Source organism: Salmo trutta, chromosome 6, assembly GCF_901001165.1.
Source record: "Salmo trutta chromosome 6, fSalTru1.1, whole genome shotgun sequence".
Classification (NCBI taxonomy): domain Eukaryota; kingdom Metazoa; phylum Chordata; class Actinopteri; order Salmoniformes; family Salmonidae; genus Salmo; species Salmo trutta.
Window position 1 is genome coordinate 16963963 of NC_042962.1, and position 123916 is coordinate 17087878.

Here is a 123916-nt window from a genome sequence, read left to right on the forward strand (position 1 = left end):
CAATGACCCATGTGTTCGCCTCAGTAAGCCGCTCGTAGAACAGAGGGGTATTTACCCTCAGATGTGTGTCTCTTTGTGCAGGTGTTAGTCCATTTGTGTGGACTGGAAGTTAATTGTGTAAACTCTTGTTCTTCAGTGAAGAGTGAATTTGAAATTATCTCGGGAACAAGCAATTATATGGCCACATTTACTACATGTTTCTTTTTTTCAGAGGAGTGTAAAAGACAGAAAACATAGCAACATTTTAAGCTAGAATACCTTTTATGCTTCATAATTCCTTCCCTTTGCTAATCAGCAGAGGACCCTATACAGCATATTCCTCAGCTTCACTAATATTCATTGTTAGCTGAGAAATATGACAACACCAGCAAAAGTGATACTCGCTATTGTTATATTGTCACGTTATACGTTGTTGTACGGTGCGGCAGGTGGCCTAGCAGTTAAGAACGTTGGGCAAGCAACCGAAAGGTCTCTGGTTCGAATCCCTGAGCCGGCAAGGTGGAAAAATCAGCTGTCCTGCCCTTGAGCACGGTCGTTAACCCCCAACAACAACTGCTACAGGGGCACGGATGATGTGGACGTAGATTAAGGTAGCCTCACCTCTCTGATTGGGTTAAATGCGGCAGTCACATTTTGGTTGAATGCATTCAGTTGTGGAACTGACTAGGTATCCCCTTTCCCACCTTGGAGCATAACAAGGTGACAGAACTTGAAAGGGAAAAATCACTGTATCATTGATTGAGGCGGGAATTGTCAAATAATGTGAAATCAACAACAAATGTCACCATGTCATTGGATTAATGTTAAAAGTTGGGTGGAAATAATATGAAATGCCTTTACGTTGATGACTTTTGCAAATCCAATCAGTTTTCCACATTGATTCAATGTCATCACATAGATTTTTTGGGTTGAAATTACGTGGAAACATCGTTGATTCAACCAGTTTTTGCCTAGCGGGATATCACATGATTGGTTTCCTCTCGTCTCATACTGACAAAAGTGACAGCAAGAATAACCATCTGAATGGGGGAAAGTAAACCCAGAAATACCGACACATACACATCTGAAAAATGAGATTTTCCCATTTGGCCCATGTTTTTTTCTTTGCGGCAGAGATTCAGATACTTGTTTTTCTTGCAAAAGTTTACGTCACTTTAAAGGGCAGATTACGTCAGTGACTGGAGCAGCTGCACAGAAAATGTAATTAGTAAGAGATGAACGCCACCCTGAGAAGCGCTGTGTATTTCCGAGAAGCTTTTTGGAAACAAATGTATCACAGCTCAAAACCCTTTCCATTATGACCTCATGCAGCCTATTGACTATGGTTTTCAGACCTAAAGTGCACCTTATGTGGCACCTTCAATTCTCCAATAGGAGGTTGAGGAGACGGAACAAGGAAGGAGTGAAATAAATGGAAATACTTAAAGGTCCAGTGCAGCTGTTCTTATCTCAATATCAAATCCTTTCTGGGTAACAATTAAGTACCTACCTAAGTACCTGATTGTTTTCAATTAAAATGGTCAAAAAGAGCTTCTTAGCAAATAGCAATTTTCCAAATAAGAATTTAGCTACGACTGTCTGGGAGTGGGGAGGGGAAAACTGAAAACTAGCTGTTATTGGAAGAGCGGTTTGGAACTAAATTTCTTATTGCTCTATTAACTAATTTAACTACAGTATTTGAACATAGCTCAGCCTAGATCAGTTTCCAGGCACCATAGTGATGTCATATTCCGGCGTTTCACATCTCCCAGAGGGGATAGAGACACGTTAATGTTCAATACAGCATTTGTCTGGCCCAGATGTGCTCCATGACATAACATGTTGTGCCAAAAATAAAATCACACAATCAATTGAATGTGTTCCCAAGCGGCTTTCCTGCCAAATAACATGCAATGTGGCTAGGACAAAATTCAAAGAGTGATTTAGGGGGGAAAAGGCATTGGTTTGGGTGGTGCTTCCCATACTGCTAATTCAATTAGCGCATCGGCTCTGGACAACTGAAATCATTCAGGGGAGGAAAGAAAATGCATGTCCTAGTAAACACAGGTTCATTTCATAAGGGACTGTCTCTCTCTGTTTTCAATGAAGGCTTGCACACTTTTACAACTAGATTTAAAGATCTAAAAATGAATGACAGTAAACTATCTCAAATTACAGGAAGGAAGGAAGTGAAGGAAGGAAGGAAGGAAGGAGGGGTAGAGGTGCATCTGCACATCTATCACTCCAGTGTTAATGCTAAATTGTAATTATTTCGCCACTATGTCCTATTTATTGCCTTACCTCCCTAATCTTACTACATTTGCACACACTGTATACAGATTGCTCTATTGTGTATCCCATGTGTAACTCTATGTTGTTGTTTTTGTCGCACTTTGCTTTATCTTGGCCAGGTCGCAGTTGTAAATGAGAACTTGTTCTCAACTGGCATACCTGGTTAAATAAAGGCGAAATAAAAATAAAAAAGGAAGGAAGGAAGGAAAGAAAGAAAGAGACAGATACAAGGTTAACGAGTATGTCTGGGGTATAGGGATCTGTGTCTATTTAGAAAAATGGGATGAACTAGAGAGGAATGTGCTCTGTGGGGATTTGGGGCTATACCTGCCTGCCACAGTGGAAACCGATGGAATTATGTTGAAATAAGGCCTTCACTGAGTGGCTTAACATACCGATTAAAAATGCCCTCAGCAGTCCCTTGTCCATCATGCTTCAATACTGCCAAAATCTGATGAGTCATTTCTCACCCTAGCTGTGTGATGTGGCTTCAAGCCTTCCGAATACTGGAGGAAGGGATTTGGATAGGAAAAATGCTAACTAGTCCCTATTAGGTAAATGTTCATGAATCAGATGTGTGTAACACAATGAAGTATTTGCTCTTTCCAATCCAGAAGATTGTCAACCATGGCTGAATTTTGGTTCAAACAGGAAAAGCAGATGTTGGACATGGAGACCACAATTTTGGCGTAAACAGGTGGAGATGCATTCTCCAGTCAGTTCTGCAACCAATCAGACCACACAATAAATGAATTCAAACAGGCCAATACGAAAGCATACACATTTTACTCTAATATAGGCACCTCTACCCTGTTACCTTGTTGACTTCGCTTTCAGGACATTTTTCAGTTTCATTCTGTGTAGGCTATAAATAAGTGGCACCAAAATGCCCCCAAAATTATATTACATTTACAAGACACTTGTCCAGAGCAACGAGGGTTTAGTGCCTTGCTCAAGATCACATCGACAGATTTTTCACCTAGTCGTCTCGGGGGAAAACGAACCAGCAACCTTTTGCATACTGGCCCAATGCTTTTAACCACTAGGCTACAGTTACACGGCAAACATACAATAATGGCACTTTAACACATCAGCACCGGACCATCCGGATTTCACAAGAGCACTCTTGACATAGTATTGTCAATATGTTAAGAATTTGTGGTGCTTAAGATCCCGGACTGCATCTTTAAATACAGTGAAAGATGTTAATAGAATGTGAATGAAATCCACAAAGTATAATATGGTTAATGAGAGAGTGAGAGAGAGAGAGAGAGCACACGTGCCTGTGTGTGTGTGTGTGTGTGTGTGTGTGTGTGTGTGTGTGTGTGTGTGTGTGTGTGTGTGTGTGTGTGTGTGTGTGTGTGTGTGTGTGTGTGTGTGTGTGTGTGTGTGTGTGTTGGTATTGCTCCATGCCCTTCCAGTGAACTTTAGGATACTTTTTTTTACCCTTGTCGTTGATTTATTGTATGTTGATTTATTGTATGTCTCCTCTCCATCGAGGAAGCTGACTACAGATCTTTGGTCAACAAGAGAACTAATTAAATGCAATTACGGAGGGGTTGGAGCAGGCTGGGTGCTCTGTCCTAGCACATTATAGGAACTTAAGGTACTAGCTAACATGCTCCGCTGCCTTCAATCCCTACAGGCAAATAGCTAAGGTTAATGTCAAAACAGTCCACCAATGCACAAAACTGAGGACAGTTCTGTGCGACGAGGTCATTTGCACCAATGGTCATTCATTAGCAATAAAGCCCCATGTGCATGTGGAGTATTTATTAATCAACCCTCCATAGAGAATGACTGGCCTAGCGAATTATCATTGGATGACATGTTTAGTAAGTCAAATAGTGGCTTTTACTTCTATACATTTGCTGAGTACAATTAACATGTTTTTTGATAGAAAGTCAGTTAGCTCTGTTTGACATAGCTTCAATTAAACCAAACAAGTCAAATGTCTGTTTACGAAACTGCAAAATACACATAGGCCTAATCTATCCTGACAACTGAATGATCTATCTGACTGTGAGGGGGAAGTCAAACTGTATCTCTATCATTGCTCGTGCTAAGTGCTATCAGGCCTTATTGAGGCCTGGGTCAGGCTAGTGCTCTGACTTACAGTATGTTGCTCTTTGTTCTGTTTATTATTTTGTAAATATTGTAAGTATTTGGTGCTAGTTTATTTGCACTTTGCAAAATAAAAGACCTCACCTTGGGCAGAAAAACAATACTATCCTTGTGTGCCTCCTTACTGCAACAGTATATTCACTGTGGCAGCCTACCTCACAGACCAACACACGCAAATGCTTTATATGCTAGGCCCACTGCGTTATAATACAATGGTGTTTTGAATTGATCCCATTCTAATGAAAGGGCTATGATAGCCTAGGCTTCTTCTCGGTCTGTCCTCTCGATGCCCTTTAAAGAAAATGTCATATCACAGTATAAAAATAAAAGTTTCCCAGCAGTCAGGAAACATAATTTGCACATTGGAGATAGGGAAATTATCCCAGGATATAAGTCAGTCCAGTTTCACACTGGGCCTGGTCTTTCAATTAACAGCTATTTCCTTTCTCCAGATTAGAAAACCATATGGTGTACAAAATCGATATAACTCATTATCTTGGGAAGATATGAACCTGTAGGAATCTGCTCTGAACATCACATAACGTTAATGATATTTGTTATTTTTTCATTCATATTTTTCTCCTTGAATATGGTCAATTTCATGTTTATTATTCTTACATTTATGCATGGATACAGTGCAATGACAGTTTCCCTAGGCTACTTGAGGTAAAACATGTATTTTCAGCAGGCTATTATTATTATTATGATCACTTAAACAGCCATAGATTGTAAGAAAAGTACCCAAATTATCCGAACAGTCAAAGATCGTGCCAAATGAGGTTTGATATTGACCTGTGACATTGAACTACTAACACATAAAATTATTAAAAACTGAACTTGATGCCCTTTCTGCACCAAATAGTTAATATTTGCATAAAAGATAGGAGGCAGATAGGAGTTCATGTACAGCTCTGGATGCGTTGTAATACTGCAGCACTGTGAGGCACATAGCATCCTAATAATGCAATCCAGATACGCACCAATAGATTTGCATAGTTCAATTAGACATGTTGCGGAACACAATCTGATCATAAATAATGAGTGTAAATGCGTGGGCTGCCATTTTGGGAACAAATAGGCACAAGGTTCAGGCACGACATTTGAAGGCATCATTGCATAAACATCATTTATTTGCATTCTTAAACGTTAAAAGAGCTATAATGCCGCCTCTTAGTACGTTTCAAGCTGCAAAATAACCATCATTGTGTGTGCTAAAAGGGAGCAGAGTCAAGCCTCCCACTAGTGACTGCTAAACAAATGGGGTTAAAGCATGAATAAATGACTGCACACAAGTACTCTTACAGTGCCGGCACAGAAGAGAGCATGTTCCTAATAGAGCACCAGCACTCAATCAGAGATTATGTTGCAGATTTCAGTTGATTTCCCTGATAAGTGTGTTGCATTTTGTCATGGCACTGCTGTGATCATGCTACACACGGTCTGCCACCAGCCGTTTCTATGGTTCATGGTCTGTAGACTGGCCAGCGTTTAGCATATGATTAAACAAAAACATACATAGAAGAAAAATTTTCATGGTTTGATTAAACCTGCACTGTGTAACTACGTTTGTACAGCTGTTTTTGGAGACCCCTCTGGCAAGAATATAGTATTTTTTCTATATTTGAACACTATATGCCAGAAACCCCATCTTTCATTGGTAGTCGCCGCTGGGATGATGTAGCATCAACATCTGTTCTGAGACTTTGTTGCTGTATTATCTAACTGAAACTCAGTGTAGACCATTTTTACTTTGTGGCTGAGGTAACTAGTGACAACTCAACAGAGTCTGGACGTTTTTTAAATTTTTTATTTCACCTTTATTTAACCAGGTAGGCCAGTTGAGAACAAGTTCTCATTTGCAACTGCGACCTGGCCAAGATAAAGCAAAGCAGTTCGACACATACAACAACACAGAGTTACACATGGAATAAACAAAGAAAGTAGAAAAAAAGAAAACAAAAGTCTATATACAGTGAGTGCAAATGAGGTAAGATAAGGAAGTTAAGGCAATAAATAGGCCATGGTGGCAAAGTAATTACAATATTTATTTTTATTTTTACCAGGTAAGTTGACTGAGAACACATTCTCATTTACAGCAACGACCTGGGGAATAGTTACAGGGGAGAGGAGGGGGATGAATGAGCCAATTGTAAGCTGGGGATGATTAGACAGCCGTAATGGTATGAGTGCCAGATTGGGAATTTAGCCAGGACACCGGGGTTAACACCCCTACTCTTACGATAAGTGCAATGGGATCTTTAATGACCTCAGAGAGTCAGGACACCCGTTTAACGTCCCATCCGAAAGACAGCACCCTACACAAGGCAGTGTCCCCAATCACTGCCCTGGGGCATTGGGATATTTTTTAGACCAGGGGAAAGAGTGCCTCCTACTGGCCCTCCAATACCACTTCCAGCAGCATCTGGTCTCCCATCCAGGGACTGACCAGGACCAACCCTGTTTAGCATAACAAGCAAGCCAGCAGTTGGATGCAGGGTGGTATGCTGCTGGCGTATAGCAACTAAACACTGGAATGATAGATGTGCAGGAGATGAATGTGCAAGTAGAGATACTGAGGTGCAAAGGAGCAAGATAAATAAATAAATACAGTATGGGGATGAGGTAGATAGATGGGCTGTTTGCAGATGGGCTATGTTCAGGTGCAGTGATCTGTGAGCTGCTCTGACAGCTGGTGCTTAAAGCTAGTGAGGGAGATATGAGTCTCCAGCTTCAGTGATTTTTGCAGTTCGTTCCAGTCATTGGCAGCAGAGAACTGGAAGGAAAGGCGACCAAAGGAGGAATTGGCTTTGGGGGTGACTAGTGAGATATACCTGCTGGAGCATGTGGTGGTTAATTTCTTTACTATCAAATAAGGAGAGACAAACTTATCACACAAGTCGGAGTTATACTTAAACTAAATCTTTAATAATAAGAGCTTTGCAATAGCAATGACTTGTCAACGATTCACCATTTTCTAATGAACCGTTGAGAGTGTTAAAACAAAAGTACAAAGGTCTTTTATAGCCAAGATACACCCCTTTCAACCTACATGACGAACAACAGATACATAGAATGGTCACAAGGTTAAGATTTGTATGAAAGATATCTATAATACATAGCAGATAGCATCTGCTGTGTCAACAGTTTTCATTGTATAGACCAGTGTCTGGAACTCCTACTCCAAACTGGAACCATCTCTCCCTGGTACGGTATACATTTACATTTACATTTACGTAATTTAGCAGACGCTCTTATCCAGAGCAACTTACAAATTGGGACTGTCTCTCTCTGTTTTCAATGAAGGCGTGCACACTTTTAGAACTAGATTTAAAGATCTAAACAGAACAGAAACATTAACTCATGTTCTCTGGAATGATCTTTAGGTTTTATCACCCAAAGACATCGTAAATCTCCTCTGTCAGTGTTATCTCATAGAGGCCCATCCTCAGTAGAACACACACACAATAGTTAACAGAATACTCTATTCTATCGAATAAAACAACCATTATAATGCAATACAAGCATTATAACATAATCTTGCAATTTCCCTGACAAGTGCGTGCTACGAGTGGGTGCTGCTATGGTGACCAGTGAGCTGAAATAAGGCAGGGCTTTACCTAGCAGAGACTTGTAGATGACCTGTAGCCAGTGGGTTTGGCAACGAGTATGAAGCGATGGCCAACCAACAAGAGCGTACAGGTCGCAGTGGTGGGTAGTATATGGGGCTTTGGTGACAAAACGGATGGTACTGTGATAGACTGCATCCAATATGTTGAGTAGAGTGTTGGAGGCTATTTAATAGATGACATCACCGAAGTCGAGGATTGGTAGGATGGTCAATTTTACGAGGGTATGTTTGGCAGCATGAGTGAAGGATGCTTTGTTGCAATATAGGAAGCTGATTCTAGATTTAATTTTGGATTGGAGATGCTTAATGTGAGTCTGGAAGGAGAGTTTACAGTCTAACCAGACACCTAGGTATTTGTAGTTGTCCACGTCAGAGCCGTCCAGAGTAGTGATGCTGGACGGGTGGGCAGGTGCGGGCAGTGATCGATTGAATAGCATGCATTTAGTTTTACTTGCATTTAAGAGCAGTTGGAGGCCATGGAAGGAGAGTTGTATGGCATTGAAGATTGTCTGGAGGTTAGTTAACACAGTGTCCAAAGAGGGGCCAGAAGTATACAGAATGGTGTCGTCTGCGTAGAGGTGGATCAGAGAATCACCAGCAACAAGAGCGACATCATTGATGTACAGAGAGAAGAGAGTCGGCCCGAGAATTGAACCCTGTGGCACCCCCATAGAGACTACCAGAGGTCCGGACAACAGGCCCTCCGATTTGACACACTGAACTCTATCAGAGAAGTAGTTGGTAAACCAGGCGAGGCAATCATTTGAGAAACCAAGGCCATCGAGTCTGTGGTGATTGACAGAGTCGAAAGCCTTGGCCAGGTCGATGAATACGGCTGCACAGTATTGTCTCTTATCGATGGCGGTTATGATGACGTTTAGGACCTTGAGCGTGGCTGAGGTGCACCCATGACCAGCTCTGAAACCGGATTGCATAGCGGAGAAGGTACAGTGGGATTTGAAATGGTCGGTAATCTGTTTTTTAACTTGGCCTTTGAAGAGCTTAGAAAGACAGGGTAGGATAGATATAGGTCTGTAGCAGTTTGGGTCTAGAGTGTCACCCCCTTTGAAGAGGGGGATGACTGCAGCAGCTTTCCAATCTTTGGGAATCTCAGACGATACGAAAGAGAGGTTGAACAGGCTAGTGATAGGGGATGCAACAATTTCAGCAGATCATTTTAGAAAGAGAGGGTCCAGATTGTCTAGCCCGGCTGATTTGTAGGGGTCCAGATTTTGCAGCTCATTCAGAACATCAGCTATCTGGATTTGGGTGAAGGAGAAATGGTGGGGGCTTGGGCGGGTTGCTGTGGAGTGTGCCGGGCAGTTGACCGGTGTAGGGGTAGCCAGGTGGAAAGCATGGCCAGCCATAGAGAAATGCTTATTGAAATTCTCAATTATAGTGGATTTATCGGTGGTAACAGTGTTTCCTAGCCTCAGAGCAGTAGGCAGCTGGGAGGAGGTGCTTTTATTCTCCATGGATTTTACAGTGTCCCAGAACGATTTTGAGTTTGTACTACAGGATGCAAATTTCTGTTTGAAAAAGCTAGCCTTAGCTTTCCTAACTGCCGGTGTATATTTGTTCCTAACTTCCCTAAAAAGTTGCATATCACGGGGGCTATTCGATGCTAATGCAGAACGCCATAGGATGTTTTTGTGCTGGTCAAGGGCAGACAGGTCTGGAGTGAACCAAGGACTAACCTAATCAGTCAGGTTTCAAGACTGGGCATTCAACTGAGACTGCTCTTCTCTGTGTCACGGAGGCTCTCCGCACTGCTAAAGCTAACTCTCTCTCCTCTGCTCTCATCCTTCTAGACCTATCTGCTGCCTTTGATACTGTGAACCATCAGATCCTCCTCTCCACCCTCTCCGAGCTGGGCATCTCCGGCGCGGCCCACGCTTGGATTGCGTCCTACCTGACAGGTCGCTCCTACCAGGTGGCGTGACGAGAATCTGTCTCCGCACCACGTGCTCTCACCACTGGTGTCCCCCAGGGCTCTGTTCTAGGCCCTCTCCTATTCTCACTATACACCAAGTCACTTGGCTCGGTCATATCCTCACATGGTCTCTCCTATCATTGCTACGCAGATGACACACAATTAATCTTCTCCTTTCCCCCTTCTGATAACCAGGTGGCGAATCGCATCTCTGCATGTCTGGCAGACATATCAGTGTGGATGACGGCTCACCACCTCAAGCTGAACCTCGGCAAGACGGAGCTGCTCTTCCTCCCGGGGAAGGACTGCCCGTTCCATGATCTCACCATCACGGTTGACAACTCCCTTGTGTCCTCCTCCCAGAGTGCTAAGAACCTTGGCGTGACCCTGGACAACACCCTGTCGTTCTCCACTAACATCAAGGCGGTGACCCGATCCTGTAGGTTCATGCTCTACAACATTCGCAGAGTACGACCCTGCCTCACACAGGAAGCGGCGCAGGTCCTAGTCCAGGCACTTGTCATCTCCCGTCTGGATTACTGCAATTCGCTGTTGGCTGGGCTCCCTGCCTGTGCCATTAAACCCCTACAACTCATCCAGAACGCCGCAGCCCGTCTGGTGTTCAACCTTCCCAAGTTCTCTCACGTCACCCCGCTCCTCCGCTCTCTCCACTGGCTTCCAGTTGAAGCTCGCATCCGCAACAAGTCCATGGTGCTTGCCTACGGAGCTGTGAGGGGAACGGCACCTCCGTACCTCCAGGCTCTGATCAGGCCCTACACCCAAACAAGGGCACTGCGTTCATCCACCTCTGGCCTGCTCGCCTCCCTACCTCTGAGGAAGCACAGTTCCCGCTCAGCCCAGTCATAACTGTTCGCTGCTCTGGCACCCCAATGGTGGAACAAGCTCCCTCACGACGCCAGGACAGCGGAGTCAATCACCACCTTCCGGAGACACCTGAAACCCCAACTCTTTAAGGAATACCTGGGATAGGATAAAGTAATCCTTCTAACCCCCCCCCCCTAAAAGATTTAGATGCACTATTGTAAAGTGGTTGTTCCACTGGATATCATAAGGTGAATGCACCAATTTGTAAGTCGCTCTGGATAAGAGCGTCTGCTAAATGACTTAAATGACTATATCTATTCCTAGTTCTACATTTTTTGAATGGGGCATACTTATTTAAGATGGTGAGGAAGGCACTTTTAAAGAATAACCAGGCATCATCTACTGACGGGATGAGGTCAATGTCATTCCAGGACACCCCGGCCAGCTCGATTAGAAAGGCCTGCTTGCAGAAGTGTTTTAGGGAGCGTTTGACAGTGATGAGGGGTGGTCGTTTGGTCGCAGACCCATTACGGATGCAGGCAATGAGGCAGTGATCGCTGAGATCTTGATTGAAAACAGCAGAGGTGTATTTGGATGGTGAGTTAGTTAGAATGATATCTATGAGGGTGCCGTGTTTACGGATTTGTGGTTGTACCTGGTAGGTTCATTGATAATTTGTGTGAGATTGAAGGCATCAAGTTTAGATTGTGGGATGGCCGGGGTGTTAAGCATGTCCCAGTTTAGGTCACCTAGTAGCACTAGCTCAGAAGATAGATGGGGCAATCAATTCACATATGGTGTCGAGGGCACAACTGGGGGCAGAGGGTGGTCCATAGCAAGTGGCAACAGTGAGAGACTTGTTTCTGGAAAGGTGAATTTTTAGAAGTAGAATCTCGAATTGTTTGGGTAGACTTGGATAGTAATACAGAACTCTGCAGGCTATCTTTGCAGTAGATTGCAACACCGCCCCCTTTGGCAGTTCTATCTTGGCGGAAAATGTTATAGTTAGGGATGGAGATTTCAGGGTTTTGGGTGGTTTTCCTAAGCCAGGATTCAGACACAGCTAAGACATCCGGGTTGGCAGAGTGTGCTAAAGCAGTGAGTAAAACAAACTTAGGGAGTAGGCTTCTAATGTTGACATGCATGAAGCCAAGGCTTTTACAGTTACAGAAGTCAACAAATGAGAGCCCCTGGGGAGTGCTGGCCTCTACATCACCAGAGGAACAAAGGCTATACGAACTGGCCATCTAGCACGTTCGGAACAGAGAGTAAAAGGAGCAGGTTTCTGGGCACGATAGATTCAAGGCATAGTGTACAGACAAAGGTAAGGTAGGATGTGAGTACATTGAAGGTAAACCTAGGCATTGAGTAATGATGAGAGAGATATAGTCTCTAGAGACGTTTAAACCAGGTGATGTCATCGCATATGTAGGAGGTGGAACAACATGGTTGGTTAAGGCATATTGAGTAGGGCTAGAGGCTCTACAGTGAAATAAGACAGTAATCACTAACCAGGACAGTAATGGACGAGGCATATTGATATTAGAGAGAGGCATGCATAGCCAAGTGAACATATGGGTCCAGTGAGTGGTTGGGCTGGCTGGGGACACGGCGATTCAGACAGTTAGCAGGCCGGAGCTAACAAGCTAGCAGTTAGTCGGCCGGGGCTAAACAAGCTAGCAGTTAGCAAGCCGGGGCTAAACAAGCTAGCAGTTAGCAGACCGGGGCTAAATAAGCTAGCAGTTAGCAGACCGGGGCTAGCAAGCTAGCAGTTAGCAGAACGGGTTAGCAAGCAAGCAGTTAGCAGACCGGGGCACGCAAGCTAGCAGTTAGCAGACTGGGGCAAGCAAGCTAGCAGTTAGCAGACCAGGGCAAGCAAGCTAGCAGTTAGCAGACCGGGGCTAGCAAGTTAGCAGAAGGGCCTTTGGGGGACATCGTGATGGAGGTAAGTCTGTTTTTGCCTCTTCGTGCGGTGACGTCGATAGACCAGTCGTGGATTAGTAGGGTTCCAAGTAGCTCTAGGTAGCTAGCAGGCCGCGGTTAGCAGAATGGGCCTTCAGCGGATGTCGTGCCTGAGGGGCCTGTTGGAATCCTCGGGCAGATTATGTCGGTATTCCAGTTGTAGAGTATTCCAGTTGTAGCCCAGGAGTGGGCTTCGGTGGTAGCACAGGAGCCCTACCCGGGCTAGCTTCAGGCTAATTGTTGCTTGCTCCGGGATGGAAACGCTAGCCAGGAGTAGTCACCCGGGATTGCGGTAAGCTAGTTGCCAAGATCCAGAGGAAAAGGTTCAGAGTATGCATTAGGAATCCGGGGATATGGAGAGAAAAAAATAGGTCTGTTATGCTCTGGTTTGAGTCACGTTGTACGAACTGGCGAGAGCAGTCCGAGGTAAAGGTTAGCTGATGACCGCTAGCAGTGGTTTGCTAACTGATAGCTGGTAGGTGTTAGCTGGCTAGCTTCAGTTAAGGGATTCCAGATCCGAAGTAAGTAGAAATACTTTAGGAAAAAAAACAGATCCACGCCACATTGGGTGAGGCGGGTTGCAGTAGAGTATTTAGAAGTTGAGGTTTAGGAAAATATTTTTAAAAGATATGCGAAGAAAAAGATGTAAAACGATATATACAAGGGACACGACAGGACAAAGACATGCGATAACAGTTACGTACAAGATTGAAGATAACCCGATTCAATTTGAGCAACAATGTCGTCAGAACCGGTACTAAAAAAGTTATACATGTTATATTTACGTTGTCAGCCAGAAAGGTAGCTGACGTTAACAATGTCAGCTACCATTCTGTATACCTCTGGCCCTTCTTTTGACACTGTGTTAACTAATCTCGAAATGAGCTTCAATGCCATACAACTCTCCTTCCGTGGCCTCCAACTGCTCTTAAATGCTACTAAAACTAAATGCATGCTCTTCAACCGATCGCTGCTCGCACCTGCCCGCCCGTCCAGCATCACAATTGTGAATATGTGGACAACTACAAATACCTAGGTGTCTGGTTAGATTGTAAACTCTCCTTCCAGACTCACATTAAACATGTCCAATCCAAAATTAAAGCTAGAATCGGCTTCCTAATTCACAACAAAGCATCCTTCACTCATGCTGCCAAACATACCCTCGTAAAACTGACCATCCTACTGATCTTCGACTTCGGCGATGTCATTTTGCAAAATAGCCTCCAACACTCTACTCAGCAAATTGGATGCAGTCTATCACAGTGCCATCCGTTGTGTCACCAAAGCCCCATATACTACCCACCACTGCGACCTGTATGCTCTCGTTGGCTGGCCCTCGCTTTATACTCGTCGCCAAACCCACTGGCTCCAGGTCATCTACAAGTCTCTGCTAGGTAAAGCCCCGCCTTATCTCAGCTCACTGGTCACCATAGCAGCACCCACCTGAAGCACGCGCTCCAGCAGGTATATCTCACTGGTCACCCCCAAAGCCAATTCTTCCTTTGGCCGCCTCTCCTTCCAGTTCTCTGCTGCCAATGACTGGAACAAACTGCAAAAATCTCTGAAGCTGGAGACTCTTACCTCCCTCACTAGCTTTAAGCACCAGCTGTCAGAACAGCTCACAGATCACTGCACCTGTACATAGCCCATCTGTAAATAGCCCATCCAATCTACCTCATCCCCATACTGTATTTATTTATTTATCTGGCTCCTTTGCACCCCAGTATCTCTACTTGCACATTCATCTTCTGCACATTCTATCATTCCAGTGTTTAATTGCTATATTGTAATTACTTCGCCACCACTGCCTATTTATTGCCTTACCTCTCTTATCCTACCACATTTGCACATGCTGTATATAGATTTTCTTCAACTGTATTATTAACTGTATGTTTGTTTATTTCATGTGTAACTCTGTGTTGTTGTATGTGTCGAACTGCTTTGCTTTATCTTGGCCAGGTCGCAGTTGCAAATGAGGTAGCTGTTTTATTTAACATTTATTTAACTAGGCAAGTCAGTTAAGAACTATCCAGGCAAGTCAGTTAAGAACAAATTCTTATTTAGAATGACGGCTTACCCCGGCCAAAACCAGACAACGCCGGGCCAGACAACGCTGGGCCAACTGCCCTATGGGACTCTCAATCACGGCCGGTTGTGATACAATCGAACCAGGGTCTATAGTGACGCCTCTAGCACTGAGATGCAGTGCCTTAGACTGCTGCGCCACTCAGCAGCCTGTTGCATCACATTGGATGACCACTAGCGACTTATTGGAGCTTTTGAATATTTAAAAAATACAAACAGTTGCAGCTTTAGTGTGTGATGTATAGCCATTTCAAGTGGTGTAGCCTACACACAAACCACCAGGGTAAGGTACAGGTATCAATATATCTGGGCCAAAAGTGTGTATATTTCTTCTCTATGATAAGCTACATGCCCATACCATAATCATAAGTAGAGTACATTTAACCAATGTAATCCGTATCACATCAAGAATGTGTAGCAATTTGCATTTGAATTAGAAGAAGTAAGAATACTATAGGCCTATTCTGGACAATCTATGGATGTGTTACATTCTTGGTACATAGGAACTGCATGATTATGACGGCAAGGACTATTTAAATGGTGTTAAAATTCCTGGAACTTTCAATAAATTACTTGGTTTACCCGAAATCCTGTTCGGAGGATTGCGTATTTAATGCTTAGTCACTCCTGACTCCGGGAATAATCCAACCAGGATTTCAGGAAAACCAGGGAATTTATTGAACATTCCAGGAATTGTGCAACCCTATACATAGCCCTGGGAGTAATATAGCACCCTGTTTTGTGTGTCTGAGGTAAAAGAAGTAGCGCCCCCTACTGATGCCATGTAAAACACCTACCTTTTACATACCTGAAGTTTCCAAGGTTTTCTACAGGTTTGATCTTCTGGTTAACATTCTCCTACTGTATTGAAAATCATTACTCTCATTTTGGTTACATTTTTGTTGCCTGATACTGTAATTTCAGAGAGATTATTGCAGTGTATCGAGGTAAACATTATACCTTGTTAAAACAAATTTCACCATGCCCGTTGAAACTGAGGGGACAATTTTTGGGATACAATTATACAATACACTGAAATTATGCAAATCCGGGGATTTGGCCATAAATGCACCCTCAAAATGTTGTGGTGCATGATACCACTGTTTTTCACTGTGAAGTGTTTCACTGACATTAGACCTACAAATGCTTGTTGTTTGATGATGATAATTACATATTTTGTCACAGTGCCTTTCATTGAGTACGTTCACATGAACACTAATAATTTGATATTAATAAACTGATTATGGCAGTAGGCCGAGTATGGCATTAGTCATGTAAACACCTTACTCTTCTTATCTTAATCCGTGTAAACTCATAATCGAATACGCTTATTAAAACACCTGGTTTTCTGAGCAATCTTTTGAATTATTAGGACATGTAAACGCCTTAATCAGAGTTAGATACATTTAATCTGCGCACGAGCAGCGCGAGTTTCCTTCTTTTGCGCGAGTGAAATTAGTTCGGAGAAACTGAAAGTATGCATTGAAGAAATAGTTCACACATACAAACCATAAATGTCTGAACTCCGCACCAAATAGGCATCACAAAAATAGCATGGTTGCTGTGGCACGTTTATTCTGATTGGCAATTTTCTGCATCAAGTGGCCTGATTTGAGATGTGTCGATGCAAACAGGATTATTAGGGCAATCATTCTTCTTGCAAAGCATGTAAACGTTTAAATCGAACTATTACTATTCACATCGTATTATTGTGTGGATGTAATCACACTCATTGTATTCATTCCTTAGGATAAATTAGACACTAATTATAAAACACATTGTAGATACCATATATGCTATAGAATATGTTGTTAATTCAGTTTATAATAGTAATATAATATGGTTTTAGAGACAAGGAATTCCACTGTGGGCGTTGTATTGCAAACAAATTACACGTGTAGGCCTATAGGTAGCTTTTATTTTCTTGCGTGTGTGAGATGAACGTAAATGTGTGTTGAGAAGTGGGTGTCGCTGTGCATGCTGGTCCTAGAGCAACAGAACAACCGGGTTTTCACTGGCTACCACAGCCACAAAGTGATAATTGGTTATATTATTTAAAAAAAAATGTTGGTCTTAATTTGAGGTTAGGCATAAAGTTAGCAGTGTGTTTAAAGTTAGGATTGAGGTTAGGTTAAGATTTGAAAATCAGATTTTAAGAAGATAAATTGTAGAAATGGGCGGGATTTAGGACTTTGTGGCTGTGGTAACTAATGACGACCGAACAACAGTGTAGAGGGGGAAGACGATTCGAATGCTGCTTACTTTGGTAAGAAGCGAGCAGTTCTTCTTCAGGGGCTGAGAGTGCTGTGACTGTCGGCGTAGCAGGGTTCAAAATTGCTTCTGATCCGCAGCTTTGGATTTTTACCAACTCGGATTGAGGTTGCTCTGTGAAAGCGGGAGAGATACAATGTATCCAAGCCTGCTCTCTTACTGCTCCGTGGTCCTCTGACGAGCTAAAACCCCACTGTCTATGGAGGGACAAACGAAGAGCGCAACGCTCAGGTACCAAGTACCCCCATTTCGGTTATCTGGGAGATGGTAACAAATGAACGGCACTGGAGGGAACATGGTTGAGAGGACCAGCAAATTTTTGTTGATCGTCGTCGGATCCGTCTTCTTCATGATGATTTTATATCAGTACGTGGCTCCTGGGGTGATGAACTTCGGGTCTCCACAGGGGTACCTCGCCGAGGACAACATGGATATTTTCCCTACTCCGGATCCCCATTATGTAAAAAAGTACTACTTCCCTGTCAGAGACTTGGAACGCACCGTTGATTTCGAGATCAAGGGTGAAGACGTGATAGTGTTTCTTCACATACAGAAAACTGGCGGAACCACTTTTGGCAGGCATCTGGTGCAAAATGTTAGACTAGAAGTCCCGTGTGATTGCAGACCAGGGCAGAAGAAGTGTACATGCTACCGTCCCAACAGAAAGGAGACCTGGCTGTTTTCGAGGTTCTCCACTGGCTGGAGTTGCGGGTTACATGCAGATTGGACGGAGCTCACAAACTGCGTTCCTGGAGTGCTCAACAAGAAGGAAAACAAATCGAAAAAACTGAGGTATGTTGTTTTGACATTCCGTTTGCCATCTCATCAGTGGTGCCGTAGGCTATATTAGAATAAAGAGCCACAGAACTACAGCCTATGCTGTTGACCCTATGCCCCACTCAACCCAGGCGGGCGGTGTAAACACGGGCAATCTGCTCCTGACTGTGAAGTGAAAGTGGAAAATTACTGCGTTATCAACAGCTCTTGTAAACACCGATGGGATTCCGGGTTCTGTTTTAAGTGGTTGCAATATCACACCAGGGTACATGTTCACATTGGTGTCCTCTGGAGTAGAAAGTACACTTTTGCCACCTTTTTATCATGACATTATAGGCTACTTAAATGTGTCTATTTCTATGACTACATTATTTATCACACTGAACAATATAATGATTCTGTTTTATCACATTGCTGTAGCCTACCTCATGAATTCACTTGACTTCAAACCTTTGTTGTTCATGGAGTGCTGCAAAAAAACACACACATACCATTAATTCACACATTCTGGGTTTGGATCAGATAGGGCCCACCCTATGCTTCATAAATGCCAGGTTTCACCTCAAAGTGTTGATGAGATGTGTGGTACAGGCCTGGCTGCAGTGCAAACTTTGCAGGGTTTTTTTTTTAGGCTTTGTTACCCTCTAGCAACTTCCAATGCTATTTTGACAACCTAGACAACAGAGACCCTCTGCAGAATTCTTCCCATTCATTTGGGTGGTGCGAGGGTTTCCCTCTGAGTCCGGGTCTCCTGGCACATGGTACCACAGTAAACCAGGCGCTTCACACTTGACGTTTCAATAATCAGCATGCTCCCTAGCTGTGGACCACACAATTATGGGTGTAGTTTCACCTCTCACTATGCTTCCAGGGCCATCTTTGTTTTATTCATTCCCTATGTAGTTTTAATGGCCAGAGAGTCCCGGTGCTGGTTTCTTTTAGCCTGGGGAAAACCAAGTTCCACATTGGGGCTTAACAACCACTAATAACCTAGTTAAATTTGCCTAGTTAAATAAAGGTTAAATACATTTTTTTTTTTTAACCCACCTGTCCGTTATGCTACTATCAAATCATCATACAAAGTTTGGTAACAGAATGACGGCACAAACGGTCATTCTGTTTCGAAACTTTACATCTGCGCTGTTCTTTAAGTAAATGTGTTTTTGTTCAATTTAAAGTTGTATGCACAGCGATTTTTGAACTTTTACTATTGAAAAGCGATATCCCAAGTATAAATACAGTAAAGTACACACACTAAAGGGTAAAACAAATTAGTTTTTAACAAAATAGTGTTGTTTTTTTAGACACAACTGCAAACTTCTAGGAGTAGGGAATTGAAGGAGTTTGTCTGATGGTAATACTTGATGTCATCGGCTTTCCCCCGTCCTTGATGAACAATAGAGAACAAAAGAGGAAAGCCCCCCCTCCCACTTGTGCTATGTCATGACTTATCTGGACCACCTATTGAGATGTGCCTTGTGTTAAGTAAATGAGGTGAAAGCAGACTGCAGTGCCACTTTATCTATGCAATCATTGGTTTTTGTTTGGCATACCTACATTTTAAAGTGAAAAATCTTGAGTATCGGCATCACTATGTTACCGTGAAATTGCCCTCATGCAATATTATGAAAGTTGAGCCACAGTTTTAGGAGAGCAGTGGTTTGTAACATAGAATTGTGCCTGGGGTAATTATTCAAAAAGCATGCATGTTGCATACCTGTGTTTCCATGGCCAGTGTTAGTTGCCCTGATTCAAGGTCTCCTGACATGCTGTCAAATATGCATGGTGGTGAACAGTAATACATTTGGTTAGTTTTATTTTGTCGTGGCAGACGGAGCCAACATCTGAGATTGGTTTTATGAGGTTTATATTGGTTTACTGTTTTTTTTCTATGTACATTTCCATGTATATTGAGACATTCATATCTTAGAAGTGCTTATTATATGTGTATGGCAACATTTTTTGGAGCTCTATTTCCTGGGGGTGTTTTCATCTCTACCGTTGACCATTCATTGTGAGTGATTTGCCACTTTCCCTTATATGAGCTCTGGATACCACTGGCTGTTGTCGTTCTAGTCCCTGCTGTGCCTGTATCACGGAAGCATTTTAATAACGACTATATCCCTCCATTCCTAACCACTGTGAAAAACAAAGCCCTGGATTGTGAGCGCCCCAAAACACACGAAAAGGGGCCTTTTTAGAATGCGGCACAATGGCCGACCATCACGGATGGTCCACCACAGGCTATACTGATGGAAATTGGGCATTTCATGGATGATTATGTCCAATCACTGGCTGAGAAGGGGGTAAAAATACAAGCTCAAGTGGTCTATTGCTGCACACTACTGGCTGAGCGCATCAATTATGTCCTGAAGCGCGGGTCTAATCTGGTTCTGCTGCCAGCAAAGCCTCATAGTTATTACAGATGTGCATCACAACCTGCAGCTCTGACCGAATGATCCACATCAACAAGTATCCCTCCCACCCACCTCTGTTTTTAACAACATGGATTGTGTGAGTGAGTTGGCTTACCATTTGACTTAATGAATGCACCACGTTTTAGAAACCTGATTACGGTCCCCTCCAGCAGCTCATATTTTGTATTATATTCTACACAGCATGGCATGGCATCTGTCTGATAGTGAATATGCTAGATGCACATTACATTTCGGTTCAAAATAGACACATGATTATCTGTGTGGTAATGTGAAGTAAACATGAGCATGATGTTTAGGTACCTCAACCTCATCATTGCTGGGTTTGAGGGACTGGTCACAGCCAGGGCATGATGTTCATGTGTTTGTTTGCACATCCAATTCAGAACCTCTAGAAAAGTAATGCAAGTACTTCAATCAAATAGCTGATAAGAGTGATGACATCAATGCCATTTAAATTGTGTATTTGAAAGGAAAGAAATCGCATCATTCGGGGCATTCGAAACCTGTCTGTTGTTTTGATCACTATAATGACCCTTTTTTGCAGTTTTGAAAGTGGCTCCAGTAGACTGTGTGTATGTCTCTGATTAGTCCTCCTTGTTAGTTATATGCGGGTAATGTGGTCATATGATACTGGTGTAATTCAGTGCAGAGCTCAGACTTTTTTTAATATCCGCCTTTAATGGATTTCATGGAGGGGGCAGTAACTCATTATGGCCATCATAAAGTCCACAGTAAAGGCTCATTATCGACCCACGGGTTCCCCAATAGGCGGCCGGCGGGGGCCCCCCCACCCCCACGTTTTCTGCGTAAAAGGAAACCTATTTTTTTTTTTTGTTGTTCATAAGAATGTAAAGACACCAGGGCATCACCTCAAAGTAATTTTAAATTAGGAAATCTGTTCCCAAGTATTCCCACGCATAAATAGAGAGGCATATGTGATTGTAATGTAATCAATGTTTGCCATTTTTCTGGTTTTGTCAAATGCTATGTCTGTTTGGGATTCTAGTGGTCAATTTGCAGTGTACAAATGATTTAGAACTATGTTCCGGCCCCCCGACCATCCGCTCAAGGAAAAATCAGTTGAATGTAATTGGGGACCCCTGGCCTATATGTTATCCCACGCACTCATGCATATATTACATAAACACGTGTACTGTACACACACGTGGCAGGGGGGAAGAAGGTGATGAATGGGTGCTTTGGAGTTAATCTCCCTTGATGAAAGAACAGTCTGTTGCATTAAGGTCTTGAAGGCTTGGAATGAAAACATGGAAAAAATATCCCTGAGTGTTCTCACAGCAAAACCTCTCTGGGGAGTAGGATTCTCAGGGTACTCATGAAATATCAAATGTGCTTCCCTCAAGTACTAGTGCCTTTTTCCCGAAGTCAAGCTTCATCACCGTTGTGGCAATAACAGCTGCAGTGAATGAGGTCTTGCCAGCCAACAAGTACCTCAAACTAACTGAGGCATGGACCATCACCCTATCTCGTCACAAGTATGCTCATATCACCCATGTTAATCTCTTCCATATGTCATGGGTCATTCCACCTCAAAAACCACAAGAAAAAGGATTTTGACACCCACCATCTCAGATTGTTCTGAAAATGTTTCAGTTAGAAACAGATAAGATTAGCATTCCTGCAACATTATTTTGTTGAAATTTATTTTGATATCTTGAGAAATTAAGCTAATTGATTGTATGCAAATTGGACATGTTTAATTTATAGGATTCATATAATATTCAAATATTTAGTACCTAACATCCGATTTAGACTTTTTTCTAACAGTAAGTAGGCTGACATGAGGAATCCAAAGTAATGGTCAAAAGCCACACAATTAGCTTAATTTCTCAAGATATCAAATCATATTTCAACAAAATAATGTTGCAGGAATGCTTATCTTATCTGTTTCTATCTACAGAAACGATTTCAGAACAATCTGAGATGGTGGGTGTCATGGCTTGCTTAAATTACATGGAACAACCCTCATGTTTTCCTAACCTCCTTGCTGCTTTAAGCAGAAATGGGCCCATTTTCTAATCAGCTTGCATGATTAATTATCGAGTCCCTCAAGAATGAAGACAGATTTGCCCAGGTGTGTCAACACTTTTGCTTGCATCGGTTGACATGGGTATGTGAACTTTGGCAGACCGAGTTTCTTTCACATTCTCTCAGATTCTGCAATATGTTTTTTCTAGAACGGCTGTGTCTGTATTTGCGTGGGACTGGGTCAGGACAGTTGTTATATCAATTTTACACTATATTGTCTAATATGTGAAGTATGTCCTTCAAAATGCATTCAAAAACATTTTCTCCCCCCACAGCACAAAAGATTAGTTCCTGGAAAACATTCCCGACCTAGAAACAAGTTTGTGTCTCTACTCAACCAGATTCACTTCAATGGTTGATTATTTGAGCACTAATCTCTTAAGTGTCCCTTGGCAACAGACTATTTGGATTCCCTGTGGGACTGACTGTCTTGTCCTTTGTCTGCCAACAACAGAAAACATAATATTTAGAAAATAGGTACAATTACCCTATAGCCTTTGGGTTTTAAAGGACCCTCCCTGAGGATGTTGCCGACTCTATTTCAACTTAATTCCCTGTCCTAGAGAGAAAATGCACGTTTAGGTTCCAGCTCCGAAGAATGACAAAGGCTACTTATTCAAATTGGGTGTGGGAATTTCCAGGTGGAGTTGATAAACATCAACAAATAGGGCACTGACGGCTTTCGGTGTAGCTAGCAAGCATGCTAACCTAATCTCGCTATTTTGCACATTTTTATCTAGCGAGCTAATGTTATCTGTTGCATTTTTTGTCTTCTTTTTACTATACCATATTCAAACGATTAGCCAGCTGGCTCTGGCTGATTCTGGAGCTGGATTTGTCAAACGCATTGATTTACGGAAATCTTTGCCACCGATAGAAACCACTGGCCTATCTTTGAAGTCTGATATGTGTTTTTCTACATTGTAATGGACACTGTGCAACGTTTGCCGGCTGTGGCACAGAAAAGCCAAGTCAGTCCATGCTCATGGTTCTCACAGGGGAAGTGAAATGATAGGCTACAATGACCTTTGAATTTTATTTTGTGGGTGCCTTTTCATTATCTGGTTTCTAGCTAACAATACACCAATGAAAGCAGTGGAGCATTTAGTGAAGCAAATCTTTAGTGGTCAAAAACCATTAATCTTGGGGGGACTGGGAGAGCAGGTTTGCAAAATGCTATCATATCATGCAATTATACAATTTTGTAAAATGGTCAGATACTGTATATGAATTTTTAATACAGACTAGCTAAAAAATAAGGGACAATTGACAAATTATCCAATGGATTATGGTAATTTTCACGTAAAAAAAAAGCAAAGGTGCAAAAACACAATTTGCACCCCCTATTTTAATGTGCTCCATTGTTCAGGTGGCCAAGTGGACACAAGGCTGTTTGGCTCGTCTCAGTGGCGAAGAGGACTGATGTTGCATCTGCTTCTGATTAATATACAATGCCAGGCTAGTGGGTGGTAACATTCAAATAAAACCCATCTCTGAAACTAAATGTAGGCTGAAAATAATTTGAATGCCATATAGGAAAAGACACCGCATTTACACAGATTTTCACAAAGTGGGCAGTTCCGATTTGTCACTTCAAGCCGAAATATATCATACTTTGAATAAAACAATGATTTATTGACGTAAATCGTTGAGCAACATCATGGATAAGATCTGGCCATCATCTTTAAGCTTTCTACTGGTGTGGCTGTTTTAAAATTGTCAGTCTAGTCTCTTGCTTTGTCATTTAGAAAGACATCAACAATTCTTCCCCCTAGAAATTGAAGTGAAGACTTACAGTTTGTGGAGTTTACCTACTCAACCTGCACACTGAAGAGGATCAGTTTGCTGAAACATTTCTGCATAACTTGACTGCCACGTGCATTTACAAATTAGGCCTAATTATAATGAATAGAAAAATGTAATGTCCCTAAGAATGTCTTGTATGAACAACAATTCGCTAATTAGCTGGTATTCCTGCAAAGGACAAATGTCGTCTACAAGTCCAGCAGACCAGACTGCGCAACAACATTGAGTGTAACTACTGCCACAATAGCAGCTTGCCTTTCGCACAAGTGATGCCATTGTTCCAGATTTGCCACTGTAGCTTTTCTTGGAACTGAAGGTGGTCTATTTCATCTATTAAAGGACACTGTATATCCCCCAGATCTGATTATTAGTGAGTGGTTGTGGGGATGCTCATTTGGGAGGTTGGACATTTTATTGGATGTACCACACTTACCACCTCAGATTTGAATGCTGGTGACAATAATAATTAATAATAATAATCAAATTGACTAATCATCTTGTATTTATTATCATTAGGTGACAGATGTTTAATTGATGCAAATATAAAGAGAGACCCTAGATATTTTGAATAGAATATTCTACAATCCTCTTAATAGAAAATACATTCAGTAGCCTATTCTAGATGAAGGACAATGTGGTGAGCTAGTAACTACTCAATATCACCTATAGAGGCTCGGTGGGATGACGTGCTTGGTGTATTAAAATATAGGCTAGCTTGAGCAATGGACTTGGGCTGATTTTTCAAAAGGGGTCAGGAGGGCACGGGGGATGAGCAGATATAAATAACCTGTCAATTGGGGAATCCTCCTACCCATGTAATCCTGTTGAAAGGTGTTCCTTAGAGGTAATAATAGCACCGGTGGTTTACGAATGTGATTTAGTGCATGGCTGTGGGACAGGGCCCGGCCAGGGTATGGGGGCCATGGCTAAGCTACTAACTGGCTGTCTGTGGAGACAAATGAAACGCCAAAGCCTCTCTGGCTTGCTTTCCCTCTGTGTGCAGTGTTTCCCCTATATGCATTTAGCAGCGGCGCAAATAATAATTTTCGGGATGGTAAAAGGTTTTCAGCAATGGTGGAAAAAGTACCCAATTGTCATACTTGAGTAAAAATAAAGATACCTTTTAATAGAAAAGGACTCAAGTGAAAGTCACCCAGTAAAAATACTACTTGAGTAAAAGTCAAATTATTTGGTTTTAAATATACTTAAGTATCAAAAATAAATATAATTGCAAAAATCTACTTAAGTATCAAAAGTAAAAGTATAAATCATAAAAAATTCCAAATATTAAGAATTTACGGATTGCCAGTAGCACACTCCAACACTTACAGATCACAAATGCATAATTTGTAAATTATTTGTGAGTCTGCCATATCAGAGGAAGTAGGGATGACCAGAGATGTTCTCTTGATAGTTACGTGAATGGGACTATTTTCCTGTCCTGCTAAGCATTCAAAATGTAACGAGTACTTTTGGGTGTCATGAAAAAATGTATAGGGTTTAAAAAGTACATTTATTTAGGAATGTAAGGGAGTAAAAGTTGTCAAATATAAATAGTAAACAGATGCCTAAAAAATGACTTAAGTAAAAAATACTTTCAAGTACTACTTAAGTACTTTACACCACTGGTTTCCAGTGTAAACTAAAATGACTAAAACCAGATATAAAGCATGTAAAAAGATGAAGTATTATATTTTTTAATAACATTATCTTTGAGAACTAACATTCACTGTCCGGGAGAGGTCAGGGCTTTGTGATGGCAACTCCAATACCTTGACTTTGTTGTCCTTAGGCCATTTTGCCACAACTTTGGAAGTATGCTTGGGGTCATTGTCCATTTGGAAGACCGATTTGCGACCAAGCTTTAACTTCCTGACTGATGTCTTGAGATGTTGCTTCAATATATTCACATCATTTTCTTCCCTCATGATGCCATCTATTTTGTTAGGTGCACCGGTCCCTCCTGCAGCAAAGCACCCCCACAACATGATGCTGCCATCCCTGTGCTTCACAGTTGGGATGGTGTTCTTCGGCTTGCAAGCGTCCCCATTTTTCTTCCAAACATAATGATGGTCATTATGACCAAACAGTTTTATTTTTGTTTCATCAGACCAGAGGACATTTCTCCAAAAAGTACAATCTTTGTCCCATGTGCAGTTGCAAACCGTAGTCTGGCTTTTTTATGGCGGTTTTGGAGCAGTGGCTTCTTTCTTGCTGAACGGCCTTTCAGGTTATGTCGATATATAACGAGTTTTACTGTGGATATAGATAGTTTCGTACCTCTTTCCTCCAGCATCTTCACAAGGTCCTTTGCTTTGTTCTGGGATTGATTTGCACTTTTCGCACCAACGTATGTTCATCTCTAGGAGACAGAACGCGTCTCCTTCCTGTTCGGTATGACGGCTGTGTGGTCTCATGGTGTTTATACTTACTTTTGTACTGTACAGATGAACGTGGTACCTTCAGGCATTTGGAAATTGCTCCCAAGGATGAACCAGACTTGTTGATGCCTACATTTTTTTTTCTGAGGTCTTGGCTGATTTCTTTTGATTTTCCCATGATGTCAAGCAAAGAGGCACTGAGTTTGAAAGTAGGCCTTGAAATACATCCACAGCTACACCTCCAATTGACTCAAATGATGTCAATTTGCCTATCATAAGCTTCTAAAGCCATGACATAATTTTCTGTAATTTTCCAAGCTGTTTAAATGCACAGGTAACTTAGTGTATGTAAACTTCTGACCCACTGGAACTATGATACAGTGAAATAATTTGTTTGTAAACAATTGTTGGAAAATGACTTGTGTCATGCACAAAGTAGATGTCCTAACCGACTTTCCAAAACTATAGTTTGTTAACAAGACATTTGTGGAGTGGTTGAAAAATGAGTTGTAATGACTCCAACCCGTGTATGTAAACTTCCGACTTCAACTGTATATAATGGTATTTTTCCTTTTCCTTTTTAATTATTATTATTTTTTTTACATTTAAACAAACTTTTATACATTTCAACGACAACTTCTAGACACATAAAAACAACGACTATATCTGATCTGCTCACCCACCCCCCCCCATCCCTAGTGCCTGCGTTATTGTTTGCCACCTGGTCTTAAATTGTACCAATTTAGTTTTTCTCAGTCGCCCGTGCTATTTCAATAATAAATCATTTGATATTTCCATTGTGTCAATGATGGTGTAGTGATTGACTTTACTTTGTTTTCAAAATGAGCGATGACAAAAAAGAATCGTCCAGCCCATCGAGTATCTCACTACACACCTATATGTCATGTCTTGAAATATGCAGACAGATGGATTAAAAGTAAGTTTATACTGTAATTGTTCTGACAGCCAACTTTCTAGCTCCGCCTACAACTTAAGAACTTTGTAGTGTTACCAAAAAGCATTTAGTGAGTCATTATTAGTTTTACACTTGAGACATGACTCCGTTTTGCTGTAGAATTTGTGAATTTTGTCTCTTGTAAAATAACTTCTATACATTAGTTTACAGTACATTCGGAAAGTATTCAGACCCCTCAGATTCCACATTTTGTTACGTTGCAGCATTATTCTAAAATGGATTCAATAAAAAAATTTCCCCTCGTCAATCTACACACAATACCCCATAATGACTAATCAAAAATAGGCTTTTAGACATTTTTGAAAATGTATAAAAACTGAAATATCACATTTACATAACTATTCAGACCCTTTACTCAGCACTTTGTTGAAGCACCTTTGGCAGCGATTACAGCCTCAAATCTTCTTGGGTATGATGCTACAAGGTTGGCACACCTGTATTTGGGAAGTTTCTCCCATTCTTCTCTGCAGATCCTTTCAAGCTCTGTCAGGTTGGATGGGGAGCGTCGCTGCACAGCAATTTTCAGGTCTCTCCAGAGATGTTTGATCAGGTTCAAGTCCAGGCTCTGGCTGGGCCACTTAAGGACATTCAGAGACTTGTCTCGAAGCCACTCCTGCGTTGTCTTGGCTGTGTGCTTAGGGTCAGTTTCCTGTTGGAAGGTGAACCTTCGCCCAGTCTGAGGTTCTGAGTGCTCTGGAGCAGGTTTTCATCAAGGATCTCTTTGTACTTTTCTCTGTTCATCTTTCCCTCGATCCTGACTAATCTCCCATTCCCTGCCGCTGAAAAACATGTCTACAGCATGATGCTGCCACCACCATGCAGTTTGGCATTCAGGCCAAAGAGTTCAATCTTGGTTTGATCATGTGCCTTTTACTGAGGAGTGGCTTCCGTCTGGTCACTCTACCATAAACGCCTGATTGGTGGAGTGCTGCAGAGATGGTTGTCCTTCTGGAAGGTTCTCCCATCTCCTCAGAGGAACTCTAGAGCTCTGTCAGAGTGACCATCAGGTTATTGGTCACCTCCCTGACCAAGGTCCTTCTTCCCCGATTGCTTAGTTTGGCCAGGCGGCCAGCGCTAGGAAATTTCTTCAATTTTAATGACGATGGAGTCAAGTCAATTAATTGGACATGATTTGGAAAAAAGGTACACACCCGTCTATATAAGGTCCCACAGTTGACAGTGCTGCATGTCTGAGCAAAAACCAAGCCATGACTTTACCACAGGTGGACTCCAGTCAAGTTGTAGAAACATCTCAAGGATGATCAATGTAAACAGGATGCACCTGGGCTCAATTTCAAGTCTCATAGCAAAGGGTTTTAATATTTATGTAAATAAGATATTTTCACAAATTTCTAAAAATGTGTTTTCACTTTGTGGTGTTGTGTGTAGATTGAGGAAAAGCATTTATTTTATGAATATTAGGATAAGACTGTAATGTGGAAAAAGTGAAGGGGACTTAATACTTTCCGAATGCACTGTACACCGGATTAAGCATACAAACTGTATTAAAACTGTAAAATATATGTTACATCTGCCCCATTGCAAAATGAGTAGAAATGTGGAAAATGTGCTTTAAAACAGCAATATTTTGGCTCTGCCGCCAAGAGGAGGGCCTCTAAAACCGCACAAATCCTAGTGGAAAGTGTGTGTGTGTGTGTGTGTGTGTGTGTGTGTGTGTGTGTGTGTGTGTGTGTGTGTGTGTGTGTGTGTGCGAGCGAGCGACTGGTTTGAACCCAACCATATTTTCTGAGTAATTTCTTTACTCTGGGAACTTGACCCCGAGTGTGTTATCCTAACCCTGTAGTACGTGTAGACAACAATTTCTCTTGCCCACTACTATTTTCCCCTAATCCTACCACTCCTCCCCTAATTGGAGTAAACTAATGGACACCAACACTTAGGCTTCTACTTCCAGCGTTTACATACTATATACTTTTTATGGACACAGTATATTTTACGGTAGTTATCTTTTGTTTGTTTTCAATCCCGTCCTTCAGCTACCCTCAACCTCTCCCATATATCTCTTGGTTTCTATTTGCAAAATATTTTTCAACTGTGCAGTGATGTTTTACAATTTCTAAACCTTTCTATTCTCATAGTTTCTACAGATTTGTAAATTATTTTATTTTTTGCTAAAAGTATTATATTATTGATCGATTGACTGACTTTTCAAATCACCCAGCAGTGCTATTTGCAGAATTAGCTCCAGGCAAAAGTTCAAATTCTTCAGCCATTCCTGAACCTGCTGCGACCAAAAAACAAGCTACATATGGACAGTACCAAAACAAATGATCTAATTATTCTGTCTCTTCGCAGCACAATCTGCGCTGAATTTGCCACCCCTGCTGAAAAAAGAAATCCAGTGGGCTATCCGCATTAGCCTCCATCCATGAGGACGGCCACCCCAGCCACACATTCCAAGTAATTGGGAGTCTTAGTCACTCTCACTCCCACCCAATCCCCTTTGGCAACTGTGCATGAACTGTTCAGTCAAGTATGGCTGCCTGCTATAACACCATTAGCTTTGAGGAGAAACTGCTTAAAGTGGCTAAAAAGGGGAGAAGTTAGGAGAGGGAGGATGGCTTAATTGAACTAAATTATTGAAGAGGCCCACTTCGCCACTGCCAATAAGCAGAAGAAGGTCAGACCCAAACTATTTTAGGTCTGACTCCTCTGGATTTAATTTAGCTTCTCCTCTGAACCTTGTTTTGCTCTGTCTCTGAGCAGAGTGGAGAGAGGGGTCTGTGCCACGGCATCTTGACAATCTATTTCAAGCTTATATTTGATTTCTGTCGTTATGTATTGGAGAGTGCGGGTCTTCTTGCCGTGCATCTGTTGCCAAACCTTCAGTTAGTGAGTTAGTCAGTCAGGGGCAAGCGAATACGGTTATTGGCGCAACTGAGGGTTTGGCTTCAAAATAGAAGTGCAGATGGAAATGGAATGCATAATGGAATTTCATATCAGATAGCGCTTTTTGTGCCCTATTTGTGTGCGGTCAATCTGTCTGCAATGGTTTTTCTCGTCTTACGAGAACCTGCTAACCAAAGGCCAGTATTAGCCTACCTCACGATAACCTGCGAACTGGATACCAGTTGACAGTCTTTAGGTCACCCGAGTTTCGCCGAAATAATTTCTCCCCGTCGAATCCGTCTGACCTGACTTTTAGGCGAGCCCAAGGCACCGGAGCAAAGCCATGGCTTTCTGAGCCAGCGCCAGCATAGTCCTCGTGTTAATCCTATCAGATCAGTGGGGATTAAAGGCCGTCGGCACCAAAGAAGGCTCTGCGGCTTTGCAAATCCTTCAGCTGTGTTTGGCTGGGCAAGGATTGTACAGTGTTCAATGCTCTGTTGCTGTGTACATGTAGGCCTATACTGTATACAAGACAAGTTAGTATTTTATTTTTTAGGCAGTAAATCCAGTACATGCCTAAGGAGGAGGATTTCTTTTGATTATAGAGTTGGGGAATATTACAGCATAAGCGATACACTAATAATAACATGAGAAGACACTGGGCTTACATCCACCTGTTTGAACTTGATCCTCTAAATAAATCATTGATGCTTGCTATGATCTGATTGAGAAACATTTTACTGGTGTTCGCTTATCTCAAGGCAGGCTATAATGGCTTACGTTGCTCAGCAAACAGATTCTAGGCTTTCTTTAACATGGTTCATCATAAACTCACTAGGAGGACAAGGACAACAAATGTGCCTGATGAGTACAGGGCATTCGGAAAGTATTCAGAACCTTGTGTTATGTTAGTGTCTTATTCTAAAATGGATCAAATATTTTTTTTATCTTATCAATCTACACACCATAACCCATAATGACAAAGCAAAAACAGGTTTTCAGAAATTGTTGGAAATGTATTAAAATGAAAAAACACATTATTTACACCAGTATTCAGACCCTTTGCTATTAGACTCGAAATTGAGCTCAAGTGCATCCTGTTTCCATTGATCATCCTTGAGATGTTTCTACAACTTGATTGGAGTCCACCTGTGGTAAATTGAATTGATTCGACATGATTTGGAAAGGCACACACCTGCCAAAAGGTCCCACAGTTTTCAGAGCAAAAACCAAGCCATCAAGTCAAAGGAATTGTCTGTAGAGCTCCAAGACAACAGGATTGTGTCGAGGCACAGATCTGGGGAATGGTACCAAAAAATGTCTGCAGCATTTAAGGTCCCGAAGAACACAGTGGCCTCCATCATTCTTAAATGGAAGAAGATTGGAACCACCAAGACACTTCCTGGAGCTGGCTGCAGAGTTCCAGAGCTCCAGAGTTCCTCTGAGGAGATGGGAGAACCTTCCAGAAGGACAACCATCTCTGCAGCACTCCACCAATCAGGCATTTTATGGTAGAGTGGCCAGACGGAAGCCACTCCTCAGTAAAAGGCACATGACAGCCAAAAGACACCTAAAGACATTGAGAATCAAGATTGAACTCTTTGGTCTGAATGCCAAGTGTCATGTCTGGAGGAAACTTGGCACCATCCCCACGGTGAAGCATGGTGGTGGTGGCAGCATCATGCTGTGGGGATGTTTTTCAGTGGCAGTGAATGGGACACTAGTCAGGATCGAAGGAAAGATGAACGGAGCAAAGTACAGAAAGATCCTTGATGAAAACCTGCTCCAGTGCACTCAGGACCTCAGACTGGGATGAAGGTTCACCTTCCAAGAGGTGAACAACCCTAAGCACACAGGAGTGGCTTCGGGACAAGTCTCTGAATGTCCTTGAGTGCCCCGCCAGAGCCCGGACTTGAACCTGATCGAACATCTCTTGAGAGACCTGAAAATATCTGTGCAGCGATGCTCCCCATCCAATCTGACAGAGCTTGAGAGGATCTGCAGAGAAGAATGGGAGAAACTCCCCAAATACAGGTGTGCCAATCTTGTAGCGTCATACCCAGGAAGACTCAAGGCTGTAATCGCTGCTGAATGTTCTTCAGCAAAGTACTGAGGTAAAGGGTCTGAATACTTAAGTACATGTGATATTTTTTATTTTACATTTTTTATTGTACCTTTACCCCTTTTCTCTTCAGTTTCGTGATATCCAATTGTGCGCCGCCTCATGGGTCTCCCGGTCACGGCCGGCTGTGACACAGCCTGGGATCGAACCGGGTCTGTAATGACGCCTCAAGCACTCCGAGGCAGTGCCTTAGACCACTGCGCCACTCGGGATGCACCCAGTTTCTTTTTCTTTTTAATACACTCGCAAAAATAAAATAAACTAAACTGTTTGTGCTTGGTTTTCATAGGGTATTGTGTGTAGATTGATTAGAAGAGAAAAAAAAACGATTTAATCAATTTTAGAATAAGCCTGTAACGTAACGAAAAATGGAAAGTCAAGGGGTCTGAATACTTACCAAATGCGCTGTGTGGTTAACCCACAGAGATCTGTAACGATCTAGAAAGAGCATGCTGACGCGTGAATGACCCAGCCATAGAAATTGATTCTATTTTCAATGGACCAAGCAATCATTCCTGAGCGCTACTGTTAAAGCTCTTCTGTAATATAGCGTTACCATGAAATGCCCCAGAAAATGCAGCTAGATATCGACCTCGGTCGCTAAACACACGACGACACACATCGCTAAACAGAAACATTCAATTAATCCCTGCCTTATCTGTTCGCTGAGTTAGACAGAAGAAAAGCAAGCAGCATTGACTTTCCCCAGGCCATTGCACAAACAAGCCGCTTTTACCTCTTTTAGATCTATCAATTGAAGATATACCTGACGCTACTGGAGCAATTTGAAGAAACAAGGCTTAAGAGCTCTGTTGAGGGTTATCATTTTCTGTCAGCCATTGACTGATTCAACCCAATTGAATCTCCTTGAGTAATTCTAGCCTCCTTATAGGCTCTATGTGCCTATGATTGACAGCTCATGGATAATGTTGCCTCCTCATGATATCTCCACTGTCAACGCTGCCATCGATTACAGTAGATATCATATAGGATTGCCTATCTTATCAGAGCAACATGTCAGCAAGCCTTTGGAAAATGTCATTCCCATTGGCTTTTTTTGCTAAATAAACATGACCTTGGTGGTGGGGTGTCTTTCTCAAAAGAAAATGTTTGAACCAGGCCTTGATGGAGTGACGTTCTGTCTTCTATCACACGCCGGAGAACTTGTGTTGAAAAATGGCAGCCGGTAGTCATTTATAGCACAAAGACATGGTAAATGGGACATCTTCTGTGTGCACTAAATTGATTCTCCCGACAAGGGACAAATTGCAATGAGATGACTGATTAGCCGGAAAAGGGTTCTTTAATTAGGAGTTTGTGGCCTTAACGTATGAGTTTGAAGGACAGCGTTGGAGCGATCATCGCATGGTTTGGCTGTGTTCATGAGTTGACAGTGAAATAACAACTGATTTTGTAGCTTTTTCTCTACTCTCTTCCCCATCTTTTTTTTTCTGTGACCCGAACTTGAATAGAGTCCTCAAATGGTTCAGTCTAATAAAAGATAAGAGGCCTATCACATCAATCTGAGGTAATGTGTCTCCTCCAACTCTGGAAGGGTAAGGTCCTCAGAGGCCACCGCTGTGTCAAGGAAACACTGACGGGAATTGAGCACATGCCAGCAGGATGTCTAATAGTTCGCTTAATTTCAGTTTATGTGACAAAACAGGCAAGTATAATGTAGAGAGTCATTGTACTATCTAAACCGCTATAGAATTATACACTGCTCAAAAAAATAAAGGGAACACTTAAACAACACATCCTAGATCTGAATGAAAGAAATTATCTCATTAAATACTTTTTTCTTTACACAGTTGAATGTGCTGACAACAAAATCACACAAAAATAATCAATGGAAATCCAATTTATCAACCCATGGAGGTCTGGATTTGGAGTCACACTCAAAATTAAAGTGGAAAACCACACTACAGGCTGATCCAACTTTGATGTAATGCCCTTAAAACAAGTCAAAATGAGGCTCAGTAGTGTGTGTGGCCTCCACGTGCCTGTATGACCTCCCTACAACGCCTGGGCATGCTCCTGATGAGGTGGCGGATGGTCTCCTGAGGGATCTCCTCCCAGACCTGGACTAAAGCATCCGCCAACTCCTGGACAGTCTGTGGTGCAACGTGGCGTTGGTGGATGGAGCGAGACATGATGTCCCAGATGTGCTCAATTGGATTCAGGTCTGGGGAACGGGCGGGCCAGTCCATAGCATCAATGCCTTCCTCTTGCAGGAACTGCTGACACACTCCAGCCACATGAGGTCTAGCATTGTCTTGCATTAGGAGGAACCCAGGGCCAACCGCACCAGCATATGGTCTCACAAGGGGTCTGAGGATCTCATCTCGGTACCTAATGGCAGTCAGGCTACCTCTGGCGAGCACATGGAGGGCTGTGCGGCCCCCCAAAGAAATGCCACCCTACACCATGACTGACCCACCGCCAAACCGGTCATGCTGGAGGATGTTGCAGGCAGCAGAACGTTCTCCACGGCGTCTCCAGACTGTCACGTCTGTCACATGTGCTCAGTGTGAACCTGCTTTAATCTGTGAAGAGCACAGGGCGCCAGTGGCGAATTTGCCAATCTTGGTGTTCTCTGGCAAATGCCAAACGTCCTGCACGGTGTTGGGCTGTAAGCACAACCCCCACCTGTGGACGTCGGGCCCTCATACCATGCTCATGGAGTCTGTTTCTGACCGTTTGAGCAGACACATGCACATTTGTGGCCTGCTGGAGGTCATTTTGCAGGGCTCTGGTAGTGCTCCTCCTTGCACAAAGGCGGAGGTAGCGGTCCTGCTGCTGGGTTGTTGCCCTCCTACGGCCTCCTCCACGTCTCCTGATATACTGGCCTGTCTCCTGGTAGCGCCTCCATGCTCTGGACACTACGCTGACAGACACAGTAAACCTTCTTGCCACAGCTTGCATTGATGTGCCATCCTGGATGAGTTGCACTACCTGAGCCACTTGTGTGGGTTGTAGACTCCGTCTCATGCTACCACGAGTGAAAGCACCGCCAGCATTCAAAAGTGACCAAAACATCAGCCAGGAAGCATAGGAACTGAGAAGTGGTCTGTGGTCCCCACCTGCAGAACCACTCCTTTATTGGGGGTGTCTTGCTAATTGCCTATAATTTCCACCTGTTGTCTATTCCATTTGCACAACAGCATGTGAAATTTATTGTCAATCAGTGTTGCTTCCTAAGTGGACAGTTTGATTTCAAAGAAGTGTGATTGACTTGGAGTTACATTGTGTTGTTTAAGTGTACCCTTTATTTTTTTGAGCAGTATATTTTTCATAACTACAAATATTGTATTTTCAGCTGTTTGAAGCTGGTGTACAAAACCGAAAGTAAAAGACGCAAAAACAAAACTTAAGAATGGGAAGCATAGAAAAAGTGCACATAGAACAGAGCTACTGCTTCTTAGACTTGCTTTTAACACACATTTCTATGTGAATTTGGTCGGGTCGCCCAAAAAGTGGCCTATTGCTGCTTTAAGTGTTCATACCCCTGAGTCAATACATGTTAGAATCACCTTTGGCAGCGATTACGACTGTGAATCTTTCTGGGTAAGTCTCTAAGAGCTTTGCTCACCCGGATTGTACAATATTTGCACATGATTCTTATTAAAATTCTTCAAGCTCTGTCAAGTTGGTTGTTGATCATTGCTAGACAGCCTTTTTCAAGTGTTGCCATAGATTTTCAAGCAGATATAAGTCAACGGTAACTCAGCAACTCAGGAACATATACTGTCTTCTTGGTAAGCAACTCCAGTGTAGATTTGGCCCTGTGTTTTAGGTTATTGTCCTGTTGAAAAGTGAATTAGTCTCCCAGTGTCTGGTGGAAAGCAGATTGAAGCAGGTTTTCCTCTAGGATTTTGCCTGTGCTTAGCTATATTCCGTTTCTTTTAATCCTTGCCAATGACAAGCATACCCATAACATGATGCAGCCACCACCATGCTTGAAAAATATGAAGTGGTACTCAGTAATGTGTTATTGGATTTGCCCAAAACATAACGCATTATATTCAGGACATAAAGTTAATTTTTTTGACACATTTTTTTGCAGTTTTACTCTTAGTGCCTTATTGCAAACAGGGTACATGTTTTTGGCATATTCTGTACAGGCTTCCTTATTTTCAATCTGTCATTTAGGTTGGTATTGTGGAGTAACTACAATGTTGTTGATCCATCCTCTGTGTCCTCCTATCACAGCCATGAAACACTGTGACGGTTTTAATTGGCCTCATGGTGAAATCCCTGAGTGGTGTCCTTCCTTTGGTGCCGTTCTTTGCTAGGCAGTGGAAAATCTTCCTGGTCTTTGGTTGAATCTGTGTTTGAAATTAACTGCTCGCCGGCAGGACCCTACAGATAATTGTATGTTTAGGGTTCAGGCCATTCAAAAATCATGTTACACTATTATTGCAGAGTGAGTCAATGCAACTTATTATGTGGCTTTTTAAGCACATTTTTACTCCTGGACTTATTTAGGCTTGACATAAAAGGGGTTGGATACTTATTGACTCAAGACATTTCAGCTTTTCATTTTGAATTAATTTAAAACTTTTCTTTAAAACATATAATTCCACTTTGACATGATGGGTTGTTGTGTTTAGGCCAGTGACACAAATCTCAATGTAATCCTTTTTAAATTCAGGCTGTCACAACCAAATGTGGAAAAAGTCAAGGGGTGTGAATACTTTCTGAAGGCACTGTACATGACCCATAGGGCTGATATTTGCCAGGGATCTCACAATATGATATTATAACAATACTTAGGTGCTGATATGCATTGCGTCGCTAACAATTCTGTATGTATTGCGATTCGATGTTCCAAACATATTGCTCACCATATGTCTCCTGCGGAGGGACAAGAGGGAGCCATGAGAAAACGAGTTTTAATAAGTCATGGAAAGAAGAGCTAAAAACAAATTGGAGTTTTGGTGCAGGTACAGCAAACTAGCGCAAAAATAATATTGCAACATTGATATACCGTCAAATAATATCCCGATATGTAACTGTATCGATTTTTCCCCCCATCACTAATGACCTACTGCATAGTCAATCAAGTTAATGTTTCTGACATTTTAAGACTGCTAAACAACTATTGATTTACTGTAGAACCACAGAGTTGCTGCAAGTCGCCAAAAAACAGGAGCTGCCTCTGCTAACGTCATTTCTGCAACATTTCAACATCCTTAAATCACCTATGCTTAGGCTAACACAGTGACAACTTACATACCAAAAACATTGTAGTCCAATCAACGTAAGCTAAATATCATGTGTCTGTCTGTGGTACTGATTTCTCTGTGTGTGTGTGCGTGCGCATGTGTTTTTGTTTGTCGTCCTAGAAAAGGCTACCTGTCTAAAAGGCTTTTTAGTAGCCTATCTTTTAATTGGCAACGATGGGCCAGCTAGTTAACGTTAGCCTACTACATCTAGCTACATATTGAACTTCCATTCTCTCAGGCCAGGGGCACAATGTATGAATTTATGGTTGAATCAGCATTATAATCATTGGCCGGTACACCAAGTCCAAATCCCTATCTCTATTCATGGTTGCCTGAGAGGACGACGACACAACAAGATGCAACAATTCATGTTTTTTCTGTCATTGACATTTTGCCTGTGATGTGAATGGTGTGAAGCCAAATTCAATCTGGCTTCCCCTAACAATTAATTTTCTTGGTGCGCCAGGACCATTCACAGTTGGGCTCACTCAGCTTAACTCAACGCTGATTGGCTATTCTTTTAATAATACAAATATATAAAGGGAGGCCAAATGCTTGCTTGCTTCCCTTGCTATTGAATTCAATGCTACTGGCGGCAACCATGTCATACTGTTTTTGGCCAGACCGCATCAGATAGATGGGCTACACATACTGAGACAGAGGGGCGCTGTTTCTCTCAATCGGAGCGGGGCGATGTTTCGCTCAAGCCACTTGTGGAATGAAGGACAAACACAGAGAGAGACTAAATAAAAATGATTTTACATTTTTGGGGGAAGCCTGGCTTCCCTTGGAATCCATGAATGCACACCACTGCCTATTGGCCTTTATATATAACATTGCATGAATACTATTTTCATCCATCTCACTGATATGATGGACTTCTCATCATATCACCGCTGTAGTTCTAGTAATGTGATGGTCGTGCAATACTACACAATGTGAATGAGAAGGGGACGGGGAGAGGCAAGGAGAAAATGCCTGATGTGATGTATTGCCCCTGCAGTGTTAGACAACTCAAGACGATCTGCTGCAGAGGGAAAGGGAGAGTGAGGGAGGGACAAGGAGAGCGGGAGGGAGAAAAAGAGAGGGAGAGTGAAGCCAGGGACAGTTGCTGCAGTGTTACAGCATGGTTGTTAGAGGGTTTCACATTTAGTTTGTAATGGTACTCCATTCACACAATTGTTTCCAAATGTGGCTGCATCTTGACTGTATTCACCCCATTTGTGTGTTCCTTCCCCCCACTTCAGTGTGTGAGTATAAGTCAGTGCAGTGGCTTCTAGTTTCCTAGGGTCTAAACCTACAGGAGAGGCCTGGTTGCCTATTCCCTCTTCTGACATGTATCCTAATGCCTCCCATTCAGAGCTGAGCCAGATTACCCTTCAGTGCTGCGTGCTGCTGCTGCTACCGCCGCTTATGACGCCCACGACTTAGCCTACCACTCCTCACCGAGCGCAGCCATCAACAGAATCCCTGTGGGTTGGAGGAGACCTATGGTGGGTTCTGTAAGAAGGTGCTCCCATTTAAAAACCTGTGGCATGCAAATAAACGGAGGAAATTGTGTGTATCCATTGGTTACATATTGAGATCCACTCCTCTGTGTGTGCATCATTCAATGGGACCACCCCAGGCTAGTAAAACAAATGATGTGGGTTCTGACAGCAAGAGTTCCCATTTAAATCATACATGTGGGGAAATGAAAGCCATCCATCATGTAACTTCTACAGAAAGTGTCAGCCATTTTGATTTGGCCGATTTTGTATGAGTTTAACCAATTTGTCCTTAGAGAGGCATTGCTCATACTGCACATACCACTGGGGTTAAAGCATTTGACAAGCAACCTCGACTCGGAAGCAATTTTGGTTACGTTCTATGCCTCACTCATGCCTTGTGCGATGGCTGACTTGGGATACAAGTCTGTCTCACCAAGCTACATGCTCAATTCCAACTTACTGTCAAGAGCATTGATGCTATGGTAAAGGAGAAACCCAAAGCCAGGAGAGAAATCTGAGGGAAGCGAGCGTCTGACAAGTAGGCGAGAGATCTCCTACCCGGTACGCAGAGAAATGTGACACGAGTGGGAGATGGGACTAGAGAAAAGATTGATGCGCATTCCACAGCAAAGATATTAATATCTATGTGGGCCACTATTTATATCAGTGCTATTGCGCTATACAAGGGGGATCCAAGGGCAGATATGTGGGGATTGCCAGAGGGTGAATTACTCTACCAAGCATGATATACACTCACCGGACAGTTTATTAGGTACACACATTTATTAGGTACACCCCCCCCCCCCCCCCCCGTTGCTTCCAGAACAGACTGAATTCATCGGGGCATGGATTCTACAAGTCAGAAACGATCCACAGGCGTGTTCCATGCTGACGCGATGGCATCACACAGTTGCTGCAGATTGAACGGCGGTACACCACCGCCACCAGCCTGTACCATTGACACCAGGCTGGATGGGTCCATGGACTCATGCTTCCTACACCAAATCCAACTGGAACCAGGATTCATCAGACCAGGCAATATTTTTTTTTCTTCCACTTCTCAATTGTCCAGTGTTTGTGAGCGTGTAGCCACTAGAGACCCTTCTTGTTTTTAGCTGGAACCCGGTGTGGTTGTCTGCTGCAATAGCCCATCCGTGACAAGGTTCGGCGAGTTGTGCGTTCCGAGATGTCTTTCTGCATACCACTGTTGTACTGCGCCGTTATTTCTCTGTTTGTGGCCTCCATGTTAGCAGGCACGATTCTTGCCATGGCCCTTCGACCTCTCTCATCAACGAGCTGTTTTCGCCCACAGAACTGCCGCTGGACTGGATGTTTTTTGTTTGACGCACCATTCTCGGGAAACCCTAGACACTGTCATGCGTACTGGATACGTTGAGCCTGGCACCGACAATCCTACCACGCTCAGTCACTTAGGTCACTCGTGTTTCCCATTCTAACGTTCAATCGAACAGTAACTGAATGCCTTGATACCTGTCTGCCTGCTTTATATAGCAAGCCACGGCAAAGTGATTCACTATCTGTAGGAGCAATACATTTTTGTGAATGGGGTGGTGTACCTAATAATCTGTCTGGAGAGTGTATATTACTGGTGACCAAGGGTCAGAACCTCATGGCAGATAACTGCAGAAGAGCACAGTAAAGGTTGCTCACTGCTAAGTTATGTGATGATGGAGTGTTTTGGAAATGCATATACCTTGGTCAGGGTGGGAACTCTGCATGATACCTACTGCGATTTACCAACAATGCAGTGCTCTAGGTGGTGGTATTCTTTGTGTAGGCCCTCGAACGGAGAATGCATTCGCTCATCTGTGGACCCCATTTGTGACTCAGTCAGCATGAAGCCAGAAATTGTGCAGCATTTATCCTATTTCCCTCCCTCCCTCCCGCCGATATTATTTGCAGTTATTCTTGGACCCAGCCTCCACTCCCCACAGCTGTTCTATTGGATGACTCGCAAATGTGCCCATCAGTGCAGAAAAAAATTCCAAACATTAGGCTAGAAGAAATCATGGATCAAAAAAAAAAGTAGGAAGACGAGGTGAAATGAGGGAGGGGGTGAGAGAGGGAGTTAGAGACCGAATGTACAGCCCTGTAGGCTCCACGTTGACCTCCAAAACTGTTGCCGAAGAGTAATTGATGACAAAAGCGAACAATCGTTTATCTCCTCCTCTTCATCAGGGTACACAAAGGCGTCGCTCCGGAAAATAACTTGCCGCCTTTCGTAGTCGTCTATACCCCAGCTTCCCGAGGGGAGCTCATTCACTCTGTCTGCCGGGCCGATAGTGTCGGCGTCAGCCTTCCAGGAAATCATGTCTTCAATCCAGTCCGTGTGTTTCCCCCATACCCCCACCCTGCTTCACTTTATAGCTCGCCGTGAATGAGCTGTCCATCAAAACCCAGATGTGTTTTCCCCTACGCTAGAAATCCGTGTCAACTCTGGCATAAATCAAGTCACCTTTTTTTTTCAAACCTGCAGAAATCTGACAAGTTATCGCTCATTTTTAACTACTCTCTTAATTCCATTTTGATAGTCACATACAATTTTCCGGCATAGAGAAAACTTCAGGTCTGCTGAGCACATACTTGATAGTTGTGAAAATTTTACGTGACTTCCAGTGTGCGTTTTACTGTAAACACTGAGTCTGTACCCCTTTAAGTTACAGTGGTCATGTAGGCTACTGTGGCTATTTGAACATAATGTAGGTCTACCAGGGTGGCCTACCATCAAAAACAATAGATAAAATGCATCCCATAACATTTTAACATGGAAATAGCTGTTCTATCATTCAGCCTACAGTAGCAGCCAATGTGTGGTGTCCAATGTAGGCCAACATTCCATGAGACTTTTGAAAAAAACATTCAGGACTTGACATTAACCTGTTTAACCACTTGACCTTCAGATAAGGTGACTGAAAATGCTGTTGTGTTTGATGAAAGAAACCACTTTACAAAATAAAATGCATTATTATTCTCATACTGTTATTACAGAGAATCAGGCAAATTATTCTTCCCTCTGCCTATGGGCTACTTAGCTTATTCAAGCCTGGCTCAAAATACAACCCTGCCCCTTTCGGACAAAAAAAAGCTAGTTACCTGACTACATGTTTTGTTCTCTTGTAGGAAGCAATCACTCCCCTATTGCGGACTACAAATGATCTATAACTGTGCTAATAACTACCTAACTAGCAAAGGATAGGGAAAAAAATGCACACGGCTACATGCAGCTCTTACTTTAATCTCAAAACAAACCCATCTACTCACGACCACTCATGCTGTAAACACAATCCAGTTCAAAGTAAATGGCACAGATCCGTATATGGCAATGGTCTATCTGCATATAGGCCTACAGCAGCTCTGATTGTTTATGCCGCACAGGTCTGTGTAGAGTATGGGCTGAGTAGCGCGTGTCAATGCAATAGAGTCCTACTCCGATGCGTTCTGCCGACAACAAAATCTCTTGCATAGATCGTTTTGTTTCGGTATGTTGCATTGAAAGCGGCTAATATTGCGTTGATTCGATCACAATTGTCCCAGTAAAGGGAAATGTTGATAGTGTTAACAGGGAAAACTTGAGAACAGTGGTCACCAACCTTTTCTGAGTCAAGATGAAAGCCGAGATCTACCGTGTAAGCCTGTGCAACATTAGCCAATTAAAAACAGTTCTGTAGCAATGAGGTTTGTGCAGTAAGCTATAGGCCCAATGCATTGTCACCGCATATCAACTTTGCTTGAATTTCCCTGCCAATGCATTGTTGTTTTGGGCCGTTAAAGAAATCCACATTTGAGGTAGGCTATATGATCACACCGGTAATAGATCCATTTTATTACTTGTGAGACACAGCTGAGTGAGCATGCATTTTAAATAATTAGCTTTTTATTTTACTGGGCTGATGGCGCCTGCATCTGATGGTCAGTATCAGCAGAGGGAGAGAGCAGCAGACTGGCTTATAAAAGTGTTGAATACAAAGTGTTGACAGTCTCTCTGGTCATGGTTTTAAACGTTTTGAAATCTCACAGTATCAATTTTGCTGTAGCTTTCTTTTATGCCTGCTATGTTACTGCAGACTCGTTAATCTGAGCAATCCGATTGGCCAGCGGTAGGCCTATATAGTGCACTTGATTTGCTCTCTGGGCAAATGGTTCAAAATGGCAACCACTCGCCTAGCCGGCGAACAGGGCAGCTGAATCGGGTGCACCTATCGTTAACAGCCTGAGACAAATGAAATATGAAGACACGGCTTTATCGTTGTTTTGTTTTTTTCCCCCATAAATGTTTGGCAATCGACTAGGAATGCCTTGGAGATTGACCAGTCGATCGCAATCGATCGGTTGGTGACCACTGCTCTAGAAAGTTGAGTGAAATTCAATCTTGTGCTTCTCTCAGTGGGGCAGTCCCGGGAAGCTGCGCGGCAGTCTCTGGGTACTGCATGCGTGTAGCTTAGAGGGAACATTGGTCACACAGGACTACAGCTGTAGCAGTATTACTATTGACTTTCATTGGAAATGGAACAGGCTGGCTAATGTGTTAGCAAGGTAGCAAATAACATCAGGAGATTCCAACTCAACAATCTTATGTCATGCTTTTAAGAACCTGAAAGATGACACAAGGGTTTCAGGCGACTTCATTTTAGTCCAGTTGGCGCTATCTGCGAAATACTGCAGCTCCATGTCCTGCAATAGTCAAACATTTTGCTTTGAATTACTTTCAATACCAAACTCTGGCGCCGGTCCAGCATCTCTCCAGAGTTGAAATGTGATTCAGTGTTTTTCTTTCATTTTTTTTTTTAAACCACCATATGGTGGACTCCCCTCTCTCTCACCACCATACTCGGAGGAGATTACATTTTTTGTATTAATGAGATAAAAGATGTAGTAGGGGCTGTATAAAAAGACATGAAACTGCAGCCGGAGAAGCTAATTTGATTTTGAGATTGCCCATACTCGATTGCCTTGCGTTTGGTTCCATTGTTTCGCTTAGTTCTGCTCTGGCCTGGAATATTTCACGGGCAACATTCCCAGGGAACATCAACAAAACAGATTGTTTATGTTTTTTGGAGAAGACTTCACCATGCCCCCAAAAATGCATATGAAGATTAAGATATTAAAACTGTCTGATAGGAAGTTGAGGGATTTGTCTGATTGATTGCCTCAGGGCAGACCAACATTAAAATAGAAGATTAAAAGACTCCTATTAAAAAAAAAAAAAAAAAAAGGTTTAAGAATGTGATGGGACTTTTTTTTCTTCTCCCACGCACTCGACTAGGGGCTTCAGTCCACTCCTCCACCTCTTCTCCCTCTCACTGCGTTGTAATTATTAGCCCTATGGAGCCCTGGTGGAGGGAATTCTTTAAGCTGCCATCTTGGCGGCCTTCCAAACAGATGTTTTTGAGAACACAGAACAGAGACCGGCATAATCCTCTGTTAGTGCACTACTGAGCGGCTACCAGAGCTGGTTCCTTGAAAGAGATTCAAAGAAAGAGTACTTGCAGAGGGTGTTTGAGGTGCGTTTTTCATTCTGTGCCCTCCTTTGTACGCTCTTTTGTGTCACAAGGTAACACCTTTTAAATAGCCCCTTCAGAGGTCAACATTTCAAGTTGGATTCAAAGCAACCCACGGAGTGTTGTGTTGGGCGAACTTGAGAGTGTTAGGGTGGGGAGAAAGCTGGAAGGGGTGGGAGGGGCCGCATTAATTTCCCCAAAAAGCTTAGAAGGGTCAGTGTGAGTCGCGGGGTGCCAGTCTTAGTTGGACGGCATGTGAACAGGCCCAGGCGTCTGACAACCGTGCTAATTGAATTGTGGGAAAATGCAAATGCCAAACCGAGGGCCGTATTGGGTTCGCTCTTAAACCGTGATGCACTGCCTTCCCATTGATTCATTCATTATTTTTCTCTCTTCAACTGACCACAGACAACAGCAGCTGCACGCAAACTTGCTAGGCAGGTGGCGTCGTGGAGAAGTCGATTTCAGGCGTTTCACTCTCCCCTGCAGCTATGTCTTGAATACACAGCTATGGGGCTTGACGATTCAGTTCTGGTCTTTGAATTCATTATATACTGTTTACCTAAGGGCATTTTTATACTTGAATTCCTGTGGCCAATGTTAGCCCTGTAATTGGCTGGAATTGTAATGGAGTTGAACCCAACCCCTCTGTATTGCAATAGGAGCTTCAATTTGTAAAACTGGGAAATGGACAAATTTGTGACTGCTGTTAACCACTTCATTCTAGCCTTATGCATTGCTTACCCATACTCCCTTACATGCTTTTGTACGCAATGTAGGCCTACTGCATAATGCTATTTATTGTGGCATGGTTCTGCAAAATGTATTCTCTGTGGAAGTGTGACAGCAATAACTAGTGGATGATATTTGCAGGTCACACAACATAACCCCACGGTAATGGGAACCCTTGAGAACCTCAGGGGAAGAGAGATATATATCTTAGCTCATAGGCCTTCCCCCACCCCATCCCGCTCTCCCTTTCTCTCTTCCTCTGAGCTCTGTTTCTCTTGCTGTCTCGTATTCTCGCTCCCTCTCCATCTCAGCAGGTTATGAATTAAACTTTGGAAGAGACAAGAACCCCGTCTCAACAGTGTTTCCGGTTTACAGCGGGAGTTGAGAGGACAGGCGTGGGGCGGAAGCCTAGTCAGATTGGCGTTGCTCTCACACAAACACTGAGTGAACAGACATTTCAGCAGATCGAGTAAGAACAGTGCACAGGAAGTTCATAGGGAGGTATAGAACCCAGACAATACACCCCCCACCCCATGTCTCTCTCTTGGAACCTTCCGCTCTCAAAGCATGCACAGTGCATGGCCTGAATGGAATGCCCCGGGGGCGGGGGTGTGAAATGTGTCTCCCATGGAAGGGGAAAAAATGCCTTATTCCCCCAGAGTCTTGTCTGCATTTGTAATTAACAGAGGGGCGGGGTAAAACGTTTGCAGGGCATGTTTTTCTTGAAATTATTTATTTATCATGCTGCAAACCCGCACAGGGTGTGGACATGCACCAGACAAAGTCATGTGCCAGTAGTTGAATGCGGGCAGAGAAAGAAAATGGGATATCTATTTCACTACCCCCGCTCTTATCTGCGGGATGCATCTCTACTGCAGTGTGAATTTCAGCACATCTTTTAAGCTTTTGTTCCCACCTCAAATGTTTTATGTCAGAGGAAGACTGCAGTGCTGAACACTCATTTTTCATCTCAAGGACAAAGGCGTTTTACAGTCTCAGGGCCAGAACCTGGCCATGGCAAGAGCCTGTCATTCCAGACTACAGCGATATGAGCTAAAATCCACATTTGAGGTACAGTACACATGCACATTCAGTCTTTGTAATGTATGCGGAAGTATACCTTCATGACTATAGATATCGTAGTTAAACATTTCCTCCTTGAGTCAGGATTTGCGCCATTGGTTTCAACTTGTTGAAATGGCAGTTAAACCCTGATAATGTGGTTCCCAAAATGGTTGGGGTTGAGGCCATAACCCACCCAAAGCTGTGCAAGTGATCACGGCACCACACAATAAACAAAGCAAAAGCCTCCAGGGAGCCATGTTCAAGTCCATATATACAGTAGAACCTGGGAAGAATTAGCCATGTTCCACCGGTCGTTCCTCATGATCTGCCATTTGTGAAACACCGCCATGCTGCAGGCCTGCATACCCAAACTGCATACAGATTCCTACGGGTCTCTCTCCATCCCCAACATGCAGTATGTCTCTCCAATTCAGCATCCCCTCCAACACCACACCATCCCCTGCTTACTCTTTCGCTCTTGCCCCCTCTCTCTCCATGTGGATTTGGTATGTTCCAGGCCGTGCACTTCAAAGGGCCACCAGGCTCATCCCTCATTCAGCCAGAGACACGGAAAAGGAGCGCGGGAAGGAAACAGGATATGGACAGGATAAAGAGAGAGGGGGGAATCCCTCTCTTCGTGATTTACTGGGCCTCAAGTTATTCTGAGGTCACCGTATGGACCGTAGTAGTGGGTAGTGCAGACCGCTCTCCTCCTACCACCACACGTGTCGGCCTGCTTCACAACTTCCTGCTTTTGTCCCGTTTCATCCACCTCTTTTTCTCTCAACCTCTGTTTTCCTTTGTCTCCTTTGGTTGTCTGTCATTTTTTTCTCTCCACATTCCTTCGTATCCTCTCCGTTTTGGGAACTTAAAAGCTCAGTTCAAATATGTATGGCGCTCGTGTAGCTGTGTAGCATATCCCCCTCGGTGCAAAACCTTGTTCTTTAAAACCCTCACCCGCACACACAATGTCATGAAGCTCTCTTAGCAGTTTAACACTCGCTTCTGTGTTCGTTACAATATTGACCAAACGCATTTGCATGTGTTTGCATGTGTCAGTGTATGAATGTCTGTGTGTGCTTGGGGTACACAGACACATATTGACATTATAGACTGTTGTGGTCAAGGACCCCTGCCACCCCCATGGCCATTAAATACAGGAAGCGACCACTGGTTCATTGTGGCAGTAATCACTCTGTGTACCAGCTCCCCTTCCCAAATGGTCACGTTATTAGAAAGCGCTAATTACATGTTTGGTAGCTGAGGGTAGTTGACGCACAGAGGGGATGGACGCTTCCGGCTTATCAAAAAGGTCACAGCTGTACCTCATTATCATTTACTGGGGTCACAGTACCCAGGTAGCCTTTCAATGACAGCTGTTAACCCTGCGCCAACGGGTGGTTAATGTAAGACCCTGGACACTACCACAAAAAGGCCAGAATCTTCAACGTGCTGCCATGTGTCCATTTAAAAACAAACAGCAGCTCAGGCCTTTAAAACGAATTAGGGGGTGAGAGGTCAATTTAAAGCTTTTAACATAGGCATGAAATTTATGGGACCTTTTAACGAGCACCGGTTTCCTTGAAAAGGTTTAAATGGATAAAACTGCCCATCTCTGTCTGAATACACCTGAGGTTGGCTTCTGAAATAGAAAAAGAGGACTATGGTGTCCATATTCTGTCCTAATATGGACAACGTATTATGTCCTAATATGGACAACGTATTATGACCTAATATGGACAACGTATTATGACCTAATATGGACAACGTATTATGACCTAATATGGACAACGTAGAAGGAGGACCTGCTATATCTTGACTGTAGTGTTTACGCTCAGACGTGTTGGATTGTTGACTCAGGAGTTTCTCTTCCAAACGTTTTCCTTGATACTATGAGACATTTTAATCTCCTATGCACAGGTTGTGTAGTCTTCATCAAATGGATAGCTGCCTGGAGTCTTATTAGAAGACAAATGCCATGTTGATAACAGTATGGCTACTTACAAGCTCATGCATCAGTAGAGATTGCGCCTTACCCTGACTACTACCGTATTCATGCTTATGTATTTCCTAGAAATACTAACGGCTCATTCCGCTGTGCTATTTCCAACACAAAGCCTTGGGGGACAGTGTATTGATTGCTAATGGTCTGCTCTACTGTGTATAGACACATCTGGGGTATTGAAGGTTTAGACCACTGTATAGCCTACATGAGGCCTGGCCAGGGCTCCTGTGGGCAGGAATACATTAAAAAAAAAATATATATATATATATATAAGTGGAACACGAGGGCTTTTAGAAATCAATCTTACGTTTGTTGATTTTTTATTTTTTTTTCTCCGGATGGTGTCAGATTGTTATTTTTTTGTGGGCACTTAATGATATACTGTGTGTTCTTGTTTGGTCAATGATTATTGTCCGTGGTCTACGAGGTGAGACCACACTGTTTGAAAAGGGAGTAGGGTCACTGTTTGGGGTAATCAGTAACTACTATGCAGAGTGTTTTAAGTCATTCATTGGTTAATGATAGCCTCCCATCTGAAATCAATTTTGGATTGTGTTAAGTCCCTTTTTTATGTTTGAGTTTTTATTGTAATAAAAAGCATGAGCTGCCGCACACCCAGAGAAAAATATTTAGTGTAGAGGTGCTGACTAACGGTGAATAAACTGTAAGCTATAAAAACAAATAGTCGCACACTATATAAATGTATAAACTCCCAGTAATTTATTGGGTAAACCACCAACGTTTCGACATCACTCTGCCTTCTTTCGGGTTTTTATTGTAAAAATTGTTCTGGCTCAATTGAATATTGTGTTTTCATACTCATACATTTTCAGAGAAGACCGAGTTTATGATTTAAATATATTTTTTAAGTGTAGTCAATGGGAACAATTGACATAAAACATAACTTTCAGCTGCACTTAACCTTTATCATCCCTAAAGTAACATGGCACTTGGAGAAATTCAAGTAGAACATTTGGGAAAGAATGAGGCCCAGTGATTGAATTCACTGATCTAATTTGACCCTGTGTAAAAAAGCAATATAATTACAACTCGGAGAAACTGCTTGGCTGGTCTGTGAGACACAACAGACCGACACTTGTTATTCTACGGCTCAGACTTTTCTATTTTCCTGGAAGATCACACTTTAACATGCCAAAGCTTCTTCTCCATGCTAAGTAGTCCAATCTTCTGCTACCTTAGCATATACAGTGTATTCGGAAAGTGTTCAGACCTTTTCCCTTTTTCCACATTTTGCTATGTTACAGCCTTTTTCTATAATGGTTTGAATATTTTCCCTCATCAATCTACACACAATACCCCATAATGACAAAGTGTAAACAGTTTTTTTTTTAAATTTTAGGTAATTTTGTTCAAACTAAAAAACAGAACTTATTTACATAAGTATTCAGACCCTTTGCTATGATACTTGAAATTGAGCTCAGGTGTATCCTGTTTCCATTGATCATTCTTGATGTTTCTACAACTTGGAATCCACCGGTGGTAAATTCCTTTTGTTTGACATGATTTGGAAAGGCCCACACCTGTTTATATAAGGTCCCCCAGTTGATATTGCATGTCAGAGCAGAAACCATGATGCAGAAACCATGATCCATGATGTTGAAGGAATTGTCCTTAGAGTGCCGAGACAGGATTGTGTCAAGGCACAGATCTGGGGAAGGGTACCAAAACATTTATGCAGCATTAATTGTCCCGAAGAACACAGTGGCCTCCATAATTCTTAAATGGAAGAAGTTTGGAACCACCAAGACTCTTCCTAGAGCTGCCTGGCCAAACTGAGCAATTAGGGGAGAAGGGACTTGGTCAGGGAAGTGACTGAGAACCCGATGGTCACTCTGACAGAGCTCCAGAGTTCCTCTGTGGAGAAGGGAGAACCTTCCAGAAGGACAACCATCTCTGCAGCAATCAGGCCTTTATGGTAGAGTGGCCAGACGGAAGCCCCTCAGTAAAAAGCACATGACAACCTGCTTGGAGTTTGCCAAAAGGCACCTAAAGGACTCTCAGACCATGAGAAACAAGATTCTCTGGTCTGATGGAACCAAGATTGAACTCTTTGGCCTGAAATCCAAGCATCACGTCTGGCGAAAACCTGGCACCATCCCTACGGGGAAGCATGGTGGCGGCAGCATCATAGTGGGGATGTGTTTCAGCGACAGGGACTGGGAGACTACTCAGGATCGAGGGAAAGATGAACGGAGCAAAGTAAAGAGATCCTTGATGAAAACCTGCTCCAGAGCACTCAGAACATCAGACTGGAGTGAAGGTTCACCTTCCAACAGGACAACGACCCTAAACACACAGCCAAGACAACGCAGGTGTGCTTCGGGACAAGTCTCAATATCCTTATGTGGCCCAGCCAGAGCCCAGACTTGAACCCGATCTAACATTTCTGGAGAGACCTGAAAATAGCTGTGCAGTGACTCTCCCCATCCAACCTGACAGAGCTTGAGAGGATCTGCAGAGAAGAATGGGAGAAACTCCTCCAACACAGGTGTGTTAAGCTTGTAGCGTCATATCCAAGAAGACTCGAGACTGTAATCACTGCCAAAGGTGCTTCAACAAAGTACTGAGTAAAGGGTCTGAATACTTATGCAAACGTAATATTGAATTTTCAAATTTTAATACATTTGCAAAAAAAAAAGTAAATCTGTTTTTGTTTTGTCATTATGGGGTATTGTATTCAGATTGATGAGGGGGGAAAACGATTTAATCCATTTTAGAATAACGCTGTAATGGAATGCGGAAAAAGTCATGGGTCTGAATACTTTCCAAATGTACTGTATGTCGGGTGTATCGTTGACTTCTAGGCATCTGACGTATAGCAGACATTATCACTCACTGTCTGCGATGTACACTTCACCAAGTCTTACACGCTGGCGTGCAGAGGATATCTGCCTCGTTGCCACTGTCTCGTCAATAGAGCTATCTTACACTGTGACTGTTTCCACAATAAGCTAAGAGGGGCACTTGTATGACTTTATGTCATAGGGATGACAGCTGAACTCTTGCTCTGGTTTTTCTTAAAGTTTCGTAATCATACGCCTGGTGGTTGAGTCTTTGCCAAAAGGCAGAAAGTCTGCTCTGAAGTTTTTTTGGCCAGCATCTGTTTGAGGTTTGCGGCGCATGGGATAGCTATGGTAGAGAGCTCATGGAGTGATAAATTAAAGCGTTTACTCACACAAGACACACTATGCCCTCCCTCTTTGTTTCAAAGAAGGCTGAAAACCTGGTTAGCGTAGCTACGTCGTTCAGGTTACCATTTAGTTAGGCTGTTATTTGTCTTGGATAAGCCTTGTTTTGGGTTCTGTACAGTCTGAACTTACTCACTGACTCATCAAGCCAGACCCTTTCTGTAGCCCCCCCCACAGTATCCAGAAGGTCACAGTTCATTTAGCATGGTTGCCTGAGTGGTTGCCGCCAGACAACAGAAGGAGAAAGGTCAAAGGTCAGCATGGGGACACGTTTCTGAGGGGCGCTCCTTTATTGGTGTGATTAGATTACCGCTCAGGAGGGGGAGGCATCTCGTGTCAAACGCTGCCGTTATTCAAGACCTTGGTGGTGAGTTACTGTCCAGCCGGACAAGGCAAGGGGCCTAGCACAGTCCCAGCACGGTCCCAGGATGCCTGGGATTTATCGCTCTTTTCCTTCCTCTGATGTTTATCGTATATGACCACTCTCTTCGGATCTTGATAAAAACCAGTAGCCTTGTTGAATCAGTTCATAGTACTATGTCCATGTTATCCCAAATCCAATCTGGATGGGACAATCTAACTAAAATACAGTTATGGTAATCATCTTGATTGAATGTTGGTGTCTTGGCTCTTAGGGAGGGGGGTGTCATTGCATGAGCCTGACCCCCACTGGTCCCCATCACCCTGTTTTATACTCAGCCAAAGGGGGTCAGAAAGGGGTCAAGTGCCCAGTCGTCATAAATGTCGCAAGACCTTGAGATCAAAGTACCCATCCACTGGTCCTCTACCTCGTAATAGTGGAGGAATCATAGTGGTTGTGGGGTACCAAAGGGAGTGATGATGCAATCAACCATGAGACCAAATAGAGTCCTGTCAGATAGCATTGTCAGCAGTGCCTAGCGTCGTTAGGACAAGGTTTGGTGCATCCACTCCTGACAGTTAATGCCAACAACAGCTGTGGTACTGACAGTGTTTTATATTACTATAATGATGATGGTGATTATGATTGTGGCTCATTTGTTAGATCAAATGACGGGGTGGATATCCCACTCAGTGGGTATCTCTTTGTAAATCCACACCCAGAGTTCAGGAGGGCTTCTGTGGATTGTCAGTCCCTGGTGGTTAAGATTATCCCTCGGCGAGATCCCCGTTGCACATTGTAAACACTACTAATCTGTCCCCCACAGCATATTGTGTGGCATTTAGGGGCCCTATAAAGCAATGATATACTGTACTGCACACAGACTGCTCCAATGGGGGTTCACTAGCACACATAAAGGTACAGATTGAGGCTAATATAGGCTATCTATCCTTCAACTTCTCCAACATCCAGCATCATTCCCCCCTCTCTTGCTACCTGGTCTGGAATTAGTCAACAGGAATCGGATGGATTATGAATGAAATATTTTTTTAAATGCAGTTCAAGCTGCCATTAGCACAAAAAAGCTGCCCTGAGCTTATTTCTCAAATAAGCTATTTCACTGATCCCTTTCTCCCCTCTTCCCCCAACACAGTCTCAGTTCCCCTCTGTCCAATTACAACATGCAGTAGTACAGCTTGATTTGCAGCCTCTTTCAACACTAACCAAAACATGACGTCATTTGTGAACACTTCCTGCCAGGAAGGTAGAAAATAATAAAAACGTGCATTTGGCAGGAAAATATGTGATCCGTTTCTCTACAACGGCAGCTTTCCCTTCCTCATGTTGCTCTCCTTCTGGTCAGAACAGCAGCTCTTACCGGCAGCTGACAAAGGTCTCTCTCGCACTCGGGAGAACAGGAGAATACCACTCCGCTTGCCCTGTGTTACAGCGAGCCATGCATATTGCATAGACTCCTTTCTCTCAGAATCCCTTAGAATTGTACAGAGGGAATACAGATGAACATGGGAATGAGATGTATTGTACACATCCTAAGAATAGAATCGCTTAATGTGGTCTGGCACTTACTAAATCTTTAATGCGCCATTGTTTCACTCTCTAAAATGAACTTTCATACGCGCATGTGCACACACACACACACACACACACACACACACACACACACACACACACACACACACACACACACACACCGAAGTTCCTTTTTTTAATGCGTTCTGTAGTTAATCCGTTGGCGCAACCCTGGCTTCAAAATACATGTTTTGATGAAGCGTAAACATCTTTTGGTGACTGTATTCATATTCTCTGACACTAACCCTTTTTTTCTGACTTTCTCTCCTATTTGGTTTGCTCGCTGGCTGCTTCCTGCCTTGTGGTGTAACACCTACTACCTCGGGTCAAGGTAAGAGAGAACAAGTCTTTTTTTATAATACTTCCACATCACTGTCTCTTGTCCTTCGTCCCTCATTTCATTAAACAGCAGTTCGGTGTGGATGTGTCAATTTGATTGAGACAGTGTTTGAAACATTTTCTCATGTGGATGCCAATAGGAATGCCCCACGGGAAACAGTGTCCCATTCCACTTCGGTGGCACTGCCTTTTGACCATATGGGCCCCAAATAAGGCGAACATGTGACAGCAAGCACCACCGAGGCCTTGAATGAACTGGTGCTCTTTGATGTGGAGAAGGGGACACTGGAGGAAGACAAATGACTTGTGTGGAGGGAAGGAGGCACAATCAGAAAGAAACCAGGGCTGACAACAGAAGAAAGTGTAGGCTGAGGAAATGGTGAAGTGGACAGGGAATAAGCACAAAGATGTAGAAGCAGGATGACAACGGCATTGCTCAATTTTACTTTTCAATTTCAATTTGTTTTCGTGACAAAGATGAAAGCATATTGGCAAAGCCAAGCTATTCTTCATATCTTCTGGTCAGTGTCCTCTTTTATACTCATCCTAGCGTCTCTCTGAGGTTTTTCAGTTGCCTTCTTGGCCAGGTATTTCTAAATAGATATTCTATATTTCAGGATAACATCCTTTTTTTTTTAAACTCTTGGTTAAGAAATACAAGCTAAATAAGGTCGAAACTATTTATCGAAGTTGTGCCTCAAGGAATGGATCTGAAAACACTGCCACGTTGTCTTATCAGGGAAAACACGTTTAAAGGTTAATCACCCATCAGTGTGTCTTCTCTCATAAAAAGTTACCTCACTGTTAAATGTATCAAAGCAGTTGAAAGGGATGAAATGTCAAGAAGTGGATGGGACAGTCATTTTTTTAATTTGAGACTCAAGTGTCGCTTTCATGTGTTTTTAATAGATCTTTGGTGTGCTGATAAGAAATACACTACATGACCAAAAGTATGTGGACACCTGCTCGTCATCGCTTGAACATCTCATTCCAAAATCATGGGCATTAATATGGAGTTGGTCCCCTTTGTTGCTATAACAGTCTAGAACACTCTTCAGTAAGGCCATTCTACTGCTATTGTTTGTCTATGGAGATTGCATGGCTGTGTGCTCGATCTTATACACCTGTCAGCAACGGGTGTGGCTGCTATAGCCGAATCCACTCATTTGAAGGGGTGTCCATATGCTTTTTATATATATATATATATATATATATATATATATATATATATATATATATATATATATATATATATATATATATATATATATATATATATATATATATATATATATATATATATATATATATTGGTCCGTACCTCAGTGGTGTCAAGCTGTAGTTGGCCTATACCATGTTTCTTTTTAGAAATGCTTATTTTTGCCAGTGAGAGATTCATGCCACTGACCCTATGGCTGTTCTAGCATTGGGAACATGGTATTATGGACAACCGTTGCTGCTCCCAGATATCATAAGGAATAGATGTCGTGACCACTGTGGTAACATTCTGTATGGTAAATTCACCTTTCTCCAATCTCTCTGGACTGCTGATGCCTTTTTAAGCTGTTTTACATGTCATAAGGAGCATGTATCTATTGGAAAACCACCCTTTTCCATATGTGAGATTAGGCCTATACTCTTGTCATGAGCCAACGGGTAATAACCCTTTTGAATGAATTGTTCAATATAGAGGAAATGTGGGGGGGGAAGCAAAAACCAAATTTGATAATATTAAGGGGTTTATGTGTGAGTATTGTGTGTTTTGTGTTGTCTCTCCTTTTGTGTTTTGTTTTTACTTCTGAGTTTTCCTTTAGCTCCAGCTTTGACTCAAGGGTTTTGTTTACAGAGACATGTTGAAAGGTCGTGCCCTTTCGGTGACCCCCGGAGGAAGTTTGCGACCCTCTGGCGTTTGTGTTGTGACGCGTCACTGAGGCCAGAACCTAGCTGGCTCTGAGCGTTTGTGTTTCGCCTGTACATTTACATGTGAATTCTCTCTGCAGTGACCTTCCCACAGATTCTTGAATGCGTTGTGATTAGGAGGATGGGTCCTGACAGTGGAAATCAACACCAGCTATCGCCATACAAGCAGAATTATGGTGGTACGTTTTGCAAGCTAGTTTTTTGAAGTGTCAGGTAGAGCTTGGCTGTATGGACAAAAATCCATATTGTAATAAATTGCCTGAAATTGATGCGACAACGATAAATGGTAGGTTAAGTTTAACATTAATGTGCACCACATGTTTTTATGTATTATCTTTTATACTACTACTACTAGTGTGATGGTTGTAGCCATTAACAATCCCCTATATTAGCAAACTTATTTCATTTCTCAGGTATAGGCTACTTATCGTAGGATATCAGCGAAATTCCTGCTGTTAGTGACCGGTATGGTCGTGTTGATCATGTTCGGTTTATCGTCCCAGCTCTATTGTCGAGTGACACATCTCTAAGCTCACTGCTCAGCCCATGAAAGGTGGGTGATCAGACCTGGGTGTTATAGATGCTTCACTTCATACAAAGGTGTATGTATTGCATGGAAAATCCATTGCCCCTCTCTCCTTTATGTAAATTGAGATAAAGAGAGAACATTTTGCCACCGTTTTAATGACCATCATGCATCACTTTAACTCCACAGGATGAGTCACAGTGTGTAGGAGTGTTGATGAGAGGTAAGAGAAGCTACTGATCCTGTTTCCAACTTGACACCCTGCCCTTTAAAACAGAGATGGGTCTAAATTTAAACAAAGATATCTTGAGATGAGTAGAAAAGCCAACTTTCAGTATAAGGTCTGGCATGTATTAAGCACTTATTCTTTAGACATGCTTAGTCAGTCGACACATCCCCAAACCTTAGAATAGACCCCCTGCCCCACAATCCCACCCACTCCTTAGTTCATCCCACCGTTCCCCATGGTCCCATCACTCCCTTGTGGGCATGTCTTGAGACATAATGTGGAGAGCAGAGCAAGAACTCTTTGAGTAAGAGCTGTCTGTGCATAATACATGTCCCCAGCACCTCCAGAATGGATGAAATATTCAGCGGTTTCAGGGGATGAAAAAATGATGAGCCGAGTTGGAAGGAATCCCACTAATTTCAAACTAGTCAGCTCCTTCTCCCACTTTGTAGCCTAGATAAGAGAAAATGCCCTATAACCAGGAATGGAGGCCAGCAACATTTCTGTTGTTTACAACCAGTTTGAAAAGATTACTTCCTGACCCCCTTTTCTCTCGATGGACTGGAGAACACCTGGATGGAACTGATTTGTAATTTCTTTTTCATTCCATTTTGTTTGGTCTGTTGTCCTGAAATTGACTTCTTTGTTCCCGGTTCAAACCAGCTGTGATATTGTTGTGCTCTTCGGCGCTTCCCCTGCGTAGCAGACAGACACCAGCTAGGATCACACTGATTTGTGTTCTACTTTTTACCTTGTACTGTGAGCCGTTATCAACTAAACCCACTGCGTAAGCTCCCGCGTTATAGTCTGCCAAAATCAACAACATGAATAATGATAAAAGGAGCCGCGCCATCTTGCAGGACAATGCTCCGTCTCTACAGTCTTATGAAAGCGAAACTTGTCTGAATCAGACTCTCTCTTATGTGTGCGTGGGGGTTGGCAAGAAGGCTATGACGAGAGGGAATGTGAATACATTTCACAGATATCGGCATGCCCCATAATCTAATAACCCCTCCTTGCAGGTGCAAGCGTTAGGCACAGTTCCCAGCCTGCACCTGCCTAAGCCAACCCTGAATAAGCATGTTTTTTTACAAGTATTTTGTGGTTTTTGTGGGCAGTTGCGTCTCTTGGACCAAGATCCACCTGCATCCAACGGGGATCCATTCCATGGTGCTTTGATTCCTTCATCAGTGATTCACGGCAGAATTATTATGCACCAATTATGTTTAAGCAAAATTATTCAAGGTGCATATGGCCTTGACGGTAAACCTTGTCTATTAGTGTAGTGGCCAAGTCAGGCAGAAGGCGCTGAGGAATGATAGCGAGATGGAGATTGAGAGGCTGAGGCTACCGAGGAGGGTGGTTATGCTTGTAAAGGCCCTTATTAGCTAGTGGGATTTAGCTTATGTCTCTTCGCGAGTTAAAGGAGAACAGGAGAAGGGGTCATCGGGGAGCGGCTATTAGAGCTCGGTTCAGGCCCTCTTCGTCTCAGAGGTTAATCTCAGCGGAGCGGTGCGCTTCTCTGCCCTGTATTTACAATAATGGAGATTAGCTCTTCGCTACGGTTCCGCCGGGTCTCGGCTAATATCTTTCTGCATGCACTCATTTGTTTATTCCTTCGCACTTTGAGACCTCTCCGATATAAAAGGTGAAGCAGGAGCGCTTGAGACGTCAGCTGTTTTCTTTTTTTTTGCTTCACTGAAGGAGAGTAGCAGAAGGATAGTGCTAGAAAAGGCTATGGCCTTGAACATGCCTTACATGAAAACGGTACATGAATAGGTGAATATATTACCACAGAAATAAAGGCTGACTAACAGATGGAGCCAATACAGACACGAGACATTTTACATTTACATTTTAGTCATTTAGCAGACGCTCTTATCCAGAGCGACTTACAGTAGTGAATGCATAATTTTTTTTCTCCGTACTGGTCCCCCGTGGGAATCGAACCCACAACCCTGGCGTTGCAAACACCATGCTCTACCAACTGGGCCACACGGGACAACGAGTAAACACTTGTTCTTTCGCAGACAAAGGTGGACACAGGGAGAAATCTAAATGATGGCCATCGTGGCTAAATTGAACAGGAAAATTGATGAGAAAGACACACAAGTACCAGGTTTAGGGAAATCCAAACAAAGCATAGGTTACAAACGCCTGTGTCATGTCCAGGACAAAAGATACATGGCAGGCTGGATGTCTCCTAATGATTATGGAGGTATAATTTGATTTCACGTTCGCTCAACCTGTCCTTTTCACTCTCTCTCTCTGTCCTTCTTTTTTAAATGGTCGGTTACGGATGCCAGACATAACTCCCGATCTTAATGGGGCAACAGTAGGCTACTACTATCTACAAAAATGTGATCTTCAAATGTAGTTTATTTGATTAACTGGTTTAGACCTAGAAATGTATGGGCTTAATATGTGCCGGGGAGAGATGAAAACAGACCCACAGACATTAGTGTTGTCACCATACCAGAACTTTGACTTCGATACCGGTACCAGGTTTAGTGTCCCGATACTCGATACTATCCCAATACTCGATTCCAAAATGATACCACAACAAAAAAAGAAGGCATATTAACCAAAGTCACAAAATGGCACTTGATCCACAGATAAATTCAGCTACTGCTCAGTTCAGTCGTTGGGCATCTTTTGAGTTCAATGTCATTACATTTGAATATTTTTATAGAATTTTTTTTTTTAGAGACAGCCATGTATGCATAAAAAATTAACTTGGCAAGTCAGTTAAGAACAAATTCTTATTTTACAATGACGGCCTACACCGGCCAAACCCTCCCTTAACCCGGACGACGCTGGGCCAATTGTGCGCCTCCCTATGGAACTCCCGATTACGACCGGTTGTGATACAGTCCGGGATCAAACCAGGATTTGCGTCAATTATACAAATACAATCAATTTGACTTTGTTTTTACCAATCTAAATACAAAACAACAAAATGGTAATAATTTATTTGAAAGGTAAATCTATATTGATAAGCTGGGTAAATCAAGATGTAGCTAGCCTAGGTCTAATCACAATTCAGGTGAACGCATATTATTCACTAGGAGTGTGTGCATGCATTGAGTTATTGAGCTTGTTTTAGCTGATTTCATGGCGCTACAGATTAAACAATCCCTTCCATTTAGGACTTATTTTATTGACAACTGCTAGGATAACATATTTTATTGTACTGATCAACAGCATTTTCTTTGGAAGAAGCAATCTCTTCTTTTATAAAAGTGTGTTGTCTCTTTAAGAAAGCAAATGATGTAGTTTTCAAGGCAGAATGTGGCTATGGAATCTAGTGAAACCAGACAGGAGACAAAAAAAATAGTTTTTGGTGGCGAGGGAGACAAAGTGAATTAATAAAGTTTTTGGTGACAATCAGCTTTGAAATCAACATTTTGTGTTATGGTTTGCATATAACCACAAAGTACCAGGGTAGTGAATTCCACTGTAAGCTAGCAAGGAAAGTTGGCCTGCAATTAAAGCTGGAAGCTACAGGTATCATCTTGCATTGTGAAGTGTTCTAGCCTGTAAGGACATTGTTTTGCTAACAGTAATGAACAGTTTCAACATTTCTACATGCCATGTTGCATTATTCAAGTGGGTTAACTGCTGTGCAGCATGAGTGGGGAGCTAACATGGGTCCTCACATCTTCAAAAAGTTCTACAGCTGCACCATCGAATATCATGAATGGTTGCATCACCGCTTGGTATGGCAACGGCTCGGCATCCACGCTATAAGGGGGCTGCGCTGATACAGACTTGATCCTCAATCACATGACTCATTTGACAGAAGTACCGAACGTAACAAACATTTTATTTTAGTCAGAAGTACAGGAGTTTTGGTATACCACACAACACCAGAAGACTCTGCATCCATTGAGGGCCGACGTTGTGCAACCCTGACCAAAGATTAGAATAAAAGACTGAACGACTGATATTGAACTTTAGGACTCAGGACTCAATTTTCGCAGATCATTCTCTATTCTATGCATTTAGAATCAGAATGAAGAAGAATAATCTTGTTAATACAGTGTCCGAATGCATTTTAAATGTGCCTTTAGAGGCCATGCAATTCAATACTCGTCTTTAAAGCAAAAGCAATTTTAGGTCAAAATAATTCATATTAACAAAGGAAATAGAGGGACTAACAGTACAGATGGCAATAAAAACTGTACCATAAAGGCACAGAATACATTAGAAGAAAAACAAAAATAAATGGAGGAACTTATTCAAGAAAGATCAAGTGTAATATATTGTAAAATACATTTTAAAAGGTATTCAGACCCTTTACGCAGTACTTTGTTGAAGCACCTTAGGCAGCGATTACAGCCTCAAATCTTCTTGGGTATCACGCTACAAGCTTGGCACACCTGTATTTGGGGAGTTTCTCCCATTCTTCTCTGCAAATCCTCTCAAGCTCTGTCAGGTTGGTTGGGGAGCGTCGTTGCACAGCTATTTTCAGGTCTCCAGAGATGTTCGATCGGGTGCAAGTCTGGGCTCTGGCTGGGCCACTGAAGGCCATTGAGACTTGTCCGGAAACCACTCCTGCGTTGTCTTGGCTGTTGGAAAATCATTCCAGGTGAAGCTGGTTGAGAGAATACCAAGAGTGTGCAAAGCTGACATTAAGGCAAAAGGTGGCAACTTTGAAGAATCTCAAATATAAAATATATTTTGATTTGTTTAAAACCTCTTACATCTACACGTTCCGCTAGCGGAACGTCTGCTCCAATATCCAATGATGGGCGGGGCGCGAAATACAAACTCCTCTAAAATCCGAAAACTTCAATTTTTCAAACATATGACTATTTTACAGCTATTTAAAGACAAGACTCTCCTTTATCTAACCACACTGTCCGATTTCAAAAAGGCTTTACAGCGAAAGCAAAACATTAGATTATGTCAGCAGAGTACCCAGCCAGAAATAATCAGACACCCATTTTTCAAGCTAGCATATCATGTCACATAAACCCAAACCATAGCTAAATGCAGCACTAACCTTTTATGATCTTCATCAGATGACACACCTAGGACATTGTTATACAATACATGCATGTCTGTTCAATCAAGTTCATATTTATATCAAAAACCAGCTTTTTACATTAGCATGTGACGTTCAGAACTAGCATTCCCACCGAACACTTCCGGTGATTTTACTAAATTACTCACGATAAACGTTCACAAAAAGCATAACAATTATTTTAAGAATTATAGATACAGAACTCCTCTATGCACTCGATATGTCCGATTTTAAAATAGCTTTTCGGATGAAGCACATTTTGCAATAATCTAAGTACATAGCCCAGCCATCACGGGCTAGCTATTTAGACACCCAACCAGTTTAGCCTTCACCAAAATCACATTTCCTATAAGAAAAATGTTCTTACCTTGCTTGTTCTTCATCAGAATGCAGTCCCAGGACTTCTACTTCAATAACAAATGTAGGTTTGGTCCCAAATAATCCATCGTTATGTTCCATCAAGACGTTTTGTTCGTGCGTTCTAGACACTATCCCAACGCTAAATCTCGGCCACGAGCATGACGCAGAATGTGACAAAAAATGTCTAAATATTCCATTACCGTACTTCGAAGCATGTCAACCGCTGTTTAAAACCAATTTTTATGCAATTTATCTCGTAGAAAAGCGATAATATTCCGACCGGGAATCTGCCTGTCTGTATACTGAGGGAAAAACCGAAAGCCGGGGGCGGGGCGGGTCGCGAGCGTAAGGCTTAGTCCACTGAGTGACCACTTAGCTTTTGCTCTCCTTTGTTTCAGCCAGGGCTTTGAATTACGTCATTCCTGTTTTTCCCGGGCTCTGAGACTCCATTGGAGACGTGGGAAGTGTCACGTAACAGCAGAGATCCTTAGTTTTTGGAAGAGATGTCAAACAAAGAACATAAAAGGTCTGACAGGGTACTTCCTGAACAGAAGCATCTCAGGTTTTTGCCTGCCATAGGAGTTCTGTTATACTCACAGACACCATTCAAACAGTTTCAGAAACTGTGGAGTGTTTTCTCTCCAAAGCTAATAATTATATGCATATTCTAGTTTCTGGGCAGGACTAATAATCAGATTAAATCGGGTACGTTTTTTATCCAGCCGTGAAAATACTGCCCCCTAGCCATAAGAGGTTAACACTTTCTTTGCTTAATACATGATTCCATATGTGTGATTTCATAGTTTTGATGTCTTCACTATTATTCTACAATGTAGAAAATAGTACAAATAAAGAAAAACCCTGGAATGAATAGGTGTGTCCAAACTTTTGACTGGTACTATATATTTACAAAGAAAGATATATGGGGGATTGGAAATGATGCGGACAAGTACATTGATGGAAGCCACAATCTATCTGCACTACTAAAGCTGATCTACCCTCTAAAAAAATAAAAATAATCACTATGCATCAACTTGATAGGCCAATTAGCATGCACTGAATGTGATATGTGAGGTACAGTGTTGGGCGGTATCCAGATTTTCATACAGGGTTATACAGTATTACCAGAAGTGCACACAAGGGGCGCTATTTCTAAATCAAAATATACATTCGGTATTATTTTATTTTTTACAAGCAAATGGATATAATTTATTTGACACATCTTAGATTTCTTATAGTTATAAGCAGTGGCGTAGAACGCAACCCCTGATGCAGGGGTGCCCGCAATGGTATTGAAAATCATACTGTAGGTATTAGAGGTCGACCGATTAATCGGAATGGCCGATTTCGTAACAATCGGTTATCTGCATTTTTGGACACCAATTATATTGCACTCCACGAGGAGACTGCGTGGCAGGCTGACTACCTGTATTGTGAGTGCAGCAAGGAGCCATGGTAAGGTGCTAGCTAGCATTTTTTTTTTTTTTACTTTTATTTAACTAGGCAAGTCAGTTCAGAACAAATTCTTATTTTCAATGACGGCCTAGGAACAGTGGGTTAACTGCCTTGTTCAGAACGACAGATTTGTACCATGTCAGCTCGGGGATTCGAACTGGCAACCTTTCGGTTACTAGTCCAACGCTCTAACCACATCTTATAAAAAACAATCAATCTTAATATAATCACTAATTAACTACACATGGTTGATGATATTACTAGTTTATCTAGCTTGTCCTGCGTTGCATATAATCGATGCGGTGCCTGTTAATTTATCATTGAGTCACAGCCTACTTCGCCAAATGGGTGATTTAACAAGCGCATTCGCGAAAAAAGCACTGTCGTTGCACCAATGTGTACCTAACCATAAACATCAACGCTTTTCTTAAAATCAATACACAAGTATATATTTTTAAACCTGCATATTTAGTTAATATTGTATTTATGTATTTATTTTAACTAGGGAAACTGTGTCACTTCTCTTGCGTTCTGTGCAACAGAGTCAGGGTATATGCAGCAGTTTGGGCCGCCTGGCTCATTTCGAACTGTGTGAAGACCATTTCTTCCTAACAAAGACAGCCAACTTCGCCAAATGGGGGATGATATAACAAAAGCGCATTTGCGATAAAAGCACAATCGTTGCACGAATGTACCTAACCATAAACATCAATGCCTTTCTTAAAATCAATACACAGAAGTATATTTTTTAAACCTGCATATTTAGTTAAAAGAAATTCATGTTAGCAGGCAATATTAACTAGGCAAATTGTCACTTCTCTTGCGTTCATTGCACGCAGAGTCAGGGTATATGCAACTGTTTGGGCCGCCTGGTTTGTTGCAAACTAATTTGCCCGATTTTATACATAATTATGACATAACATTGAAGGTTGTGCAATGTAACAGCAATATTTAGACTTCTGGATGCCACCCGTTAGATAAAATACGGAACGGTTCCGTATTTCACTGAAAGAATAAACGTTTTGTTTTCGAAATGATAGTTTCCGGATTTTACCATATTAATGAAGTAAGGCTCGTATTTCTGTGTGTTATTATATTATAATTAAGTCTATGATTTGATAGCGCAGTCTGACTGAGCGGTGGTAGGCACCAGCAGGCTCGTAAGAATTCTTTCAAACAGCACTTTCCTGCGTTTGCCAGCAGCTCTTCGCAGTACTTCAAGCATCGCGCTGTTTATGACTTCAAGCCTATCAACTCCCGAGATTAGGCTGGCAATACTAAAGTACCTATTAGAACTTCCAATAGTCCAAGGTATATGAAATACAAATGGAATAGAGAGAAATAGTCCTATAATAACTACAACCTAAAACTTCTTACCTGGGAATATTGAAGACTCATGTTAAAAGGAACCACCAGCTTTCATAGGTTCTCATGTTCTGAGCAAGGAACTTAAACGTTACCATTTTTACATGGCACATATTGCACTTTTACTTTCTTCTCCAACACTTTGTTTTTGCATTATTTAAACCAAATTGAACATGTTTCATTATTTATTTGAGATTAAATTGATTTTATTGATGTATTATATTAAGTTAAAATAAGTGTTCATTCAGTATTGTTGTAATTGTCATTATTACAAATATGTATGTGTGTATATGTGTGAGTATGTGTAGATAGATAGATAGATAGATAGATATCGTCCGTCCGATTAATCGGTATCGGCTTTTTTTGGTCCTCCAATAATCAGTATCGGTATCGGCGTTGAAAGATCATAATCGGTCGACCTCTAGTAGGTATTTCGAAATACCCCAGTATTTGGTATAAACGGTATATCGCCCAAGCCGATGACTCACAAAACTCAAAGGCGCAGTCTAAACTTAGACTCAGACTTGAATGCAGTTGTGTTCCTACACGGGTTTTAATTGTTCTGTTACAGTACAGACCTTTAAGTTATCAGTGCACAACACCTAGAGCTTATAGGTTTCTGATTCATCTCGCGCCAGCGGAATGGTCTCGTGGGAGGCCAATATTGATTCTGGAGAGAGTTTACTACCCGGCTATAAGTGTGTGTCTGCTGAAACAACGTTTGCTCACACAGCCCATTCTGTCTGAGTCTGAGCGGGCAGTTTAAAGCGAAGTCTCATAAGGACCCTTGTTGTTTTTGCCAACGTTTCTTCCCCCCACTGTTTTGCTGCTATAAATAGAATTTGTGGAGATGAATGCCCTCAAGGTGTTCTTAGACGAAGCTCGGAAGAAGTTTTAGCCACTTCATAAACTCCCTGGTTTCTCCATGGCTGGTTGGTTGTTTTGCCTCAGTGATGTGACCACTTCTGCCATTATAGGCCTGTGATGCCTGGTTGGCAGATGCTGATACAGTAGGTTGTCTGTTTACATGGCAAAAGGCTCCGAGTGGCCACAGGTCAGATCTTGGGCCAGTGCCAACGATTTGGCACTGTTGCATTGTTGGCACTGGCAGATTAGATGGAGGTGCGATGTGATGTTGGGTTCCTTTTGATTAGGGTGGGTGTGTCTACAGAGTGAAAGCCTTTCAATCTAGGGGGCCCCTGAGCACTAATCTGTCATTTAATTAGCTGGGCTATCCGTCACTCTAATTGGGGGGCGGTCACAGCCTGTCAGATTGGCCCTGGCATACCCGCTTTTACCCCGTCCCCCGTTCAGGAACGGCAAGGGCTGTCTAACCCTGGGGAATGTGGCACCTCGTTCTGTAAACGAGACAACAGGCTGCAGGCTTTCCTTTGAAGCTCCATGCCGCTCCTGCCGGAGTATAACCAACCCTAACTCTCCTCCATCCGACTCTCTGACCACAATGTGCGAGTAAGCACTTGTCAACGAGGGTGTCTAGCAACTCACCCAAGGCGTAAATTGTTCATAAATGTTTAAACCGCCTTTAGCCTCCTGAAATACAGTATCAGTCAAAAGTTTGGACACACCTACTCATTCCAGGGTTTTTCTTTATTTTTACTATTTTCTACATTTTAGAATAATAGTGAAGGCATCAAAACTATGAAATAACACATGGAATCATGTAGTAAACAAGAAAGTGTTCAACAAATTAAAATATATTTTATATTTGAGATTATTCAAAGTAGCCACCCTTTACCTTGAAAGCTTTGCACACTTTTGGCATTCTCTCAACCAGCTTCATGAGGTAGTCACCTGGAATGCATTTCAATTAACAGGTATGTGTGGTTTAAAGTTAATTTGTGGGATTTCTTTTCTTCTTAATGCGTTTGAGCCAATGACTTGGGTTGTGACAAGGTATACAGAAGATAGCCTAAGTCCATATTATGGCAAGAACAGCTAAAATAAGCAAAGAGAAACGACAGTCCATCATTACTTTAAGACATGAAGGTCAATCAATCCGGAACATTTCAAGAACTTAGAAAGTTTCTTCAAGTGCAGTTGCAAAAACCATCAAGTGCTGTGATGAAACTGGCTCTCATGAGGACCGCCACAGGAAACGAAGACCCAGAGTAACCTCTGCTGCAGAGGATAAGTTCATTAGAGTTAACAGCCCCGCAAATAAATGCTTCAGAGTTCAAGTAACAGACACATCTCAACATCAACTGTTCAGAGGAGACCTTCATGGTTGAATTGCTGCATAGAAACCACTACTAAAGGACACCAATAAGAAGAAGAGACTTGCTTGGGCCAAGAAACACAAGCAATGGACATTAGACTGGTGAAAATCTGTACTTTGGTCTGATGAGCCCAAATTTGAGATTTTTGGTTCCAACCGCTGTGTCTTTGTGAGATGCAGAGTAGGTGAACGGATGTGTGGTTCCCACCGTGAAGCATGATGGAGGGTGATGGTGTGGGGGTGCTTTGCTGGTGACACTGTCAGTGATTGATTTATTTTGAATTCATGGCACACTTAACCGGCATGGCTAGCACGGCATTCTGCAGCAACACGCCCTCCCATCTTTTTTGCACTTAGTGGGACTATCATCTGGTTTTCAACAGGACAATGACCCAATACACCTCCAGTCTGGGTAAGGCTACTTGACCAAGGAGAGTGATGGGGTGCTGCATCAGATGACCTGGCCTCCACAATCACCTGACCTCAACCCAATTGAGATGGTTTGGGATGAGTTTGAACACAGAGTGAAGGAAAAGCAGCCAACAAGTGCTCAGCATATGTGGGAACTCCAAGACTGTTGGAAAAGCTTTCCAGGTGAAGCTGGTTGAGAGAATGGCAAGAGTGTGCAAAGCTGTCATCAAGGTAAAGGGTGGCTACTTTGAAGAATATAAAATATATTTAGATTTGTTTAACACTTTTTTGGTTACTACATGATTCCATATGTGTTATTTCATAGTTTTGATATCTTCACTGTTATATTATAGAAAATAGTAAAAAATAAAGAAAAACCCTTGAATGAGTAGTTGTGTCCAAACTTTTGACTGGTACTGTATGTTCGAGCAGCCTTGGTTGCTTGAGTCCGAGCAACCGTATCACCCCCACACTCACCTCACCCCAGAAATACAGAGTGCTATTTGTATCAACTTACACAAACAATTGCCAGGCACAAACCCTCATGCAGCTATGCCCAATATCAATACGGGCCTCTTTCCTTCTCTAAAGGAGCATTCCTAATCAATGTATGCTTCTTTGGATTGGATATCTCCCTCTATCTCTCTCCATTCCAGTTCATACAGGGACAGGAAAATAATGTACTCCTTTGGCATATTAATAATCGGCATGCGGAATTAAACCGGAATTGTCCCTGTCCCTGAGGGATGAGCTGTGCATGGGGAATAAAGAGACTTTATCTTCTGAGGGTATTCACTCTGAAGCGTGACAGTTAGGCCCACCCTTTTCTCACGTAATAACACACTGTAACCAACTATTGAATCATATCAGCACCTGTAGTGAAATACAGCCCCACTGGGGATTGTCTCTTTATTTTTTTGCTAGGTGATTCTACTTGGGAGATGTATAAGAGAGGGGGAGGCGGCAGCTGGCGTTCATAATAATGTAGCAGGGCTGTGACAGTCATGGAATTTGGGATGACAGTATTTTGGCCAGCCAAATGACCGCGGTCACCGTAATAACCGTTCAAAATAAAAATAAAGTGTTATTTTTTTTCATGAAAATGTTATTTTCTCACCGCTCCTGACTACGTGCTGCCATATAAGTTGAACATGCGTCCCCATTCAAGTCAATGATAGCATAATGGTTGTACTGGCAGCCATTGTGAGTGTCTAGGTTATAGATGACAAAGATGACCCGACCAAATTCACATAGAAATATGAGATATAGATCTGTCATTCTCAATGAAAGCAAGTCTTAAAAAGGGGTAGTTGTGTTCTATGTGCGCTATTTCTATGCTTCCCGTTTCTACGTTTTTTGTTTTTGTGTATTTTACTTTCGGTTTTGTACACCAGCTTCAAACTGCTGAAAATACAATATTTTTGGTTATGGAGAAGATATTTTACAGCAGTTTAGATGGTACAATGATTCTCTATACTTGCCTGTTTTGTTACATAAACTGAAATGAGGTAAACTATCATTTTGGCAAACAGGAAATGGCAGTGCGATCTCTGCATAGTGCATCTTTAAGACAACAGGATTCTAATATCCCATAACTCTTTGCAACAATGGGACTAGCTATGCTAGTTCGCAATGGCGCTGGAAATAAGTCTCTCACTGTTGCCGCCTGTTATAGACCCCCCTCAGCTCCCAGCTGTGCCCTGGACACCATATGTGAATTGATTGCCCCCCATCTATCTTCAGAGTTCATTCTGTTAGGTGACCTAAACTGGGATATGCTTACAATCCTACAATCTAAGCTAGATGCCCTCAATCTCACACAAATCATCAAGGAACCCACCAGGTACAACCCTAAATCTGTAAACATGGGCATCCTCATAGATATTATCCTGACCAACTTGCCCTCTAAATACACCTCTGCTGTTTTCAATCAGGATCTCAGCGATCACTGCCTCGTTGCCTGCATCCGTTATGGGTCCGCGGTCAAACGACCACCCCTCATCACTGTCAAACGCTCCCTAAAACACTTCAGCAAGCAGGCCTTATTAATCGACCTGGCCCGGGTATCCTGGAAGGATATTGACCTCACTGATATAGACCTTGGTTCACTCCAGACCTGACTGCCCTCGACCAGCACAAAAACATCCTGTGGCGTACTGCACTAGCATCGAATAGTCCGCGCGATATACAACTTTTCAGGGAAGTCAGGAACCAATACACACAGTCAGTTAGGAAAGCAAAGGCTAGCTTTTTCAAACCGAAATTTGCATCCTGTAGCTCTAACTCCAAAATGTTCTGAGACACTAAAGTCCATGGAGTATAAGAACACCTCCCAGCTGCTCACTACACTGAGGCTAGGAAACACTCACCACTGATGAATCCAAGATAACCGAGAATTTCAATAAGCATTTCTCTACGGCTGGCCATGCTCTCCTCCTGGCTACCCCAATCCCGGCCAACATACCCCCCCCCCCCACAGCTACTTGCCCAAGCCTCCCCAGCTTCTCCTTCACCCAAATCCAGATAGCAGATGTTCTGAAAGAGCTGCAAAACCTGGACCCGTACAAATCAGCCAGGCTAGACAATCTGGACCCTCTCTTTCTCTAAAATTATCCGCCGCCATTGTTGCAACCCCTGTTACTAGTCTGTTCAACCTATCTTTCGTATCGTCCGAGATTCCTAAAGATTAGAAAGCTGCCACGGTCATCCCCCTCTTCAAAGGGGGTGACACTCTAGATCCAAACTGTTACAGACCTATATCCATCCTGCCCTGCCTTTCTAAAGTCTTCGAAAGCCAAGTTAACAAACAGATCACTGACCATTTCGAATCCCACGTACCTTCTCCGCTGTGCAATCCGGTTTCCGAGCTGGTCACGGGTGCACCTCAGCCACGCTCAAGGTCCTAAACGATATCATAACCACTATCGATAAGAGACAATACTGTGCAGGCGTCTTCATCGACCTGGCCAAGACTTTCAACTCTGTCAATCACCATATTCTTATCGGCAGACTCAACAGCCTTGGTTTCTCAAATGACTGCCTCGCCTGGTTCACCAACTACTTCTCAGATAGAGTTCAGTGTGTCAAATTGGAGGGCCTGTTGTCCGGACCTCTGGCAGTCTCTATGGGGGTACCACAGGGTTCAATTCTCGGGCCGACTCTTTTCTCTGTATATATCAATGATGTCGCTCTTGCTGCGGGTGATTCCTTGATCCACCTCTATGCAGACAACACCATTCTGTATACATCTGGCCCTTCTTTGGACACTGTGTTAACAAACCTCCAAACGAGTTTCAATGCCATACAACACTCCTTCCGTGGCCTCCAATTGCTCTTAAACGCTAGTAAAACTAAATGCATGCTCTTCAACCGATCGCTGTCCGCCCGACTAGCATCACTACTCTCGACGGTTCTGACTTAGAATATGTGGGCAACTACAAATACCTAGGTGTCTGGCTAGACTATAAACTTTCCTTCCAGACTCATATTAAGCATCTACAATCCAAAATTAAATCTAGAATCGGCCTCCTATTTCGCAACAAAGCCTCCTTCACTCACGCTGCCAAACAGACCCTCGTAAAACTGACTATCCTACTGAGCCTCGACTTCAGCGATGTCATTTACAAAATAGCCTCCAACACCAAAGCCCCATATACCACCCACCACTGCGACCTGTATGCTCTCGTCTGCTGGCCCTCGCTACATATTCGTTGCCGGACCCACTGGCTCCAGGTCACCTTTAGGTCTTTGCTAGGTAAAGCTCCACCTTATCTCAGCTCACTGGTCATGGTAACAACACACACCTGTAGCACACGCTCCAGCAGGTATATCTCACTGGTCATCCCCAAAGCCAACAGACCTTTAGCCACCTTTCCTTCCAGTTCTCTGCTGCCAATGACTGGAATGAATTTAAAAAATTGCTGAAGTTGGAGACTCATATCTCCCTCACTAACTTTAAGCATCAGCTATCTGAGCAGTTTACCGATTGCTGCAGCTGTACACAGCCCATCTGTTTGTAGCCCATCCAACTACCTACCTCATCCCCATATTGTTTTTATTTACTTTTTTGCTCTTTTGCACACCAGTATTTCTACTTGCACATCATCATCTGCACATATATCACTCCAGTGTTCATTTTCTAAATTGTAATTACTTCGCTACTATGGCCTATTTATTGCTTTACTTCCTTACTCTATTTGCACACACTGTATATAGATTTTTCTATTGTGTTATTGACTGTACCTTTTGTTTATCCTGTATGTGGCTCTGTGTTTTTTGTTGCACTGCTTTGCTTTATCTTGGCCAGGTTGCAGTTGTAAATGAGAACTTGTTCTCAACTGACCTACCTGGTTAAATAAAGGTGAAATAATTAAATAAAAGTTCTCCACAGTGCTGTTCCCAGATTTGTGACGATGTTGTCTTAACCTGTATATTTTCGACCTAGGCGAGTGTACCAATAGAAGCAAAGCAGGAAATAAAATATGTGCTGTGATTTGTTGATTCAACTCAACTGTTTTTTTGTTGTTTTTATATATATTTTTTAATTCATAATACAAAAAACAACAACTTACATTGCTACATCAAACATGTCTAACAAAACAAAGGTATTAACAAGAAAATACTAAAATGTACAAAAAATATCAATACAAATAAGAATAAACATTTCTAATGCAGTTGTATTCACTCTGAAAAAATCTTGTTATAATGATTCAGGAAGATGTTATTCTTGTTATTCACTAGGGATAATGTCTTAACCAGATCACTAAATTCAATCAAAAATGTGTCATTTTGGTATAGAATTCTATAATTGTTTTTTTGTATAAAGTATCTGGCAACAAGAATTAAAAAACATCACAATAATTTCAATGGTCTTGTTATCATTGCAATAGTAACATATTATATCCTTCATGTCAAAAACATGGGTAGTGTTCATAATGGTGAATAAGTATTCTGCAAGGTTTTCACAAAATTCTGACAAATTTACATTCAAAGAACAAGTGAGTCATATTCTCACCTTTTTCACAGAAAACTCATATCAATAGCCACAAATTTGGACAACGTAGAATTACATGGATATATCTTACGTAGAATTTTAAAGTGCACTTTCTTAAATTAGTTTTGTATCTGTAAGGACTTAACCAAGCTTTTTTCCAGACAATGTCAGAAATAACCATGTTCCAGAAAATGTTTCCTCTAGGTGTAAGTTGGTTCTGTGAATGGAGAATTTGTCATATATTTATTACAACAAGATTTCTCAAGTAAGCCCACGCCTTCCAAACTGAGTTCTGGATACACTTTGTCATCATCACCAAAGCTAAGATGAGTTTATTAGTGTAGTTAGACTGCTGGGGATGGCTTTGATCACATAAATAAATTATCTGAAAGGTATTGGAAACTCATTCAATGTTATAAGTTGTTCATATGTAAGAATATTACCCGTTGTCAAAAACATCAAGAACAAAGTCAATATTCCTCTCATGTCAGCTTGGGTAGAACAATGACTTATTCCTTACAGTTATGTCTGAATTATTCCACAAAAGAGCTTTATGTGGGGAAAAATTGGGAAGGAAACACATTTTCCAGGCCATTAAAGCTTGTTGGTGAAACCTAGCCAATTTAGCAGGTAATCTTTCAGGAATATAATTACATTTCAGTAAAAATTGAAGACCTCCCAACTTATTAAACACATTATTTGGAATGAAATACCATATTGATTCAGTATTCATCTTCTTGAAAGTGTTATTCATGTCAACAAAATCCAACACTTCCAGACCTCCTTCAGTTCTTTTATTAGAGAGGACTGACTTTTTTAGTTTGACTTATTTTTCCAGATGAAGGTCTTGATTATCTCTTTACAAGTAGAGGGATTTACAAATAAAGATAATGAGGGGTACACAAAGCGAGACAGCCTTGGACAGAAGCACTCTCCCAAGTATAGAAAGTTCCCTTTGTAGCCAAGTATTAAATATATTCTTGGTTTTCTTAATTTTAGGAGAGAAATTCATATGTTGTTTGACTAAGTGTTTTTTGTTCACAGATGTATTCCTAAATATTTAACAGTCCTTTACAGGAATATTTTCTATTTCTTTATCATCAATCATATAAACATAATATTTCACATTTAGAAACATTCAGTTTTAATCCTTTTATTTATTTTATTTTTTATTTCACCTTTATTTAACCAGGTAGGCAAGTTGAGAACAAGTTCTCATTTACAATTGCGACCTGGCCAAGATAAAGCAAAGCAGTTCGACAACATACAAAAACACAGAGTTACACATGGAGTAAAACAACATACAATCAATGATGCAGAAGAAAAAATAAGACTATATACAATGTGAGCAAATGATGTGAGATACGGGAGGTAAAGGCAAAAAAAATGCCATGGTGGCAAAGTAAATAAAGTATGGCAAGAAAAACACTGGAATGGTAGATTTGTAGTTTGAGGAAAGTTAAAAGTTAAAATATAAATAATATGGTGCAAAGGAGCAAAATAAATAAAATAAATAAATACAGTAGGGGAAGAGGTAGTAGTTTGGGCTAAATTAAGGATGGGCTATGTACAGGTGCAGAGATCTGTGAGCTGCTCTGACAGCTGGTGCTTAAAGCTAGTGAGGGAGATAAGTGTTTCCAATTTTAGAGATTTTTGTAGTTCGTTCCAGTCATTGGCAGCTGAGAAATGGAAGGAGAGACGACCAAAGGAGGAGTTGGCTTTAGGGGTGACCAGAGAGATATACCTGCTGGAGCGCGTGCTACAGGTGGGTGCTGCTATGGTGACCAGTGAGCGGAGATAAGGGGGGACTTTACCTAGCAGGGTCTTGTAGATGACCTGGAGCCAATGTGTTTGGCGATTATGAAGTGAAGGCCAGCCAACGAGAGCATACAGGTCGCAGTGGTGGGTTGTATATGGGGCTTTGGTGACAAAACGGATGGCACTGTGATAGACTGCATCCAGCTTGTTGAGTAGGGTATTGGAGGCTATTTTGTAAATGACATCGCCGAAGTCGAGGATTGGTAGGATGGTCAGTTTTACGAGGGTATGTTTGGCAGCATGAGTGAAGGATGCTTTGTTGCGAAATAGGAAGCCAATTCTAGATTTCACTTTGGATTGGAGATGATTGATGTGAGTCTGGAAGGAGAGTTTACAGTCTAACCAGACACCTAGGTATTTGTAGTTGTCCACAAATTCTAAGTTAGAACCGTCCAGAGAAGTTATGTTGGATGGGCGGGCAGGTGCAGGCAGCGATCGGTTGAAGAGCATGCATTTAGTTTTACTTGTGTTTAGGAGCAGTTGGAGACCACGGAAGGAGAGTTGAATGGCATTGAAGCTCGTCTGGAGGGTTGTTAACACAGTGTCCAAAGAAGGGCCAGAAGTATACAGAATGGTGTCGTCTGCGTAGAGGTGGATCAGAGATTCACCAGCAGCAAGAGCGACATCATTTATGTATACAGAGAAAAGAGTTGGCCCAAGAATTGAACCCTGTGGTACCCCCATAGAGACTGCCAGAGGTCCAGACAGTAGGCCCTCCGATTTGACACAATCCTGATGCAATAGAGAATGCAGTGATCGCTTTAAAGGCATGGGCGACCTGGTCTTTGTCTCTTAAAAAAATAGTAATATCATCAGCCAGTTGGGACATTTTTATTTCTTTGTTAAAAATGGTTAAGCCATGCAGATCTGCATTATTTAGAATATCTTGAGATAGAAGTTCGACAACCAAAATGAATAAAAATGGCAAAATTGAAACATCAAATCGTTAGCCAAAGATATTTTTGCAAGAAAAGACTTGGGTCATGGAAGTAGATGGGAATTTTTCAAAATATAAAGTCAGAGTTGTACCCATTAAATGTGCCAAAGAACTGATACACTTAAAGAACCTTAAAGAAAAATAGTTGCTGTGAAAGCTTGACAGATTATCTTTTCTTTAGAAAACTATCTCAAGTCTGTATTTAAATCTTTACAACTAGAATTAGAACAGCTTTACACAGATCTGGCAAAGATCAAGAGCAAAATGGATTGAAGAGGGGGAAGAAACACTAGTTACTTTTTTTCACTTGAGAAGAGAAACTACAAAAGACTGCACTCAAAATTAATGATGTGTTAGGGAAAGATCCCATTACAATATCAACATTTGTCAATTCCTTTTATGAAAACCTTTACAACTCACAGTTTCAGGAAGATGGTTGTGAAAGCTACATTTGCCACATTCAGAATTATGTCCCTGTAATTGAGGATGATTTCCACTCAGTTTGCGATTCACCTGTGTCAATTAAAGAAATTAGAGAGGCCCTGAATTCAATGAAATTCTATAGACAGTTTTGGGAGTTACTAGAAGACCCTATTTTTAATGTTTCAAGATTGCATTAAAAATGGGGAAATGGTCTCCATTATGAAACTGGGGCCAGATTCACCAAACCCTAAGACAAAATTTCTTCTTAACTGCCATTTTTTCCTTAACTATAGACTTAAGAAGAAAGTTAAGCAAAGTTGCTATTCCTCAATAAAGTTGTTGGAAATGTTCTTAAGGTTTTTCCTACGTTTTCTTCCTAAGAAAAAAGTTGTAATGAAAAAGAAATGGGATTCTTGAAAATAATGCTTTATGATTTCTTCTTGGAAATGTACATAACTTTAGGACAGCTAAACCTTTGTCTTGGGAGAATGGATACTTTTGGAAACATTAACAGTTTCTTGCACCACAGACACAGTTGGCTACCGGATATTTAAATGCAGCAAGAAAACAAATTAAACATGCATTATCTAGCTAGCTGGTAATTAACAATATTTGAGAAGTGTTAAATAGCTAGCGTTAGCTCGTCAATTTGCAAAGAAGAACTTGGCTAACTTGGCTAACGTTAATGTCGTTAGCTATAATGTCGGGACGCGTTGGCTAGCTAAGGTAGCTACCTAACTTACCGGTTGCGCAGGCCCTCTACCACCATCTCTCCTATCATGGACGACACCTTCTCCTCCAGCTGGTCCACATTAATGGTCTCTCAGCTCCCTTCTTAGCAGCCGACTTGATGTCGGACCACTTCTTTTTTACGGCGTACCCCCGATGGCAGAGACCGTCTCGGCCACTCTCGCCCATCCTCTCTTTTTGGTGTCTGCAGTGACCCCGCAGTTATCAAGTCTGCCCAACAGCAACCTTTTCCTGGCTGCTATTTCCTCCACCATCACTTAAAGCACTTATTTGCTGAAGTTTTTATTGCGCTTACCTTGGTTATCTATTTTTGATTTTGATGTACAGTAGCTAACGTTAGTCTGGCTATAATGTGTGAAAAATAACGGTTTTTGTGTGTGTGAATAAAGGGTTTGCAAGCCAACTACAACATTTCTATTCTCAAGACATAAAGCAAAAAAATAAATGTAAAAAAATGTAAATATCAACACTTTATTATAGTGGGCCAAATCCTATCATCCCTGTCACATAGGCTTATTTATTAGTTTCAAGCATGTCACTAATGTCACTGCCACATAAGAAGATATTTACGAAGTTCCTAAGAAAACTACGAATTTCTAAGAACATTTTGAGGAATTGAATTTACGACCTATCTTATGAACTTCTTATGTTTTGTCTTAAGCAGCTTCTTATGTTTTTTCGTAGGTAATGTTTTGTAAATCCGTCCCCGGGGGCCTTATTTCACTGATTCCGAAGCCCAATAATGATTCAACTCAACTGACATTACAAGAAATACATTCCATTGCATGAGCACACATCAGTTAACATCATTTCAATGAACAGTCTACATTACCATGGAAATTATTGCATCACAATACCAGGCACCCATGAGTTTACTAGTCAAATTGCTAGGGTTAGAGGTTCCAAGCCTGTTATTTGGTAGGCTAGTATTACTCAATTAGTTTAACTTTCCCATAGTAATTTCAATTAACTGCTTTTTAGGGGTTTTATTTTCAGTTGTTAGGCCTCCTTGAAATAACCTTGTTCTGTATGGTGAGTGGTTCTGTGAGATGATTTACTAGCCTGGTAGGTGGGAGTAGTCTAAGCTGTTTTGGCATCCTGGAGATATCTTCTGGCCATTGTAAGTGTTGCCCATTAGCGGAGGTGACAGACTGACATGACGGGAGCAGGGTCAGCCCCAGCAGGTTGCTCCACCTGCTGCTCCACCCTCATTCCCAGCTGTCCTCCACTGCGCCAGACAGGCATGGTGGCATTCCCCGGATACCGCGAATGACGACACAGCCAACAGAGTGGTAACGGAATGGAACTAGATCTATTACGCCCCGCTCTTTCCCCGTAATTATTTTCTCCGTAAGTGAGAGAGACCGACATGCACATTCCCCTGTGACGAAAACCTCTTTCCATATCGGCATTCTAAGAAAAGTGAGCTGGCTGTACTACAGTAGCACACAGCTGTTATTTTAATGCCGGTATGGGAAGCGTACTCTCTTCTGTCTGGGAATGTTTGCTGTATCAAGGTGATCATTCCTTATGGATACAGTTCCAGATTCTCTTGGAAATGTGTTTTGAGTAAAGCCTCCCCTCAGTGATTTTCTCCACCTGTATCCTCTGCTGCTACGTAGTGTCTGTGTGCAGAAGTAGGCTAGATGGTGCAAGGTCTCCATTGCAGCGTGCGCTGCATATTGTAACAAAGGCCTTGGACCTTACCCAAGGCCTCAGCCCATTTCTATCCAACTGCACTTTCCTACGCATCCCCACACTCTCTCCTTCTTATGACAGAATCATTTATTATAATCTTTTTAATAAATTGACACTTCCAAATATCCTTGAGGATCGAAAGGATTTTAGTATGGAATTGATAATACATTTCCATGTTTATGGCCCACTACTTTACACTAATGATCTGTTAGAGAAATGTTGAAGCTGTTTAGAGCGAGTAAACACACAAATCGCTCCCTAATAATACCCAAAGGATGAGACCGACTGAGTGCCTTGAAGCAGTGTTTTTTTTAATCATTTATTTGAACCTACTGAAACTATTTACTTTTTGGAACGCTTTCTGCTGTGGGGAAATAGCCTACTTAAAAGCACTTTAGGTTGTCAATTGATTTTAGTGTTTTCTCTTATTTGCAAGGCCATTCCATAATGAAGGGTACTAACACCTAACAATTTAGAGATGATTGCGATTTCCTTTGTTGAAGAATACATCTTAGAGCTGATTTTCTTAGCACAGCATTATAAGGTTTTATACTTCCTTGAATAAGAACCAACCAGGAAATGGGTGGTTGTGTCAGGGCCACAGTCTGAATGAGCTCAGAGGAAAACTCCACAGTCAGCCATCTTACATTCAACAGTATTTCCATTCTGCTGGGCCCATTCTTCCCCTAAAGAGGGGCGATGCAGAGGGCAGGGGATCTTTAACCTGCCACAACATTCCTTTATTCTGGCGTTTTCACGGCTTATCCTATCGCGCCTCAAGTCTATGTTTACAGGGCTTTGCAGATTTACCATGAGAATAGGGCCACGTCGGGGGATTTTTGCCGTGCACGCTCGACTGCATCTTGTTCAATATCACAACACTTTGATTTGCATGTTAATATGGCCCCCGCTGAAGTCGCCCCATGAGACTCAACAATAAGCAAAGAAAGGATAGAGACTATATTCTCTGTATGTCTGTCTCTCTCTCTCTTCCCCCAGGAATAGTGATATTTATTGTATCTTTTTTCGGGGGGGTGATCTTTTCTCCTCTTCGATATGCTCATAAATCAAAACACAAGACCGTTGCAACATAATTGAGTCGTTAAAGGCCAAAACGGTCATTTATAGGATTGCTATTGCAATTTGGGAGAGTACTCCCCTGCAAATGAACGCCGGCATCCATCTCGATCGATACAGGGCTGTGTGGTTGAGTCATCCAATCTTTCACGGATGCCTCCGTGAGACTAGGGGTTTTCTTGCTCAGAAACCTAACCTCCCCCCAATCTCTTCTGTGTGCATTCTAGTTTTTAGTTTTAGCGCTTTTTTCTTTTCCATTCCTATAGTGGATTCATCCCAGGAGTTTTCCAGGGAGATTTGTCAGATTCATTCTCTCATTAGGTACACATCTTCTCCCATAAACCCATCCGGCGTTGCCTCAGTAAGGAGCCTCAATATCCTGGGGGCCCGGCTGCTTGTTGGGCCCCAGTGCTCCTGCTGTGTCTTTCTCCCCCCCCCAACCCTCTTCGCTCTCTACGCCCTACCTCATCTTGACTGGCTTACAGTGTGCAGTAGCATCCTGCCACAAAACGTTGGGGAAAAACATGTATTTTTGTGTGTCATGAGATGGGGTTTAATCCTCACATGCACAAACAGTCGCACGCTCTCACTCACTCTCACTTACACACACACACACACACACACATTTGAATTAAACATAAGCTATGGAAGGTAATTGTGTCAAAGCTTCACAGGGAGGTAAAACTGAAAAATGAGACCCATTAGCATACTGAGCAGGGGAGATGGAGAGATGGAGGGTTGGGGAGAAGAGCCAGCGAGAGCGGGAGGATTTCTGGAGAATTTCAAAGAGCACGCCTCACCATCGTCTCATTAACTCTCTTTAGCTGAGGTGGCATGTCGAGTTTGGGTCGGAGAATCTTCGAGGGTTTCTCAGATCAAATCATGTTCCCCCCAACAGCCCTCAGGATCTTTGATCAGCCGGTGTTTCCCTAGGCAGGGCGATAGGTGAACGCTGAGCAAATGGTAAACAGATAAGCATGTAGATGACAAGTGAAGGACAATAGTTTGATTACAGTGGGAGCAGCATATGATGACGTAGTCTGAGCTTTTTATACATCGCTCAAGTTCAAACACGCTTTTGGTGGTGTTATTTGGATGTTTCTGAGATGTTTTTAATCCACCGGGTACTCAAGATTAGAAACACAGCTGCAATCTCTTAGGGAAATAAAAGAGAATGCTGAATGGGATTGGAAATTGAAGGAACAAATGTAAAGGTTTTTTTCAGTCGTCGTAAGAGTCTTGTCGGCGCTCGAGGCGTACAGTGTACTTGGCAGGGGCGTTTTGTTGTTCAGTCCGGCCATGATATGTTTATGCCCAGGCTTCTGTCTCTGGATCTGCCTCGGCTGGTTTTGAAGGTCTGGAAGAGCTGACTAAATCTCTGGGTTGTTTTAGCGGGTCTTAGGAAGCCTTGTCGGAGCAGGCCGCTTTCATACCGCACGCCCACCAATCAAAAGACTGTCTTTTCCCATAATCCCCAGCACAAGGCCTTGAGAGTGACGGTCGTTAGGAGCTCTGACTGCACCATCTGTTTCATCATTAGCCCCATTAACTAGCACTTAATTACCCCATGGCTGATTGTCACTTCTCTGACACACACACACACGTCACGACCGGCCTCTTGTTTGGTGCAGTGTTCAGTGCCGCACTGTAATTGTGTAATGGTAATCCACTCATCTTGGTCTCTCTGAGGTGCTGGCCTCTCACTCCAGAACTCATACAGGTCTGTGCCTCTTCTCTCCCACTGGGTTGTAAAGAGCATCTCTTAGCTTCCTGTCCTACACAACCACTGATTTGATTGCACTTGACAGGAGACCGCAATACCCAGGCCTTTTCTCTCTAAATACCTATGTATCTAGTTCACTCTCCCTCTTTTATCAGTGGTAGTGAAAGAAAGAAAATGAATTTCTATAGCAAGGCTGCTTCATGATTTTAATCCTTAAGTTCATGCAGCTTTTGTTGATTTGTGGGGGGAAAAAATCGATAGTAACATATTGCAATATTATTTTGGGATGGTGGTGTGTGTGTGTGTGTGTGTGTGTGTTTTTGCTACTGTAGGTAGCGTTAGCTTGTGCTAGTTGGCTGTACCTTCCCCAAAATGTTAGTATTTTTCATCCTACAATACAGCTTGTTCTCCATCTTCTTTTAAAATAAATAGTGAGCCAACGTGTTTTCAGCACTTTTATTTCCCTGGCTGATCAAAACTCGTTTTCTCATGCTCTCTTTTGTCTATCTGCAGAATACGTATAGAGAGCAATATGTTTATATTGTCAAATCGCAGTATCAAATCACAATACATATACACTGAACAAAAATTGAAATGCATGCGCAATGGGTGATGAGTGGTGAGTATGCAGGCCATGGAAGATGTGGACCATTGTCAGCTTCCAGGAATTGTGTACAGATCCTTGGGCCATGAGGTTGTGCCTTATCATGCTGAAACATGAGGTGATGTCGGCTGATGAATGGCACGACAATGGGACTCAGAATCTGGTCACGGTATCTCTATGCATTCAAATTGCCATCGATAAAATGCGACTGTGTTCGTTGTCTGTAGCTTGTGCCTACCCTCCGCCACCATGGGGCACTCTGTTCACAACATTGACATCAGTAACCTGCTCGCCCACATGACGCCATACATGCTGTCTGGCATCTGCCCAGTACAGTTCAAACCGAGATTAATCTGTGATAGAATAGAATCGTGAGAATCGCAATGCATATCGGCACCTAAGTAACGTGATCATATTGTATCCTGCGGTCGCTGGCAATTCCTAGCCCTAGTATCATTTGCACTGCAGCAATTAACACAATTGTAATATTTTATAATTGTTTGTTGTTTCTCTGTGTGCTTTCTGCTGGATGTTGCCACACCCTCGCTGGCCTTGTCCTTGGCCCTGGTTTGCTGTAGGTAAGTCACTTGTTAATCTCCTGCCTCTCATAAAGCCAGCTACTGTGACGAATATGCCACTCGTTTTCGTCCTGTCGTTGAAACAGTGGCCACTACTGGCAATAGATGTTCATTGTAAGTTCAACATCCTAACCCTACCTAACTTGTTTTCTAATTGTAAAAGTTTGATTTGAAACAGACCTGCATAGTCTATACTGAATTGCTTTAGCAAACAGCTGCTAAAGTAATGGCAGAATATTGCTATCAACAAGGCTGCTACAGTAATGGCAGAATATTTCTGTCAACAAGGCTGCTACAGTAATGGCAGAATATTTCTATCAACAAGGCTGCTAAAGTAATGGCAGAATATTTCTATCAACAAGGCTGCTAAAGTAATGGCAGAATATTTCTATCAACAAGGCTGCTAAAGTAATGGCAGAATATTTCTATCAACAAGGCTGCTAAAGTAATGGCAGAATATTTCTATCAACAAGGCTGCTAAAGTAATGGCAGAATATTTCTATCAACAAGGCTGCTAAAGTAATGGCAGAATATTTCTATCAACAAGGCTGCTACAGTAATGGCAGAATATTTCTGTCAACAAGGCTGCTACAGTAATGGCAGAATATTTCTATCAACAAGGCTGCTACAGTAATGGCAGAATATTGCTATCAACAAGGCTGCTACAGTAATGGCAGAATATTTCTATCAACAAGGCTGCTAAAGTAATGGCAGAATATTGCTATCAACAAGGCTGCTACAGTAATGGCAGAATATTTCTGTCAACAAGGCTGCTACAGTAATGGCAGAATATTTCTATCAACAAGGCATATCGCATCCTGTTCACATGTGTCTAATGACACAACAAAAGAGAACAAAACAGACCAACACATGACTACCAGATGGTGTACCCCATCGCGGCGGTGCGTAAATAAATAGCCAACAGCTCATTTTGCCAGCGCTAACTGGCATTTAGTGCATTAAGCGACATCAAATGCCTGATGATTTATTTTCAGACGACTTTCATTAAGTTTAATCCGCCACCACTAAAAGGTGTTTAATTGCCGGGCTGCTCTTAAGAAAAGGAACCCGGGTAGCAATAATGCAGATTCATCTAATAGCGTCAATTTGTATTGCTGTCATTTTAAGAAGACTTGTGTAAAAATAGTTGTTTTTTTGTATGGGTTTGTGTGCGCAAGGCATTTTGCCCCAGGGCGTTGGTAGCTATAGGCTATATTGGGAGTTGCTTATAATGATATTTTATTGGTATGCGTGCTCTTATAAATGTAAAGGTAATAATGTTTATAGAGTGATGTGTTTTTAGTGAGAAGTTCTGATTAGAGTTATGTCAATGGGTACCTGCGGTAGACTGTATACTGCCGTAAGACAATGTCTGCTTAGACAGGTCATTACTCTTGTTAACGAAACCTAGCACTAAAGTCACATGACGTAACCCTGTTATAACCTTGTTATAAAGCGTAGAACAGTTATGACCGTGCACAGTGACGTTATACCGCCACAGTTACTACGTCTGGCGGGTGTGTGAAAGTGACAGGCGCTATATCATTCCCATAAGAGTTCATATAGGCTTGGTGTGTTTGCTAACATCACGGAAAAGTGTATTGAAGTAAGTCAATGCTGCCCAAGGACAAAATAATGACTTGTTAATCCACAGCCAGTGTGTGTGTAAATGAAAACAGAAAGGGGCTGTCACACTTGGCAGGTACCCACTCCAGGCTTTCCAATAGGGGGGATGTTTATAACTTACTGACTGTTTTAAGAGGAGAGAAAAATGTCTTGCCACCTCGCTATATTTTCCTCGGCTTGACAATTGTTAGTAACGCTGTCTCTTGTTTTGATGGATAACAACAATGGGGAATCTTCCGGGGAATAGAAAGGCATGATATACTATACCTGCCTGCCGCAGCCATCAGGCGTTTCCAAGGTGACTGTATTATGAAAAATAAGCAAAGGGTTGGTGGACTGTGGGGGCTATCAGCTGTCAGGGAAAGTCCGGCTATTGACTGTGTTGGAGCCCATCTAGAACGAGTGGCTCCTACAATAGTTGTGTGAGAGATACGGTTCGGATGCTGGGGGAAAGGAATTCCGTTCAGTTTCTGTGTTTATTTCCTCAGTGAGGTCTGAACTGTGAGTTGTGACAACCTTTTCTGAGACCTGTGTGAAGTAGGTGTACCATTGCATGTGTCTTGCATCACATTCCCATCGTCAGATGACGTTGTCTTTGTCCACGGCAGTCCCTTTTGACAGAGTTGCCCGTACAGTACTAGTCTGAAAGTCTTCCCAGTTCTGTTTGTGCTGTCTTGCCATGGTCATTGCGTTGGCATGACAACGACCATAGGAGTTTGCCATGTAGAGCTCTGAGACAAGGCTAATGCAATACGTCAAGGAACTGTGAATTTCTCATTTGTCCTGCTGACATTCTCTTTGACACCTCTGTTAATGCCATTCTAGCCTTTGTGCGTGTATGTGTGTGTGTATGACCGCCATTCAGGAAGTGATGACTCACCACCTCTACACTCCTTCCCGGGGCCATATTCCAACACCTCTACAAGCGCACCACGCAGCACGGCCACGGGATATATCAAACCTGTACAGACCTGGGGTCAAAAGTCATTTGAAAATGTGTTTGTGGTCATATTCAGTATAATTTCATATTCAGTATAATTGCTACGGAGGATATCTAAAGTAAGGGTCGTGCACTGACTCCCTCATGTCCCAAGACATGCCCTGTATTGTAGGAACGAGACTGACAATGCCCCGGGCCAAGCAACCTTTTTCCCAACGATGGTATGTGTTGGCACATAGTGCAGCTGGGGCCCTACGCTGTACTTTAAACTTCACATGCTCTGAAATATGAGGGGAATGGAAATGGGGAATAAGCAGTGTTGAATGAATGGAATGAGTTTTTTAGAGAAGTCAGGATGTCATCTATTGCCACAGATGAGCGAGCAGAGAGGTAGTGAGAGTTCCCTAAAACAAGGCAGTCGTTTCTAAGTGCTAGGCCTCTTGATGGGAATCCTTCACGGTATTGGGCAGCACACTCATGTACGCACACACGCACACACTCTTAAACTAAATGCGGAAGACACATTTCAGTTGAAGGCATTCAGTTGTAAGTTGTACAACTGACTAGTTATCTCCCTTTCCCAAACGCACAGCATGTTCCCCGATATGAATCTATGAAAACAGCCATGAGAGCCGTGGTACAGGCTGGGCAGCGCCACCAGAGGTCCCTGTGCTAGTTGATCTTATCACATGTGTGCAAATAGGTTTCTCTGGGATTGACTTATCTCTGGCTTCTGTCAAATAAATAGGCAGCTTTATACCCACCGGCCACAAAGGTATGGGAGAGGGAATGATTGAGGAACGTAACGTAATGGTGTGTGTGTGTCTGTCCCTACGTACGTACGTCTGTACGTCCGTGTGTGTGTGTGTGTGTGTGTGTGTGTGTGTGTGTGTGTGTGTGTGTGTCCACATATCAAATGTATTAGTCACATGCGCCGAATACAACAGGTGTAGACCTTACAATGAAATGCTTACTTACGAGCCCCTAAACTACAGTGCGGTTTCCTGTAGTCCACAATCATCTCCTTTGTCTTGATCACATTGAGAGACAGGTTGTTGTTGTCCTGGCACCACACGGCCAGGTCTCTGACCACCTCCCTATAGGCTGTCTCGTTGTTGTCAGTGATCAGGCCTACCACTGTTGTGTCATTGGCAAATTTAATGATGTTGTTGGAGTTGTGCCTGGCCGTTCAGTCATGAGTGAACAGGGAGTACAGGAGGGGGCTGTGCACACACCCCTGAGGGGCCCCTGTGTTGAGGATCAGCGTGGCGGATGTGTTGTTACCTACCCTTACCACCTGGGGACGGCCCGTCAGGAAGTCGAGGATCCAGTTGCAGAGGGAGGTGTTTAGTCCTAAGGTCCTTAGCTTAGTGATGAGCTTTGAGGGCACTATGGTGTTGAATGCTGAGCTGTAGTCAATGAACAGCATTCTCACATAGGTGTTCCTTTTGTCCAGGTGGGAAAGGGCAGTGTGGAGTGGAATAGAGATTGCATCATCTGTGGATCTGTTGGGGCGGTATGCAAATTGGAGTGGGTCTAGGGTTTCTGGGATAATGGTGTTGATGTGAGCCATGACCAGCCTTTCAAAGCACTTCATGGCTACAGATGTGAGTGCTACGGGTCGGTAGTCGTTTAGGCAGGTTACCTTAGTGTTCTTGGGCACAGGCACTATGGTGGTCTGCTTAAAACATGTTGGTATTACAGACTCGGACAGGGACAGGTTGAAAATGTCAGTGAAGACGCTTGCTAGTTGGTCAGCGCATGCTCGCGGTGCACGTCCTGGTAATCCGTCTGGCCCTGCGGCCTCGTGAGTGTTGATTTCTGTGTAGTACAGTGTTACGTGCGTCTGTGTGACTGTCTTGTGTGTGTATCTAATGTGTTTACCCCCTGTATTTAGACATTAATAATAATATATTTGGCTTAATTACGTTTCTAATTACACATGTTTGGCCCCATGCTGGCTCCCACTGCGGGGAAGTGACAGCTGTTCATTTCCTGGCTCTGACTCAGACACTTGCGTAATTCCGGAGTCGAAAGGGAACACATCTCCGGAAGCTCCATCTTTCTGAGAAAATGCCCCTGGCTTCTTCCCGGTCTGAAGGAGCGTTTACGGGAACATTTGGTGAAAAGGCATGTTGGTAGTGTGTTACAGGGGAAAATGGAAAACTGTTCTACACACACACACACACACACACACACACACACACACACACACACACACACTCTGTATCTATGTGATGGTGTTGTCTGCCTTATCAACGTAATTAATGTCAACATTAGTGCTTGGCTCGGCCCATAATGGCCTCTCTCTCTCTCTCCCTCTCTCTCAATGCAGGCATTGCTATTATACTCAGCCACAAACTACCTCTCTTTGAAAGGGACAGTCTCTTATCGATCCAAAGCCCAAATCTGTCTGTCCACCTCCCCCCCCCCCTTGCATCTGACCGTGTGATAGTGGGAGACGTGCTCAGCCAAGCCTGACGCCCAGTTGGAAATGGGCAGAACAAAGTCGATTTTAGGGAGGAGGGAGGGCTGACAAAATGCGAAGACCCAAGTTAATGTGCAGATTAACTGATAATCATCTCAAAGCCAGAGTACAGCTAGTGGGAGAGTGAGCTCAACAGCTGTGCTGCGTACAGCACTAAAATACCGTCATTCATCCACCCGCAGTATGTGGGACGACAATGTATGAGCCAAGATGTGAGGCAATGTAGGAGCCAAATGTTACTGAAGGATGTACACACAACAAGATTACTGTCATTCTCAAGTCATTTTTTTACTACCTACCCATTCTCCTATCACCCTTATTTTATTTTTTAGGATGATAGTGTTGCCAATTCAGTCAGTAGTCACTAAATAATACACCACCAATGTCATTATAGCTCCCCCATTCTCCTTTTCACCCTTTTCCTTTTCCCTGTCCATCCATCTATCACTCCATTGCTCCATCCCTCCTTACCTTGCCCCCCCCCTCTCACTCTGTGAGATTTGAGCCGTATAGTATTAAAATGTCAAAAGGCCTGCTCTTCTGGACTCCCTCGTCAATGAAGGCCAGTGGCGATGTTTAAGGGATGTGAAGTATGACGATGTCGGAGGGCAGAGCTCCAACTGTTTACTTTGCCATGTCACGTATCATTAGGCCAGTCGGTAAGGCCTCGCTGCTCATCTCACCTGGCCCTCCACACCATAACATGCCCCAGGCCGCTCATTGATCAAACTCAAAAGCCTTTTAACAGCTTTTTTTATTTACACACACCATGCCCCTCATGGTGTGCGTTTGATATGTGTGTGCGTTTGATGTGTGTGTGTGTGTGTGTGTGTGTGTGTGTGTGTGTGCACACGTGAAAGTAAGGAGGATTTTGGAGGCTAAATTGATTCAATACCCATCTATATCTATTGGCTCTGTATGCAAATCTCCTTTATTTCTGGACGTGAGCACTCCAATGATTCTGTTAGCAGATTTCTCACCTTACCCAAGGAGCGAAACAATAAACAAACCTGCCGCATAATGAGCTCGGGGAGAAAAAAAAAGATGTTTTCCCCAGCAAAACTTGGTGCTTCCAATTATCACTGTGTTACTGTGACAGGCTCCCCGCGGGGCTGGGATCTCAGCGCTCCTCCTGAGTGTTTGTTTACACATGTGTACAGTATGTGCCTTAGCATTTGTCTCTGAGGTGTCAAAGAGGCAGTGTGCATTTGATGCTCCTTGTCCTAACAGAGTTTATTCGCTCATAAGCACATAACCCACCATACATTCATCTTATGTGATAACTCGCCTGTGCGACTCCACTTGGGAGTCATTCCGAGCGTTGCACGGAGCTAGCTAGTCCCATAATACACATGGATATGCAGGAACTGTGGTCGACTGTTAGAATAATCATTTTTCCTAATTTTGTTGTTATTGCGGCGTTTGAGAATCTAATTTGGCTCAGAAGCTTATGAGATATTAGTGTCATTCATCAAGAGTACGCTGTTGTCAGCCAGACAGAGAGAGAGAGGGGGAGACAGGGAGAGGGAGAAAGAATAGACGACTGATAAAGAGGGACTCCGAGATGGAGAAAGCGAAATGGACAGAGAGAGGAAGAGAGGCTGTCTGAGAGAAACCTTAGGCGCGGTAAAAGCTATGGCGGGATCCCCGTTGTGCCTGTCGCTCACCCTCACGGCTGAGCTCTGCCAAAACCACCCAACCAACCCTAAAGCTTGAAAGCCCTGGCCCCCAAGAAAATGACAGCATTTTGACAGCAATTTTTTCCCCCTTCCCCTTTTTACTCCCACACTTCTCTTCATGTGCAGCCCACCCACTCTCTCCATATTGTTTAGGCTGACAAGACAGGAGCTAAGCGACCGAGCAAGCCAGGAAAAGGAGAGGGAGAAAAGAAATTGGCAGTTCTCCAAAGAAGGCAAGAATAAGGAGAGCTAGTAAGGAGAATGGAGGACGGCGAGAGGAGGGGGGGAGAGAAGCAGGGGAAAGGCATCTGCTTCTCGCTTCATCGATTCTCAAAAAAAGATGGGAAAAGGAGCCACGTTACTTTCAGATGGAAGGGGAGCAGCACGGCTGCTATCAACTGCCTGCTACCTCACATGGAGGTACATTTCCATGGCAACCCTATTAGAAAGCCAATAGAAAGGGACCTAAGGGTGAAAGGGGAATGCCAAATGCTGGGGCAAAGATGGTTGACTGTGACAGATGGTATAGGCCAGGGTACGGAGGAGGTTATTACAGAGAAAGGAGGGTGGAAAGCCCTACAGATGTTGGATCTTAATTTGATCACCCTGTTGCAGGATAACTTTCCATTGAAAACTTGAACTGTATTTGAGGTTTAAAAAGGCTTGTCATTTCCACTTCATCACTTGACTTGATTTTCCCTTACGACAAATGCATCAACCCCTACATAAATGTCCATTAATTATAATCCACATAATAATTGACATTTTATTTTGCTGCAGGATTATTTTCCTGCTGTAGCAAAGGGACTCAAATGTAAGTCCGACATCTGTAGATAGATATAATCGTGTTAGGTACATCTCCCGACCTCTTCATGTAGAAATTCAGGAAATATTTGCAGTCATTTGCAGTTTTTCTCAACTGTATTGCTGTCTCTATGTATTGTGAATCAGCCCCCCCTGGATTTGAACCAGCAAACCACAGCAGTTCATACCCATGAAGACACTCACTGTGCTCTTCAGGCAATAGCTTCTTATTTCTACAGATCTCAAGCAAAGTAACACAGCATCAATACATAAACTATTATGCTTAACTTGCATTCATTCATTCACTTTGCCTCTTAAAACACAGACACACACTTGCTGTACACACAAGCACACGCATTCTGGCTCTGAAAAGTTCCACACAGCCGGCTAGCCAGCGCGCCTCTAAAGCGTGTAATCTTAAAAAATGTACAAAGCCAAAATCCCTTTACTTCTGCAAGAAACCTCTGAGGTAATATGCGTGTAAAATATGACGATTGAGATCCAAGGCTTTCCCTCTTTCTCTTTTCCTCTCGTGTCTCTTCCTGCAAGCTTGTTTAGAACACACACCTCTCCCTGCATGACAAGCAGGATCTCCGAAATGAAAAACCTTGAAGTTCATGGATTGCGGGTCAAAGGTCGCCGAGAGGTGTCCCACCACCGCTCTTATTATCTCCTGGATTTATGGAAGTGTTTCGTTTTCCTATCCTTTATTATTCCGCCAGGCTCCACCTGGCAGGAGTTAGTCATAAATAACCATAAAGTTAACCATGAAGCTCTCTGTATATCACTCAGGGTCTGTCGAGTTTGAAGAATAACAAATGTCTTTATTAAGTAGCCATACCTCTGCAGTATATCAAGTCTGACTGTAATTCCAAGCCCCCTCCCTCTGTTCTCTTCTCTCTCCCCCCCCCCCCATGTCTTCTCTTTCTCTCCTATGCACATTCCCTACTGCGTTCCTGTTCATTAGTTTGGAGATATTATTCAGCGGGGCTCTGGACATGATTCACCGCCATGACACCTACTCACGTCATCTCGACAAAATGGTTCAGTTTAGTGCACGTTTATATCTCTGCTTGACTCAAGCTCGGCACTTTCCCTAGCTCCTACAGAGACCCTCCACCAGCTTTCCCCAGTTGAAATGGCAATCTCACATGGACCCCCAACTGTACCCAGTTAAAATGGCAATCTCCAATAAGTGGCCAAAAAGGAGAGTTAAACGGCAACTGTTGCCTGATATGTTGCCCTTAGCTTTCAGAAACTGCTAGAAAGGTTAGATATGACCTATACTTTGCTGTGAACTCTAGATAATCACTGGTATTACTACGGATAGGTAGCTTTTGTAAGTGCAAAGATCAAAAGAAGAAAGGAAGGAAAGACTATACATTTCTTTAAACAAACTGTCAAGTTAAAATCTCACTTTTAAACTTTCATATTCTATTAATGCATACACAAATAATGTTGACTCGTCCTATACTCATACGTGTGGCCAAAGCATACATTGGAGAAAAAAAACACTTCAAAAACCCACCTCAAACTTGTACCTCAGACAGTTTCAGAAATGTTTGCTATTTCCTAATTGAACATGTCATCCTCCACCTCCACACCATTCAAACACAGAAAAGCTGCTTTTTAACATACTTAATTAAAACATTATGGAAGGAAAACTGTTTCACTCATATCGTAATTAATTATAGGTCATATTTCATAGAAATCTGGAAACACTGGACAGTTACTTTAAGTAAGATACTAGGCTGTGTAATGCAGTTTAGTTATGTTTAGTTATGGCTCTTCTAGTCCCGTGTGGCTCAGTTGGTAGAGCATGGTGTTTGCAACGCCAGGGTTGTGGGTTTGATTCCCACGGGGGACCAGTATGGGGGGAAAAAATGTATGAAATGTATGCATTCACTACTGTAAGTCGCTCTGGATAAGAGCGTCTGCTAAATGACTAAAATGTAAAATGTCTTCTCTGTATATTGGCAATGGTGTAATGTAAATTAAGGTAGACCTAATGCTCATACCAAGTGCAATAGCCTTTATCTGTCCTTGTTTGTACTTTTGCACTCACCCTGAAGGCTGTAGCTAGCTAAGTGTAAGCCTTAATTGCTAATGCTAATAGCCAGTCATTATGCTGTTGTCAAGATGGTGACTGCTGGGTTGGGTATTTGGTTCCGTTCATTAAAAAAAAGGTACTCTGGTCCTTCTGTACTGCAGTCAGAGCTTTTGTAAACCGGCCATTATCAAAGGTGTCTAGCATATCATACTGGATGATTTGGGGCTGGTTTCCCTGTATATTGGATAGACTAAGATGATCAATACAACCAAAGTCATGCACTGATTTTACGACAATTGTTGTTCGACACAATTTCGAGCTGGAAGACTGGGACCTGATTTGTTTTTTGCCTCGTTATTTATGACCTACTCTCTCTTGCAGAACACCTGCCACTGTTGAGCATAGTTGACCATTTAACGACCCCCCCCCCCCCCCCGAGTGACAGGGAGACGATCTTGAATTCCACCAGTGTCCGGATTTACCATGCAGTTCTATTCGGCACACCTATCTGCACAAAAAAATGTATAATCTTTTCACCACACTGGGTCCTCTGGCATCAAGGGAGCATCTGCCAGTATCGGATATGGCCGGTGTTTATGAGACCCCGGTGTGACAGTAGAAGCCATTCCTTTTTTTCCACCCAAAGGTTATTTATCTACCAATGGTCCCAGTACTGGAGACCCTGGCCGTATTAAACATGTCGGAAAAACCTTATTTCTTATTGCAGGAAATGTAATCTAAAATTGTAAGAAAAAAATCTTAGCTTTATGGACAAGTTCAGAGAATTACAGGAAATGTGGCTTAAAAATGCAAACATTTCACAAAAATCCAACAAGTTGGGGGCTTCTAAAATGGTCTCTAAAATTCAGCCACGCCAACAGCGCCCATTGCCACGCCCCTTCCACACCCACCACCTAAGCCGTTTTTTAAACCAGAAAAAACCCTGGACATGTTCACATTTCCAAGAAAAGCCTGAACTGATAAATTATTCTGGCTCCCAAAAAAGAAAAGGTTCTGAGCTTCTTTGATAGTAGAGGGAAACCTAATTGAAATTCTGCTCCCTGCCTTTCTTTCTCTCTCGCCTCTCCCTCTTTTTATTTTACCCACTTTACTGCCTCGCTGCTGACACTGTGAAATTTCCGCCTACTGCTGCCGCCGCTACCAACTCTGCACCCACACCGCTCTTTGAGCGGTTCAGTGGGAGAGCAGAGCACACCATCCGCTATCCATGTAACCGCGTGGGGGGATTACAGCTTGTCCTAAAATGCCACTGTGTCTTTATCACTGTGTACTTTTCTCATCGAAGTGAAACACCCACCTGCACAACCATCCAGTTGTTTCTATTTAATATAGAAATGGATGTTATGATCCTGGGCGATTTCTGTTTTATATTTATCTCTATGAATGTATGTTTGTAACCTTCATTTCTTGATTATGGTTATTATATTCAATCTCCGGAGGACTTGTGGGTCTTAGAATAAATAACTCACGGTTACAACTAATATCTTGTATTCGTTCTCCAAACACAATAACACAGCCAAGTAGGAATCACATCAACATCAAAAGCTATTTTCTTTCCCTGTGGACACGCACAGGTGCCTTCTGAGAATAATTAAGTGCTTCACAATAAAAGGTGTACTGTCAGTAATAATGACTCAAAATACACTACCGTTAAGTTTGGGGTCACTTAGAAATGTCCTTGTTTTTTTAAAGAAAAGCAATTTTTTGTCCATTTAAAATAACATCAAATGGATCAGAAATACAGTGTAGACATTGTTAACGTTGTAAATTACTATTGTAGCTGGAAACGGCAGATTTTTTTATGGAATATCTACATAGGCGTACAGAGGCCCATTATCAGCAACCATCACTCCTGTGTTCCAATGGCACGTTGTGTTAGCTAATCCAGTTTATCATTTTAAAAGGCTAATTGATAATTAGAAAACCCTTTTGCAATTATGTCAGCACAGCTGAAAACTGTTGTTATTAAAGAAGCAATAAAACTGGCCTTCTTTAGCCTAGTTGATTATTTGGAGCATCAGCATTTGTGGATTCGATTACAGGCTCAAAATGGCCAGAAACAAATAACTTTCTTCTGAAACTCGTCAGTCTATTCTTGTTCTGAGAAATGAAGGCGATTCCATGTGAGAAATTGCCAAGAAACTGAAGATCTCATACAACGCTGTGTACTTCTCCCTTCACAGAACAGCGCAAACTGGCTCTAACCAGAATAGAAAGAGGAGTGGGAAGCCCCGGTGCACAACTGAGCAAGAGTACAAGTACGTTAGTGTCTAGTTTGAGAAACAGATGCCTCACAAGTCCTCAACTGGCAGCTTCATTAAATAGTACCCGCAAACACCAGTCTCAACATAAACAGTGAAGAGGCGACTCCAGGATGCTGGCCTTCTAGGCAGAGTTCCTCTGTTCAGTGTCTGTGTTCTATTGCCTGTCTTAATCTTTTCTTTTAATGGCCAGTCTGAGATATGGCTTTTTCTTTGCAACTCTGCCTAGAAGTTGTGCACCGGGGCCTCCCACTCCTCTTTCTATTCTGGTTAGAGGCAGTTTACGCTGTTCTGTGTGTTTCCAGCTACAATAGTAATTTACAACATGAACAATGTCTACACTGTATTTCTGATCAATTTGATGTTATTTTAATGGACAAAAAATTAGCTTTTCTTTCAAAAACAAGGACATTTCTAAGTGACCCCAAACTTTTGAACGGTAGTGTACACTGAACAAAAATATAAAACACAACATGCAAGGTGTTGGTCCCATGTTTCCCATGAGCTAAAATAAAAGATCCTAGAAACTTCCCATATGCACAAAAAGCTTATTTCTCTCAAATTTTGTGCACAAATATCTTTACATCCCTGTTAGTGAGCATTTCTCCTTTGCCTAGATAATCCATCCACCTGACAGGTGTGGCATATCAAGAAGCTGATTAAACAGCATAACTCATTACACAGGTGCACCTTGCGCCGGGGACAATAAAAAGCCACTCTAAAATGTGCAGTTTTGTCACACAACACAATGACACAGTTTTGAGGGAGCATGCAAATGGCATGCTGACTGCAGGAATGTCCACCAGAGCTGTTGCCAGAGAATTTAATGTACATTTTTCTATCATAAACATCGTTTTAGAGAATTTGACAGTACGTCCAACCGGCCTCAGAACCTCAGACTACGTGTAACCACTCCAGCCCAGGACCTCCACATCCGGGTTCTTCACCTGCGGGATTGTCAGAGACCAGCCACCTGGACAGCTGATGAAACTGTGGGTTTGCACTAGGGTTGGGCAGTATGCAGATTTCCATACCTTCGTACCTGTGGCATCCCGGGATATATATGGTATTACCGGTAGTGCACACAAGGGGCTAAAAAAGGCTAAAAAACATAATTTACCAGAATGCTAACAAGTACTACGGAATTCTCATAGTGGATGCTAGGTAAATGCTAACGAGTGCTTGCGAACTTTTACTACTAGGACAGACAACCCAGCTCATAAAATTATGTATCTCAAACTGCAGTTTGCAGCACACACAAAACAAATATTAGGCAGCAGGGATCTTAATCCAGGAGGGGATTGTTACCAAGTAGCTTGATCTTGCAAGCAAATGTTAGCAATTAGCAAAACCCAGCTGAAGATAATTTATTTGGCACATCTTAGATATATACCTTACAAGCATAAGTAGTGAATGTCATACAAGTGTAACTTGATCACCTCACTTAAGTTGCGCTGCAGGAGTAACTCACCTCATGAAGCTCACATTTTGCTTGTTGTACTTCTTTGTAAACAAACACACGTGACTGTCTCAAACCGCTGTTTTGGGAAACTAGTACCGGAAAGCTTCATAATGAAAAATTATCTAATGGGCGAAATGAACGCGATCTGCTTTATCTGTTACCTAGTGCACAAGTTGACTGGAGGTATTTATTTAAAAAGTACTAGTATTCAAATCCGCAAAAATGGCACTTACCAGAATGGTAACAACATTTTAACAAGTACTAAAGAATCCTCAGAGAACTGCTAACTAAATGCTAATGAGCGCATTGCGAACATTTTGTGACCTAAAGTATACAAGTAACTAAAAAATGCTACACAGTTTGCTGTCCGCACAAAACAAATATTAGCCATTAAGGCTCTTGATCCAGGAGGGGATTCTCTGCGGTTACCAAGCAAATGCTTGATTTTGGAAGAAGCTAACCACTTAGCTAGATAGCTAACTAGCTACTAAATTAGCAAACCAAATGCACAACTGAAGAACATTTACCACATTAGACTGTTAGCTTATAAGATATCTAGCTGGCAAACATTTAGTTGTGAATTCCATACTGTAATTATATCGCCCGGCGTATGCTGCATGACAGTAAGTGACACAAGAATCCGGTGTCGTCATTGTGTGCTTGTAAATAATCACCACGTGACACGTGACTGGGGGACTACCGTAAGATACATAACAATGTGACAGGTGAAATGAAGAATGCAATGTTCTTGATCTCCTAACGTATTGCTCAATTTGACTGCAGGTATCTACTTAAAAAGTAGCTACAAATATTCACATTTTATTAAGACTTTCAACAGTATTGAAAAACCATCCTGTGGCTTTTTCCAAATACCCCAGTATACGGTATATAAGGTATACCACACAAGCCTAGTTTGTCCAAACTGTCAGAAACCGTCTCAGAGAACCTCATCTGCGTGCTCCTCGTCCTCACCAGGGTCTTGACCTGACTGCAGTTCGGCATCGTAACCGACTTCAATGGGCAAATGCTCACCTTTGATGGCCACTGGCACGCTGGAGAAGTGTGCTATTCATGGATTAATTCCTGTTTAACTGTGCCGGGCAGATGGCAGACAGTGTGTTTGGCGTCGTGTGGGCAAGTGGTTTGCTGATGTCAACGTTGTGAACAATAGTGCCCAATGGTGGAGGTGGGGTTATGGTATGGGTAGGCATAAGCTACGGACAATGAACCCATTTGCATTTTATCGATGGCAATTTGAATGCACATAGATACCGTGTCGAGATCTTGAGGCCCATTGTCGTGCCAGTCATCCGTCGCCATCACCTCCTGTTTCAGCATTATAATGCACGGCCCGATGTCGCAAGGAACTGGGAGCTGAAAATATCCCAGTTCTTCCATGGCTTGCACACTCACCAGACATGACACCCATTGATCATGCTTGGGATGCTCTGGATCAACATGTACGACTGCGCCTTCCAGTTCCCGCCAATATCCAGGAACTTCGCACAGCCATTGAAGAGGAGTGGGACAGCATTCCACAGGCCACAATTCACTCCCTGATCAACTCTATGTGAAGGAGGTGTCATGTTGCACGAGGTTTTCTGATCCATGCCTCTACCTTTTTTTAAGGTATCTGTGACCAACCGATGCATATCTGTATTCCCAGTCATGTGAAATCCATAGATTAGGGCCTAATGAATGTATTTCAATTGACTGATTTCCTTATATGAACTGTAACTCAGTAAGATCTTTGAAATTATTGCTCGTTGCGTTTTTTTATATTTTTGTTCAGTGTAGTTTTAGAATTAAAGTATAATTACAAAAACGTAGGCTACAGTCGTCTCCTGCCGCAGAATAAATGTCCCCCGTTTCAGGCACTTAAATATAATTATAATTTGCTTAGGCTGTATACCATAGAATTAACAGTTTGCTCAACAAACTGAATCGTAAACAGTACATGATTATTTAAAAAATAAAAATAACTAGCATGTCACAACACTCATGCAAAAATAGCATGAATCGAGAAAGGCACTGAACATAACTGCATCTTTTGTAATAAAGTCAATGACTCAATATAGTTTCTAAGTAAAAGTGTAATACCAAACCCCAGGCTACATGTTCAATCTCTTATCTATTTAGAATCTAAGATCAAGACTGTCTATATAAAGGAAGTACTCCCCACTTCATATCTACAGTATTAAGGCTGTAGAGAAGGATCATCATTTCTATTTTGTATTTATCTTTGAATGTTAATGTTCATTCTCTATTTATTATCTATGATCAGGAAAGACCATTTAACGGAAATACTCCCCTCCCTATCTGTCATTGTGCCCCTCTGCATCTCCATATCTACAGTATTATATGATGGCTGTAGAGGAGGCTCATTTGAGCCTAATCTAAGATGACATGTTCCACTGGAACGCAGAGTAGAAAGAACAGCAACCTGGAAGATGTTACTGTGTTAATGATATGCGGCCATCTTGGTGAAGTGCACAGGCAAGTTGTGGTAAATGTATTAATGCTCGCCGTGATATCAACATCACCCAACCCATTATTTAGGCTATGGGCCTATTGATGTTCTGATGGAGATTCTTTGGTGTCGTATCGCATTTCTGTGTTGAGAGGTTGCTGTCCAAATACCTCACAATGGTATTATCATTGATAAACACGGAATAAAAAGAATTGCAATGTTCACGACGAGTCAAGTTCCGCAGTTCACACTGATAATCCCAGAGAAGCACAAAATGAGCCATCTTTTAAGGATCTACTTAAAATGCACGTCCCATACCATTGTCTTCGATTCCTATAGATGCCTTTTTATCTCTTTCTCAAAATGGACACTGATGAAGCAATAGTAATTCAAATGGCCTCGGGATACAGACACTTCACTCCCTCTCACTTACTTAATGCACTCCGAAAATCTAAAGCGCTTTCTTTGAGAGAAACTTTCCGTTGAGAGTCAACAACGCTGTTGTGTTCGACAAGGCCTCTGAAAGGCTATGTAAATCCTTGCTCTATATCCCCCACGTTTAAGTCAAGTACTTCTGGCCCCCGAAAAGCTGAAAAGAGACTGCGTTTTGAGTTGTTTGCTGTTGCGGCTGAATGCTCGGTTAGACGCCCTGAAGCCAGTCTGTGCAGTCTCTCGCTGTAGCCTAAAAACGACGGTGTTACTTGCCGTGTATCCCACTACCAGTGTTATTGATGTGTTTTCCTTTGAAATCCTGTGTTCCCGGGAATCTTCAAAGGGTCTTTAATGGGTTTTAATGTGACGTTGGAATTAGACGCCTCACGGTTGCGGCGGTGGCAGGTTTAGGTGTAACTAACCCAGTGGTGCTCCACGAAGTGTCTCTTCCCCCAGTGTTGAATTATTCAGCGTTGCTCTATTTTCACAGTTTCAAAATGCCAGCGGGGTGTTCTTAGTGGAAGACGAATAGAGATGCAGAATTGTGTGTGGGTGTGCCTCACTGCCTGCATATGTGCCTATGAGGTGGCCTTCTTCACCACTTAGTCCCTGTCTGGCGACACTAGGCTGCATGCTAATTGAAATACCATGAAGACTCAGCAAATACAAGGAAAGTGCACGTGTGGATTGGACGATGCTACGTGTCCAGAACCAGTCCGAATCTAGTCTACCTCCTGTCTGTTTCGACCATCTCTCATCTCTCCATCTGTGTTTTTCCTTTCTCCTTTCTTTCTTTCCTTTTTCAATCTGAAATGTGTGTTGAGTGCCTTTAACATCTGGCCCCGGGCCCCCAGAGTCCTCTTCAGCACTGAAGCCCCTCTCAAATCCCTTAGACTGTCATCTCTCCTATCAGTACGACAGGGCCTCTCTCTCTCTCTCTCTCTCTCTCTCTCTCTCTCTCTCTCTCTCTCTCTCTCTCTCTCTCTCTCTCTCTCTCTCTCTCTCTCTGCGGGTGCATCTCAATAGTCTAAGCTGGCTCATCTCCTCTCTTCCATCTCCACTGATGTGGAAGAACCTGACAGGGGAAAGGACATGACACTCATACACAATCCATGTCTCAATTGTCTCAAGGCTTAAAAATCCTTATTTAACCTGTCTCCTCCCCTTCCTTTACACTGATTGAAGTGGATTTAACATCAGGGATCATAGCTTTCATCTGTTCAGTCTATGTCATGGAAAGAGCAGGTGTTCCTAATGTTTTGTCGACTCAGTGACAGTTTCCAGATCACTGCAGATGAAAGAAAATAGAGGAGAATAAGCTAATTTAGACTATTGAGATACACACTTGCTCTAGGACTTTACTAGCCACAGCCCCACAGACCTCTCATCTGCCCATCCTTCTGAGAATATTACCAGCTGGACAGTGTTTCCCCTGCCATTGTATAGGCAGGGCGAGCTCCCCTGCTAGATCTCTTGCCCCCCCCACCTAAAGGATTGCACTGTTGGTGTCAGAGGCCCTGGATGTTGCCTCAGAGGCCTTTGCATGTGGCCTGGAGAAATGAACTGGGGATAAGACTGCAGCTGGGAGATGCTGAGGTTAGTCAAAGGTGTCACACTTAATAGTAACCAACTTCATTAGGATGTTGTAGTAGGTGCATTTATTTTGTTCCCTTGCCGTTGTATCCGCCAAACTCTATACCTCGGAACAATATATTCAGGTGTTGACTTCATGCCAATTGAAGACGACATCAAGTCAATTCAAGGTGGACAACCAAGGACTTCATTACTTTCTTGCTGTCCCTTTTGGCGCTGACGTCCCGCTTAGAAATGTAGTGCTTCCCCTGTTTCCTGTTTGCCGTGTAGAAAATAATTCGTTTAAAATCTAGTCCCTATGGAATCGGAGTGGAGAATGGGTAATCCTCCTTACCCAGAGAGAGCTTGTTTTTCTGCAGAGAAAGAAAAGAAGTGAGGAGTGACTACAGAAGTGAGGAGTGACTACTGAAGTGAGGAGTGACTACTGAAGTGAGGAGTGACTACTGAAGTGAGGAGTGACTACAGAAGTGAGGAGTGACTACAGAAGTGAGGAGTGACTACTGAAGTGAGGAGTGACTACTGAAGTGAGGAGTGACTACTGAAGTGAGGAGTGACTACAGAAGTGAGGAGTGACTACTGAAGTGAGGAGTGACTACTGAAGTGAGGAGTGACTACTGAAGTGAGGAGTGACTACAGAAGTGAGGAGTGACTACTGAAGTGAGGAGTGACTACTGAAGTGAGGAGTGACTACTGAAGTGAGGAGTGACTACTGAAGTGAGGAGTGACTACTGAAGTGAGGAGTGACTACTGAAGTGAGGAGTGACTACTGAAGTGAGGAGTGACTACAGAAGTGAGGAGTGACTACTAAATATCAGATGGGAGGCTTAAGAGACATCCCACTTCGCCTCGCACCCACTCCATAATATAGTCTGTCAATTACCTACTCTTTGAGAAACACACACATACATTTATATCCACAGATTAACACACACAGATACGTTAAACAACATACTGAAACCGTAGTCACACATATAGACTACACATCAAATAGGCTAGTGGCCAACCCTCAAAAAGGCCTTTAGTTTTTGATACCCCTAGTTTTTGCATTTCGTTTTTGATAACAAAACACAACAATTTCAAATCTTTAATGTCTCCCATTTTATGAAATGAATGTTTGTGGGAAAATATTTTACTGCAAAAGTGGTTAAATTGATAGATATTGTGACACACCCCCTAAACTCAAAACATGCAGAATAATGTCTGGCTGGATGGGGGTGGGCCACAAAAGCTCATGTAACCTAATATTGCAAGCTCTAGTATTGCAGAAATTGGAATACAAGTAGTCAGTTGTCTGCCCTACATACACAAACAAACCGCATTAGGAGATCTTAATGCTTCTTGGAAATATAGACCTGTAAACACAGAGATGCAATAGGTGGAAATATCAACTACAAATGATTTATGATGAATGTAAGCTTTACTTTTGGGTAGCTGATAAATAGACAACTTTCCAAGTCAAATACTGAATGCTGACATTCAGTGCTTGTTGGGCCTGCTAGACAAAAATACATATAGTTCCATGTTTTTTGATGATGTAGTTATTGTAATCTAATGGGCTTTAAGGAAAACAAGTGGGCTGTGACAGCGAAAACTGTCATTTATTTTCAGTCAAAGGTTCCTCTGTAGATGTTATGTTAAGCTTCTTCAAATTACGTTAGGAGGCCCCCCTAGATTTGACTGCCACAATACCATTAAATGGTGGTTTAATCACCTGTATTTACATGTTTTAAATGAGACATCTTTCAAATTTGTGTACTCTACTTATGACCTGTACTCAATAATATTTTTGTCCAATACAGCTATGTTGGGTATCCAGTAGGCCTGACCATAATGACACTCAAACACCATTTTCTGGATATAGAAAAGGCAGCTGACTGCTTGGCATGGCAACACCAAGTATTCCAAGTCACGAGTCTATTCGAAGATCAATGTGGCAACTGGGAGGCTCCAACGGAAGGAAGGAGAACCATGGGCACCAACTGTGTTATAACCTGTACCTCCAGGATTGGGCTCTTAAGTCACCTCCTTATTATTTAGAAGTGAGCTTTGATTCATTGCTAGTCCGGAAAAGGCTGCCTGAATCCAACATGACCTTCCACTGGCTCGCTGCATTTGTGATGCGCATTGGGACCTTGTCGTGCACTCTTATGCTGTTTGGGTTGAGCTGTCTGCCCTGTCCTCGATAGGCCCGCGCCACCATCAGTCCTCCCCTCTGGCAGTTACTAGAGACAGAGACATGTCAGAAGGCCATTCACCAGCCAAGATGCCATCTGGAAAGTGCTGCTGTGCATTGCCCTTATATGCACCTATTTTGTTACCACCAATGGCTGGCCAGCCCATGTGACACCTGAAGAATGAGTTCTCATGCCGGGGTGACTCATGCATTGATCTGGGAAACTGTGCACTAATCCCAACACCCCTATAAGGACATAATGTCATCTTTGGCAAACAAGAGGCCACTTAGGATGGTGGGACTTATAGAAAGATGCTGTATGTCATTGTGTATGGTGGCTGGGGATTGACTGGGGGATAGTGGTCTTTATGCCCCGTGCTTGATCAGCTCTACCACCTCTGCAACCCCTTTTTAATTTTCATCAAAGGAATCATTTTCAAATATATATGTGGCTGGAACTGTGTTCATAGCCAAAGCTTCATAGTCTATGACCTACACTCTAAGTAACCTCTAGGAAACCTGAGACTAACCAAATAAACTGTTACCAAAACTCCAACCACACGTCAATTAGGTGTTGGAAAGATCTAAGGGAAGATCTGATTCTGACAGCTCTTTCACAGACTCTCTCTTAAACAAGTGGACAACCAACCATTCCGCTACTGGAGTAGATTTAGATGTTACTGGGATCCCCATTAGCCGACGCCAATGACTACAGCTAGTTTTCCTGGGGTCCGACACATAACGAAAAAGACAATGCAGAAAAAAATACTTTACAATTTACATTTTAAAAACATTATCAAAGACATTAGACTTACACGTATAGTTATTTTATTTAACTAGGCAAGTCAGTTAAGAACAAGTTCTTATTTACAATGACGGCCTAGGAACAGTGGGTTAACTGCCTTGTTCAGGGGCAGAACGACAGATTTTTACCTTGTCAGCTCGGGGATTCGATCTAGCAACCTTTCAGTTACTAGTCCAACACTAACCACTAGGCTACCTGCTTCCCTTATACATGCATTACTGTTATACATTCAGGCTGAGATAACATTCCAGTTAGTTCATGGGTCTCGTTGGCATTGAAGCGGCATCTGCCTGAATCCAACTGTTGTAGAAATGGAAACTGATCACCTCGCAGCCCTGAATACCCTGCCAGCCATACAGGAAGGATACTAACCTTGTCGCTGCAGCTTGCCCAGAATGACCAGTTAGCTGTGCAAGCTGGTCAGGCCCCAGAACTACAACCACTACTGGCTACTTTGTCTACTCACCCTGTTAGGACACACTCATGTCCTGTAACCTCAAAGACGTTGAATCCACCTTGCACACTTAGTTTCAGAGGGGAAAAGAGGGGACATGTTCCAGCTGTACATATACGCTACTAGAGTGACTGACTGTTGTATTACAGGTTGCTTTCCTGTTACTTGGTTATGCTACTATGTACTTGTGTTGTGAAAAACATGAACACCATCTAGTTGGCTTCAGCTTTCCATACACAGCGGAGGCATGGCAGTGCCACTCACACTTCTTATACCAAGAGACGTATGAAACCCTTCTAAGATATATCTATCAAATTTACCCACTTTTGCAGTAAAATATTTTTACACAACCATCCATTTCATAAAGGGGAGACATTAGAGGTGAGGAGACATGGTTGTGTTTTGTTCTACCTCGGTTAGGGGTATCACATTTTTTTGGAGGCCTTGCCACCAGCCTAAAAAAAGTCACATGGCCATAGAAGGGACACACATCCTCAAAGCTAATGCTAACAGGATGCCACTGAATCTCGACTTTCCCCCAGCCCTCTCTCCTAACCCCATGTTTACCTGCAGTATCTTATACTTTTCATCCATTTGAGCCACGCGCCAAAGTGCTCGAGAAAGCAAAATGGTGACTTCTAGATAGATAATGAAGCAGCACTACTTCAGCAAAGTGTCAGTCAACAGAGCTAAATCCTGAGCCGTATGACCAGCCTGCTACGCCTCAGTAATAAGGCTAAAGCCTTGGCCAGTATTAGTATTGACTGGCCGCGCGTAAAGCGGGCAGGTAGGTAATTACCAGGTTATTGGCTCATGCAGCCATCCTCTAATGCTGTCGGGGCATGCACACGGCTGCCCAGTTTAATCACTGTGGAAACAGGGGGAGTTGGGTGATTAAAAAGGGGGGGGGGGGTCTATCAGTAGTCAGGACTCGGCCTCGCACCAATGGGCTCCAGGGGCCTGCAACACCATAATGACCTCATAGGAGAGAGGAATGGAACAAGGCCTCTCCCCTTGGCAGCAAGAGAGATGGGAAGATAAGCAGGAGATGGAGAAAGAGGGGTGACAGAGTGAGATTAGAAAAGAATGAGAGAAAGAGAGAGGGAAGATTGGTGGTAAGTGGACAAAGGGGAAAGAGAGGAGTGTGAACGATTTGGGGGGAAGGTGAAGAAAACATTTGGGCGCCAGACAAAAAAAGAGAAGGAGAAAGAGAGAGAGATTTTGGAAGTGAGACGGGTTAGAAGGAAAATACTCCTAATTCTCCCTCTTCTCTCCTCTGTATCACTGCAGTGCACCTCTCCCACCCTCCCTGCATTGGGACTTTGGCTGAAGTGCCTTTGGTTCTGGTCCAGATATGGCCGGGGCGGTGGCGTGTGTGTGCCTGCGCGGATGGCAGGTGAATGGGAGGATATGTCATCGTAATGGCTCTGTGTAATGTGGTGTCACGCCGTGTGAGGAACAGGCACCATTGTAAAAGGGTGCCTATGCTAGCATTATTCAGAGGCTTGCACAGCAGCAGCAGCACCGGCCGCGGTCACTCTCCTTCCTCCTCTTTGCCATTTTCAATCTTTCTCATTTCACCTCGTGCTGTTTAATTTCCCTTTTCATTCTCTCATTCTCCTCTGTCTCTTTTGTCATGGTTATATTTAACGTTTTCTCTTTCTTCCTTTTTTGAAGCTGTCCTCTATTTACCCCCCCCACCCCCTTTCTCGCTCTCTCTCGGTTCTCTTCCCACTCTTTCTCTTTAACTTCCTCTTCGTATAGCTGTTGCCTCCTACTGTGCACATCTTAACATCAACATTGCTTGTTCTGCTTCTCTTAATCTCGGTTTGTCTTTCATCTTTTCAACCAAAGGCGGCCGACCTATCGTCTTTAGGTTGTTAAGTAGAGAACTGGTTGGTTTTTAAACTACCACTTGAGACTCTATTGCGTTTAGTGTTACCTAATTGTTTGAGAAACACTACTCTGTCCATCTATCTCACTCAATGTTGTGAACATAAGAAAACATGGCCTCACTTATCTGTTTAGAGAACACTGTAAAAACGGACGCCACGCGGCTGAGTGGCGTTTCAAAATATTGTTCTATGGATATCTCTTGCGGTATGGATATTGGACATGTGAATTGATGTGAATTCAATTAATTGTGCCGCCTTAATGCGTGTGACTTAATTTACTATACAGTAATTGTAAATCAACATGTTCTCAGTGATTCAAGGAATATTTTGTGCATACTGCCATCAAGTGGCATTGTTGTGAATTACATCCTACCTAATACTGTGCTGCATCCAAGTGTCTGTTTTTAAATGTATGTAAATTGTAAAGTATTTTGTGTGTAATGTCTTTTTCTTTATGTGTCAGACCCCAGTATGACTAGCTGTCAACGTTGGCGTTGGCTAATGGGGATCCTAATCAAATCCAAAATAGGTCATGGCTGGTCTGCTACACAAATAACATGTGTGTGTTATAACACTCTATCCATCTTGTGAGACGCTGTCATGTTTCTGAAATACCTATCTTGTGGCAAATTGTATCATTATTGCTATCCCATTAGAATAGCGCAGTCAGCAGTTTTGGCTGATAGATACTACCAGTATTGGGCCCATCCATCAACAGTGGTGCAGAGTTGCTCCGCTGTGGGTGGCTGCAGGAGTGCGACTTCATCGCCTGCTGTGTGGTTGCTTGTGCGTGAATGTGAGTGTGAACTAGATGGTCTGTGTGTTTATGCAAGAGAAAGACACATGCACACTCAAATACAACAGCATGGTGTCTAGCAAAAATGCAGAGAGAGAGCAGACACACAGTCTCTGTCTCTCTCTCTCTCTCTGTGCGTTTCTTTCTGTGCATCTCTCTCTCTCTGTGCGTTTCTCTCTTTCTGTGCATCTCTCTCTCTCTGTGTATCTGTCTCTCAATTGTTTGTTTTTTTCAATTCAGTTTGCTTTATTGGCATGATGTAACAAAGTACATATTTCCAAAGCTTACTTTGGATCTTTACAATATTAAAATAAGAATAATCAAAATTGTCAACAGCACAACAGTAACAACAATAACCAAGGGTCAAAATAACCATTGAAGAATAACAATATCTCTCTCTCTCTCTCTCTCTCTGTTTCTCTCTCTCTGTGTCTTCTCTCTCTGTCTCTTTCTTTCTGTGTCACTCTCTCTCTCTCGCTATCTTTGTGTGTCTCTCTGTCTCTCTCTATCTCTGTGTGTCTCTCCCTCTCTCTCTGTGTCTGTCTGTGTCTCTCTCTCTGTGTCTCTCTCGCTCTCTGTGTCTCTCTCGCTCTCTGTGTCTCTCTCTTTCTCTTTGTCTCTTTCTGTCTTTATCTCTCCCCCTCTACCCTCCAATTCCAATCCCATCATATCTCATTCTACCAGGTGTTCTGGTGTAGTGAAGGCCCCCGGGGGGGGGGGGGGGATCCTGCCGTGTCGTACACTCTGATTCGCTCGCAATGTTGACTGAGCAGAGCGCTAATTTGTAATGAGATCAGAACTCCCACTTGTAACCCACCTCCAGACTCCAGGTCTCCCCAATCCAGCTCAGCCATTCATCAAGAAATGCTCATTTTTTTCCCCTCTCTCGCATTAGTTCCCCCTCTTATCTTCTCTAGTCATACCAGGGGGCAGGGAGTTGAGGTGTGATACTCTATTCTACTTTTGTTTTGTGCATCTGTATGCTAAAGGGAAAAAACTACTTTTAAAAAAGTGAACAGTTGTTTTGTTTCTCAACGTGAGAAAGTGTCGTCTTTTCCACACCCAATTCCCTCCAATTATACAAGAACTCGCTAATGCGGTCAAGTCCCCTAGAATTTTCCTGAGAATTGTGAAAACCCCAAAGGCCTAGAATTCCAAACTCAAAAAGTATTGAACCATGACTACTACACTGATACTAGACAGAGGTGGTCGTGATTGGACACGGAATGAGAGACGATAAGAAGAGTAGTTGTCAACCCCTGTGTACCCATTCGAAGACCTGAAAGTCTGGCCTTTTCACCTGCACCTGCCAAAACAAGAGGCTCCTCTTCTCCCCCTCTGTTACCTGTCTCTCTTTTCCAGCCAGGGGTGTAAACTAAGTAGCAGTTGGCTCTATTGTTGATGGAATTGAACTTGGCATTACTGTGCCCACTGTCTCTGTTTTAAAGGTTGTGTTATGACCCGGAAAATGTAGATAAGAGTATAGGGATCACTCTGAATCATTATCAGACCCCGTCTCCAGCTCTCTAACCCAAATCCTATTACCATGGTCTGTCTGTTTTGCTAAGGCAGTGACCCTTGGCTGTTTCTCTACAGTCAGATTGAATCTTAATGTTGTTATGACATAAGTGCAGGCCAGACAGTGGAGTTTAATGGGAGGAATAGCGGACAGTTTGTTTATCTGGCGTGTAAAGGAGAACAGGGTTGTGTAGGCGGGGGCTATGGATGTTGGGGTCAGGGTTGGTCAACAACAATCCACACACACACACACACACACACACACACACACTGCCCCCCGGAGTTGGAATGTATTTACTGTTGTCTCGGTGTCTGTGAATGTCTGGCTCCCGCTGCAGAGCAGTAGAATACCACACCAAGGTCAGGCCTCTCGCCATTGCACGACAGGTATTTCTGATTACACAGATGCAGAGGAATGTTCCGCCCCTGTTTTCTCTCTCGCTCTCCCCATCTTTTATCCTCTGGAGATGATTGTTTCAAGATGTGCGTCACTCCAGGTCTCTGGTTTGGACCCCGTAGCCCCTGGTTAAGCGCCAACGATAACTTCCCCAATATATCAAAACCGAAGTCAATGTCAACATTCGCTGCAGTGATTTGTGATGCCACGAAGCACCCCTGATTCTTCAGACTGCCTTCCCCCCCCCATTTGAGGACATTTATACATTTCACAGGTGTGCTCTTCATAATTCACTTCAGTTTTTGACAAATCTTCAAGTAGAATGTGCATGGAAATCTTTACATGGTCACTGTTGATCCTTGAAGGCTTCCGTAGTTCATCTCATTTTAGTCATTAGTCTTATCCAGAGTGACTTACAGTAGTGAATACATACATTTCATTTTCATTTCATGCATTTTTATTTTATTTTTTATTTTTTTCTGTACTGGCCCCCCGTGGGAATCAAACCCACAACCCTGGCGTTGCACACACCATGCTGGCGTTGCAAACACCATGCTCTACCAACTGAGCCACAGGGAAGGCGTGTTGAGAAGACCATAGCGAAACCAGATTTGATCCTGCTGACTTCAGTCGTCACTCATTCGTTTTTTCTTGAAATATCACTGTCGATTTTGTTTTCAGTCAGTAAGTGTGTTTTCCTCTGTTGTGTTTTGCAGGAAGTTCTACTACATCACCCTGCTGAGGGACCCTGTGTCGCGCTACCTGAGCGAGTGGCGCCATGTGCAGCGCGGCGCCACCTGGAAGACGTCCCTTCACATGTGTGACGGGCGCACGCCCACGCCCGAGGAGCTGCCGCCCTGCTATGAGGGTACGGACTGGTCCGGCTGCACCCTGCAGCAGTTCATGGACTGCCCCTACAACCTGGCCAACAATCGGCAGGTGCGCATGCTCGCCGACCTCAGCCTGGTGGGCTGCTACAACCTCTCCACGGTGCCCGATAAGCGGCGCTCGCAACTTCTCCTCGAGTCGGCCAAGAAGAACCTGCGCGACATGGCCTTCTTCGGTCTGACTGAGTATCAGCGCAAGACGCAGTTCCTGTTCGAGCGCACCTTCCGTCTGCGCTTCATCCGCCCCTTTGTGCAGTACAACAGCACGCGGGCGGCCGGCGTGGACCTGGACAATGACACGGTGGCGCGCATCGAGGAGCTCAACGACCTGGACATGCAGCTGTATGACTACGCTCGCGACCTCTTCCAGCAGCGCTATCAGTACACTCGGCAGCTGGAGAGACGCGCGCACCGCTTGGCGCTTCGGGGTCGCGGTCTGGACCCCCGGGATTTTCTCAGAGATGAGGGCGGTATGGGGGGCGAAGGGACAGCCAGGTTGCCCACAGAGGACTACATGAACCACATCATCAACAGGTGGTAGCCCCCATCCCAGCCACCCTCCTAGACACCCACTTTCCTGACCTCCCCATTGTCTGGTATGGTGAGGTTGCATCAGAGTGAATGTTTAGGACAGTTGAAATTTGGCACTTGTGGTTTGGGAAGGAGACAGTTGCAGAGGGTTGGGTGACTTACCTATGGACTTTGCATGAGCCAAGCTGTGGGTTTCAGACCAGACGATATCCCTTCTAGCTCCTGGATGACATAGACGTTTTGGTCTTCTTAGACTATGTGGTGAGGTCAGATATTTGTGATTGGAAGCCGATGATAAACCTGAGTGACCCTCTGGAGTTCTAGAAGCAGCAACTGTCTCTACACTCCTCAGATTTTCCTTTACAAAGTAAACAAACTTGTTTTACTTGCCGTTCTATGTCTTAGCCCACAAGAATAACCTATGTGCTTAATAAGTTGTTTGAGGAGTTTCAAAGCAGTGAGATGAGAAATTACCTGTACTTTGGGCCAAAAGTATTTCAATAGTGTCTAAGCAAAGGACATTTCCGACAAGCTATCTTTTTATTTATTCAATTGCTTTCTGATCATTTGAAATAGATATTTTTCCAATGTGAGAGACTATTTGGCCCACCTCGATATACAGTATGGCACTTGTAAGTGATATAAAGTCATGATTGTCATAACATACTCATCAATTTGCTGAAAGTTTACTAACATGTATCAAAGTTTAGAGCTATATCTTAATATAAATGACGGATAAACAGATTTTCTTTTTTTACACTTGTATGTTTTTACCATTTTGTCTGAATGTCTATGAAGAGGCCAGTCTCTTTGGTTCCAATGTATTTTAATTCACCCGTTGGATTGTGATCTGTACACTAAAGGAGATGTACATGAATGAGAAGGTAAATGATTGACATGAAGGTTTGTCATGTGATTGTCTAGGAACATTTTCGACCACATAATCTACATACATGCTCAACAGGAGACGGACCGAGGGTCTCATACTGAAGGGAGACACTAAAAACAGGAAACACTGTCGTTCTTATTACTTGTACAAAGTTGTGTGTGTGTGTGTGCTCGCCGCGCTTTTGTTTCTGTGCTTTCATGCTCAATACATTTCCCTTCTCTGTTTGGGATCAAGTGTGTCATTTAAAACCAGAATACAATGAACATGTGTAATGGATGGATTATTAGTCGAGGTTGCCATGCTCCACAAGATGTTTTATTTTTAATAATGCGTATTTAAATGTCTAAAAGTGCAACAGGTAAAATATTAAAGTTGAAGAATGGACAGCCTCTTGCCAACCACAAACTCTTTTTGTTAATAATCTTGAACATTTTTTAAAATAGAATGATCCCCTGGAGAACGGTGTGTTTAATTAAAATTCAAACACAATGGGTATGGACATGATATAACCATTATCATTAAATACTGCTGTATATGGAACCTCCATATTTGTCCTATTTATAATTCTGCTCATAAAGTCTCCAATCCAACTGCAAATACTGTGATCTCACAGGCATGGCCAGTGCTAAAAACAGGCCCACATCTGAATGTTTTGGAGTGTTAAGATGCTAAGGAATGATTATTATTATTATTAAGGAAATGTGGACCAGTGTGTGCAGATCCTGCAAATGACTCATAGTCTTGTCTCAATAGCAGAATGTTTGTTTGAGTGACTTATACTTATGTCCCAGGGCTCATAAGCAACCATTTCACGGTAAAGTCTACACCAGTTGTATTCGGTGCATGTGACAAAATAACATTTGATTTGATTTGACCCTCTCCGGAGCAGAGGTCAAACAATGGGTTCCAGAAGATTTCGCTGATGCAAAGTATTTTTTATCTTATTTGGGAAAGATCGTTTTGGGGAGGATTGGTTACAAATCGTGTGTGTGTGTGTGTGTGTGTGTGTGTGTGTGTGTGTGTGTGTGTGTGTGTGTGTGTGTGTGTGTGTGTGTGTGTGTGTGTGTGTGTGTGTGTGTGTGTGTGTGTGTGTGGACATGTTTAACTATACTTGTGGGGACCAGAAGTCCCCACAAGAATAGTAAACAAACAACATTTTGACCAACTGGGGACATTTTGTTAGTCCCCACAAGAAAAAGCGATATTTCTAGGGGGTTAAGGTTCAAATTAGGGGTTAAAGGTTACGGTTACGGTTAAGATTAGGGTAAAGGGTTAAGTTTAGGGAAAATAAGATTTTATGCGTGTTTGTGTGTCCCCACAAGGTTAGTTAAACAAGACTGAGTGAGTGAGAATTGAGTGATGTAGGACATTTGTAAACAAAGTCTCCGGTCGGTTTTACCCATATTGTATTATTACTGTGAGTATTTCTGTTCTTCATGCAGATTGGATCTTCTATTCAACAATTAAAAAAAAAGATATTCCTTTGTATTTCAGTCTCTGCTCCTATTCTTTGTACTCAGAATGAACCGGGTAGCATCATTTGTACTCAGAATGGCAGAATGCTAAAAAACTGCTCTGAGATCAACCTCTCTTGGAGCGAGCCACACCATGTTGCCAAGGACTGAAGGACATGGGAGCACATTGTGGTCATGTCCCATAGGGGATGAAGAGGGTAGAGTAAGTAAGTATTGGTTGTTTCAGTTCACACACAAATTACCTCATCATTCATATCATGGTAGCATCTCTATGACATGTTTTCAAAAGTAACATAGCCCATTTCATTTGATCAACACAGAAGTAATTCCCTTTATGAATGATGTCCACCTAAATTGTGGCCAGATGGAGAGAAAAAAATCTGAGTTAAAACATCTTCCAAGTAAGAGGCATAGCAGACAATCACTCTGGCATTTCACCATTTTGTCAGGCAGACACATTGCCAAGGTAAGTTGACGCTTAAACTTAAATTAATAATCCGCAGATGAATGAGTTGCTTTGGGTTGAGAACAGGGACTTGTTCTCAACCCAGTGTCGTCTGCACAAAGTCAGGAAACGGAAATCAGGAAACGTTTTGAGATTGTGTACAGTTTTGAACAAGCGGCAGTGGAAACGGAGAGGGTTTTTGGACTATCATGCCCTCCCTGTCCCTGCAGAGCCAGGCAAACAAATGGCAACAGCTGGCCAGGTTTAACCCGGGGGGAAATCTGCTGGAGTTGAGCGCCACATGAGGCATAGCTGAGGGCATACCAAGGTCACATTCAATCACCCATTATGTATAATTATTCTCTACAGAAAAACATTGCATTAACAATGTATAAAAGCACTGCCACAAAACACACGACAGCACCACAGCTGTTCTCTTGGAATACTGGTAGCGTGTTCTCTGTGTTCATGTTTTAACTTATCAGAACATACAGTAGAGCAAACCGCTTGATTGGAAATTGGGTCATTTATAGGTGAAGTTAGTCATAAACGTTTTAGTATTTTCTAGTGTAAACATGATTTTGATAAACAATGTAAACCTACGTTTGTTGTTGTCATATGTAGTGATTGTGAATGCTATGCGGAGAGAACATCAACTTAAAGATGGAATCCGCAGTACGGGGAAACAGTGCCACTGGCTGCCCCACTACGTTAATGTTTTTTGTAGCAGAGCTGAGGAGCGTCGCGCTGCTCGCCCAGCAAAACAAAAGAAGAAATACATTATTGTTATCTTCTATTGCTCGTGCAATGATGTCTGTGGCGGAGAACTCTGTTTATTGTTTGCAGTAACATCTTAGTTGGTGTAATATTGCAAACTGACATGTCTGTTTCACCATTAAAGATTCCAGCTTTAAGGGTTCTGTTGTTTTTTTCTTCAGTTTGACTGTTGAAACATTACTTGAATTTGTTTCACACTTACCTCACAATTTCAGTTGCATTTTTACAGTTTTCTTTCAAATGTGTGTGTCCCTCTTTCTCACTGTGTTTAAAATGAACGTGTCCACAAACACAACGAGGTGCACTTGTTGCTATGTCTGACCTAAACCCCAGACATCATGAATGAACTGAATAACAAGTCTTTATACTGATAAAGATATACATGTTGTTTCATGTCTGAATCGCAATGAATAAGTCAGGTCAACTGGTGGCTGTGTCTGGAGAGAACCAAAGAAAGATATCATCAAAACACTGCATTGAAAAATCTGTGAATTTGGCAGAGAAAGAGAGAGACTGAGGAAATAGCAGGAAGATAACCTATGTACTATTGTGCATTTTTCGGTTTGCTCCAGAAATGCCATTTTCTTTATACTTCTCATCACATTTAAATTGTGTTAGTGGGGACAGAATTCAATTAGCGGAGGAATTAGTGTATGTGAGATAAAACAGGTTAACTTCGTATAAAGCTCTATATGCCACAAGATCAAAAGTGGGAGGCAGGTAGCCCAGTGGTTAGAGCATTGGGCCTCTAACCGGAAGGTTGCTGGATCGAATCCCCAAGTTGACAAGGTAAACATCTGTCGTTCTACCCCTGAACAAGGCAGTTAACCCACTGCTGCCCAGTAGGCTGTCATTGTAAATAATAATTTGTTCTTAACTGACTTGCCTAGTTAAATTTAAAAAAAGACTGCCTCAAATCTAAGACTGCTTTTGTTATGGTGTCAATGATTCAGACTATTTGTGTATTTGGTCTCCCTTGATGAGTGATTCTAACTATTACATTAATTGAATAAACACAACAGCATTCCAACTCTGAGCAAAGTATTTATTGACATAACAAAATCCTTTTTGTGAGGTGACATAGGGTGACTGCACCAAAACTTTTCAGAGCCTTGAGTGGATATTGAATGAATATTGAACTGTTTAACAAAGATTAGGCTCTGTCTCCATCTGCTGGCTATATGCTGCCAGTCAACAACAATTCTTGCTCATGTTTGCTGGACACGTCCCCATTTATTGTTTGAGTGAAAGATTAACTTAGAGCCAACATGTATACTGTATAATTACTTGTAATAAGCATGTATAAGCAGTATAAACATTTATAAGAGCGTTAAGCTTTATATTATATTGTTTTTCGATGCTGTAATTTTTCAAGTCTTACAACATATACAATTGCATTATATAACCACATACAGTTGAAGTCGGAAGTTTACAAACACCTTAGCCAAATACATTTAAACTCAGTTTTTCACAATTCCTGACATTTAATCCTAGAAAAAATTCCCTGTCTTAGGTCAGTTAGGATCACCACTTTATTTTAAGAATGTGAAATGTCAGAAAAATAGTAGAGTGAATGATTTATTTCAGCTTTTATTTATTTCGTCACATTCCCAGTGGCTCAGAAGTTTACATACACTCAATAAGTATTTGGTAGCATTGCCTTTAAATTGTTTAACTTGGGTCAAACGTGCTGTGTGGCCTTCCACAAGCTTCCCACAATAAGTTGGGTGAATTTTGGCCCATTCCTCCTGACAGAGCTGGTGTAACTGAGTCAGGTTTGTAGGCGTTCTTGCTCGCACACACACATTTTCTATAGGATTAAGGTCAGGGCTTTGTGATGGCCACTCCAATACCTTGACTTTGTTGTCCTTAAGCCATTTTGCCACAACTTTGGAAGTATGCTTGGGGTCATTGCCCATTTGGAAGACCCATTTGCGACCAAGCTTTAACTTCCTGACTGATTCACTTTTCGCACCAAAGTACATTCATCTCTAGGACACAGAACGCGTCTCCTTCCTGAGCGGTATGACGGCTGCGTGGTCCCATGGTGTTTATACTTGTGTACTATTGTTTATACAGATGAACGTGGTACGTTCAGGCATTTGGAAATTGCTCCCAAGGATGAACCAGACTTGTGGAGGTCTACAATTCTTTTCTGAGGTCTTGGCTGATTTCTTTTGATTTTCACCTGATGTCAAGCAAAGAGGCATTGAGTTTGAAGGTAGGCCTTGAAATACATCCACAGGTACACCTCTAATTGACTCAAATGATGTCAATTAGCCTATCAGAAGCTTCAAAAGCCATGACACCATTTTCTGGAATTTTCCAAGCTGTTTAAAGGCACAGTCAACTTAGTGTATGTAAACTTCTGACCCACTGGAGTTGTGATACAGTGAATTATAAGTGAAATAATCTGTCTGTAAACAATTTTTTGAAAAATGACTTGTGTCATGCACAAAGTAGATGTCCTAACCGACTTGCCCAAACTATAGTTTGTTAACAAGAGATTTGTGGAATGGGTGAAAAACAAGTTTTAATGACTCCAACTTAAGTGTATGTAAACTTCTGACTTCAACTGTATGTACAATGCTACAGGAGTTTCCGTCAGCTGTTCAAGCTTCTTTTTTTGAAAATATCCCAGGTCTAGCCAGTGAGCATGGCAAGCTCATCACCATCATCTTCCTCCTATGTGCTTTCCCTCAAGGCATTCTCAAGTCTGATCCAGAACACCTCCTGGTCAAGCTTGTCTGTGGGCCACAACAAGTATGTTTTCCGATGCACCATCTTTCATAACCGAGTGTTAGGAGAGAGACAGTAGTGTGGGATCTCTTCGAGAAACACCATCAGAAGAACATCACTCCCCTCACACAGAAGTCTGACTGGCCACCTGGAACTCCAGGGCACACCACTCACTGCGAAGAAAGTCACGAGTCACCACGCAGAGTGTGCGTCCGGCATTGTAGATGGCTGTTTCAATGTTCTCTAGCAACTTCCGTGCCCCGACGGAAGTCGCGGTGTTGCAAGCACAGTCGGAACGGAGCTGATCCTAATCCTAGTCCTTTCTAGAAGGGCTATCAGCTCACTCACGGCTCATCTCTGGAGCTGTAGCAACCTTTCCCCACTGCCATATGCCTTCGAAGGCGAGTCCGCAGGAGGCGGAGTAGGTAATGGATGGTTGTGCCAGATTAGGCACATGGTCACAGTCACCAAGTCCAGAAGCAAGGTGGACAAGAAAAGGCTGTGGGTTGAACTGGTCATAAGAGCATGCTTTGTCATCTAATTCCCGCATGTAGTGAGCTGTCCTCATATTGTCACAGTGGCGGTCATAGATATGGGCTATGTGCACAGTAGGATCATTTAAAGCTTTTGAACCAGGCATTTGGGCGGGTACAGTACAGTGGGTTGTCGCTGATATCAAGGAATCGCAACATAGGGAGGTTATCGAACAAAGATTTCTCCAAAACGTGTAAATGGTTGGACTGAATTAGTGAAACCTTCAAGGAATTCCCTGGAGGCAGTAAGTTGTCGGGTAGAGTATCCAGGTCTGTTTTGTAAAAGGTCAGCATTTCCAGTGATTTAAGTGGATGAAGGACAGTACTCAGATTGGTGTTACTGAGAGTGATGCCGGCCCCAAAATTCCGTCTAAAGTTGACAAGGGGGACAAAGGTATTTGGATGGAAATTGCTCAAAATTGTGCTTCCTATGGATAAACTTCTTATGCACACTTACTCCTTAAAGAAGCCCGGTCCAAAATGTTCAACTCCATCTCCACAAGGGCCTTGGTAGCGTAACTCCACATACTCTAGGGCAGAGAGTTGTCCTTATCAAAATAAAGGCAGTTGTTTTACAACACTGGCTGTTTCACTTTCACAAGACCTTGTAAGATGGCAGGAGTTAATCTTTTGATATGCTTCCCAGGTCCAGGTAATCAAGATTTTCCAGGTCTTGGAAGGATCCTTCCTCAATGTATTTGATAATGAGGCTGAGGTCCAGCTTCACAAGTCTGCTGAGTTTGCTGAAAGGTTGAATGGTGATGTATCTAATGACACTGTATAGCATGTAAAACTCTTCAAGGTTCTGTAGGTCACTGAAAGTATTTTTTATGAATTCAATGATTTCATTTCGATAATGGACAAGCATCTAAGGTTCCTTAGAGGAACCAGCGAGGGTTGAGTTCTCGAATCTTGCTTCTATCTAGACTTACATGCTGACCAGACAGCAGGCGCGTGTGCGATCGTCATCGCATGCATGTTGATTTTGTTCCTCCACACCAGACGCGATCAGGACATGCAGGTTGAAATATCAAAACAAACTCTGAACCAATTATATTAATTTGGGGACAGGTCGAAAAGCATTAAACATTTATAGCAATTTAGCTAGCTAGCATGCTGTTGCTAGCTAATTTGTCCTGGGATATAAACATTGGGTTGTTATTTTACATGAAATGAACAAGGTCCTCTACTCCGACAATTAATCCACAGACAAAACGGTAAACCAAATTTGTTTCTTGTCAACTCTCCTTCTTCCTTCAGGCTTCTTTTTCTTCTTTGGACTTGATAAGGCGGTTGGCAAACAAATTTACGGTGCATTACTACAACCGACTGGAGTGTGGACCTCAGTTCATCTTTCAATCACCCTTGTGGGTATATACTCCTAAAAACCAATGAGGAGATGGCACGTGGGTAATTGCTCCTAAAAACCAAAGAGATTTGAGAGGCAGGACTTGCAGCGCTTAGAGCGTCACAAATAGAACCAAGTTCTATTTTAGTGCCCGGCTACGCAGATGCTTGCGAGCAGTGTGGGTGCAATGATTGAATAACATGTATGTGTACATTTATTTTGCATCGCTCGCACACGCGACATGAGCGCTGTGGTCAGCATGTTAGGAACGTCTAATTTCTGAGGCCAGCAAACGTATCCATTTGAATGTTCAGCTAGTTATCATTAAGTTGTAAAGTTTCAAGACCCTCAAGGCTTTGGAAGGTGGTGTGAGAGATTTCCTTTAAACCACAGTCAACTAGATAAAGTATTTTAATTTTGCTCCCATCTTTCACGAGCTGGGATTCTCCCAAATCCCCAAGATTCACTTTTTCAAAGACTACCATATTTGGTATGGAGAATTCTAACAGGACAGAGACATTTGGAGGTAATTTGGATCTTCCAAGATTGATCTCTACTCTTGAAATGTTGTCCGTCACATCCAGGAGGCCGCAAATAGTGAAATTAGATCTTTCAAGCAAAAAATAATAATGCCACCATTGAAAGAATTTTCTTTGTCTCCATTGGAATTCCAGCCAGGAATTCTGTTTCTATCCCCATAAGGAGCAGGAGCTTCAATCTGTGGTTGTGAGCAAAAATGCCTGACTTTGGATGTAATCCAGAGTTGTTTGAAAGGTTTATGTAGGCAAGAGCAGGAAAGCCACTGACGTTCAAATGGTCAATGTTGTAGCCTAAAAGACTAAGCCAGGACAAAGAGGTGGTGTTGTACACCCGATTCTGTACACTTTGTAGTTTATTCATAGAAATGTCATTCGTTTTTTTTTACAAATCGGGAACCCTTAACTGTTTCAGGTTGTGGAATACGTCAACCTTGATCACTGAGTTGTTTCTGGAGATGTTTAGAAAAGACTGAATGTGTAGTCCTTTGAATTCACCTCCACTTAGAGACGCGAGTTTGTTCTGGTCCAGGGTTAGTACACTTGAGAAATGTCTCAGGCGGACTGTTTTGAATTTTGTTCTTGGACAGATTGATCTTGGTGGCATTTTTGGGGATGGTCTGTATAGCATCCGACACATTCACAATGTTCTGACTCCTACATCAGATAGTGGTGGGGTCATTATAGTTTGTCTGACACCCCTTAAATCCATAGCCCCAGCTGAACCTGATGTTGATGAGAAGCATGAATAAAAGAAAGGATCTTGACATCTTCTCTTCACAGCCAATTTAACCTGAAGTAAAGCAGGGTTTTAAACCGGAAATACAGAAAAGTAACACAAGCTAGTAATCTGAAAAAGAATCACCACAGCTGTGATGGAAACAGGTCGTTTCGGTAAAATATTATAAATGCCGACAGATCATTTGTTCGTTTGACATGGTGGGAAATCTTTGTGTCGGTAAAATTAATTATGCGATAAATGGTGGTGGAAACGCCTTTATGCGCAAATATTGATATAATAACCATCATATCCAAAGTAAACTTGGAGTCACGTGATGATCACGTGTGGTCCACCCACTACGACTCGGGAAACCATGCAGTTTATTAGGCTACACATTATTATTATTATTGTTATGATGAGGATCTTCACAGGGTGGTGAAAGTGCATAGTGATCTTGATGCTACTTTCCAATAAATATGAAGGGTCTTTTTCTGGTGACATGTTGATTGATGCTTGACTGCCATTTGACAAATAAAAATATAATCCCATGTAGACTAGTCTACCTGCACAACCTACCCCCACTGTATCTGCGAGCTGTTGGCTAGAGTGCACGTGCCAAGACTACAGTAGGCACATATTCTATTTAACGCAAACCGTTTTTTGTGACTGATCTATCAATGGAAACACATTGAACATACTTTTTGTGTGCTACGTAATCGCACACTGACTTTTATACAGACCAGAGAATCTTGTTTCTCATGGTCTGATATTCTTTTGGTGCATTTTGGCACATGACTCCATATGTGTTATTTGATAGTTTTGATGTCTTCACTATTATTCTACAATGTAGAAAATGATCAAATAAAGAAAAACCCTTGAATGAGTAGGTGTTTCCAAACTTTTGACTGATACTGTACCACGGCTAAGGGCTGTGTCCAGGCACTCCGTGTTGTGCCGTGCTTAATAACAGCACTTAGCCATGCTATATTGGCCATATACAACACCCCCTCGGGCCTTATTGCTTAATAATACACCTTGCTGAAATGTATCCCCTGCATACAATGCTGCCTACAATCATCCCATACTGCATAATAATACATTGAGACGTTGGCGGCAGGTAGGCTAGCGGTTAAGAGCAATGGGCTAGTAACTGAAAGGTCACTGGTTTGAACCACCGAGCAGACTAGGTGAAAAATCTGTCTGTGCCATAATTGCACCTGTAAATCACTCTGGATAAGAGCGTCTGCTAAATGATGCACATTCAATTCTCTGTGGCTTTGTTTAAGCTGTAGCTACTACCTAGAAATAGTCTACCCCCAGGTAGATATATGATATGGATGTCATAACGGAAGTTACCAAGACAATGATTAATCAATCACGTTAAGTACACAAACACACTGTGATTGAACATACTTCTCATAATAGAAGATGATATCTACCACTTGAAATAATACCTTATTGTATTATCTATGTTTGTTTCTCTTCCAGAGGGCATGCTCCAATACATCTATTAAGCCTCACCAAACCTCAAAAATAAAACTTACCTGATTAATCAATAACATGATTTGATCAATTTTACAGTTCAACACACACACACACACACACACACACACACACACACACACACACACACACACAGACCGACAGACATAATTCAAGTATCTTTAGCATTGCCAGGCTTTAGGGACCTCTGGTGTACTCATATGTGGGCATGCATTTGTTTGACTTACTCCTCTGCTGGTTTTCACTGGATTAGTCATCCTGGCCAGGGCTAACGTGTTTAGGGTTGCCATGACAACAGTCAAACTTTGTCAGACCAATTCACCCGTTGAGTTCCTTTAGCGTCAGCTAGCTGAGCTGACCCTAGAGGCTCTTTTACCACACATCCCGGCAGGAGAGCAGGAAGAAACTGAGGGGAAGGTCTGGTATATTCAACATTTAATTTAGAAATTGTTGGATTATTTATCCTGTGTTCTTTTCCATTTGTGTGGATGCGCATAATGAATGTTATGGAAACACTTGAAATACAGTATCTATAGACAGTGCAGCGCATAGTTTGATTTAATATTATCACTATACCTGGCATGGAGCATTAGACAATTGCACAATATAAGTTATTATAATGATAATTTCCAATGGACAAATGGGTTTATTTGTTAAGATTATGTTGTTCAATACTGCAATAAAGTTATGCGTAGATCATGTAAAGGTGTAAGATAATTTTAGCAATCTGGATCAACTTAAGATCCTACACTTGTAGGACTCCAAGTTGGAGGCCTACATGGTGATATGATTTTAACCATGTCGTCTAATAGTCTAAAACCCAAAAGTGACTATTAACTAACTCCTCTGCGCTTTAAGATGTGTGACACTCAGAATCTCCAGCCAGTTGAAGTAGTGGACCCTGAGGTGGATGAGGGGTCCGGCATCCCCCCAGCGGATAAGGTGGATCCAGGGGAGGAAGTGTCCAATCCTCCCCCAGAGGAAAGCCTTGATGCTGGGGAGACGATGCAGGACAGCTCTGAGGAAGCAAAGAGGGAACCAGAGAACAAGGCCGAGGGAGAGCTAAGCCAGACAACTGCACCCGACCATTCAAATGAGTTAAAACCTCCACTTGTTAGTATACGAAAAGGTACAGTGCAAGTGCAGTGGCTTGCGAAAGTATTCACCCCCTTGGCATTTTTCCTATTTTGTTGACTTACAACCTGGTATTAAAATAGATTTTGGGGGGGGGGTTGTATCATTTGATTTACACAACATGCCTACCACTTTGAAGATGCAAAATATTTTTTATTGTGAAACAAACAAGAAATAAGACAAAAAAAACTGAAAACTTGAGCGTGCATAACTATTCACCCCCGCAAAGTCAATACCTTGCAGAGCCACCTTTTGCCACAATTACAGCTGCAAGTCTCTAGGGGTATGCCTTTATAAGCTTGGCACATCTAGCTACTGGGATTTTTGCCCATTCTTCAAGGAAAAACTGCTCCAGCTCCTTCAAGTTGGATGGGTTCCTGTGTACAAAATCTTTAAGTCATACCACAGATTCTCAATTGGATTGAGGTCTGCGCTTTAACTAGGCCATTCCAAGACATTTAAATGTTTCCCCTTAAACCACTTGAGTGTTGCTTTAGCAGTATGCTTAGGGTTATTGTCCTGCTGGAAGGTAAACCTCCATCCCAGTCTCAAATCTCTGGAAGACTGAATCAGGTTTCCCTCAAGAATTTCCTTGTATTTAGCGCCATCCATCATTCCTTCAATTCTGACCAGTTTCCCAGTCCCTGCTGATGAAAAACATCCCCACAGCATGATGCTGCCACCACCATGCTTCACTGTGGGTATGGTGTTCTCGGGGTGATGAGAGGTGTTGGGTTTGCACCAGACATAGCGTTTTCCTTGATGGCCAAAAAGCTCAATTTTTGTCTCATCTGGCCAGGGTACCTTCTTCCATATGTTTGGGGTGTCTCCCACATGCCTTTTGTTGAACACCAAACGTGTTTGATTATTTATTTATTTAAGCAATGGCTTTTTTTCTGGCCACACTTCCATAAAGTCCAGCTCTGTAGAGAGTATAGCTTAAAGTGGTCCTATGGACAGATACTCCAATCTCTGCTGTGGAGCTTTGCAGCTCCTTCAGCTCCTTCAGCTCCTCCATGGTCTCTTTGTTGCCTCTCTGATTAATGCCCTTCTTGCCTGGTCTGTGAGTTTTGGTGGGCAGCCCTATCTTGGCAGGTTTATTGTGTTGCCATATTCTTTCCATTTTTAAATAATGGATTTAATGGTGCTCCGTGGGATGTTCAACGTTTGGGATATTTTTTTATAACCCAACCCTGATCTGTACTTCTCCACAACTTTGTCCCTGACCTGTTTGGATAGCTCCTTGGTCTTCATGGTGCCGCTTGCTTAGTGGTGTTGCAGACTCGGGGGCCTTTCAGAACAGATGTATATATCCTGAGATCATGTGACAGATCATGTGACACTTAGATTGCACACAGGTGGACTTTATTTAACTAATTATGTGACTTCTGAAGTTAATTGGTTGCAACAGGTCTTATTTAGGGGCATCATAGCAAAGGTGGTGAATACATATGCACGCACCACTTTTCCAATTTTTTTAATTTTTTGAAACAAGTTGTTTTTTTCATTTCACTTCACCAATTTGGACTATTTTGTGTATGTCCATTACATGAAATCCAAATAAAAATACATTTAAATTACAGGTTGTAATGCAACAAAATAGGAAAACTGCCAATGGGGTTGAATACTTTTGCAAGGCACTGTATATGGGTAGAACTATAGACATACAGGAAGTACAAACACAGACCATGCCATACAGTACATATAGATGTGAAGCTTTGATTTTATTGGCCATGAAAATAGACAGTCATGTTTTGCCATATCAACAGATGTGGGTGTGAGTGGACACAGGCGAATAGGAGGTCACAACCCTAAAAGCACCAATCACACGGCATCGGTAGCTCTTCCTTCCTCAACCGCCAGTACAACTGTGAGTATTTACGAAGTCAAGACAGCTGAAAGGGTACAAAGGGCGTTAACCCCTCAGTCATTTTAACTTTTGATGGGCAACAACTGATCAGTTACTCATATCTCACAATATGGGTGAAGTTTCTTAATGTGGAAAACCCTAAACCCTGTCTCCCTAAACGAATGTCACAGTAGCTCCGCCAGGTTGTGTTTTCTTTCACTCTCATTCTGTCTGGATGTGATTAGGTTTCAGGGAAACGGACGATGGTACTCTCCAACGAAGCCAGGAAAGAGATGGCCAAGCAGGCCAGGGCTGCCAAGGATGAGCGTCGGGCCATGCTAGACGCCCGCCACAAGTACCTCATAGCCAAGCTTGTGGACAGTGTGAGCCTGGGGGAGACTGAGGTGGAGGAGGCCTTTATATCGGATGACAAGGTAAGGGGGGGTGGGGGGTTTGGTCAGACATTCACAAAATGCATCCAAACTCCAATAATACTAACTGCCATAAACTCTGCTCT

General features: G+C 42.6%; 1 protein-coding gene across 1 annotated transcript; it reads left to right on the plus strand.

Moving 5' to 3' along the window:
* The first annotated feature begins 17062 nt into the window (after positions 1–17062).
* LOC115195546 (heparan-sulfate 6-O-sulfotransferase 1-B) lies at positions 17063–110883 on the plus strand. Its single transcript, XM_029755497.1, has 2 exons — positions 17063–17891; positions 108749–110883. Exons 1-2 carry the CDS (start codon positions 17374–17376, stop codon positions 109458–109460), a joined length of 1230 nt encoding a protein of 409 aa, XP_029611357.1. The 5' UTR covers positions 17063–17373; the 3' UTR covers positions 109461–110883.
* Positions 110884–123916: the final 13033 nt, after the last annotated feature.

Coding starts and splice junctions, on each gene's coding strand:
- LOC115195546 (XM_029755497.1), top strand. CDS start 17,374: ATGAACGGCACTGGAGGGAACATGGTTGAGAGGACCAGCAAATTTTTG. Junction 17,892..108,748: donor AACAAATCGAAAAAACTGAG/GTATGTTGTTTT, acceptor TGTGTTTTGCAG/GAAGTTCTACTACATCACCC.